The sequence below is a fragment of the Eleginops maclovinus genome, chromosome 9, assembly GCF_036324505.1.
Source record: "Eleginops maclovinus isolate JMC-PN-2008 ecotype Puerto Natales chromosome 9, JC_Emac_rtc_rv5, whole genome shotgun sequence".
In the NCBI taxonomy this organism is placed as follows: Eukaryota; Metazoa; Chordata; class Actinopteri; order Perciformes; family Eleginopidae; genus Eleginops; species Eleginops maclovinus.
The window spans coordinates 3,437,084-3,558,979 of record NC_086357.1 but is presented as its reverse complement, the minus strand read 5'-3'; the positions used below and the strand labels follow the sequence as shown (position 1 = coordinate 3,558,979).

The 121,896-nt window shown below is 41.0% G+C and overlaps 1 protein-coding gene across 2 annotated transcripts; it reads right to left on the bottom strand.

Annotated features, from left to right (window-relative positions):
• Window positions 1-281: 281 nt before the first annotated feature.
• LOC134870136 (pre-B-cell leukemia transcription factor 1-like) lies at window positions 282-63,810 on the bottom strand. Of its 2 annotated transcripts, XM_063892177.1 has the most exons (9): window positions 63,289-63,810; window positions 62,405-62,478; window positions 17,226-17,473; window positions 14,476-14,666; window positions 11,933-12,068; window positions 10,338-10,497; window positions 8,290-8,402; window positions 7,343-7,432; window positions 282-3,689 (listed from the first exon to the last, which is right to left on the bottom strand). In XM_063892177.1, exons 1-9 carry the CDS (start codon window positions 63,474-63,476, stop codon window positions 3,597-3,599), a joined length of 1,293 nt encoding a protein of 430 aa, XP_063748247.1. In that variant the 5' UTR covers window positions 63,477-63,810; the 3' UTR covers window positions 282-3,596. The 2 variants fall into 2 exon arrangements, with proteins under 2 accessions (XP_063748247.1, XP_063748248.1); XM_063892178.1 differs by lacking the exon at window positions 8,290-8,402.
• Between the last annotated feature and the right edge of the window lie 58,086 nt (window positions 63,811-121,896).

Below are 121,896 nucleotides of genomic sequence, written 5' to 3'. Positions count from 1 at the left end.
GGTCACACATAACCGCATTAGGTTTATTGAAAGCAATAATATTAAGTTTAAGTAAAAAACATTAAGTTCAACGTAATATTATTGCTTTTAACTAACCTAATACAGTCATGTGAATTGTGTTGCCGTAATACATTGAATTAAAGTCAACATTTTAGTTTCTTCACTGCAATGCATTTCCTATAGAGACATGGGGAGTGACATACTGTGGGTAAAAGGTCCCCAGGTCGGATCAGAACCCAAAGTACATTACATTTGACATGAAAAATGACAAAACCGCAATGTATGCAACAAAAGAAACTATTTATTTGGGATACGCATTGCCAGTACAAATTAAGAGACCATAAAACCTACACCTCTCAGCTAATTGTTCTCCACAGAAAAAACAGGTTTTAGAATCGGAATTAAAAAGACAATTTCCATTTGATACCTTTTTACATACGCAGAGATCTTAAAATGTAAAACCTGTCAAGAAAAAGGCTCTACGGTTTCACTCTGAAATCCTTATAAAAAAGAAGTTAACATTCAAAAACACTGCAGTACGTTATTTTTTATTGAAGAACAAAAAGACATGCAACAAATAAAACATTTCATGTTTTACAAATTGTTCATATTTCTTCATCATGTCTCTTTTCCTTTTATATTCAAAAACTAAAAAGCGTCATTACATGAAGCTTCGATAATATTTGACAGGCGATGTGAAAAGTAGGGTTAAGCCTTTTTTTCTTCCAGGGGCTGGGGTGGGGGTGGGGATGGGGGGCGTGGGACTGCAGAAACACTCTCTTGTGTTCCTTGCATGGCCGCTGCTGTCAGTTCACTCCAATGACTCTAAGACATGGCCCCTCCACTGTAACACTGAGCAGGTGGGGGGTAGATCCAAATGAGTGTTTGGTGTCATCATGCCTTCCGTGTTCGACTTCCACACAGCAGCTCCAAAACATCCATGATTTCATACATGTGTAATAAATACAAACACACTGACAACTTCCCAAAAATACCTGGGGTTCTCACGCTGTATTTGTGATGTCGGGATTTCACTTTAGGGTTCCGTAAGGGTTCAGTTGAGGTTAAAAGCAAAGACAGAGTGTGATGGTATTTTAATGCTAACTTTTCATGTCACCTTCCATCTGACAGCTGCCATCTTACTTTTTCCGGTGGTCTTCGTAAAAATTTACGACAGGATTTCACCTTTAATCCACCAGGCTGCGTTCAAAAAACGACAGTCCAAATTCAAAGATGCAAAAAAAGAAAAGAGTAAAAGTGCATATCTACAAACTGTATATAGAGCATTCTTGGGCTAATTCACATATAATGATAGCATAAAAAAAGACCTGTAGCAAAGCAAAGTAATATCAAATGAAAAAAAAGAGTTATTCACAAAATGGAGACATAAAAATATATCCAAACAGTTTCTGGATTTGTGTGCCATCAGGGTATTTCTGCTTTAATTTATATAAACACCACTGTATTCCAACTGCTTTTTTTGGCTTTGAATACAGAGAGCATTAGACGCTCACTAGTACCGTAGAGAATAAAAATTCTAGGAAAAAAAGAAATGTCAGTAAAGCTGATCCCAATGGAGAGGATAACAATTCCACCTTTTTTTGGTATCAAAGTATGCAAATGAGGATGTTAGACCACATACAATACTGTACATACAACAAAAAAATCACAAATTTAGTTTCACATTTTGGATTGGTTTGTGTCAATTTGTGGTTTTTAGTTTCATTTTAAAAAGAAATCTAAAAGTATTTGGAAAATATAAAGTTCTTCAAATAATAACATTAGAAAACGGGGGTTATGGGATCGGAACTGACTGTCTATGGTGGTGTATTTGTGCAAAAATACTGAGCAATGGGACATTTTGAGCACAATTATTGTTGCAAAGAAAATACATTCTTCATATGGTGTAAAGAATAATCTAATTGAATCTTAAATCTGTTCAAAATTTCCCAAACTGCTCTCAGGATTTTTACACAAATATATTTCCCGAAAGGAAAAGTGAATTCAGAGTCAAAGTCATGCAAACATGGAACCTTAAAATCTGAATTGCAGCTGTTGTTGTGGATTTGGTTACCAGCAGTATTTGGCTATATTGACCTCACTGATACACACTGACTGTCTGACCATGTACGCACACTCTTTGTCTTCCATACATGACTCCTGTAGTTGCATCTTAACGTTGTTCTCTTACACTTTTACCTTTTGAGCTAAATCACTACATGTTCTTGTGCTTTGATACATTTTGACACGCCCAAATGGCTTCTAGCGTTGTCATTCGTTTAGTGTTTCAGGTCAATTTCTAAATATTGTGGATGCCGCCAACAAACAAGACAGAATCTATTTGTTGCTAAAAAATGTGAATCTGTTGAATTATTATTCTGAATACAAACTATACAAATCAAGCCTGGGATATTACCTGATTATTATGACTGGACATAATAACACTTCACAAACAATGACCTGAAAAACATGATCAAAACTTAACTCTAGGGTTGAATTTTGGCACTATAGATAGTATTAAAGACAGGGCATGGTGTGTGTACAGTAAAATTTCGATAATTATAAAAGAATAGTGATAACACTGTCTATGCATGTCCGTAATGCACTATAAACATACTTAGAATGCGCTTGTAGTTATTACCACTCATACATTTGTTATGTAAGATAACATTAAAAAGACTTCATAAAGTCATGTATCAGAACACTATCATTTAAATGTTGCAAGAACCATAAAGTATTTTAATTCCCATAATTGTAATAAGAGTTTGTTTTTGATGAATGTCTTATGATAAGGCATTATAGTGATTATAAGTTAGTCTAACGTTGTTTGCGTTAAATAAAGTGAAAAACATCAGTAAATCTAAATCCTAGAACATACAAAACACGTACAATTCATTTTAACTTTATTTAAAGCAAACAATGATATCTCACGGTGACTTATGATCAAATTGTAATCATTCTAAAAATATTATAATGCATTTTTAAACTTTTATTAAGCATTACAACTAATGGGAACTATAACACACTATGATCCATGCTGATAGTCAGTGAATGACCAGCAAGTATGAAGTATTATGATACTTGACCTTATAAGTCTTCATAAAATGTTTTATTATGTGTTAAAATTGCTGTTATAAATCATTATGAATATTTATGAGAGCTTAAAAGCAGGTTATATTGAATTATAAGTGTATTAATAATGCATCATAGACATGGAAGTCATAGAAAGTGCTACCACTTTAGTAAAACCGAAGCCTGTAGTTCTCTGATGTTTCGAATCGAGGTAATGTGGGAGCATTTCAATTTACAAGACGGAGGGCATTCTGCTAGCTGTGTGCCTGCTGTGTGAGTGTGTACTGTCAGAAATACAAAGAGGCAACATGGACATCGAGTGGAAACTGTACAAACTGTGAGGGTGGTGGGCGTGAGTCCTCTTACACGGCGGTCCAGATAAGAATAAATGAAAGATTTGTCCGTTAATGTCATCCCAGACCCCAGCGTCAGTACGTCCAGCCCCGAGGAGGGGGGGGTTACATTTTGGGAGATGTGGTGAAGCAGGTTAGGGTCAGAGGACGGAGGAGTTGAGGGGTGGAGGATCAGTTGGAGGTGTCGGAGTGAACGCTTCCGGGTCCTTCTGTGGGCGAAGTCACCGATGAGGGGGTCGGGGCATCCTGCCAGCCGCCGTTTGCCTGCGAGGAAAAAAAGGGGGGGGGCGATTACTTTCATATTCATTACTCAATGCACCAACACAGTGAGGCACAACGCATGGAAGTCCTGAGGGCGAGTGTAAGAGCGCAGCGGGGAATGCTGGGATATACTGGGAGCCTAAAGCCATTATGCCTCCTGGATCTGAAGCTAGCTCAAATTATTACGGCTAATATTACAGAATGAGACTGACATAAAAAATATAAAATCATGTTTTCAACCAAGCAGAAGTCGAGTGAATTACAGTCTGTACCCCCATCAGGGGCTGCATACTCAAATTCACATAATGAAGAAAATACAAAGATCTGGTTTGAAATAAGTGCCTGTCACTTTCACTTTGAATATGAATAATATATGAAAATTGTATGAAAAGAACTCTGAAACAAAAACACGTGCAATCAACGTCATTTGCACTAATTGTGACGCTGACAGCAGGAATTAACATACAATAAGAGCAGCGGAGGGCCTCTCCTCTGCACAGACAGGCCGGCTAAAGAGCTTTTAGGATATTAATAATAAGTTTAAAGCCATCAGAAAAACTGCGACAGCCTTTCATTTCACAGCCTGGTATTTGAGACGGCAGACAGTGAGTGTGGAACCAAATGTGGAGGGGTCAGACTGGGGAATGTCTGACATCTTGTTCCAAAAATGTCTCAAATCACTTTTTAATTTTGCATTAGATATTTCCTTTAACTCTGCAGAGCAAGTAACTAGGTCAATTAACTCAAATACAACTTTAAGGTCCTTGAGTAATCAATTACTTCTACTAAATGTAATTGTTAATGACCTTAGTTACTTGGTAGATTTATTTCAAGTTCAACATGTTTATTGACTATTGATCCCTTATTGAAATGTATAAGCTAACCAGCGATGCAAATAGTAAAAGATAATCTCCGCCTTTACTAGCTGCAATATTAATGCTATGATGCAATCAGTGAACATTTTAAATGATCAAACATCCAACAATATAATATATATTAATCTAAAATGTACCCTGTAAAGTAAATATTTTAGTTTATTTTTTTATTATTGAATTATTTATGAATGTGTTGTATTATTATAATTATGATTGTGATGATTATTATGCAAAATGTATATTTGTACTTTTGTTACTAGTACATTTTGATGCTGATAATTACATAGGTTATATTTTAAAGGACATTTACTGCTCTGTGGTATAACTAATACATCTAAATACTTCTTAAACTGGTTGTAAGAGACATCTGAAGCATGTCTAAGGCATTTCTGGGTTATATTTTGTTATTTGTAAAAACAAAGTGACTTTAAAATGTATCATTTGCGTAGTATAATCCATGAGGAGCTCTGAATTTTAGAAGCTAAAAGAAACCAGAAGGAGCTTTACATAAAGGATAGCATACAGCATCCAAGATGAACAACTCTGACAGAAATCCGCACGAACACTCTCAAACTAAACTGCAGAGCACATCTCGCAGTGAAGAGGAGAGTGAAGAAGAAGCCAGGACTGCTAGCGTACTGCCTCAGCTACATAAATCATAGGCCAACAGGCTGCAGACAGATATCCCGCTCTTACATTATGCATTGCGTGCTTCTTTACAGGGTATAAAAGTGAATAACACAGCATATTGTGGCAGTGTAAGATGTGGTAGAGCAGGCAGGCGTCCAAGGAGAACCGTATCAGTGAGGTCAGAGGACTGGGGGGGGGGGGGGGGGGGTGAATACGTTAGCGGCCTCTCCGGGGCTCACAGCTGCCCATTTGAATACACATACATGTTTTTATACGGGAGACATTTCATCTGATTATCATATGGCCGCTGAGGCACGACGGCAGACAGCGGAAGAGCCGAGCCGCGGCGGTGACCGTCCTCCTGCTCTGAGCGCGGCTCGCTGTCAGGGCCATTAGCGTGGCAGCAACATGATCTGAGCAATGCGCTTGGATTGCTGTCCCAAGTCCACACTCTGCTCTCCTTGTGTCTGTCTTATCGATTTTCCCCTTTACGACACGGCTTGTCGCTGTGAATTTCCCTACTGTTTGCAGCCGCCAGCAAGTTCACCCCCCACCCCCTCTCGCTTGATAACAACCCCCACTTCTACCCCCAAACTCTGCTTCACAAACATGAAGAGGACACATGCACTGGCACATGCACTACAAAAATGTGAAATCTTGCCAAGTATATTTGTCTAATTTCTAGTCAGAATATGTCTCTGCAACATTGAGCTAACTGTATTTTCATTTCTTAACATGTATATAGTTTCATCTGCATTACATGCCCAATGGTCATGCAAGAGTATCTTGCCAGGGGCGCAGGTGAGATTTTTGAAATGGTGGGGTGGGACAAAACTGAGATAAATGAATTTCACGATATTTACTTACTTTTTGTTTTACTGTGTTTTAAAATCATAAGTAACATTAACCGTGAGCTCAAATATGAACTGTTTCAAGCTCAAATATAATACAATGTAAGTATGTATGAGGATAAACAAATGAATTGAACCTTTAAGTGCAAGAAGGATAACTTGTTAAGGCGTTAAAACGATCATGTGAACAAATATATATATAAAGTAATACAAAATTGAATATAATTATTATTTTTTTATAAATGTGGGGGACAGATCAGTGTCCCTAACTATCTGCGCCCCTGAATGTTGCACTATTTTATCCTACTCTTTTTGCAGTTTTATTGTTTGTTTCAATGGTTTTATGTATATATTTATGTTGCATTGTTAGAGGAGACTGGGACATCAGATTTTCCTTGCCATATCTACACTGTAGCGACTGTGCATATGACAATAAAGCCTCTGAGTCTTTGAATCTTTACTCTTGATATGAGACATAATAACTTAAGGAGTAACAATGCAGTGAGATATAGGGTCTTGTTTTTAGACAATGCAGCTTAAGTATCTAAATAAGTCAAAGACTCTTATTATATCTTCTTTTGAGTTGTTTTCTGTCACAAGGTTTTTAAGCTGCTGAGGTATTTGTAAAAGATGGAGCATCATGTTTCAAGAATTTTTTTGTTGGAAAATCACCAATTAACATCAGAAAACAATGTGGGCATTTCTGGTTACTTTGTTTAACATTTCCTGATTCTTGTAAAACAAAAGTTTTCCCAGCAAATTACAACATCTAATTTATCCAAACATCCCAAGAAATGGTACCAGGCAATGTTCACGTGTTCTACTGGCATTTTACTTAAAAACCTTGTTTTCCTAATTTTGTAACTGATTATTGGAGCAGCATTTTTTCCAGTGTGAGGATTTGTTCCCAGTGGCGTGAGGTTTTATTTTTAGCCGTGTTGTCTTTGTGGGAGCTTCTGTCCGTGGGGACTGCTGATCACGGGTCAGGTGGTCAGAGGGATCTGAAGTCAGGGGCAGGAGGTGTCACCTGGTCGTGCAGCTAGCTCACGGCTGACTGTACGTGGCTGCAGGTGCTACGCCAGACCTGATCCAACATGACAGGCTCAGATGGCGGCCCTGCATGTGTGTGTCCGGCCACATGCCTGCGTACGCCGGACAGTGCGCTGCCCATGGCGGGAGCGATACACAAGCAATCAACTAGGGCGACCGCGGAGCAAAGACAAGTCCCGCTAAGTGGCATTCTGAGCCCTATGGCTTTGAAATAATTGGTAGGGAGTGAAAGGAGAAAAAGAATCCTTACATTGATGCCCTGCGGACTGTACATCTGGTTGGCTGTGAGTCCTTCACTGTATCCGCCTGTCTGACTGATAACATGGCGAAGGGTATCCACCTGAAACATTCAGAAACAACAAACAAAGCAAGGTCAGAGCCAACGCCAGAGAACAGAGAGGAGACAAGACGAGGAGACACAGCTGCAAGGATATCTCTGGAGACGACGAGGTCCAATCAGACAAAAAGGCTTTTATGATAAAAACGTTGGCTTTTTTGGGGGTAAAATGACAATCCTTTCCCGTGGTGAACACACTGTGGGAAGTACTCTGCCTTTGAGACTGTTATAAAAGCTTTGTAGAAGGGCAAGTAAAGTCCTTTTTTACCACAGACTTCTTAACTTTCCACATCATTAAAACCAGCATTTAATTAATAGCATTAAATGATGCCTAAAGATTACAACAGATTAGGGCCATGTTAAAAAAGAAATGTAGTTTATTTCCACAAAATTATGACTTGATAATCTCAGGAAATTTAAATGTTTTATTTGAGTAAAAAAATTAACTAAATACATTTTTAAAATGTAGGCTGTTTTGTGAGTTCAGTCATTTCTGATTAACCTGCAGATATTTCTTCAATTAATCAAACTAAATTTAGTAATTCAAAAGACCAAAACTGGCCATCAAAAATGTCTTTGTTTGACCAATTGCCCAAATCCCCCAAAATATGTATAGGTTACAATGATACATGAAAAAGGAAAGTAGGAAATCCTAGAATATAGTAGCACTCTTTCCACTTGAAAAAAAAGACTAAAAATCGCTAAATTGTTTATCAAAATCAACAAGAAGACACGAACTTCAGCTCTAAAGTGTTGAAATAATGATAATAATTAAAGCTGTGCATGACGAGTCAAACCGTCTACTGGGATGTTAAGTGGGCCTGCCCCTGTATTATCTGCTAATCTGCTCACAGCCCTACCTGTGACTGCACGTTGGCTCCCACCTGAGCCCCCTGGTACGAGTCCCCATTGAGAGACTGCACGCTCATGAACAAGTCCCCGGAGTTTGACATGTTAAAAGAGCCAGCAGAACCTGAAAGGAGAGACGGAGCAGTCGCATCACAGAGAGACAGAGCAAGCAGGGGGAGCAAGTCAAAGGAGCATCATGCAGAGGTTAGCTAGCAGCCACAAAGAGAGGAATGGAGCCATACAGGAAACTAATGGACAGAAGAGATACAGCTGTAGCCCCACACAGCAGCTGTTTGGGTCGAGTTTTTACGTCCAAACCAAGACAAGCACGTTTGTATATTAGTAGAGAAGTAGATTAGTAGAGAAGAATTGAAAAAGCAGTCTGAATGTCCTTTATTGCTGTCCAACGCAGGATGTGTTTAGCCTAGCTTAGCATAAAACACTATAGGGAACTAAGAGTCAAATTTGACTAAAATACTAATGCATTTTCCAACTAAACTTGTGACGCTTTTCAATTTATTTGGTGACTACTCGGTACAACAGAGCAAATTATGTAATAAAATCTGATATAGAGTGGTCTGTGAGTATTTCCCTCCACCACATTTTGCTAAGCTAAGGTAGTTGTTTGCATTTGCTTCCCATACTTGTTCTATGCTTGGCTCAACATGTTTCCTGTTGCGTACTGGGTCTCAATTTGCGTTCTTCTGTGGTTACACTTGCTATTTTGAGTGTGAATGTGTTCACACTGAGAAGTATGGCTAATGCATTTTGAGTCCTCACCCTCGAAGTGTTGAAGACTTCTTAATACAAATGATAGTTATGCAATAAATAAAAAATATAAAAATAGGTACCACTTTACTGTTGTCAGAGGAAGCCACCAGTAGTTAATTGGGTAAATTCAATTTGCTGTGATCGACAACACAAATGCGAGCTGGCATACAGGTGGAACCTTTAGTGCTAGCAGAAGTATCCAAATTGAGACACAGCACTGATATGATGACAAATATAGACATTTCTCAAAATAATGGACCATATTTTAAAAAGATACACCTAGTAATATTGTTTTTTCTTATTTTCAACAAGACTCATGAAAAAGAAAAGCACTTCACAGAAGTCCTATCTTACTCTGGTGCCCTATCAGTGGTTCTCAGTGCCAAGCTAAAACGTGTTTGATATTTACAACGTTTTACTAAGCGTTTGATTTTGAAGCGTCATCATAACAAAATGTTCGGCATGATGACGTTTAATGTCCCCAACAACCTGCTTAGTCTCATTTAGCCATTTGCAAACACCTTTTTTAAGATTCAAAAATTAAGAGTGGGGTATAGGCTGATAGAAACCTGAGAATCTTTTGAGCTTGTGTTAACCACAGATCTTTTTTTAGACTTCAATACGAGGGAACCACAAGTGCATCATTGCTGCTGCACTCCTTTTACATGGGATTTATGTGACATGGACCCCAAAACAGTACTGTGTGTGCATGTAAATGAGCGGCAACTGTGAGGCTCATCGATGTGTTTTCACTAGTTTTTAGGGAAAGGTAGCTTCATAGCACAGAGGAAGAAGTACTTGTTAGTAGAGTCAATTCATTGTTAGTTTAGTCTTTTCATGAGATTTGTCAACAATAAGAAAGAATTAATGAATATTACCAGAACTATCCTTTGAATGTCAGCACGGTAGAACACGATGGATACAGAGTTAAATCGTCATACATGAAGGATAGTATTAATTGAGATGAAGACAAAGGACAGTAAGCATAGGGAGACTTGGCATGGGGCTCAGGTTGGCTAATCCCTGACAAAGTTTTGCTCTAATGGGGCAGTTGTTTTTGTTAATATGAACCTATTCAGTATAATAATGGTGCTTTACCAGGTGGTAGGCACGTCCGTTGTAAAAGAACTGCCCTTTTTGTTAGTCCATAATGTTTCATTCCTTACAAATCACCAGCACCAGCATTGAAATGGCCTCACACTAAAATACTGAAATGTTTCGATTAGTAATGCACAGAGAGGAGGTACATGTCTAGTAGCTGATCAGAGCCAGGGACTTCCTGTCTCACCTGCAGAGTTTGGAGTTGAGGGTGAATTTGCTTGGCTTCCATGTGAGGATGCATTAGCCGCATTCACGGCAGTTCTCGCAGCGTACATGTTGGCTTCTTCTTGGAACTTACCAATGTTTTTCTTGTATCTGATTCGTTTATTCCCAAACCAGTTGGAAACCTGAGCAGACAAACAAAAAAATGTAGTTTAATGCTCACAAAATCAGAACAATCACAGCCTCTCCAAATCTGAGGGCAAGCATCTAGAGATATAATGGTGGTCTTTAGCTTCCATGGCCTTAATGGCATGTGTTACACTGCAGAGAGGTAGGGGCTACATAGACTGGTGCTGTGAATCTGCATTAGTGCCAGAATGGAATGATTGCCAATAACAGTCTCATTATGTCACCATGACTGCAGCTATCATCAGAACTCACGCAAGCACCAATCAGTCAACATCCGCTAACGCCCATTACTGCTAATGGACTCCCAGATGAAGCCAGGGGGGTAATCCCAGCGCTAATGATAAACAACATTAAAATGAAAACCAAATCAATCCTGCAAAGTTTCCAATACACAGACTAGGTAAACATTCTCCTTTATTATGGCCGAGAAACGGGAGCTCGACAAATCATTCCCGCCGCCGAGCAGCTTCCACAATCAGGCCCAGATGCATCCTCCAATCATTTGGTATAAATTAATGAAACCAATTGAGAAAACAATCCATTCCCAAATGATGGATTCAAAACACAAACTGCTGTTTACCTTGGCGTGGCTTCCCTTATTATCAATTCTCACAGGATTGAAACAACTTGAGCGCTAGAATGCAAAGGTGAAAAAAAGCAAGGTGCCTAAATATTTAACGCTCATGGCTTGTCAGCAGTATTGGAACAAACATCGTAAGTGTTTAGATGCACGGTAGGTTATTATAAGATGTCAAGTAAATCTTTACTGCACATGCCTCAAATTACTGCAGCGCTAATTTTGCAGAAGCTAATGAGCTTATGGTAATTACTTCCTTATACTGTGATCTGCTATTTTCACAACTGATGAACCTATTGATCTTTTTTCATTAATCAATGAATAGTTTTGTCAAATGTTTTGATGACTAGCCAAAAAACATTTACTTTCTAATCACATGAAACAAAGAACAGTTACTTTTAATATCAAAAGAAGTGGTTAAATATCAGCTCACTTTTGAACGTTTTGTGTATTATGGACACTATATGATATCAGGTAATAGCTATGAAAGCGCTGTTGTTTTAGCTTGTGTTACTTCAATAGAAACACAAAGTGGTCAAAAATAGCTTTGTCTGGTTTGAATAATGCGACAACACACTCATGACATGGCATACTTATACTGGAGCCCTTTGTTGTCTCAATGAAAGGTGCCGCTGAGATCAGAGGAGCTGTCGGTTCTCATGACAGTCAGAATGTATTCTTAGGTTACTTGCCAAGACGCTTACAGCTGCCTCACTTTACAAACTGTGTGTGTGTGTGTGTGTGTGTGTGTGTGTGTGTGTGTGTGTGTGTGTGTGTGTGTGTGTGTGTGTGTGTGTGTGTGTGTGTGTGTGTGTGTGTGTGTGTGGGGGGGGGGGTAATGCACTGTTCTGTACCTGGGCCACTGTGATGGCACACTTCTTTGCCAGCTCCTCTTTAGCCTCCTCACTGGGGTATGGGTTACTGAGGTGTGAGTAGAAATACTCGTTCAGGATCTCTGTCGCCTGCTTGTTGAAGTTTCGCCTTTTCCGTCTGCAAGAACAAGCATCAGAGGTTACAACAGGACAGGAACACAGTTTACTTTCATTACAACAGAGTGGATAGTGCAGTGCATTGATGCAAATAGCACAAACCCTAGGGTTATTTCTTTCTATCCATCCTATTAATCTTGAACCAGTTGGTTTTTAAAAATGCAAAACAATCATATTTAAAGATAATGTATTATATCTTTTTTCTAATATATATTTATTATTTTCAGTTATTTAGCATTAACATTGTACTTTTACCTTTAAACCACTTAGGGTTTGAAAAGCAACATCTGTTATTTTAGTCTGTTTATTATTTAAAAGAAAGGGTTTTCACAAACAAACATTTGCATTTCCTTTTATTCTTGAGAGTCAGTTCAGGTTTCAAATAATTTAAAAAACACATTTAAACCAGTCAGGGTTTTAAACCACCTTCTCTTTTAACCTGAACATAACTCTAGGAGACACAACATATGAAACCAGAAGTTATAATATAATAATGTTTTGCAGGACAAGAGTGTCCTTTATGTTTCACTAACTCGAGTCTAGCGTTTAAGATCTTCTTCCAATAAGTGATCTCCTTGGTGTTGCTTTGGATCAACATTACTTTCTTTTGCAACCTTTTGGACCACTTGGGGGCGGCAAGCTGTAAACATACATAACATCGACACGTTGTTTTGTCAAACATGTTTGTGCACTTTTTTGACACATTTTCAGACAAAGGGAAACATTGTGTTTCTGGTCCTTTGATTGATAAGTTAAGAAAGGATAAAGTTGCTCCAAACTATCCACAGAAACAATGTTAACGCGGCATCAAAACAAGATGAGACATTCACTCCTGCGGGAAGTATCTTCCTATTGCTCCGCTGCGAGTGTTTGGAACTAAACCTTTTGTTAAATATTACATTCCAATACCATGTGTTCCCTGTGTTGAGGGAATCCTATTGTCTCCTGAATTACACATGCTGTTCCACACAGGACATGACTACTGGTTCGTCCTGTTTTCAAGTATTATTTTCAACTTCAAACATATAGAATAACTTGGTCTTATTATAAACACAAACATAGATAAATAATATCTTCTAGCATACCAGCATGCTCAAAACCTTACCTTAAACTAAAATGTAATGAAACTTAGTCATGCAATCCTTTTAACTAACATTGTAACAACAACTCCTGACTGGTAGTGAAATCAAATATTTACTGATAATGTATTTGGTTGAAAATGGGTCCCATTTTCAAAACTGGTGATTTTAACGTAATGTAATAATGTGAAAAAAGTATACAAAATGCTTAATGTATATATCATTAGTATTAATACATATTGGAAACAGTTAAATGTTTGGAAATATAAATGCTATGCTTTTTAAATTGTATAAAATGTAAATAAATATGATTACATCGTCAGTTAAAATAAAATATTCCTTAACTGTATTACATTATTGGTAGAAATATTAAAATATAGGGTTTAATTACATTTTTCTTATGTTTAAGTGAACATGTAATAACATTTGGAAATAATTACAAGGCTGCATATATCAAATTAAAAAAAACATGAAAAGAAAAAGAACCCAGTCAAAAGCCCCCTACTCTCCACACACACACACACACACACACACACACACACACACACACACACACACACACACACACACACCTTGGAGCAGACAGATATCACATGCTGATGCCCATGAGTTGACTGACCCTCTATCTGCTGCACCTATCAGGTCACGTCTGCGTGTGCCACATCTAAAGAGGGCTTTACAAAAGCTGCCGGGGAACCCTGAGCAGTGTCTGAGCATGAATCCACCGGTGAGGAGATTTCTGCCCAAATCTCTGTCCCGCACTCCAAAGCCTGCTTGAGAATATGTAAATGTTCCCAGCATGAGCTCCAGCAGCCAGTAGATTAATCAGCGGTGCCGAGCATGGCAGTGCCTCTCAGCCAGTGAAAGCTCCCCCCACCCACCTATCCGCACCACCACCACCACCACCATCATTTGCAAGAGAATAGATAGGGAGCTTTGTAAGGAAGCGCATGCCTCATTTAAATGTTGTGCCTCCGACTCCAGACTTTGAGTGACATTTATCCTCGGAGAAATGTATGCAAATCCAAAACACGCATCAAAAAGAACAAGCGATTACATTAAAAAAGGGAAACAGTTAGCGCTGTGGAGCACGCCGGGAACTTATTGGCCGGCGTTGCTGGGGCTGCTGGTCCAAATGGCATCTAGAGATGCACACCAGCCCAGTGTGTGTGGTGAGCAGCAAACAGCATGTGTTACAGCATGTTTGTGGCATGATAGGCCTCCTACGTCAGCCATTCATATGGATATGAGGCGCACATGATGTTGTTAAATTGGAAGGTTATTTGCAGCACTTGCGGCGTGTGTATGGAAATTCACAATGACACACACCTGGCGTCGAGGAAGCGTGAGCGCAGGATCATGACGGCCTCGCAGGTGCTCTGCTTCAGCTGCATCTGGATGGAGCTGAACTTGCGGTGGATGATGTTCACCATGCGCTCGATCTCTTTTGGCGAAATCGGCCGTGTGCGCGACTGCTCCCGCAACAGGTTCATGACGTGGGTGGTGAACTCGTTACAGGCCTGGAAAAGAGGTAGCACATGCAGGAATTAATAAATAATACATATAAGAACACTCAAGTCAATAAAAGTATAGATAAATAACAAATGACCTGAAATTACCATTTGGTTATCCATTACTCAGACCGTGTTACCTTGAATTCTTTAAGAGTTGGTTTTTCTTGTAAGTAAATGGGTGGGCATTTAAAGTCAGCAAAACAGTCACAAATGATCTGTTTCAATTATCCATAACTTGTGAAATATAATCCAAATCTCGTTTATTGAATGGTATGCCCACTATTTTACAAACACATTCATTTTCCCTTAACCTTACAATTAAATGTTTATAAAAGCAGTAATCTTTTTAATTTTTACCTTGAAGGGTCCCTATTCTGCTCATTCCCAGGGTCATATTTAAATTTAGTGTCTCCTGGGACATGTCTCCATGCTTTAATGTTCAAAAAGCTCTTTATTTTTCTCATACTGCCTGTGCTGCAGCACCTGTCTGAAACCTGAGTCCAGTCTGCTCTGATTGGTTAGCTGGCTGGCTCTGTTGTGATTGGCCAATAACTTAGAGATGTCTGTCCCCTTAGCGTATCACTTAGAATGTGTTTGAGCGCTAGCCCATAAAAGTGTTACTTAGTGATGTCAATATGTTCAGGAAGTAGACAAAGGAGTTCAATGGAGGCTATTTAGGCAGGGGGGGGAGTGTTTGGGAGAGAAACTCCCTCTGGAGGGAACACAGGGATTTTGCAGACGATTTACATGTTCAAAAACCTATATCTCACTTCAGGGTACGCAACACCCCAAAAAGCATTATAGGGCCCCTTTAATTAGTCAAGTATCAACTCAAATATTCAAAGTCAAACAGGGTGAGTAACTGATGTTAAAACACAATGTCATACAGTACTTAAAAGTCACCAATAAAAGGAATCTAAAAATACAAATCCAGCTCTTTGCTTAATGTAGTTCTGGGGCAAGCGTTTCCACAGAGCCAAGGGGGAATACAGGCGCTGATATATTTCATATTTAACACAAGTGGTGATGGCAGTGTGTTGAGAGGAACCAATGACAGCTGTTCCCTTCTCAGACACACACTTTCACAGCATCGCCGCCCTGAGAGACGAACACGCCACGACGTTTCATTCATCCCCCCCGTGTGACATCAGGCGTGAATCTGCCACCATATTACACTCTGGCTCTGCGTCTCTTACTGTCTCCTCTTCTTTACTTCCTCTCCTCCCGTAGATCTCTCTCTGGGTTTCGCCGTGTCAGGCTTTGTCTGTGTCTGTCTATCTGCGTGTTCATCTGTCTTCTGCACATTCATCTGAGAGCCATGCTATTGTCGCGAATGCATCGGTTATCAAGGCAATGAGAGAAAATCATCCCCACTTGTTCGAGACTATACTTAGAATACACACACAGACACACAACCTACTGCATGCGCTGGACTATTCTGCGCTGAAAACAATCTAAAGTCTAGTCTTACCAAAAAAAATATCGCATTTATCAAGGAAGAAACTGTAAAACTATAAATGGTCAGATTTTTCTACATCCGGGCAGTCCTTGAACTCAACTTAAGTGACGAAGGCTGCTGTCAGAAACAGTAACCATATATAAGCTGAAAATAGTGACCTTTTATCAAAATTACTTTAAAACAGTGTTATTAACAAGATTCTGTAGAAAATAAATTGACCTTTTTCTCTTTTTTTTATGATGGATGCCAGTATTACTCTGCTATCCAGAACAAAAGAGCTTCCACTTGTAGCTATGATATGCCGTTTCCACAGAGATGCAGGACTTTTATATTGCAGTGGCCACGGTGAGTAAATTGTGTGTGAAAATGTTTTCTTGTCGAGGAAAGTTGTGAACATTTCCATAACAATTATGAACATTTTTACTTTCTTGTCTGTCCAATTTTGGATCCGCTTTAAAACTTATTTTTTTTAAATGTTATATAAAATAAGAAAAGAACAGCAGAAAATCCTTGAAGCGGAGACGCTGAACCTCACAAGTTTTTTTATAAAATAGTTATCAAAGTACTTATTGTATTGATTATTTTTCTTCAGCGTTATTGTTTCAGCTGTATCTTCGCAGCTTTTAATTCAAATCCATAAAGGACCGTAACGGGATGCAGTGAAATCCAGTGTGATAAAGGGGATGTCCATTAAGAGGACATTTTATTGTCTGAATGTTTTAAGTAGAGACTCTTCAGGTAAAAACTGTAAAACTAATAGACATTACCATAAATCTTACCCACTTAAAATGTTATGAGTTTTTATTTTTTTTGTACAGGTTCTGTTGGAATATGCAAGTGAGAGTACTCTAATGCTAACTTTTTTAGAGTTTGGGAGAAATATAGAGGTACAGATTCATAAAAGTGAATCACTATTAACACCTAAATGTGTTTTGGTTGTTTTTAAATTGCAGAGTAAAGTCTCTAATGTGAAACAAACAAAATTTAGGAACTGAAGTTGAGAAAGGTACCCTGTTCTCTGTCCCTTTAACAGACTATTAGAACAGTTCTGAGCCCGTCACATACTCCTCTGTGAGATGAAAGGTCTGTTGTCTGTTTGCACTCACCTGTTCGTACTTCTCCAGCTCTGTGTGGTAGATCTGTCTGATCTGGGTCAGCTTGGCTCTGTAGTCGGAGTGCTCTGCCGAGTTGTCGGGCCCCGCTCCTCCTCCCGAGGCTGCCGCCGCAGCCGCCGCCGCTGCCGAGCCCCCGCCTTTCTCCGGACCGGACACGCCCTCCGCCAGCAGCATGTTGTCCAGGCGCATGAGCTGGGGATCCGGGGGCTCCTCCTCTTGGGCGCCGCGGATACTCAGCACTGCAAAGACAGGAGAAGGTCAGAGGTCAGCCATGAAAGGTCACACCTACAGCAGAGAGATGCTAACTAGCTGTCAGATCCGTCCAGCAGCTCAGAGCGGTGCAGTATGGTGGAAGGTGGAAAGACAAACGGGCAGAGACAGACTGGACATGAAGGATGTGGCTAAATACTGGAGCATACTGCATGTTGCGCCTTCCTTCCTTTGTTTACATTAAGACACTTTGAAGCCTTTAACAGACAGTTCTTATCTTTCCATGCATTTGTTTTAACTACAGTTGCGATGACTCGTTTGTCTTTTGATGATGTGGTGATGCTGTGCTACTCACGTTTGATCAAAATAAAATAAAAAAATGTCCACACACATTCAACAAAGAAAATAAGCTTTTACAACCAAAGAGGAAACACTAAAATAAAAATAACAAACAACCATCTTCCATCTTTTACTTAGTGTAGATTAATTTAACTTAACGGTCAAAAACTGAGTCTCGACGGCGTCTTCCACATCCAGTAGGTTGCCCATCCCTGTGTCTCTTGAAGGGCTGGTTCCTTTCGGAATGTTGGATTTTATACAGTACATCCTGGACTAAAGAGGTCACAATTAGGTGACAACATTTGGCCCTTTTTACAAAAACAAAAGACTGCAGACACTAAAACTGATCCCATGCAAAATGAGAATATTCTGATAACACAGGGAAAAAACCGAATGTACCTCCAGAAATACAGATGGACAACATTTCAGTAGGGCTGCAACTAAAATGTTTTTTGTTTCTTTTCTTTGTTTCTATTAAATATATGAAGTGACCTGATGTGACCCTTTGAAACTAAATGTTCCTTATCCTTACAGCACAGTGCAGAAAATGGATATTCTCCAACAATAGCCTGGGTGAGTACCACTGCCTTCCACTAGAGGTCTCCCTTGCCATTCTTTAAAAGACTCAAGTTCCACCTTCCATTTTCTGAGGTGAAAACACTCCCAGGCTCTGACTCTTCCTCCTCCATCTGAGAACCATCCATTTCAATATAAAGCACCTTCTCCTGTGTGGAGCGTGCTGCTGCTAGATCCAAATTAATCCCAGAGTGGATGCTAAAAGTGGATCGACGGAGGGCCCCCATTATCGTTACCTCAGCGCCAACACGAGCTGTGGATCTGTGACTTGGCGCACGGCGTGTGTCGATAGCCATTTAAAACGCTACCATTTGTCATCCGCCTCGTTGTCATTGAATGAGAAGGGACAGGCAGGGAGCACTTCATTAATTCAGAGACAATGGGAGTGCTTGGTGCATTAACCCCAGACTGCTGTCCGGGGTGGTACGCCTGGGCAGGGGGTCACTGGGATGAGAATAAGGCCTGCTGTACTAGCATCGAAAGAGGAGGGGGCTCCCTCAGTCACCCCCATTCCTGTTTTAAGTGGACTGGAAATGCAAATGTGGCAACTGTTGGCGAGTGGAAGAGGTCAGAGGTTCAGGCCACAGGCTCAGCAGGAGGTAGATTGAGTGTGGGAGGTGGAGGAGGATTGATAAGGGAGGTGGTCTCTTGGGATGGCAGGACTGTACAAACATCCTGTCTCATTACCCAGACTCCTTCATCACTCCTGTAATATATGGACAGGGTTGGGAGGGTTACATTACAAATGTAACCCATTACAATAACTAGTTACATGTCAAAAAATGTTATCAGTAACCTAATCTGAGTATCAAAATATAAAAGCAAAATAAAAATAAATAAAAATAACAATCAGATGTTTTTTATACAAGTGTGTGAAACAATGTAGAAACCAAGATACTATTTCATATCCAAAATGTAGTAACAGTAATAGTTTACACATTTTGTATAAATCAGTTGCCCACCTACTGCATAAAAAAGAAATGTAATTTAATAATTAAATTAAATTAAAGAAAGTGCCTCAATATAAACCATAAAGAAAATTCATTCATTCAGTCTACCTATAATATATCCATCTTTGTTTCAAAACTGATTGTAACACTGTATTCCTACTAGTTACGTATTCTGTTTACATGTAATCCGTTACTCCCCAAGCCTGTGTATGGACGAGGCTTGAAGGGGGAATTCTCGGATGGCTTCACACCCGCCACCTCACCACGACTGCAGCCGCGCTACGACCCGATCAAACCTGCTCCATCAGAAACTCTAAACCCGCCTGTCTGCTTTAGTTAACGTACATCAGACGAGGCCCCCACTGCTCCCCGGCTCCTGAACACTCAGCACGGAGAGGTGGCTTTTCTCTATAGTTACCACCTCATAAATACCAGACTAAAGTGGGTGTTAAAATGAGAGCACACTGCAATATCCCAAGGAGGATAAAAATGAACTGCACTTTCTGGAAGTCATTTTCAGAAGGAAAACAACTCAGTAAAGAGGAAGAAAGAAAACTGGCAATTTCCACCAAAATAAGAAGCTGCGTTAAGTTTTCCAGGTGATGGAAGGAGATTTAAAAGATTCACAAAAGCTGCAAACTGAATACAAAGGTACACAAATAGAAGGGCATAAAGTAGAACCTGAGGAAGCTCAAGTCAGACGTTTTTACTGAAAAACCCAAGGCCAGATTTCTTCCCCGACTCATAAAATGTCTAGACTGTCAAAATGAAAATGGAACACAAAAATTCCCTGTGTCCAGAAGAGAGGGTTTCGATTCACGTCTGCCAAGATCCAACTAAACATTCATGAAGTGTTTATTTTACTTGGCTGGAAGCACCTCTGCAACATCAGTCTTATAACAGCGGCTGTTGCAAAAGAAGGTAATTTCTTAGGAGATCTCTCAGAAGGCAAAGAGGAAAAAAACCTAGTAGGCTGACTTTTTTTTTTTTTAGAAAGATGTAATAAAATAAGGATCATGGAAAACAAATGACTGCATTCCACAGGGCTGGGGATTGTGCTCAAAATAAATAGGTAAACTGGCAATTAAACCAAAACTCCGGCATGATCCCCGGGCCTTGCTTGTTGACACGTGTACACCGTCGCTAATCAGCCGCATATCACTTCCTCTCCTCGCTCATATGCAGCCCAGATCCCTGCTCCACTCTTGCTGCTGATCCAGCTGTCTTGGAGAGCATCTGTCAGGAGGGACCCAGGAAGGAACAATGCATTACGCCATGTTGGCTGTGTACTGTCATCCCTCATTGACAGCACATTGTCACACTTACACAGTGTCCTCTGAGCTCGGAACAAGCTAAGTAGCTGCTGCCTATAATATCAGCTCTTCCTGCCGCCTCCTATCCCACGATCTGATGGGGATCCGAATGGGGTTAATGTGGCTCCCATGTAAAACAATGCATCATTTTTAATGTAAGGGACTAATCAGTTTGATCCCACGACCGACATAATGGTAACCATGTCTCGTGTTGTGGTGTTTCCGTACAGACCTGCGGTGATGGAAGGAAATTATGATTTATTTATTCCACCATGAAACGCAAGCACATAATTAAAACCATGGAGGGATTATCTCAAACAAATACAATTAATAAGGAAAAGAAAAGGATAATGTACTTCCATAAAATTGGCTTTGCTGTGGGTCATAATTACACGACTCAGCGAGGGCCACTTTATTGGCTAATGGCAGGCTAATTGATTCATCCTAATGTTTTTCGAGCCTTGGGTCTGCTGGGCACTCCCTGTCCAATAGTGCCGGTGAACTTACTTAGCCACCCGCAGACAGACATTGAAGGTTCTCCCAGGGATAAACAATTACAATCTGTGTGTCTGTGTGATATGCCCCCCCAACCCACTCAGTGAACACACATTTTCTGTATGTCTCTAATGGATTCCATTTCCCTCTTGGAGGCGTTTCAAAGATGGCTTGTTGTCAGACGATGCCTTATTTCTCCCTCCTGTTATTGACAAGCAATTCTCACAAGGAGGCATGCACTGGGCTTTATTGCTGCTCTTTATCCTATGCTTTAATATGAATAAAAAGATGGGACTCTTATATTGGTTGTGGTTGCTGATCCATTTGCCAATAACATACAGAATGCTTGTGTGGTGTAGGTTTGAAAGAAAACGTCTACATGTGTTTGCAGTTAAAATGCATCTCTGCAAGGATGTGTTTTGCACAGTGAAGTGTGACACATACACATAACATTTCCTTTTACATCCTCAAGTTAGTTATTTCACAATCCAAATAGGTTTCAGTGTTGTACATGTATCGTTAAAGTGATTTCACTTTAAAATCGAGATTGGCCATTAAGCTAACGTAATGCTGGCTGGCTCCCTCAAACAGAAAATCATCGTTACATTTTTAATGTAATTCAAGTTAAATTAAATACGTTTTGATAGAAGTTTGACAATAATCAATGTTGAGTACTGTTGTGAGGTTAACGTAAAGGTTTTTTTCAGAATCAACCTTCAACACTAGTGACTACTGTTAGCTTACATTAGCTCAGGTTAGCTACATTTATAAAACTGAGGTTTTTATCAAAACTAATCAAAAATACTATATACAAAAAACAGCTAACTGTAAAAAGCAAAGTATCTAACCTTAAAAAGAAAATGACTAACGTTACTGTAGAGTAGTCCAGAAGTAAACATATGTGCGTATGTATAACTAGGGCCATAATGAAGTTACTGGTTGGTGTTTTACTGCTCTGTGTTTAACACATGGCAAGAACAATGTAATCAAATGAGAAAATAAGAAAAGGAAACTTGTACGGCAGCACATGACATTAATTCCACCACACAACATGGCCTTTTAAAAATTGAATAGACATATAAAAGAGGGGCAATCAGCTTTTGGAGAGGTGGATGTTAAGTTGTCTGGTTGTCTATCTTGGTATATTCATTTCATTTCCACCCTGAGTGAAGAGGCTCTTCGTGGATAAGCTTGGAATATCATGCTCGGATATGATTTACGTCCCTATTTGGTGGAGAGCAGCTTGCCGAGAACCCCTTTTTCTCCCCCCTCGTTGCTTGTTTTCAGCAAGCACATGTGTAACATGCTCTGTTCTGCATATATTAGTCATCCGAGAAGATTGGCTCACAACCTCGTATGAAGATGGGTGTATGTATTTAAATGTTAATTGAACTACTAGCAACAGACATACATCAGCAGCAAGTATTGCGTTTGGGGTGAGTATTAATTGAACAAAGACCAGTCTTGTCTTTTCTCTGAAAAGGAATGAACCATTGCAAACTAAAAGTGGGTTAGCCAGCTCGGGCTAGCATCACAACCAGCCTTTTCAGAGTAATGTTATCACTGGGGAAGGACCCAGGTCCATTACAGATTGGCACATCACCTTGCCAAACATGACAGAAGTTCATAAATGTGAGAAATATTAAAATTGACAGCAAGATCCAGGTCTAAAAATACGCTTTTGAGTCAGTGACAATATTTGGGATTGTATCAAAAGCCTGTCAGGGGATTAGGTTTCTTCCAGGACACTGCTCGCATCTTCAAAATGATCCCGTTTTTTTCAAAGCATAACAATATCAGACTCAAAGAGTTCCAGCACACCATGCTCTGCAGTCCAGATATCTTATCCTATCAGATTAACAGAAGCAAATGGCAGGCTGTCAAAAACCATTACCATATGTAATCCCCTTCTAGATTTCGAAGGCATGTCGACAGGGACTGTTGGCATGGCAGCCTGTCGTGGCGATCGGGTGATTTGGGGGGGAAACCTGATGTTTAATTAATGATGTTGGGCTGTTCTGTCAAAGTTAGCGAGATGGACGGTCAAACATGCGAGTGCTCTGGCAGAGACTGTGCCTCAATTCCAACTGGCAGACACCTTTGGAGACCCTCCGCTGCACACACACGCTGAAATGTGATCTGCAGTGTTACATCACAGGTAGCAGCAGCACGGGGAGAGCTGGCCAAAAGTGACATGCAATGCCGGTCAGGTGACAGCATGTCCAGGCAGATCAACAACAACCGGCTTGACATTTCTAAGAGCTCTTAGAGTAGAAAGGCGAAGGGCAAAGACTTAAAAATGACAACCTGTGATGCTTTCATGTCAGCTTTTCTGTTCTGTTGCCTAGTGATCAGCCAATAGAAGGCTAATTCAAACTTTTAATGTGTCAGGTTGGTCTTCCCAAAGTAAACTAGCGCACAGGAAGTGATTCTTCCTGTAATTGTAGCAGCAGCAAAAAGTGGTTTGTTTGGGGGGAAAGAAAAGAGCAGGTTGACAGCATTGTTAGCAACCTCCACTGCTAAGAAATAAAGAAATTATAGTATCCAACAGGGCTGTCAAATTGAATCTGTATTTTAAACTACTGTTCAAACATGTAGAAACATTTAACAATCAATCTGTAATGCTTTGTTTGACCTCTTAGTGGTGTACAAGCTCGGCTATTCTGCTAACACACAATGTTGAACACTAGCGGGCCTTGCTAGTGTTATAATTACAACACCAAAAATGAGAGGAAAGATTATGGCTTCCACAACATAGACTAAAATAGTGGCTAATGGTGAGGCTATTAACTTGTGTTTGAAAGCAACTGCTAATCGTAACGTTAGCTTGTCACTGACAGTGAGGCCGAATGGATCTATGGCAAGGCTACAACATTGTTTAGGAAATGGGTTCATTACATGTGGGACGGAATTTGATTTACCTTGATATTTTCAAAAAAGGTAATTCCTACAAGACTAAATATCGAAGTGAAAGACAAAGGCATTGAATAAACAACAGTATTTTTCACTAATAGTTATTTATATTAAGGACATCAGATATTTACAAAGTATCTTTAATTAAGAGAAAATATAATCAAATATTCAAAAATATACAAGGGCAAAAGCCATTCTGTAAAATCTTCTTGGGTTTATGTCATATTGACAATATTTCATATTGTCAATGTTTTTTCTGTTGTCCCCATCAGCTATGGGACTGTTTTATTTTAAGTGAATTTGCAAGGGACAAGGATCTTTCTTCATTTATGTTGTGCAAATAAAAGATGTTTTGAATATGCACAAATCAAATGGAAAAATATGCAGTGCTGACACTAGTGCATGACCTAGCTGTTACACATCCTGTATCCTCATATTTGAATAAGTATTGCTTTTACAACAACCTGTGTAAGTAAACAACAAAAGATATTTAAATCATAGTAAAGGATTTTACAGTTATCAAATACAATCAGCATACGGTTGAATACAAGTGTATGATCTCAAATGTTTACAGTCAGCTGTGGACCAAACAGAGTCATTATGTAATCATGCCTGGAATAATCAGTCCATCCTTCCAAACAGTCCAGTGTGTCTGTTGAAAGCCAAATGATTTTGCATAATTAACCCTTCCTGGTCAGGCTGCGGTCGGCCTGTCTGCTTGAATTTACAGTGACAGGCCTGGCCCTGTTTGTTTGCATTGGTGCTTCAGTGGGCACACTTCATTGTGGCTTCAGCAGTTAATAAATCACAGTAGAAGCCCCCTCACTCCACGGCCGCCTGTGCTACGGTGGTCCTGTCACAAGGCAGGCACTAGCACCGAAGCGACAGCTACATGCTAATTCAACATCGGCATAATTCATTATACAGTCGCAAGTGTAGTGGAATGGAAAGGGAACCAACATACACCAGGAGGAAGACGACAGGCATCAAACTGTTAAATCATGCTCCTCTTAAGTCCCCTCTGTTTGCCTTTGTACAGGCTCCAGTCTTTAAACTCCTGCCAGCAATATAACATTATCATACATTACTTGTTATTCACAAAAAGAGCTTTGGGATGTGTAAAGAATGAAATGATTTTACTGCATTTACTTTCACAGTAATTCATTTTAAGGGAATAAGGTTAACAGACAATATCAAAGAGGTTAATGGGCAATGAAGACAATTAAGAATCAACGGAGCTCCTTAACAGTGTTGTTGTTTTTTGTGAAATATGGTAATCTATACAGCCACTTCCTGTATGTCGTGCAAAGCCAATGTAAAATGACTTATCAAAAGGTAGAACGGGAGCGATTGCACTAAAGAGGAAATTAACAAAAAGATAAAGAGTCAATTAAAGCGATAAGGCCCTGCGCTCTTCAGAGGGCGAACAGCAATGGGAGTGGAGCTGACAGCCTTCACATTAAAGCGCTGCCTCCCTATCCTCTATGTGGCCCCTCCGCTTTATAACCACCAGTTCACAAGAGAAGCAGAGCCTTTGTTAGGAAACACACACACACACACACACACACACACACACACACACACACACACACACACACACACACACACACACACACACACACACACACACACACACACACACACACACACACACACACACACACACACACACACACACACTGTTTGCAGATACCACTGATGAATGTAATTAGAATTAGGTCCACCAATGCCTTCGGGTCACTACAAATGATATAGCATCCATTGGACTTCTTTGTTTACCTTCTGAACATAGTGACATCACTTTGTACCTGATAGGCTAAGGGACGGGCCAAACAGCTAACCAATCAGAGCAGACTGGTCTCTGGTTTCAGACAGACGGTGAGAAGAGGTGCTGCAGCACAGACAGTATGAGAACAATAAAGAGCTTTTTGAACATTAAAACACGGAGACATGTCACAGGAGAGACACTACTTACAAATATGAACCTGGAAATTAGCAGAAAGGCGACTTTGTAGGTGTTACTGACCAAATTTGCAATTAAGTAATCGCCTAATGTAAAAATCCAAAACAATTTCTAAATCAAGTGAGATTTCGAGTATTCCCAGCTTTTTAGAATCGCTTTTATTTTTTAAACTTTGCTTTTATTTCCTGTGTGTTATAAGGGCTCTAGTTTTATTTGTATTATTATTTTTCTGCTGATCGGCCTATAGTGCAGTAAAACCAGCTCCCCTCTCAGTGAAGCCCAGTTGTGTTCATTCAACTTCCCATCCCACATAAAGGATGGGTAGCAGTTAGAGAGCATCTACACCAGTGTCCTGTGTGTCCCACATGAGCTAGCGAGCGTCCAGCAGCATGCAGCAGACTGGGGCCCTCCGTGGCCCCGGGCGCTGTGTTGACTGGGCCTGCCATGTCATTAACAGTCGCCTTGATCTGCTCCACCTTATTAAAGCCATTCCTTCAGGAGGGCAGACGAGCATGTCACAGTGTGAAACCAGGCCAAGGAGGGAAGGTGACCACACTGCTGCCACCCTCAGCTTGTGCAGAGAGGGGAGGGAAAGGGTTGGGTGGGTGGGGGGGGAGTTAGAGCACTTTGTTGTCAGCCTCATCCTGGACCCCCTGATGTCCCTGTGATTCCCTTGTCAGCCTGTGTTAATGGAACTCACAGTGGTTATGCTCCTTCACATTCTTATCTCCTGCAGCAGGGAAGTGCATGGCCCAGCGATGTGTGTGTGTGTGTGTGTGTGTGTGTGTGTGTGTGTGTGTGTGTGTGTGTGTGTGTGTGTGTGTGTGTGTGTGTGTGTGTAGCCTCAGCTGACCAGGAGACAACCGCTGAGTCAAATATTGACAACGTCTCTCCTGTCAGCAAGAAATATGTTCATGTTGGCTTCTGTATAGGAATGCTGAAACTCAAAGCCATGTTGTCAGGATAAGAACCTGTACTATTTGGCCAGTTTAACTGATGCAGAATTAGTGGAGGTTAACTTTATTGGAATGGTTTGATTATTTGTAAAATAGCTACACACTGTATAAACTCTCCACATTGGCAAGCACGGACGTTTCCGGCTGCGTCCCATTCAGACTACGCTGACTTGTGTGGTATTTCTCACACGAGCACAGCCTTCCCACTGCCAGCCAGTTTATGTAAAAGTGATTAACAGTAATTAATCCTTAATCACCATGATTAGCCAAGTCGCAGTAAATTAAGCCACATCTGGAGCAACTGAGGGCTCCGGAGTGGCAGCAGGCATGCTGAGTGAGAGCACCGCTGCTGACGGAGGTTCACCTGAAGCCTCTGAAGCTCACAGCACAGAGCTCATCTCCTCTGCACCGTTAGGAATTTCTGTTAATGGCATGTCAGACAGAGAAGATTAGAAACCATTTCTATGGATCTGTTACAAACATCCAAAACGAGGAATAACCTACGACCTGAGGCCACAAAAGTTACACAATCGCCCCCAAATATCTCCGGTAGAGACTTGAGAATAAAATTACCTGTTTGAATAAGGGTAAGAAAAAGCGATAGACGTTTAATAGACTATGACTAAGATAAAAATTAAAGAAACAAAAATTAAAATTCATATAATTTCATTGTGTGTCTCATTCAAGGAAGTCGGTGTTTAGTGGCATTAAATTGCCTTTTATGATTTGTTTTATGATTTGTTTTGGCCCATCAAAAATGTACTTTGGCCAGTAAATTAAGCGGCATGGTGACCCGTGGGAATATTGCTTTTAAGTTTTTGCTTCAATCACTGCATTCATAATAAATGTTTGTACAATTGTTGTGATATTCTAATTATGTGTTTTTGCAACTACTCATGCTGTGTTGAGCTGATCAGTTAAACCTGCTGGCCGATATGGAATGAAGAATCTCTGGATTTTGAGGCTTAAACTTAATCTAATGTTGTGGATATTCACTGTATTACAAAAAAACAAATGCAATCAACAAAGTAATAGAGGCACTGTTTCTGAATCCCTTTAAACATACAGTCTATTCATATTTCTGTGCAGCAATTTCTACTCACTTATTGGACTACTACTGTATATATCTGGGAAAAGCTAATACTGGGCCATATATCCTCCTCCAACCCATCAGTCTGCTTCAAAACAGATGCTCTGGAGTTATTAGATATCCAAATGTGAACCCAAATATGAGCGAATTTGGCATCCTGCAACCGGAAAATATTAGTGCGGATCCAAATAAGAGTGACATATTTATATGATGATAAGCACGCTGGATTCCATCCTGATATCTTTTCTACTGAAGCCAACTAAACGTCAGTGTGACCTTGTTAGACTGACTGGTGTTTATTAGAAACTAATAATAACCTGCCGAGGATCACTGAACACTGAACTATCAAACTAATCCGATAACATACTTGACTTACATTTAAAAATATTCAGTATTCTATTCCTGATGAACGTGTGAATACAAATACATTTATTGAAAAGTGACTGTTAAGCAGATCCCTGTTATTGTTATTTAACATACTCGGCACAGTTTGAGTCCTGATTTACAATGTAATGTTTTTATTCCATATTTATGTGTTTAAGTATGATACATTTTTTTTAATGTATACTAATTTGAAAATAGAAAATGATCTCAATTAATCTAAAAGATAAAGTTTATTGCCTTTGGCTTACAATTAGAGCTGCAACCAACTATTATATTTATTATTGATTCATTTACAGATTTGTGTTTTTTTTATCTACTAATCGTTTGATCTACAACATGTCTAAAACTAATAAAAATGTCTATCCAAGGTTGTGTATTGAAATGTTTTGTAAGACCCAAATTTAAAGATATTTACAAAAATAAACTGAGAATAAAAAGAAATCTCCATATTTTGGGCTAAAAACAATTTTTTTTGACATTTTTCCCAAAACATGATGACTAATTTATTAGTCACTGCAGCTTAACTGACCATTTATTTCAAATAAGATGAGTTCTATGAATAAATTCTATTTTCATGTATACATTTAAAGGAAATCTGTAGCGACTAAACAGCCTTCCTTGAAACCATGAAACTGACCTTCAATATCCACAGTAAACAGATACCAGAGCAGATTCCCCACGTCAAGGACACACACACACACACACACACACACACACACACACACACACACACACACACACACACACACACACACACCCACACACACACACACACACTGTGTGTACTCACGCTGCATTGTTGATTGTGTGAGTTGCCTGAAGATGTGTGTGTGTGTGTGTGTGTGTGTGTGTGTGTGTGTAGGTTCTTCCTGCCAGATGAATGATGCAGGAGGACCACTCGTGTGCCGGGGCGCTGCTTCTATCACATCAGGGGGGGCTGTTTCTCTTAGCCCAATGTTTCTCTTGTGCCCCCCCGGAGAGTTTTCTCCCTGCGCCCCGGTCTCTCCCTGTTACACAGCTCCAGATTAATTACACACTTTAATGAGCTGAATTATTAATGGGGCTCTTACTTGGCAGTTTAAGGAAATGCAGAGGAGAAGACGGCGTCGAGCGTTGGGAAATCGGGGTCCTCATTAAAACATCACACAACGCCTTTGGGAGCGGTGTTATTTAGCCGGAGAAATAATAGGATTTGGTGTTTTATATTATAGGAAGAGAGTGGATCCACCGATAGAGGCTCGTGCTCATTGTCATTACGGGCTCAAGGAAAATGAAAGGCCATCTAATGCAGCCGCCAGAAAAGCTTTCCTTCCTGATTGTTCAGCACAGATGGGAGCAGCATTAACTGAAATGAGGTGGACTAAAGCAGGAGTGGAATGAGTGAGAAGAAGAAAGGCCATTTCTGCATATGTCTCACTCCATTCCCTCTCACAGGGCGCTTCTTATCTAACTGTAACACTGCAGCCAAGGTGTTCATCAAAATCAGGACTATGGTAGATTGTCATTATGAAAGCCGAGGGAAAATGAGATTATTCTCGTAATATCACACTTGCTGATAAGAGGAAATCGCACGTCGAAGAGACAGGAAATGAAAACAGGAAACAAGTTGTTCCTGAGAGTCTACATTTTTCTTTGTGAAGGAACAAAATTCATATGTATGACTCAGAATACCTTATTGTCCATTTAATGTACATATAATGGAAATGTGTCTTTGGCACTGGCAAATAATATAAATGAACACTCACCACCCACAGTATAACATACAATTCACACACAAAGAAAGCAAAATTGCATCATAAAGTGACTAGGTAGCAGTCCTAATAAAAGTGGGTTTGTTCTTCAACTGGCTCGGGTCCATCTAAATCCTGCATGTGTGTGATAGGAGTTACTGTAAAACACTGAGGAGATCTGTTGAAGCCCACATACAGTGACAAGAGTGATTGTACTCTAAATGCACTTGAATGTTATCTGTAGTTTTTTTTTGACAAAGCGTCTTTCTGAAGAAGCTGCTCATATTTCCGGTGATTGTGTTTATCAGACGCTGTGACGGCTGCATGTCTGGAGAGCGGCGTTGGCTCGTGGGATCCACGGTTGGATCCCGGGGGGATTTCTGTCCGTGTTTGTGTACACGCTGCTGCCACTGCTGACTGTTGCTGGTGTTCGGGAGGAAACAATAACAGGCTCATTGCACAGTCAGATTACATTACAGCCCGACGCTCAGCACGGCTATAAGACTCTGATTTGGATTTTGGCTTTATTGCCATATTTGGGGGAAGATACTCCAGCAGAAGTGATGACACAGCTGACAAACAAGATTGAAATCTGACTGATGATTTGGCCCCTGTGCCTCGGTGATATGACACATTAACACAAGCGGCTGATTAGTGATCACCATCAGATGACCTGGAATGGCCTGAGTGGGACGGTGTCTTTGTGCGGCTCCAGACACAAAGCCCCGGGGACACGGATAAAAAAAAGAAGCCCTAAAGCTAGCATAAAACCACACAAGTTCCTGCTAGGAAGAAGAAAAAAATGGCCAAGCGGCTCATTACGTCGGTCCTATTTGGGTCAGGGAGCAGATGCATATGTAGGTCACAAGGAACCCCTGTTGTCAATCAAGAAAGGCGAGAGCAAAGGGTGGAGTAATGAAGGAGAGAGTGTGAGAGATCTCCTCAGCCCGAGCAGGGAGGAGGGTATTGAATCATATGCAGAGGAGGGGAGCGCTGCTAAGCTTCATTGAGGAAACTTAATTAGACTCATGCTTGTGAGGTTAATTTGAGCTAAGTGACGCGAGTGAAAAAGCATTAAAAAAAAATTCTGTAAGATCCAACATCAAGCTCTGTTTTTGCTCTGGTGTCACCGCACCATATATCACCGGCGCACCAATAAAGCCGCTTCCCATCTCGCCCATCCGGCGTGTTCTGTGATGAGGTCGTTCTGACCTACAGCATCTGAAGGGAGTACACTGTACAGTCACCTTGAAGCAACATGCGCTGTCACATCTCCATGCTGAATCCCTTTTAAGAATACTTGTGTTCTTTTTTTTACATCATCTTTTTGCACTTTTGCCAAATTCCAGCTCCTCTCTGAGAATCTCCTCCGACTCTGCAGCACTTCATTTCACCTCACACTGAGCTCAGATGCAGCGGTAACTGCCTGGAGGTTGACACTTGTCTGAATAATGTTATGCTAATGCTCTAGTCTACCTGTATTTACCCCTAAGTGCGGCAAGCAATCTGTTGATTGCGAGAAAGCAATTTTCCCGAAAGAGGAGGGGAGAGTGGGCGCCGAGAAAAGACTGAATGAGAGGGTAACAAGAGATCTTCTTTAAGCTGCGGCAAAAGCAATTTACAGAGGACGGCAATTTTCTCCGGCTGTGAAAGGAGTGCTCTCTCTAATTGTGCCTACGCAGAGCCATCAAGACGGGGATACAGAAAATAGCAGAGAAGGCTCGCACGCATCCCAGAGCAACTCACAGGAAAACAGCTCTTAGAACCTTCCTTTCATTTACTCAAGGATGGTTCTGTGACAAAAAATGCCCATTCACTGCTCAAAATGTACATTGTGTTTTCAGGCTCAGGCTAATTACCTCTACAGACATAAAGAGGGATATGAGAGAAGGTCCTCCATCTCCCTGCCTTTATTTCTCAGGCGACTCGACATGCTTTAATGATGAATGAGGACATTGTCCTTTTAATTTGTTTGTTGGTCCTTGTGTTGCCTTGAGAAGGCAGATGTAGAAATTAATTGCTCCTTCTGACAAGGAGCTGGGTTGGTGTGTGTGTGTGGGAGTGTGTGTGTGTGTGTGTGTGTTTGATGGGGTGACAAGGCTTCTAAAAATAAAGCAGCAGCAGCAGTGTGTGTGGTGCCAGATTGCGCTCGGTGCTGTGCACGTCTCGCTCTGGCTCGACTTCTATCTGCCCGTGTGATAAAGCTGCTAACAGGCCTTTATCGGGGAGCAAGGGGAAATATGCTCCTGCCAGATTAGGCCCCAGACTCTGCCAAGGTTATAAACAGCCTGTTATCTGTGTCCCAAACAGAGTAATCCACGCTCTATCAGCACCCAAACATATGGGCCACACAGTGCAGATAGCCTCTGATGGACACTTGGTTTTAATTGCAATGAGAGCCAGCGGAGCATCTCCGGGAGAGAAAAAGGACATAAAAAAGATCTGTTATTGTGGACATGTCCCAGCCAACATTCACAAAGAGCGACCTCGACCTCTCCGCAGTGCCGCACCTGCTGCTTCCTGCGTGCTCCGGCGATAGCGTGAGCCAGCAGGTCTGTGTTACATTTCCTATTCAAGCTCCGCTGGAGATTTGTTTCCCACTCAAATTAATATTTTCCCTTTTCATCCCATGTCATTTGGAGTCTTTGTGCCCAGCATGCTTAATTAGATCTTGGCAGCAGTAAGTGTGCATTAATTTGATTAGGCTCTGATGGGCTATTTTCAGGGTTTCAAACACACAACGCGACCATTCAAACGGCCGACGCTTCACAAAACATCAGCTCTCAGACGCACTCTGTCTCCCTGATCGATAACAAAGTGAAAGTTCCCCAGACGTTCTCCTTTGTAAACAAGAGCCACTCAGACGCTCGGTGAAAGTCTGAGTGAAGTGAGGACAGCAGACAGAGATGATGAACTGAGTCTTAAAGCCCTGTGTGTGTGTGTGTGTGTGTGTGTGTGTGTGTGTGTGTGTGTGTGTGTGTGTGTGTGTGTGTGTGTGTGTGTGTGTGTGTGTGTGTGTGTCTGTCTGTCTGTCTGTCTGTCTGTCTGTCTGTCTGTCTGTCTGTCTGTCTGTCTGTCTGTCTGTGTGTGTGTGTGTTGAAAAGACTACCATAATATGAACAATATATTCATGTTTCAGTATTACAGCCAAGGAATACCTCTTTTATTTTGTCAGTTCTAATGAACGTTGACTTGTCCGCTTGTGTGAATGGATCATTTTGGCCGAGTTGACAAAAATGTACGTGGCGCATGCAGTTGCAAACAAGCCGGACTAAGAGCAACATTAGGAGTCACGTTTGTTTCCTGCTGTCCAATATTTACTCCACTTTTATATCTGATTGGGTCTCCACCAGCTCCTGAAGCTTTAAGTGGTAAATTCTCCCCAAAAGATTGTTGATAAAAGCGGTAAGAATGGATTGAATCAGTAAAGTAGTGTGCCATAAAACCAAAACAATGTGCTGAAAGACACTAAACGCTCTGTATGACTTAGGCAAACTGCAGGTTCTGGTTATATTACTACATTAGGTTTGTTTTTCCTGATCGTCAGCAGGATAACGGAAAAAAACCTTGCCCATTGATCCTGAAACTTATAGGAAGGCTGATGCATGGTCCTCGGAAGAACCATTTACATTTTGGAGCAGATCCCAATCAAAGGGTGGACACAGACAATGGTTTTTTTCACCTTTGTTAAAATTGCAAAAGGGTATTTGGCTTTTGTCTGTTCTCTCTGAGTGCCCAGTTGTCTGCAGTTCTTCCCTCTATGTGAGTCCTACACTGTACATGTAGTCATTTCCAGGATTAACATAAAAGTATTGATTCATGCGGCTTTAAGCGAAGAGGCTTAAACCAAACAGGAAGCAATGAGGCCTCTAGTTAAATGGGCAGGGATGTCAAGTCTTCTCATAAAGGCATTCATTTAATTATGTATACTATTGTTAAATGATATTAATGGGTCTTGGATATTATTTCCTCATACCCGTTCATTATTCTCATTGGCAATACTAGCATTGTACTCACAGTGCTAGAAACCGTGATAAAGGAATGTGGTGAAAATGCCTCAATGAATTCATATCAATGTTAGCCATACTCATTTGTAATAGAAATCGACACACAGTTTTAAATTTGACCGGATGCTTGTGCTTCGATACATTATGGCTAACATTTTGGGTTTGTTAACTCCCAGTTTTAGCTCAAAGTTAAGTGGTTGGCTTGTTTATAGCATCGCCTGACCACTGATATTTATGGCCCCATCTGACTTTGTGGCATGACGTTGCTGTGTCCCCAGAACTTGCCAATATATAATGAAATCATTTTCTTTTAAGCCAAATGCCAAACATTCCTTTGAATAAGCTTCTGAGTTGTGAGGATTCACAGTTAGTTTTTTTCTTAGTTTTCACAGTAAACTGAAGATCTTTTGGTTGGTTTTGCACTATTGGTTCGATAAATAGTCCATTTTTAGATGAAACTTTGGGTTTTAGAAAATGTGATGGGTATTTCTGCCAATTTTATAGACCTTTCGAATAATAAATGTATCAAGAAAGTACCAGATGCAGCCCAGGTGTTATAAAAACCAATAGAAATATTTGAACCAAGTAGTCATGAACCTGAATGAACTTACAACTGCAAAGTGCACTAAATGCTTATTATTACCACATTTCTTCATGTATTCCATGAGAATAAGACTGTTCATTCCCAACATTCCCCTCTTCCTCTGTGAGGCACAAGGCGTAACGAGCAGCAGCTCCTGCATTAATGAGGATTGAGGTAAATCAGGGAGAGATTTAGACCCTCTACCACTCTCTGTCTCCTCATATAAGCAGCAGGCTGCTCTCTCTGTCGACAGAGCTGTGATCTGAATACCTCTGCCTTCATAAAAGATTCAGGACATATTGACTTCCTACTTTGGTTTCCCCGCAGAGCCTACCTCCCCGGCTCCTTTTAAATTCTGCTCTCGTGGCTGAGGATGCGCACCTGCCTCAGGAAAAAAAAAAGTCTTGGGCTTAACGCGGCACTTTTATAGCCTTTCCTGAACCGCATCTAGAACATATCATCCTCTGGGCAGGATATGCACACCTCATATTAGTGCATTACCAAGAAAATAAATAAAATGAAATCCTGTATCTGAAATAATAAACATAAGAGAGGGTGTTTTGAACCCCTGTATTGTTAAATCACTCATCTGTTACTGACTCACAGGGTCAGCTGGGGATTATTGGCATTATAAAATGCCGATTCACATCTGTTATGCTAAATATTGAAATATCAGGCTCCTTTTTACTCAGGCATCTGTTACCTGCTCTTTACTGCACATCATTACTGCGACATTAAAACCACACAGGCTGAGCTCATCTGTCTGGCGGTACAATATTTCAAACACAGCCTACACAAAACGCCACAAAGTCTCGTAAATTCCTCATTTTATATACTGCCCCCAGATTTCTAAGTCCTGTCCAATAAAGTTTTAAATGTCATGAAGGACCTATAATATAGATAGTATAAACCGGAGCCAAGGAAACCATACAGCGCTCCGTCCCCTATCTTTTTATCTGATAACGTTTTATATCTTTGAATCAACTATAAAAAAAGGTTTGGAAACTGTCAACAAGGGGATAATTGAGCAGGTTTATTGTTATGGTGATATGTCCCAACAGGCTTATTTATCTTTCCTGACAGTAAATTAGAAAACTGTACAATGAAGTCTCTCAGTAAGCCAGACTGAAACGTAAATGGAGTCAGGCTTAGGGAGCAACAGATTACATGTAACAATGTTAAGTAATCAGGATACAAAAGAAACGTGTATTTGATTACAATACCAACAAATAAAAGCAATCTGATTACTGTTGCATTTAAAAAATAAAATGAATTACTACCAGGATTACAGTTTTACAATATATTTTGAAATAAAGATAGATATACTATATGTAAACGTACTGAATTAATTCTCTTTATGGTTTATATTTAGGCTACTTTCTTTATTACAATTTATTTTGTAATGCAATAGGTGGACACCTGACGTATTAAACAAAAATACAGTCTATTCTTATGATGAATGTATTAAGGTTAAACACCAAATGTAAACTATTACTGTTACTACTTTTTGATATGGAATATCTTGGATTCTTCTTTTCTATGGTTACATTGTTACACACACTGAAGTAAAAATCATCTTATTGTTTATTCTCTCGTATTTTCTCGTTTTTATTTGAATTCCATTTGATATTAAGGTAATCCAAAGTAACAGAAAGTAATCAGGTTACATGACTTTTATGTTTTAATACTCAGATCAGGTTACTGATTACATATATTGACAGGTAACTAATTGTAACAGATTAGATATTTAAAGTAACCCTCCCAACCCTGCATCTAGATGTGTATAAGACTAAAAAGAGAAAATATATCTCTGTTTTTTTCGGTCTCCGTTGTCGGTCATGTAAGAAGAAGTAAAAATGCCTGAAAGCAGAAAGGTGCAGCGTGTTCTTGACCTCCAAAAGCACTGTTGACCTTCTGCACAGGATTTCCGAGCTGCGACAAACTGGTCGAACAAACAAAAGCAGACCAGCATCTCCAAGGCGCAGCATTTCACACTTGGGTAGAGGCAGAGGACGGGCCTTTAATGACACACAGTCCCCCCAGTCACCTAGAATGAACACGCAGCGCTGGAAATAGACCGGAAAGCCAGCCTCAGCGCGGGCCAGAAACCTGGTGATGCCTGCCTGCCTGCCTGCCAAACAAACCCCAGCACTGCAGAGAGAGACAAACCCCCAACCATGTCTCAATCATACAAACCGAACATGATCCAAGCATGTTATTCACTGAGTTATAATGCTGACACCATCACTGAGTGAAGTGTGCAGATACTGCAGCACACTTCACTCAGCTGATGTGCTGTCCACTCATGTGTGATAACGCTGGAGATGGCACAGAGCCCGTCCGTGGATTCTCTGTGCGTGTGGTGTGCAGCGATCGACAAAACACTACACTCGCTGTACAACACAATCCTCATCAAGACCAGGGACATTTCTGTGGTGGGTGGATGGGATGTGAGGTTAAAAGTTACAGTAAATCAGAATACCATTGGGTATGGTATTGAAATGTTTTGCAATACTAGTCATATTGAAATGTTTCACTACCTGGGACATCTCATAAGCAAACGTATGAAAAAATATAACAGAACAATAGTGAGAAGTACCAATTTATGAGGGACTGCCCCCATTTGTGAATTGGTCGTTTTGGTCTCAGTCAACAAAAATTAATTTAGTGGATTCGTCCTTTTTTAATGCTGAATGAAGTATATCACATGAAAATGATGAGGACATCTCGGGTAAATATAAGATTCAAAGTATTATTTTTTGCATGTTTCCTTGAGGAGAAATGCCACTGTTACGACCTGTTGATTAAAGCCACTTTTTGAATAGTCAAAAGTTGAATACAAATGTCTTTAGTTGAGGATGGTTGACTGTAAACCTGAATGAATATGGTTGTACATTAATAATGACTAAATAGCCCCACCGCTTTGAATTGATAGGGATGCTCGGACAAAACAGCTGATGCCAATTCTGTTACTTCTAAACAAGAGATTGTACAATAATATTGTATAGAAAAAATGACGAGATCTTGAACTATTTGACTATTTCAAATGGAATAACTTCCAAGGCCAGCTGTTGGTACTAGGCTCGGGTAACACTGGCAAATATTCACCTTCCCTTTACTTCTATTCTATATGTGAAAAAGCACCCTTGCATTGCTTGGAATTAAACTTTGGTGAACTTTAAATAGTAAAGTCGCAGCCTCAATCAATAGCAAGGAGGTGTGTTTGACCCCACGGCACTTCAAGAATCTGTAACTGCATTGCAGGGTTCTAAGAAACAAATCCATGTGCCAGATTTTGAATGAAATCTTTGAAGTGGCCGAACAGTGGTACTACAACTTCCATGTTAATCCATGACGCCGTTGGACCTAAAAATACTTATCCGAAAATCAATTTGGTTTAGAGGCATTCAAGTTCAAAAATTCCAGCGAAATGGAGGCGGGGCTTATGGTAAACGGTAGTGCGCATGCTCTCCTGGCCCAGACACATACTTTTGCTTCTGAGTGAGGCCATTTTGGCCACTGTGCAACTTTCATAGGAATGAAAAGGGCCCTGCATCCAACACTGCATCCAACCCCGCCGCCTTGTTGGAAACAATCGAGCCAAAACCAAGTACCCCCCACCTGCCGGAGCAGTGTCATCTCAGCAGGTGATGGTAACTCGCTGCATTCATGCATGGTTGACTGAGCCATTAAGGTTCAAAACCAAGCCCTCATAAGCACTTGGTTCTAGGATTTACTTTTGAATCACTACTGCCTTCAACTTTAACGTGATATATAGGTCACTACCAAAGAATTAATACTGAGAGCTTTCCTTTTGTTTGTGCTGCCTTGCCAGTGGAAGCGACATGGCTGGTTTGCTGCTTGGAGACAGGCCATTTCAGACATAAAGTAACTCACCTGTGCCTCCCTGCAAAGCCTCCCAGTATTGAGTTCCATCTCCCAAAATGGATTCGCCCCCCCCAGCACTAAATTCCCTGGCTTCCAGCAGTCTGCCATGACAAAGAGAGTAGAGGCAGGCAGCACTGGGGGTTAGGGCTCCAGTCTCCTAACGAGCTTCTCTGTTCCAGTATGTTGCATAAAGCCATTACCTCCCAGCACATTACCTCATTCATTTCTTATACGGGGATAGCTCCCCCTCTCCCAGGAGCATGTGATTTCAGACACGGCTCATGGTATACTGTATGCACATCTCACAGAAAGAGTTCATAATGTTTCTATTTCACATATCCATTGAGTTGACCCTGAGATATCAGGCAAACACTGAGATAAAAGAAAAGAAGAAAGTGTGCTGGCAGGAGATCTATTATTCACAGAAAAGACAAAGAGAGAAAAACAGAAAGAGAGAAGGGAAGAAAATGTCTCCCCTTGCAGTAGTATTATCTCAGTATGTGGCAACTATTGCAGCGTAGGATGAAAGGCGCAGGTGGTAGTGAGTTCTGCTGTGCCTCAAGCTAATCTGCAGATGCAACCCAGAATGATCGTGTCCCCAGATCCTCTCTCAATTTGCCCGATGGTTGAGTACAGTCAATTCTAAAATAAAAGCAGGGATTCAGATAATGACTAAGTCTTAGCATTTTTGCATGATCACATAAAGCCAGTGGCTCATTCAGGAATGGTAGCATTTATTTCCTCAGTGTTCTTTTTTCACTTATTATACCCACTTGCTTCTACTTTGCCATTTTACCAATCATTATTACTCGGCTGTCAGAGAACTCAACAATTCCTGTACTGTCTTCAACATGTACTTGTTTGGATTCTTCTCTTTTGGCTATTGAAAGGATGTTAATCTGAAGATCTGAGCAGCAATAAAAAAAAAAACCCAATCAAGAAGTCGTACTTTGCCGTTTTTTGACCACTAAGGGAGAACTGAGAAATGTTCTTCTTTACGTCAGGAATTTTGTCCATAACCACCTCCAAGTCAAATGAAGATCTCAAGATTTTATGAATGGACAAATTAATGGATATATTATTTTTTTTATTTTGAAGCCAGTGCACTGTTTTTGGCAATATCTGTAAGGCAGGTGTTATTTGCACCCGGGTGTAAATAGTCAACAATGCTATTTGCACCCGGGTGTAAATAGTCAACCAGTCATGGTTGAAAAGGATTCGGTTGCATGGAGGTAAACGCATTGGTCGAAATGCAATCTCCAAACCCATGGGCGATTGTCTGACACAGATTTACAAATAGCTTAAAATGAACGTGTAAACTGGCTACCAGTCGTAGAAGTCGTCTCTTAACCCTGTGATGCTAACTGGAGTTAAAACAGTGAGCTGCTAATGGAAAGGGAAGTCTTGGCCTGAATATTCGGTATTATTATTGGTGGTCGCCCCAAGATGTTTATTGTTGATGAACCAATAGCAGATGGGTTCGGACAAAAAATTGGATGGGACTTTGCTTTTGAAACCACTTAAAGTCTTTTAATTTGAAACATCTGATCAGGACACGTTACGTTTCATTGATGATGCTGACCCCGAACGAATAAACTGTAGAAGCTACTGCAATTAATTATTGAACAGAAAAATATAAAGGTCAAAGCCAGGGCAACTGTGTGGCAAGTAAGGTCAGATGTCAAACTGATGTAACTTTCACTGTGGAACTCATTTTATTACGTTTTATATGTATATATATATATATATATATATATATATGTTGAGTATATATATAAGTTTTTGCAAAATATGGGGTAATATCAGAAATAGCTCTCCTGTCTTGTATAAGCCCAGTTCTCTCTGAACTTGATAATACTTTGCAAACAATGATTATTTATGGTATTTGTATTACTGCTTGCTAAAAGACAGTATATTTATCATTGAGCTGCCTATAAATTAATGAACACATCCTTTAATATCTCTTTATTCACAAGCATGCGGAGTGCACTTTGGCCTACACTTGTGCAAATCAAATGATCGCAGATACAACGGGCTTCCATGTAACAAACCACTTCATGAGTGTTGTAGTGATTGATTGCGGATGCTGTATAAATCTTGTCAATTATCAATTAGGCTGTACTAATCCTCTGCCTTTCCAGATCCGAAGAATATTTATGCCTGTGGAAGACAATATTAAATTACTGCGACAGCCGATGCAGCTTCATGTGTGTTGCAAACCGAGGACACGCGTGTGGGCTCGCGCTCCCACAAGGATTTATTCAAATTCCTGACACCTTAGTTTGAAATCGGTTGGGCCTTAATTTCAGCTCGGTGTCAGAACACTTTATTGTGTCACCATAAATCAACAGTGAGCCCAGAAACAATGGGCCTATTTCTCAAGCGAGTAGCAGCAGCCCATTCCACACTGCAGAGGGAGACTGACTCGGAATAAAGTACTCAATATGGCACAAGTGTTTACATGGGTATCAATATTTAATCAGAGTTAAAGGCAGCTGCGATTCACTGTGACAAAGGATAGAGTTTAAATGGCCATCAGCCAAGCAATTTGTGGAGTTTGCACAACTTCTTTTGTACTTAAGTAGAAAAATGAACAGCTTCAAATCTAGGCCAAGTAGAGTAAAGTAGGCGATATCTAAATATTCTAACGTTACAAGCCACCGTGAGAATTATGTTGGTTTCTGTCTCCTGTTCAGTTGATTCATAACTCATTTCTTTCCACTTCTATGGCAACCAGCTTGGAGGAGGACACTGACGTCTGCCGCTGATGTTATTGTTTGTCAGGCTGAGTCAATAAGTGACGTTTCAATCCGAGCCATTTGGACTTTGTTATATCCGACCGCAGCCCTCACACATCAATCAAAGAAAACATTGTGAGCAAATGTGTCCCGTGTTATAATTGGATGCAGCCCTTTTTTTCTATCGCGCAGTGACAGTGTATGAGGGCGCTGGGAAACTGTAATGCAACCCGCAGTGAATCATTCTGTTTGAAGGGGGAATGTTTGCAATATGAAATCCATATGAATGTTTCAAAACCTCCTCCAAGTTTCCATGAAAAAAAAAACTAATACATTGCCATGGAAAATTGTCACCATCTTTCTCTCCCTTCGGGGGGAGGGATGTGAAGCTTGGCTGGGCTACTGTCTTCTGCATGTGTCTCTCCTCTCCTCGTCCAAAGCTAAGTTAAAACAGAGCATGAAAATCCCAGCTTTAATAATTGAGCGGGAGACTGCAGGGTACTCTGCTCAGGCCTTCTTGATGTGAAGAGTCCTTAAAAGATGCATGGATGCCTCCCCAGAGGGAGATGGAAGGGCTTCATGGAGCCCAGGCTCTGTACACTTAAAGATTATGTGTGCATCCGCTAAGGCGAGATGACCAGAAAAATGCTCGGAGGACCATTATTCTCCACAGAGCGCTTTGAGGGATCGGCACCGAGCTGATAAGATACCATCAATATTCATGCCTCTAAATCAATTATATGCCCATGTACTTCAAATGCAAATCATTTGGCAAGCGAGACATTTCCAGAGTGACTCTGCAGACTGCAATAATTGAATGCAGGATATACAAAAACAAGGTAAACAAGCACTTAGACACAGACTTAGCTTTAGAGGAAGAGCGATAAGGATTCCAGTAAACATAAATGTGTCAGCTGCTTACATTCAGACGCTTCTAGTTAACTCCGGCTGGAGCTCGGGGCTGCGCCTTTAAAATGTAATCTCTGACTCAGATGTATCGCTTTCTCCTCACTCCACCATTAAGGCTAGAACCTAAATTATTGATCCCCCGCCTTCATCAGCATAGCAGTCACGTCCGAGCACAGGGGATCTAACTCCGGCTGTGTCCCTGCGCTCCAGCCACTGAAATAATTAGGAGGAGTTCTCATTAAGGTTGAGAAGAGAGGAGAGCAGCCCGAGGGGCATTCTGGGTGTTTAATGTCTTCCCGTGGGCCTCAGGATCATTCCAATCAAATCCTGAGGCTGTGTCTAAAGACGACAGGCAGGGAAAAAAACACGCACGCTGCGTGGACACAAATAATACATCAAGACGAGAGTAGCCGTGCATTAATAAAGAAGTGCGCTCTGCGGCCAAATTAATAATAAATTGTTGGGATTGGGATCAATAGCAGCAGTGCATAACCTTAGCTGTGTAAATAGAGGTGGAAAAGGCTACCATGTTAAGCAAACAGCAGTGTAAATGAAGTGGAGCAATCCCTGCTCGGCTTGTTTTATTTGAGCTGCTGAGGGACTCCACAGGGCTTTGGTGCCCGAGGTAGTTTCCTTCTTAACGCTTAGTGAATCACACAGCCTAAAACTCTGCACTGTCAGTGTGTGTGCATGTGTGGAAAATGTTGACTAGGAACCAAGAGGTTGTAAGTTGAACATGAATAAATTGAAAATGGCAGCATAATGAATATTTTATTTGTAACTATTTATGGAGGCAAAGATATTTTAGCATGTATTTGCCTGAAATAACAATGTGCTATATGTCTTATCATTACACAGGAGCAACAAAACACCTTTCATATGACTCAGTCCAGATTAAATTAGACCACAAAGGCAGAAATATGGAGATTTCTTCATTCATATTTCAACATAAGAGCGCACTACAAAGAAATTGCATTGTCATGTCTCTCTGTAAAATAAAACACCAACCAGAGGCTGTAAACTGAGTTTACTAGGACACCAACTGAGGAATTTGCAAGCTACAGTTACATTGGTGCCAAGATGGCTTTCGCAACGACTAGTGAAGTCCATGAATCTTTTTGTCACTTTCTGCTTTCAGTGTCGGCTCGCCTCACGCTGCGACTCCGGAGCCTTCTAAGTAGCTCAGTGTCGAGGCCACACCCCTCGTTAGTGGGGAGGGTTCATTATGCAAATGATCCTGCTGGAGCGGTATCAACGAGGCGCACGCTCCGTTATCATTTTCTGCCGCCGGGGCTCTTCTTCTCCCCGATCGCTCATACGGAATCATGGCCTAATAGCATCCCATTAACATAATTGCCAGCACAACTAGTGTTCCGTGTCTCAGAGCCACTCTGCTGCTCTGCCAGCCGAAAAAGAGAGAGGAGGATGGGTGAGGGTGAAGATGAGGGGGGGTGGAAAAAATTAATTAAGCCAACGCACTGGCCACTCCTTCCCACAGTAAATGTCTGTTTTCTTTTTTTCTCAAAGAGGAGAGGGGAATGCTTTTGTTTTCAGTAGACCTTGAGAGGCTCCCTGTGCTCCTGAGAAGCAGGCGAGGTGCTCAATATTCCACTGATGAGCCGGCAGCAGACGCCAGAATCATGTCCAAATCCAGTCTGCCAGGCAAAATAAAACCCCCATTATTTTTTAATTAATCCTTAATTAAAATATATCACAGAGAGGATTCCGCAAATCTTTGCTAATGTGGCCCATTCAAGCATATTTACACATCTTTAATTAAAGCAGCACATTCTTTCAGTCTAACAAGCCGTGGACTTTGAGTGCTTTGGGGTCTGAACACAAGGCACACTATGGAGCATGTAGGGAAAGGAGGCCCTTCAAAACAACAGATTGCCATTGTGGTCGCTAAGGACGCTCTGCAGGAATCTGTAGAAGCTCTGTACCAAGGGGTGTAAAGGCAGTCGGTCCATTAAGGCACTGCTGCATCAGCTGCAGCGGCGAGGGGAAATAGTTGCAGCAGGAAGCCATAATCATGTGCTGCGCTCCTCCTGCACGCTTGCCATTAACACGCCCCCAGCTCTCCTCTCAGCACATCCACCCGTGTTGCTCTGATGAATTGATTGACACCATTTTCCATCTTGCAGGGCTGTCAGAGAAAGAGAGGGAGTGCCACACAGGGAGGCCTGCTCCTCTGACACTCAGCAGCAGCAGCACTGTGGTGACTTCTGATGGGTCTGCACAAATGGACGCAAACTGTACAACACAGTAAACCCGTGTTGAAATCGGCAGAACAAGCTATTTACGCTAGCTATTAGCAGCCTGTGAGCTTAGCTAAACAACCGAGCTAACAGCTAACGTGAACAATACATTGTTTAAGCCTTATACAGTAATGGAGATTATATTTGTGTCTTTATGTGTTCAAAAGTCTTCAAAATCTTGTAAAGTGTCGACCTATCCATGTTGTAATCAGCAGAATGAGCTAGTTACTTTAGCTTTGCTGAGCTACAGCTGCTTAGCTTAACAAGCAAGCTAACAGTCCCTTTTTATTGAAAATGGCCAATGTCAATTATATTGGTGTGACCTTTTGTTAAAAAATGATCTAGTAAAATGTTGTTTTTGGTGAGAAAATGTAATTAATGCAGTTAAATGCAACCAGATGTTTCACAAGCAAAATGAACAGGAAATGATGAACTGTTGAACAAACAAAGAACAGTATGCACACAGTTAAAAAGGTGTATGTCGAAGTACATGGGATTTTTTTCAATCGTGGTATCAAGAATTGTGGAATTTGATCACCCACAACATTGTTGATATCTACTTGCTTTATGTGTTTCAATGTAAAATGGATCAGGATCAATAAGACTGTTATCCACACTGCACACTTCCCTGAAACATGAACGCTCATCACAAAGGCTTCATCAATGTGGGGAAAATGTAACAAATCAGCTTCCCCACTGCAGCCTCACAGCTCAATAACACGTCTGGCCTCGTTACGCTCATCACACTGACAACTAAATAAGCCACAATTAGCAGTCAGCCAGGCATCCTCACCGCTGCTCATTTCATTCCCCAAATTATCATGGAGATCCCAAATGTTAAAAGGCAACAATGCTTCATCAAGAGCAATCACACTGATAACAAACCAAAAGGAAGGTTAAAGCAGCATGTTGACATCAGAGACGGCTCTGGATCAAACTCATTTCTACAGCAGAGACGTGTTTTTGTGTTTATTGTCTAATTGAGAGCTTCATTTTGCTTATTTGTTCTGGATGGTCTGGGGCAAAAAGCTACACTCTCTCAACCCCAACCACTTAGAACAAATTGCTGCCCTAAACAAACTAAATAATGCATCAGAGGGACATACATGCAGTGAAACAACCGTACACAAACAAGAGCGGCTTCCTGTCTCTTTTCCCAGGCTGTTTTAATTTGACACCTTGAGCTGGGGTAACTAGGTGGGGAGTGAGGAGCCGCAGAGGAATTCATTAGGCGCGCCACTGCAGGGTCCTGGCTCCGAGCGTTAATGACATTGGAGGATAGGGAAACGAGACAGCCCGGACGCAAAATGAAATAAACATGAGGACTGTCAGTTCTGACAGCACCGGCAAAAGGGGACCGAGTCATTCAGGCCGGAGACCTTCAGCCCTGAAGATCAGAGCAGACGGCTTCTGGACCAAAACAATATTAGTGTGTGAGCACAATCATCCTCGCCCGGCACCATATATCCACATTGACAGACACTGTGTGTGTGGTGTGTGTGCGTGCCTGCATTGATCTTTCCTGAGCTTCACTCTTCATATCATTAGAAATATCCATCACTAGGCGCTCCTGCAGCATTCAGATACACGGCTGCAATTAAATTATTAATGTCAGAGCATTCCCCCCCCTCCCTTAACGTGGCTGCTGAAAGACATTAAATATACAGCAATCTTTGTCTGGATTCACCGTGGATCAATTTAGATGACTACAGAAATAACACGGAGGGAGAAAATAGGGATGCTAGCCACAGAGTAAGGAGACACGGGTGAGAGAGAGAGACAGAGAAGGGTGCATTAGTCATTCGGCTTTCACTATTTCCTGTTATTTATTTTTATAAAAATGTCATGCAGTGGCAGGTAAAGCAGGAGCAAAATATGGACAAATTTGCTTCTGAAATGACCGAACTTAAGCATGCGTCTCTGAGTCGTTCCCTCTATTTGTATCTCCATATTTTAGCCAGTTGTAAAGCAAAGCTGTAAAAGACAATGACTTTAAAAAATACGAAAGCCATTTTGTTGGGAAGTGACAACAAGTGTAACATGGTGTTACATTGGCTCAACACCTTCTAACTACTAGAAACAAAGCACTAATGCTTATCTAAACAGAGCTAGCTGCAGCTCTCATTAGTTTCTTCCCAAATGTTCCATTTATGTTGCATTCTGGTTTTTCAGACTTTTGAAAATAAATAGCACATTGTTGTTCTTAAGTATTTAACGGTTTTTAATGTTGGCTAATGTTGATATTGCTTTGTAACTGGCATTTCTGCTCACATTACAGACTTAACAATCTTGGAACACATTGACTATTGGTCACGACAATTAAGCCTTTTGAGGCTACGGACAATTTTTCGGGGGGTTCTGGTGTGGCCATCGGTTATCTGGATCAGGAGGTGCTCTCCATTGCCTCATTTTTGGGAGTCCTACTAGCAACTTGAGAAGCAAGAATGGAGTTGAATGACAACGTTTACAATCAGATTGTCTCACAAGTAGCCAGTGTACAAGCTAAGTTTGAGGTAAATCTCTATTAGATGAGAGCAATGGATGTTTTTGATCACATTTGGCCAGCTTTGTTTGGCCTACTTTGCTTTCGACATGGTTTTGTTTTGTGCATGGTAGAAAAGCCTTTTCAAATTGGATTAGTCAGTACCACTCTAACTATAAACAAAAACCAGAATCCTTCGGATACTGAAATCTTGTCCTATAGTCGCCGCATGCTTTAAAGCTTGAATGAATCTGTACCTGATGTAAGAAGTACTTTGTTAGCAGTGTAATTGCTAAATAGAGTCTACACAACACGATTTGGACACGTTTGGTGCTATTTTCTCAGTGGATTCATTTCACATATAGTTTCTAGAGACGTAGATTGGTTCAGCTCTAACGTCCCTCCCCATACAGAAGAAATCAACTGTACTATCATTTCACTAGTTATATTGAATAAGATAAAAAAAATCCTCATGAAATTCCTGATTCCCCAGTCCTTGAGGCTGAGGCTTTGTAGTCAGAATATAACATGTCAGATGCTTCAATGGATGCTTTTGCACAATTAAAAAAAGAGTGTTGTCAGCTAAAAGACGTGGACTCTATACAAAGAATACAAAGAAACAACAATGCGTACAAAGGAACAAGTAATTCTTTCCAAGCACGGCTGAGTGTGGTCTGTGTTTGTAAGGCCTCTTCATGAGAGCCTTTCATCCCCGTTCCTCAAAGGACACAATAAAGCTGTCAGTCAGCGTGTCAGTCAGTCAGGACGCAGCCTGGTCTGTAATGCTCTCGGACTTGGGCTCTGGTGGATGCTCCATATCTGACATGAGCGCTCTCTCACGCTGATGGAGCTCAGGTCTCTTGCGATGTGGCGACTGTGAATGGGTGGCAGAGATGACCCTTCTCTCTCAGTTGCTCAGCTTCAAATATGTGGCTCCATCGCAGCAAGCATCTGCCCGGACGAGCGTGAGCAGGGGGGGTGTCGAGTTGCTGACACCTGTCTCTCCTAGGACGAGCCCGCCTTTGTGACGTGGGAGTCTGGGTTGGCTGTCGGGACAGGCCCGAGACAGAAATGACAGGGCCGCTGACATGGGCCAGGCTGCATGCTGGGAGCAACACTGCAGTCCAACACAAACAAGACTCCTGATCTCTTCACTGGGTCTGCGCTGAGACCCACAGCTGGCAGCTGAGAAGCCTCAGGCACTGAAAGCAACGCTGTGAGCCACTGACTCCCCAACAATGCTAATCACTGTTGCATGGTTGGACCTCCAAAACACAAACACAGAAAATCAAACTCAGCCTCGACTGTGTGTTAGTGGCAAGACTTCAAACTCAGCAGACACAAGCGCGGCGGATCTGTTCATTATGTCATTCCTGCTTGGCAGGCTCATATTTCTGAGCCCCGTTCGAAAGCAGATGCCACTTAATTGTTATCAGGTCTGTGTTGAGGCAGTCTGAGCAGAGACACTGATAAAAAAAAACTCCCCTGGAGATGATGAGACTTCTCACAAATAGCTGCAGAACCCAACACATTATGGATGTGGAGGTACCATGGAGGGTGTGGAGGCATCAACTCGCCTTGCTCACTGACCACAGTTAGAAAAATGTGACTAATTGGCCTAGTTTCCCTTTAATTAATCATGCCTCGCTGACAGCTACCTGTACCACACATCATCATTAGTCCAGAGGAGAGCAATTCCCAGCTCTGTGTGATAAGAGAGGAGGGTACACCTCATCAACTCATTTTACCCTATTTATTTGCAAACAATCAAAGAAGAAATATGTAACACCTTCATGTGCACCTTGTGTCACGGAGCCGTCTATGGATAGGATTGGGAGATCACAATATATACTGGGTAACAGTATCATTTTGTCAAATTTGCTACATAACATTACATATACCGCCAAGGAAGTTATGTTATGAAAGCAAACAGATTTTGATGAAATTTGGTGGATTGGTATGGGCCAAGAACAACCCAATACATTTGGAGCAGATTCCAATCACAGGGCAGATACAGGCCTTTTTTTGATTTGTTTACATGAGCACATTTGTGCTGCATTTAGCCGGCGTCGGAATGAATAAAAAAAAAAGGTTACAGAATCTGAAAGTGCATGGGAACATCTTCTCAACTCTGAACAAAAACTCAGAAAGTCGTGGAAAAACGTTGGAAGAAGACTTGCTAAGTTAACATCATATATCAAAGAAACATTCTGGAATAAAGCAAATGTTGGGTTGATGGCTCTCGGGGTTAGGGTTACTGTACAGCACATCTTCTCCTTAGCACTCATGTGGTTTCCAAATTATGCCTGAAACCTGAACACACCAAAGTCAGAAGTACAGCTACTGTCCAGAGTTCTCTTCTAGTTCTGTTTTTGACCAGTGCTTCACAACCTATTTTGGATTATGGTCTTTTACCGCCTTTACCGACCCATCGTTAAGAGGTCATCAACAATTGATGGTCCCTTCTAAGAACCTGCATGATTGTCAGTGGTTGTATTTCTTGCCTCCTTGAGACTTTGTGGTAGCGATGCAGCCATGTTTCTAGGTCTCTGTGGTAACTTACCAAAACAGACAGAAACTGCAAGGTCACCCGGGGAATCCAGTCTTCCGAGTGGAATTATACCACTATCCAATAAAAGCCTGGATATATTTCTAAAATGATTAGAATTTTGTTAAATTATTGGTTAAACTAGCTGATGGTGTAATGTGAATAATTGAATACGTATTTTTCCTGAGCACCTACCTATTTATATGTCCTGTAATACTGTTCGGCTTAAAAAATGAAATGGGTTCTTCCTTGGCCCATGCTAAACGTTTCCAATAGGTTTAAAGAAAATTGGAAGAGTAGTTTTTCCTTAATCCTGCTGACAATCAGACAAATAAAGCAACAAACTATCCAAAGGCACTACCTCGTTGGCTGAGGTAGTTGTAATAAACTGAGATTATTATTTAAAAAAAGCTTTCAAACCTAATCACATGATCTAAATGACCACCCTCTGCATTATTACATTCAATCGTTATTTGGAAAACCATCTGTGCGCCTCCCTTCAGCGTCATTCAGAACGAAGGGATGAATTTAATTAGAGGGTAACACTCTGTCCACAGAATGCTCAACAGAAACGCACATGTGTCACAACAAAAGTCATTGTTCCAGTCCCTCACTGAGAACTGAGGCTGCCTCTCAGGACTCAGGAAGCCCAGAGATGAGTGACAGCTCCATCTTTATAGGGGCCATCCGACAAAAAGGCCATCCCCGCCCACTGAGCTGAATGGAGACCGGCGGTTAAAAGAGATTGGAAAAATAATATTAAAACACCCATCTTAAAGACAAATGGGAAAAAAATGACACACATCGCTTTGTGCCGAGGAATACTGATCCTAGGCGAATTCTAATTGGACTCATTGTTAATCACAGTCAGCTCGGGTTTTTCCTTCCACGCAGGCATTTTAACAACTCCCCATATGTTGTTTAATGCAACGTTATTTGGTCTTATCTGACTCATAAAGGGATAATTACCACTTTCATAAGGCAATAAACACTGTGTTACATTCAGGAGATTGTATCCAGACATCATGTAGCCAGGATGTGGTGGGAAGGTGCAAATAAACAACTGGAAAACCTCGCTTCCATTGGCAGAGGCAGGATATTTGAGGTGAGATAGACTACATGCATGTGGATGGAGGATTGATGGATATCAACTGAAACATACATAAAAAAAGAGCTGCTAGGGTAATAGCCCGCCTGAACTCACACAAATAAATGTTCCACAGCCTGTGCTGACATAGTTAAAAATGAAGAGAAATGTGGCTATGTAAAATTCTCTACTAGCTGTTAATATTTCATGAGTAGCCATTCTGACACTGACAGTATATACCTAATTTGTATGGCTTGCAAGGAAAGTGGAAGGTAAAATATGAGGGGGGGGGGGTTAAAGAGACATGGGATAAATGGAAGGAGATATGGGATTGAGGTGGAAAAGCGTCTCCAAAAAGACTTCAGCATGAGCAGAGCGCGCTGTCAGTGAATTTTTTGGAAGTCAGCATAGTACAAAGAACATTTGAAATGGGCCATTTAACAGCACTGTACTCCACTCCCAGCCGATGCCACCATTTGCATACTTCATATCAGATGAAGATGGATAGTGAAAATCAATGTCACTGAGATGAGCGTTTTATCAAGGTTACGCTATCCTCCAAACTCCTAAAACCTCTTTATCTCATCTCTGTTGTTGGAATATTAACTTATCAACACAATCTCCCTACAGCAGCGGCAGCAGCCATGTGCATTCATCAGCAGGAGAACAATGACAGGGTGGCCAGTTGGCTTTCATGCCGCAACTAATGACTAGTACGACTATAAATTACCTCCCAATTAATTTATTTGATGGATTTATTATTGTTTTGGGCAAAAAAAGGCAAAAAAAAACCACAGTTTCAATATTGATGCTTTAAAATTGCTTCTCTTGTCCAACCAAAAACACAAACATGTTCAATTTACAATTTGATAAACAAGGAGAAGACTTTAAATGAGAACATCTGAAACAAGGGAGTGAGCATTTTTATGGATTACATTTTTGTCCATCAATAAATCAACTACATGCCTGATTATTGCAGCACGCTTGGTATTTAATGGTTTGATCTTTGTGAAGATAAACCCCTTCCCAATGTCCCAATTACAATGAATGGCAGGATCAGTTGCAGGGTTTATGTTTTTAGATCATATAAACGTTATGTGAATTATGCTGCATTCTCGCAACTACAGCAGGATGTTACGAACAGGAAATAAAGTCCTTTTACTCGGCATAAAACTGTACATCCTGGGTCAAAGTCATGTTTAAAAATTGGTTTGACTCAACAATCCATCCGATTTGTGTCTAAGTCACTTCCTTCCAAGCCCCGTATTTTACCTGTTAATTTTCGTCATGGGTTTACATTGGAACTTCCTGAAAGAATATAGTCGATTAAGGGTGCTAACGCTCGCAGATCAAAAACGTATACACATTTTATGTCTCCGCCCTGGTTAATCAAAGGGAAATATTTTCTCAAATTTCTTTATCTATTTTACTTTATAATTTCCTAAAAATGTTTGTTTGATTTTGCATTATATACAAATGGAGCCATCTGTAACGGGTCCTCGGACGGACCTCAGCAGCCCAGTCTCATATTTCTATAGCATGCTTTTGTAACACTATGTGGTTTTTAACTGCTGCTTATTCTCCCACTTGGATGGAGCAGTGAGCCCGTGGACATTTAGTAATGTCTCCATTTCACCCCCTCCTAGTCAAACCTGCCTCTAACACTGATCATATCACAACCTATGTCGCTCTGCAGTCCATGTTTGGTGAAACATCATTATACGTCTCAGTCTACAAAAGCCTTCCCTCTGTCCGCATGATTAGCTCCTTGCTCCTCATTACGAAGGTGAGGCCTGGACTTCCATTTCAAGCCTTCGTGAGTCCCACCTTCAGTCCACTAGTCATAGAAAATGTCATGGCAGCTATAGAGCCCGCAGAACACTCTGAGATCTAACAGGAATCACACGCTCAGGGCCGGATCCGGACACGGACACCGGTCACAGTTTGGAGGTCGCTAAGGCGTCTCTGAATGTGAGTTTTCCACCCTCCTGACATTGGCCTGAAAGTGACTTCAGCCAAGTGCACATCCTCCGTTAACCCTCTGGTGTACGGTTGCACCGCGGAGAGAGAATGACAGACCATTTATAAAACAGGAAGGGGAGCGAACTACAGTAAGCATCAGCTATTTCTGGAGGAGGATGTGTGCGAGTAACGAAGAGCTGTCAAACTCTAACAGGTCCGCAGTGAAGTAAAATCGCCTAAAAAATGAATAAAGGCTTCAATGCAGAGAAATTCCAAATTCGGTGCTCCCGCCTGCTGTGACCCCCGCTGACGCCGCAGACGATCACACTCCACGCTTTAAGTTCCCCACCATGTCGCTGGTGTCGCTGCCGGGAAGCCGTCCAAAAAGCACGATGCATTTCTGCTATGGAACATTTGTTTCCTTTCAGGGGGGCGGGGGCCCCAACATGCTCCTACATTTTTCTGTGCTGCCACATTGCATGACAGTTTATTTTGGGAAGCGCACAGTTGGCACCTGAGACACAAAGCTGACAAAGCACTCGGTGTCACTTCAATGAGGCCAGTTGGTGCCATGACAATGCCTCTGGCCATGCAAAGCTACAACATGGACAACACCGCGCACAATATCCTGGCAAAGACGCAGTAGAGGCCTCAGCTGTTTGCACAATTTCATCTTCAGAGGGGGAGAAAGCAACATGCAATCTCTAAATCTCAGAGAGCTGCAGGAGGGATCCACCTCAGATTATTGGATGTTAATAAAAGCTGAGCTGCTCTGATGGACTGTTTGCAAGGTCAGGTGCTAACCTGGCTTCAGCCCAATGCATGCTGGGAATTCATCCAACAAATCTAGTTGCAGTTATAAGAATAACATGGTAAGGCAATAGCTGGACAAATGAGAATCTCTGAATAGTGGAATAGAGCTGCAACAATAACCGTTAGAGACACCACCTGTTGGACTCATACACCCCAAATTCTGAAGTATTATTATAGAATGAATATTTAAATGTAATATTATATATTATAATACATATAATATAATATCAAATTATATTATTTCATATAAATGTTGTCAAATAGACACACAGTCGGATCAGATATGGTGAAAAATCCTTTTATGAATTATTCATTATGAATATATTGTAACTATTCAACTGATCATCAATAAATCTGTTAATTATTTATTTAATCGTTTTTAAATATAAAAAAATATAAACCAGTTTTAAAACTCAAACTTCTTTAAATTTCTTCTTTTATCTGTGTTTATCCAAAAGCATAGATATTCCTTTTAATATGATAAAGAAACCAACAAAATCTCATTATTTATGAGGCTGATAAAACCATTTTCTCAAATTTCGTGAAAGATTACATTAGTAATTAGTGGAATATCAATATAGTTTGAGATAAAAATATAATTATATATCAACTAAGTTCATTCAACTCATTGTCACAGCTCGAATGTATGTGTCTGCAAAAAAATGTAAATTAGGATATTCGAACAAATTATGATAAAATAGTAATATCAAAGCCATAGCAGTATTACAAGACTGATATTGTCCTTACATAACCGACAGCAACATTTCTGAATCATGTAAACTACATTTACAGTGAGGATGTAGACACTGTTACGTTTGTGGCATTTCTTCATTATAATCGTCCCTCGGAGTGTGTTTTTATCGCAGCCGGTGGAATGACAAAGACATGAGTAGCTGCATTAGCATTAGCTCGGCCAATTATGAGCCTTGGCGGGATGCTTAATGTTGGGAGGGGGGTGCTGCTGAGGAGAGACAGTAGCTCGTGGATGGATGCCACTGCTGGCAGTTAGGGAAATGAAAGGCATCATCACGAAACACAGATTTGGACTGGGATTAAACATTGTATAAAATGCTGATAACTTCATGACCTTTGACTTCCGTTGTGGTTATTTTAAAATACTGTGTGCGGTATAAATAAAATACCTGCCACACACTCTGCTAAGTGAAGAGTCAACACATATAATGCATAATGCAGTTGAGATAAGATTACTGGCGGTTTAAAACACACACGAACAAAAGCCAGCGTGCACACACTCAAAGAGAACATACCCCCCCCACACACACACACACACATACACACACACTTGTACTGTAAAGTGACAGAGCAACTGCTTTGCTGTGTTAAATATCAGATGCAAATGAAAAGAGAAAATCTATCATGACTCTAATGTGGCCTGATAGGAGGGGGCGCACTCTCCTCCGAGGAGCAGCGCGGTGTGAGGAGGGTGATGTATGGAGGAGCTGGATGAGAGGTGAAAAGCGTAGCGAGACGGACGAAGGGAGGGGTAGATTGCTGGGAGGGAAAAGGGGGGGGGGGGGGGGGGGTTTGCAGTCCTGCCAGACTCCTGAGAGCCCAGGGCAAAAGTGGAATAAATGTTGATTAGTGTTGATTTTGTCCAACGAGCACCCGGCAACTGACAGTGGGACTAAGCTGCAGCGAAAGGGAACCATTAATCTTGGTCTGGTTTAAGTAGTGTATATTAATTTGTGTCATTTCCACTACATGGAGAGAGGCCTCTCTCTCTCTCTCTCTCTCCCCTCTCTCGTCTCTTTCTCCCTCCTTTACAGTGTTTGAAAGCCGTGCAGCCGAGCTTCCGTCACACACAACGTACAGTTGGAGCCTGGAGGTGGCGTCAGCAAGTAGCAGCGGGGGAAAGTGGAGGAAATGAGATTCCAAACACTACATTATGGAAAATGAACTCCTGGGGGGTTGGTATGGCAACCACAACCAAATGTGCCATTGCATGTTCAATTTAACGTGCATAACAAATTTGCAGACTTGATTAAATTCGTAACATATTAAGGAGGGCTGTATATAAAAAAGAACTCGGAGCCTGCAGCGAGTGAGATTGCACAGAGAGCGGGAACATAAATGGCAGAACAGTGATATTTAAGCTGCGCGTCGAGCACAGGAGTCGACGTGCAGGTAAAAGATTGAGCCCCGCGCTCTTTTACGAGTCTACTCAGATCTCGCCTCCATTCTGTAATCTCCACTCTGGCAGGGCTGCTCACAGCTAAATGTAATTTTTCTACAAAGTGCATTCCAGTGGCCTTCAGCCAAGAGGGGAAAAATCATTCATCATTTCAGGAAACTCTGAAAATATACCAGTTAAAAATACAAAAACAATGCAGCGCTGGAGGATGGGAGTTGCGGCAGAGAAACTTCTCTCAGAAAAGAAATAAAAAATAGATCTCTTTCCTCGTACTTGTGATGTCAGGATTAATTAACAAATGGCGGCACAGTAAGATTCCTATAATTAAGCTCTTTAATATGATTAACATGTATCAATTAGCCGACTGACAATTTGCATAATGTATAATGTAAGCACATTGTTCTATACTGTAATGGTATTAACACACCATTTACAATGCTGTCACTGCCTGATGATTCTGTGATTAGGATTCTGCATCAAACACCGTCCTGCTTCACCAGGGTAAATCTGAACACGCTTCTGAGCAGAATTAGACTTCAGAGGTCCTCTGTCTCTCGGTGGATGATTGAACAGAGATTGGGGAAACAGCTGTGGCGGTGAGCCTGCTGTATCAGCACGGAGGAGGAAGGATAAGAGGAAGACAAAAGCTCCACGTATCGGAGGGGTGTATGTGTCCGCCGACAGACAGCAGAGAGCGGAGCCCCTTCACACAGCTCGCTATCAGACAAGCTAACACACTCCTTCCCTATCTGACAATGAGTCCTACAAACCCCAAGCATCAACAGAGGCTCCTTAAGATGGGTTTTTCAAATACATGAGAATTCATTTTGTCCTCTATAACAACAAAGAGTCTACTAACTAATTAAATCCAAGAAGTCTCCTTTGGTTTTGAGGAATTCTAAGTGTGAACATTTAAAGTTTATCAATAAGTTTGGACACTGTAGATGATAACAGGTATTCAAAAAATTATTGTCAGATGAATGGACAATGTTGCTAAAATGTTTATTTTCAATATAAATGAAGTTATTAATGCCATGTTGATAAATCGCTTAGACTTTCAAATGTGAATGTCAATAAAAACTTCAAAAAAGTCCAAAGGACATTGTTATAAAAAATATGTCAAGCTGAAGGAATTTTAAATGAACTGATACAGAAAATCCATCATGAACTATTTGTAAAATTACCACATTTGTACGTATTTAAAATACGTGTGTTATTTCAAAAGCAAAAACGACTAAATGTGATGTTACCAGGTTCCTTAAAGAGAGAATTGGCTAATTTTCTTGAAATTTGAATCTCAATAAAAACTTTCCAGAGTCTAGACATTTCAATATTATTGCCTATTTTGGAAATTGGTAGGAAAACAAAAAAAAAGTTCTCCTGTCACTGTGGGGGCCTTTTCCCACAGATTTTAATGGTACAGAATAAACCATGAATTGAATAATCTAGAAGATAATTTTCAGATTAATCGATATTGCCAAAATGTTTGCTGCCATTTAGTCTGATTTACAATCCAAAAGATACTCTGTTTCCAATGATATACAGCAAAGAGAGCCAGAAACATAAAGGTTTGTGGTGATCCTTTAATCGTGACTTATCAAATCTTTTGAGATTCATTTTAGGTCAATAGTCAAATTAGTTAGTGGTCTAATTGTGTGACTAGATTGTACTTTTGAACTGCTACCTGATCACCATGAGGTGAACATACAGTGACGTGCCGCCTGTAAAACAAACAGGCAGATGCCGGGCGACTCAATGTAGTGAAGGCTTCCAAGCACCTTCCATAATCAGACCTCTGGCTCATTTCATCTGTCAAACACTCCTCGCTGCCCTCCGTAAAACACCCTATTTTCACCCTTCAAGGAATAACATTACATCACTCGGCCAGTCATTTTTATAAATGGAGGATCCCTTAGGCTTGAAACCTTACACTACACAAACACAGGGCCACAAGAAAGCCGGCCTTTTGTTGAGGTTGAGAGGGAAAAAAATTAAACAGCAAGTCAGAGCAGCACATTTACTGAGCCGCTCAGTCAAGGAGTGGTTCTGTTTGACACCGCAGAGAGATTTATGATGTTGGTGAAGTGTTTACAGAGGTCAAGGCGGCTCATTTTCCAAATCAGTTTGTCAAGCATTTGCTTATCTAAAGAGGCCTTTTCATCAATCATAAAAAAACTGATGGTGAGGAGAAAACTGTTTCAACTATCAGTGTTTTAACAACAAAATAAGACAGAAAAACTTGGATTACGTTGTTAGATATTTTACCAGCCTGTTAGGTTACATTCAGTTAGTGGAAGGGTTAGGTTTCAAGGGCCAATAGCAGCGGAGTCAAATTGTTTGGATATATTTTTGGAACGTCTCCTAACAGAGCGTTGCTGGGACCCACAAAACAAAACAAGTCGCACCGTTTTTACCTTTGCTCCACATTTTGGACGCTATATTTAATATGCTTTATATATTTTACGCTTCATCTTCTTAGGATTGCCACACACACACACACACACACGCACGGTGTCTGACAGGATTCCTTTGAAGTAAAAAACAACCCAAATATGCCTGGAATGAAACCGCGTGAAGACGATGTCTGTCAGAAAAAGAACTTTAAAAAAAGCGAGCGTGGTTTAAATAAAGTGTTCCTTCCTCTCGAGTGTTGCTGCACCATTGTTTGTTTATACTGCACAATATTTCTGTTGGCCATCCCTCACTCCAGCCCAGTAAAAATACACAGAGGGGGTCAGGAGTTCAAGTCCTAGATCAACACTGGCATTGTGTCCTGCAGGTGCTGTCAGCAGCTCCGGGGATGGAAAATATACACAAGCAGCAGCAGCAGCTCTGTGGATACACTCCGAGGATACACTGAGGATACACTCTGAGGAAACATTCTGAGGATACATTCTGAGGATACACTCTGCGGATACATTCTGAAGATACATTCTGAGGATACACTCTGAGGATACACTCTGCGGATACATTCTGAAGATACATTCTGAGGATACACTCTGAGGATACACTCTGAGGATACACTTTGTGGATACACTCTGAGGATACACTTTGTGGATACACTCTGAAGATACACTCTGAGGATACACTTTGTGGATACACTTTGTGGATACACTCTGAGGATACACTCTGAGGATACACTTTGTGGATACACTTTGTGGATACACTCTGAGGATACACTCTGAGGATACACTTTGTGGATACACTCTGAGGATGCACTCTGAGGATACACTTTGTGGATACACTCTGAGGATACACTCTGAGGATACACTTTGTGGATACACTCTGAGGATACACTCTGAGGATACACTCTGAGGATACACTTTGAGGATACACTCTGAGGATACATTCTGAGGATACACTCTGAGGATACACTGAGGATACACTCTGAGGATACACTCTGAGGATACACTGAGGATACACTCTGAGGATACATTCTGAGGATACACTTTGAGGATACACTCTGAGGATACACTCTGAGGATACACTGAGGATACACTCTGAGGATACACTCTGAGGATACACTGAGGATACACTCTGAGGATACATTCTGAGGATACACTTTGAGGATACACTCTGAGGATACACTCTGAGGATACACTTTGAGGATACACTCTGAGGATACACTCTGAGGATACATTTTGTGGATACACTCTGAGGATACACTTTGTGGATACACTCTGAGGATACACTTTGTGCAGGGAAAAAACTGAAACGTTGAGTTTAATTAAATGTATTATGTCAACAGATTACACATGACTGTATTAAGTTAGTTGAAAGCAATCATTTTAAGTTCAAATTAAAAACATTTAGTTCAACTTAATATTTTTGCTTTCAACTAACCTAATACATTATGTGGAACCTGTTGACATAATACATTTAATTAAACTCAACGTTTCAGTTTTTAAGTGTAGGGCTCACTGAGGAACACTCTGTGGATACACTCTGCACTCACAGCTCGGGACTTAGAAGCTACAGCTGCAGCTAAAGCTGTTGGACTACATGCACTCGGAAATATTAAAGAAGGCAGTGGGAACGTTTGTTAGGACAGGACGGTTTGTTTCTTCGGATCAGGTTCTATCACACAAATACTATTGTAAATCCAATAGCATTTTTTATTCTTTCAGCCTTCTGTCAAAGCCTTAATTTAACGTCAGTATAAAGAACCTGAAGTATATACTTTTATTAATACGTACAGATCTGCAACCATTGCAGATGGAAATAGCTTTTAGCTATAATCTGGCTAATAGCATCTTTTCTCTCTTTGAGATTAATTTTACGCATGGTCATTGTTCAATAAAGACATTAAATTCAACTTAAATCAAACTAAGTGAATCCACAGAAGATGTTTTAGCCACTGTTTTAATTGTTAATCATAAATCCCTTAAATAACATGCAGTTGTTTTAGATTATGCTGTATTCATCCACAAAAACGAATTTTTATTTGTTTCATATCATATTTAAATGAATATTTGAAAGTGTTGGACTGACAAAACAAAACACTTAAAGAAATCACATTGGGATGGACATTTTTCCTTATTTTCACACTTTTTCAAACCAATATAGTAAAGTAGAAAATAACCAGCAAAATAATCAATAATAAAACTGACTGTTAGTTGCAAATGACCAATACTTCCATTCAACCAACTTTAAATCATGAGAATAATTTGAACATCCACTGACCCTCACAGCTAGAAGTTAACATCTAGACATCCATAAAACTTAAACTAAAAAGCACATGACATTAAAAAAAAGCTTATACCCTCGTCAGTGATTTTAATAGATAATAATTGATTCCCAAAGGAGACCATTCCACTAGAGGGAGCAACAAGCTGTGACTATTTTAAAAATATTTTACACAAGTCAGTTCATATCGAACTATTTCAAAGAAATGAGCAAAACAATACTGACAACATCCAACTGTGAACCTCCCAGCACCCTGAGTTCACCAGGAGGCTGCTGTTATTCCACACGTTCATAATGAATTACCAAGCTCTATATATGATGAGCGGACCTAATGAAGCACTACATTCATATCATGACTTTTTCCCCCAATGTGTGAGAGGGAAATTATGATTTTTGACCGACATGCTAAGTGGAAATGGATCTTTTTAACAGTATTATTTACAGTAAGTGATGGCAGGGCCACCGCTTTGAGTATGGAAAAGCTTTTTTACTCACAACTTTTGATGATATTTGTACTGTAGCAACGCTTTAACACAAACTTTCATAAGAAATGTGACATTTTAAAATGAAAATTACCAGAATAAATGTCAGTTGACTATAATTCCATCTCAGATCAGAAAAATAACACTTAGATCTTTGAGTAACCAATAACAACGGATAAATACTACATACTATGATCAACACTAAACTCTACATATTTCTTGCTTGTTTATATTTCTACTGCTTTACCAACTGTATTTCAATAGTTAAACTGCAGGTCCGTTTGTTGCAGGAATTACAGATAAATAAAATGCTTTTGGCAATAACTTCCTTTTTTTACCAGGTGTATTTATTAATTTGCACCATCCCTTCTCTGAAATAAAGCAAACTAAGTGAAAGCATCTGAACTGTTTCTCACTGGAACAAAGCTAAGCTGATGAATAAAGACTCCACAAACAGGACAGCAGATCTCCTGTGTAAAGCTCCGTGAGCTTCACCTTAGTATTTATAGGTTGCCAGCAGAAACAGAGAAGAATGGCTTTGCAGGCAGGAAGAGGTCCAAGCTACTTTGTACTCTCAGCAGAGCCGAACTTTGGATGAACTCTGAGGAGCGCCAGGGAGTAAAACACTATGCATAACTGTGTCACTCCCCCTCCTTAAAACCTACCAAGACAACAGAGTGCTTCAAAAAGCCCCCCCCCCTCCGCTCTCTCCTGAGGCAAGGGGCGACTCAAGATGAACTCCCGGGCTTAACTCCTATGGAAACCTCAGTGAGAGCTTCCATGAAAGCACCAGGTGAGGGTGGCACCAGAAACAACACAACAAAGGTCAAGTATGAAGAGCAACTTTCTAAAGTTGCTCTTCATACTTGACCTTTGCGAAGCAACATCTTCCTCATCCTCCATCCTTTCCACTTGATTTCATGCCCTAATGAGTGTGAAACACGCATAAAGCAATGCAATATCTCAACAGTGTAACTTCTGAAGAGTCCTATCAGTCTAAAGACAGGAAATAAAAAGATGAGCTATCTGTCTGAAGTGCACTGAATTCCATCTGTGCCAATTTCTAAAATGTCACAGGGAAAATGATTTGGAAACATGACTTACGCCTCCTGTGTTACGTTATTTCTCTCCTAGCAATTATTCTGCTGACATGCTCCCTCACAACCGCTTTAATAGAGAGACACAATACGCAATAGAATGAGACGTATTCACCAGACTGACAGTTAACTCACAAGGGGAGACATCAACATGCTTGTGACTATTTTTTTCTCTATTATTCCACAATAGCATTAAAAAAAAAACTCATTCTTATTTTGACACGATAATTGACAAGGACTGCTCGAGGTAATTGTCCACAGTTCCTATTGTGAAAGAGTTTAAAACGACTTCATGAGCTACAGGAGGAAGCACGTGTCCTACATGTCAGTGAAATTTATATGCTGGATTGTGTTGTGACTGAATATCCTACACCAGGTTCTGCTAAGATCTGAATAGCAAATTACCCTTTCTTGGTAAAATAGCCCAAACAGAGCGGCTGGGGTTTTCTGGCTACTATTAGTGAGAAATAGTGTGTGCACGGTGTGTATTTCACCTAGTTAAGGAGTAATTCTTCTACAGAGTATTTCTTATTATAGTGCAGAATGAATTTAAACGTACCTGTTTTCTCTTTGATTTCACACAAGACATTGAAAAGAGCTGGCTTCATTCTGTGACAGTTCAGAGCGTGTTTCCTGCAACACAAGAGCGGCTTCATCATCACACCACACACACACACACACACACACAAAGACTACATCTAATACCTCTAAATTATGAACAAGGCTGCATGCTAACAATTTTTCTTTACATTTAAGATAAATGCCACAGTACAAATACAGGCACAAACAATAACATAGATTATTAACATCTAGTATGTGTTCTCCTGCTACATCCCTTTATATCAAGAAACACATTTTATTTAGCTTTATCTGCTGTTTTTTACATTTGTAAAATTCTTAAATTATTGCTTCTTTTACCAACTTTAATCATTATAAAAAAACATTTTCAATGTAAAACTTTTGTCAGTTTTACATAATTTGGAGGATTTTACAAAATATAAGATACAGTTATGCATCATACTCTGTATAAAGTTGTTATATAATAGCTCTTCATTTAAACTCGGTGATTACATTAGGCTTATACATTTTGAAAAAAATCTTGACTGTATTAAAAAATATATTTTTTTGTCTCCTTAATTCAACTTGACTGAATTAAAGTTATTTAATTTACAGTCAATGGGCGACACGTTGGCATCTGACAGAAATATTATTACTTTTATTTTCTCTTCCAGGAGCGACTTATTCATGCGGAGTGTGCAGGCATGCCATCGTCAGTTTTATCGGCACAACGCTGTGCAAAGCACTATTTTTACACTCCCATCTACACTGCACTGTATTGCAAATTAAAAAAAACCAAAATATGTTCTCTAGTTTTTCTTTCCCTTTCTTTTTTAATGTGCGCATAGTTTGGCCGCCTCCTCCTCACTGGATGGACATGTTTACCTGGCTTGTGCTTCGTCCAGGCTCTGGTCCGTGATGGTCATAATTTGCTGTAAAATGTCTCCAATGTCCTGTTTCCTCCCGTCGCCGTCCGTTCCTCCGGTGCCTTCCTGCATGTGCTGCGGCAGGCCGGGGTGCCCTGCCATGCCTACCCCGGTGTGAGAGTGCATCAGCCGCGTCTGCTCGTCCATCTCTTCCTCGCTCTTATCTAATTCTCAGTGGCGCTCTCGCTGCTGAAATCCTGCAAAAATGCATAAAAAGGAGGAAAAAAAGAAAGGGGAAAACAATCCCGGTGGTGTTTTATAATATTTGCGCCCGGTTGTTCCTCGCTGCTTGTGGCGCGGGGGTGTCGTAAAGGGGGAGGGGGAGGGGGGGTAAAGCGGAGATCCGAGCCCTCCTGCTCTCTGGCTGCCTCTCTCTCAGCTGGTCGGAGCTGAATGTGAAATCTGATCTGAAGTGCTGCTGCCTTCACTGGAGAGCAGGGTGTGCGTAAAAAGGCTGCTGAACATGAACTAGGACACGTTTCTCTTGTAATGTGGCGCAGTGATTCCGCTCCTCCTGCCAAATTACAATAAAAAAAAGTGACTGTGAGAAATAAGAAGTGTGGATTTATTTCACTCACTCCATCCCCCTTTTGCTTTTGTCATGTACAGTACAGGCTGGGCAGAGCGCATGAGAGGCAGACTCCGCCTACGCGACATGATTGGGAATATAAGACCATTTAGCCCCACCTTGAGGTGCCTCTCATGCAACGTCGATCATTGCACTGTAAAGGTGGATGCGGAGGAGAAGCTGGGAGATGTGGGATACTATGGAGTGATGAATAGAGACTCAACTCCAGATAAATAAGAGAAGCTGACACAGAGGGTCTGCTCCAGTCCCCCCCTCTGACCCCAGCAGGAGCACCCAGGCAGTGGTGGTTCTAGACCAATCTTAGGGGGGCACTCTGAAAACTGAAACGTTGACATTAATTAAATGTATTATGTCAACAAATATCACCTTACTGTATCAGGTTATAAGCAATACCATTAAGCTGAACCTTGTATTTTTGTTTTTTAAACTATTATTATTGCTTTCAAATAACCTAATACTGCAATCTGTTAACATAGCTCATTTAAGTCAACGTATCTTGTTGAAGTCGACTTATATTCTGGTATTTTAGATTTTTTATTTTAGATTTCTTTCCGTTTAGACTACACAAAACTTATTTTCTGAATGAGTTAATCCTAGGTTGTTTTGCTATTGTGTTAAAGCGTTGGCTACAGTACAAACATCTTCATAATAAACTAAAGTGATTTAATCATTGCACATTTAATGCGGGACAAAACAGACAGTGTTCAACATTTTCAGTTTTGTATAACGTCATAGCGCACAAAAGAACATAAAATACCATTTAAGTAGTTCATTTTGTATTAAATTACATTATGAAAAACAAAATGCATTCTTCGGCTAGTTACAGCACAATGCTGCTTAAAATTGTGTTATCATTATAAACTCTTCCTTAGAGAGGGACACCAGCGGGGTCAAAGTTCATTGTTACAGGGGCTCTGGCCACCGTTGGCACCCCTCTAGAACCACCCGTGCACCCAGGGGCTCAACATGAGAACATTTCATCTCCACGCTGTGCCAAGATACAGTACAACCCAAACTATTGGCCACCCCTTTGGTTTTTTATAATCATTGCAGAGATAATGTGATTAAAGATTTATGGCTGGAAAATCCATCCTCTGATGAGACATCTTTATGTAAAGCACCTTTGTGATGCTCATATTTCATTTCTGAGCACAATCAGACACGCTTGTTTTTGTTGCAGAAGGAATCGGATCAGAGACATTCATTTTCAGGTATGTTGCAGGGCTCCGCTTGGCTGGCTCTGGCAGGGTCCTCCTAATGTAAGGCGGTGACCCATGTTGCGCAGCCAAGCAGCAAGGCCCGAGTGTGTCTGGCCAGGCTGAAAAGTGCCCTTCAGGCCCAGAGCTGCCTCACTGCCACGACTCCCCTCCGCCACTGAGAGCCATTCAGAGGGAAGAGCAGAGGAGGAGGAGGAGGAGGAGGAGGGGCAGAAAAATAGAGCTCCAGTGTGGAACTGAAGTATGAACAGTGCTGTGCATATCATCAGCGTGCAAGTATACATCTGTGACACACATTGTATGTTAATACGAGAGTGGCAAAGTGTTTTATTGTGAGCAGATTAAAATCAAACCGGAGTGAAACTGCTACCTGCGATATTAATCCAATTTGGCGAAAAAAAGATCAGTGTAAACAATGTCTTTCTGAACCAATGCATTGCTCAGAAATACAGACATTGAAATGAGAAAGATGTTTCCTGTTGAAAACAATCCAAGCCCCTGGAAACCTACTTCCAATTGTTATACATTATTTTCATATTATTAAAAAAACGGTATGTTTTTGTTTAAACTGCATTGTTCATGTGCAAGTTTACTTTATATTTGTTTTTTTCCCCTGCATGTCTTGTTGCACTCCTGCATTTATCGGCAGGTTACAGACACCTGTACATCACTGACGGCTAGAAACCACTGGCAGAGTTATGTATCACGTCCTTGTATTTTGCACATGCATCAGTACAAACACAGAAGGGACTCTCCTGTAAGAACACGGCAACATAGTAATAAAAGTAACTTGAAATATTCAAAAGAAAACATCCTTAGGTATTATTTATGAACACTTAAAATTCTCTGGCAAAACTCTGGAAAAGGGTCTGCCTGCGGAGGTTAAGCCTCCAGGTACCACCTTCTCCCTCACTCTCTTTTGGGCCTGAGTTCGGAGGAAGTGGTTTCAAAAATGGTGTATGCCAGAGATGTTCATAGCACGTATCAATGGGCTGAATAATAAACCTGCATGGATTGCATCAAAACACCACTATAAACAATATGTTAATATTTTCGAAATAAGTGTCACTTGTAAAGTCAGCTTACATTCAGTAGAAAATAGCTTGTAGTAAACTAAAGATTTTGATAAAGTTTGGTAGCTATGCTAATGTCGTAAGAAAACTAGTTGGAACATTATTACATTTATCTTTTAACATTTTCTCCGTTGTGCTTTTGGACACGTTAGTTGTCTGACAACATTAGCATAGCTAGCTAAAATGAGCAAACTTGTAAAGTTAGTGCCCTATTTACTGGTTAACGTTACTTTACTTGAGTTATAGTGGTATCGAAATATTAAGGCTGTGATGTTAACCTTGGTGTTTTTTGGTAAACATTGTGTCATAGACAAGATACAAGGAAATAATACAATGCGCTTTCAAATACAGCTGCATGTACTTTGATGATAAAGAAGCTTGATGAACACAATTCTTTCTACTTTAACACACGTGATAACACAAATGAGACCAAAATAGGTCCTGGCAATAGAGGTTGCTCCCAGCTCCGGAGGTAGGCCTAAGCCTGGAGTTCTCTAGCAAAACGCTATTGCTAAATCTTGATTGGTGGGTACATTTCATTTGTTCCAACTGAGGCGAAGACACTTTCGAAAATACAACCGCTCCATTACTATAAAAGTTCTATGTACCCATCTTATAAAGGCTGTTTTATATTCTCCTTGATATTACACTATTTAAAAATCATCAAGCTGAAGAAATTTCCCTTCTCACAATTCAATATATACAACTGGGATGCACCCACTGGAATTCCTCTGTACAACCATTAGCATATTTGAGTTTGAGGTGCAGTGGCAGTGACATCTCAGACTGTCTTCCTGAGCCTCAGGTGGAGCTGCGGTGCATTCCTGGAGCTAGGTACTCTCCCTGTAGGAGCTCCTGTGAAGCAGCGGCTATGTAAATTGGGAGTAGAATATGTATGATGGATAATGGTAAGTGTGGTAAGTTTCCATGCCATCTGCTCAGTAGTAGAATAATGAGAATACCTGAGGGGGTCTCTGTTACACCAACATCCATATGACTCTCCAACATCTGCTAAGTTACGTTAGCAGGGCCTTTAGAAATCTAAATATATGCTGATACTTTCAGGCTACATGGCAAGGCAAACAAATCACAGAGCTGGCAGTGATCTTCATCCACTCATTGCCAGGCTGATGTATGATCAGCCATCACTAGGGATAAAACAGGAAATGCTTAGAGGTCCTGTAAAATGCTTAATTTCTAGTGAAGACGTAAGCGATATATTATGGAGTTGTTTGCAGAATACATACATTTCCCCTGCAAGGGTCCCTTTCATATTAGTGGGATTCTGTGATATGGTCACAGTTATTAAAAAGGCAGAGTCGAACAGGAGTGGCAAATATAACGCCCAGGTGTAGGACAGAGCAGCAGCTCTGCACTGTAGATCTTGCAGAACACCGGCACTGTGCAGCGGAAAAAACCTGACCAAAAGTAGTTCACATACATTTGATCAATAATAATTTATTAATTTGTATTTTTAATTAGAAATGTAGCATTTATTCCTCTCTTTGTAGGATTTATGTTCCTGTATGCAGCCAAACCTTGGCGGTTGGCCGATTTATTTGTGGCTGACCTTGCACCTCTTTCACACGGTCCCCAGGAAATGATTTTAGGCACAGCTAGTGAACAAAGGTATTCACAAATGCACTACACTCAGGAATATATTCCTTATTAATATTTCCGTCCTGTGCCTTTTCACACATCTCATGGCAAAATGGAATGTCCAGGAGATGGCTTAATTGCAAAACATATGGAGCTCAATGCTTGACGGAAGACGTTATTTTCCGGAACACGGCAAAAGCAACATTTTTGAAACGTGAAAATGCTCTTTTCCACCGAGAAATCCATACGTGGCGTTTTTTGTTCTTCCTGTATAATAAAAAAAATACCCTCCATTTCTGATGTAAGTAAAGCTAATGTAACAACTTAGCTAACTTCTTCTGCAGCAGTTTGAGCCCAATTTGGAGCCGTCGTTTTTTTAGGCCATTGCAGTAGCTCCTCACAGACTTGAAGGACTCTGATTGGTTCCGGACAAAGGCTGCCCAGACGCATTATTTGAAGCCTGACAAGATTGATTTTCATGTGAGATGTGATTTCGTGAGAATCCAGATGCCTTGCAAGGTAATTGGTGAAGGTACATGAATGCGTTTTTGCTAGCTATATCATAAGTCTTCCTGAAAATCACGTTTAGTCCCACCCTTGTCCAGAGGGGGGTGGTTATGCACCTGAAGCTGTCGAAAAGAACAAAAGTCCCTTTCTATTATAAAAAAATTAAATAAACATATAAATGAATAAGTCTAAACCAGGCTACTGTATGGGAATAATATGGTCACTATAAACTCTCTTCAATGTGTCATCAGATTTAACTTCCTCTAGGAAGATTACCATATCGTATTAAAATGAAACCATAGTAAATACAAATGCCCACAAGTTCATTGAGTTCACTATACAGTAAATGTACATATCAGTACCACAGATCGAAACCAAATTATAAGCTTTCCTGTGTATCTGAAGAAAGGTTAACAAATCTGTTCGCACACAGTTTTATTTTTGCCATGTGATCACAGAGAGGCTCCTCAAATTTCAGATCTGCAGGGCATCGATAGAAGCACGAGTTCTCACTATTTTGGAATAATCTCTTTGGAAACTAACCCAGACATGCAACAGGCCTGAGAGTTCTCTGCAGAGCATTACACAGATATCTGTACAGGAAGAGCACAGAGGGAGACTGGAGGACGACGGGACCAGCAGCCAGTGGTCGGCTGGTTTCCATGGCACCTGAGAGAAAGACCTTTCTACTCCAGGCCCGGGGTCACACCATGTGATGAGGCTGTGGAGATAAATCCTCCCTTTCATCCTGCACGGCTTCTAGGCTGTGAGGAGGCAGCACTAATGGAACAGATTCATACACATAAGACTCTGTTTGATTCTAATATGTTTAGACTGAGAAGCAAATTCATGGGAGCTCCACATCCACTCTGTTTCCAAACATACAGCCCAGCATATATGTACAGCAGTCACAGCAGACAACTACTGTATGGAAAAAGCAAGAGATTGGTCTTCAGCTATAGTATTTGCTGTCTTACTTTTTACATTTAAAAATTGGCTCGGTTTTACACAATCATTGAGTCACTATGGCTGCCAAAGATAACTATGAGTGACCTGCCAATATCCACAATATATCCTTTGATGTCTTTGGCCACTATTTATAATCCCTTAATGTTTTTTCTAGCTTGTTCTTTTTATGTTTTTCTATTAGCAAAAGTTGTGGATAGTTCTGCTACCTTTTTAGTTTCACTTCAAGGTTCCAGGCTAGCTCAGCCTGTACAAAAAGGTGGAGTTACAACACTGTAGGCTACTGAAAGTCAGTTGTTGCGAGACTTAGGACATCCTGCACAAACCCGACACTTTGTGAATAGCCAAGCTAGGGTCCATAGCAACCACATGTTTTATTCTGTTGGTCAAGATTGTTTTTAATGGCCTTGAGAATAAAGTGTGCACTACCACATTCCTGTGTTTGTTTGCAGACCAATTCTACATTGAAGATTATGTCACAGCAGCAGTACTATCTGCAGTATGAAATTAGTCAAACCAAACTATGCAGTAGAAAAGAGGCATTATGTTTTGATACGTTCCTTTTAAGATGTTGACAGGACAATCGATTGGATCTGTATGTTAAGCATTTATTCTTCCATTAAGCCCTTTAAGGATGCAGATGTTATTAGGACAGCAACCATGTTGAAAACTTTACATGAGACAGCTTCAAAAATGAAATGTCAAGGTGAAGACTTTGCGGTGTGTGAGCAAGCGTTACATCAAGATCCATGGTACAAGCTGGTTTCAGCAGAGTGGAGTACTTTTGGGAGGAGGGCTGAATGGATCAATACATCACAGAACAAAGAGGAACTGTGCTTCAGCAGGGGCCCCAGAACAAGACAGGCCCATTGCTCAACCACTGTCACAGCAGTGTATCCCAGGCATCTCACATGCATCTCACACAACAAGGACGGAGACAGATGTGGGGACGGTTGGATAAACTATAGCAACTCGGGACACAACCGGCACACATAACACATAAACTACTCCTGTGACAAACAAAGCTACTTCAGCTAGGTCATAATAGAACTGTCTTTTCTCATATAATAAAATGTTTTATTTAAGTGCAAGTGTGTTTAAGCTCGACTCGATTACCTTTGTTAGAGCCAATATTTTGATTTCATAAAAAATGCCACCTAATGGTGACGTACTTAAAGATGTCATGATCCTTGCTTTGTGTCTGTTTCCTGTTTTATTTTGAAATGTTATCCCTCTGTTGTGTCATGTGTAGTTTTACTTCCGGTCTTTTGGTTTTCCTTGTGTCTGATTGTTTCATTGTTGTCACCTGTTGCCCTCCTGTTTCTTCCTCCCCTCCCCAGCTGTGGCTTGTGTTGTGATTAGTGTCTTTGTATTTAGTCCTGCTTTCCCGTCTGTTCTTTGTCAGTTCGTTGTCGTTCTTCATGTGTCAAGTCCGGTGTTTTTCATGTCCTGGATTTCCCAAACTTTGTATTTTTGTAAAACAGCCTTTTGGAATAAAGCTCGCCTTTTGTTTAGACCCATACCTGCCTCACTTTGTTGCTCCACTTGGGTCCTATTTCCCCCACCCTTGACAAAAGACGCTGTCGAGGCACATTTTAAAATATTTTTTCTTTTATAAGCCTGTTAATAAAAAGAAATAGAGCAAGGACTTCCTAAGTAGTGTAGTATTTTATTAGAATGTAGCCTCTTTTGTCAGATTATTTTTTTTTACTATTGTAAAGGCCTGTTTTCTTTGTTATCTGTGTCAAAATGTTTGTTATTTTATTTTGAGCAAACCCACTGCACAATATCATCACCATCTGAGGCCAAAACAAGTCAACACAAATGTTAAGTAAAAGAAAAACGCGTTAGAAAATGTCTGTTTAAGGCATATAGTGGCTCGAAAGAAAGAGAGATAAGGAAGCCGTTAGCAAACATTGTAGATAGTAGCCTGACCGGTATTTGGTACTTTTTTTTGGAGCCAACTCAGCCAAAGTTCCAACTGAACCAAACTGATCCAAAAGGAATGGAACCCAGATGGCTGTGGTAAGTTCTCCTACCAAGTTTTTTTTTTTTTTTCACTAGAGGCAGATTTGCAAATACGGTATCCCCAATAAATAACGCCATAATCAATTGAACAAACATAGACAAGATATGCAGCATCACAGTGACAATGAGCTAATAAACGCACCTACACTGAGGGAACTATCTGCAGTTAATATCGACAAAAGCACCTGTTACCAAAAATGGAGTGAAATGGAGCGGAGCCATACCATGCAGTGGAAATTCTGAAAAATATCTTGTTTGCTGTCATATCAGGATTTTGTTGAGAAAAACAATATGCCGTATTCTTAAAAGAACAGCTCAACAGTTTGGGAAATATTGACTTGTCTCTGTGATGTTGCCCAATCTATCAGTCAATTGATACGCTTGTTTAAGAGCTTCTGGTAAACGAAGTGTAATCATTGGAAAGAGCCAGGCTAGCAGTCTTAATGCTGAGCTAGCTGCTGGTGGTAGCTTCATAATCACCATACAGGCATTAGAGACTTGATCTTCTTATTTAACTCAGTAAAAAAGGTAAATATGAGCATTTCCTCAAATATCAGACTATTCCTTTAAACACAAATCATGTGTTCGACACGATTCAGCTGAGTATCGGGAAGTAATGTGACTGCTAATGTGATCATCATATTAAATTGACTTGCCCAACACTGGCATTAGCTATAATCAAATAATAATTTGCAAATAAGAAAATGACAGACTATGTACTTGGTTACAATTAGATTTCTCTACAGTTGTTTACCAATTGTATGATTCTACTTTAGAGGAAGATTTAAGGCTTGAGAATGCTCCAAACTAACTTATTTAACTTGTATTAGGTATTCTACAGTCATGTCTTAAAGCAAATGCATATTAACCTACAAGATGATAGATACAAATGATGGTCTTTTTAGACACATTAGTAGGGAGGCAGTTGGTTGTACACGAGAGGGAAAAATGAGTCTTGTGAAGAATGAACATTTCATACCACACCTCCACCCACCTCGATATCGTTGCATTAAGGGTGCTTAACCTTTGGATTGTCCATTTTGGAAATATATGAAACTTCAAGAAAGAGGGTTTTCTCGCTGATGGATCTGACATTCATTATGTTTGAAACAGGCAAGGCCTAAAAAACATGGGTCAACAACTTTAGGACTTTTTGGAACGGTTAAAATGTACTCTCATCTGCATGCCACATACCGTCTTTCATAGCCAGGGAAAGAAGTTTGGTGGCTAATCATTTAAAGGTCCCTTATAGGGCTGTCACTTTTTGAAAAAATCACAATCAATTTTTTAGGCTTATATTTTCATAGAATCGATTGTAGAATCGATTATCCACGTCTACGTTTCAATTTTCAAAATAAAGGCCAACACACTGCCATTAAGACGAACGTAAAGAGGGCGCAAGAGACGTACAGGTCGGCATTTCTGATTATTTATTGTGTGAAGTTCGTGTATAACAAACAGGAGCATTCTCGAAAAACAATAAGCAGTATGGACTGCCACAACATCAATGACGAAAAACATTACTGCAGGCTTCTGGCTGTGTTTTATGCCTCCTCATAGTTGTAGTGCTGCTGTGATATGGGAACTCACGATCGCACTGTTGCATACCACTTTGTCCTTCTGCATAGTTTTGCCTTCTGCCCAAAATCCGAAGTGCTTCCATATCGAACTCCTCATGTGATTAGGGGTTATCACCAGTGCTCGAATTACGTGGGAGCCAGAGGGAGCCGAGCTCCCATAGAGTGATGACTGGCTCCCATGAAAGCAACAAAGTCAAATTTTTGAGGGGGTCTCTCATATCTGAAGGTGTCTGCCATATATTGCATTGTAATTTAATCGTAAACAACACTCATTATCCATCCCTTTGCGGTCTCCAACCATTAAAGACGTTACATTAAAATAGGCTAATACCGGACGTGCTTATACGCTCAAGAGCGCAGCATACTGCACTTCACCACCACACCACTAGGCTACGTGAGCAAACTGGATAAGATCGATTTGACAGCACTCGCAAGTCAGAAGAAGTCACATAAAAATGTGCTTTTGAGGTAAAGACCAACAACACATCTTAAATTTAAATGTAATTGCCAGTTATGCCGCCGAAAAAAAGGCCACCTGCACCGAATTCATATTCGGCCCTGACCAGTTTCGGTTTTACCACTAAAAAAACAAAAATAGTTGCAGATTTAGAATCAGAAAATGGCCTAGCAACAGCTAGTTCTAGCCAGGCGCCTAACTCTACTGAGCCAGAGTTGTGGCTACAACCACTCATCATGATGTTTTAGCTGGGACACTTACCAATGACGATGAGGACGTTGAGGAGGAATTGGACGGAGAAGAGGCTGCGGAGACGGGGTCGGGGTCCGGGACCGATATGGAACTGAAGCACCTGCGCCACCTGCCTCAGAACTGGGGGCTCACACAGTGGCGATCGTGGAAGGAGAGAAATCCATGGTTGTGTACAAGTGAGAGTGGCCTTGGGTGCGCTCCCTGCCAGGCAGCAAAAACTCTCTTGCTCCATGAAAAAAAGACTGGGGTGCACCTTTCGGATGCATGGGTTAATGGGACCGTCAGTAGCTCATTGCAAAAGCAATTACGTAAGAAGATTTACCTGCACCGGGACAGCCTTGCTCATAAAAGAGCAGTGGAGATAGCAGAATTAAAACAAAAAGATGTTCTGCCCACCAAAGTTGTAGAGCTGAGTTTGGCTGCCATCGACGTTACATCAAGCTCATTTAGGGCGGCGTACACTATAGCCAAAGAGAGATTGCCATACACCAAAATGACGCCGATCATGACAGTTAATGAGCTTAATGGTGCAACAGTGGGCCCTGCACACCGCTCCGATCACTCCTGTGCTGCTATTGTGAAACATATAGCAGATGAAATGAAAAGAAGACTTGTTTCCCATGTCTTGAAACTCAACTCACGTATCAGCATAACGTTGGATGAAAGCACTGTGCATGGACGCTCCTATATGATTATCTACATGAGGTGCGATGTAACAGGTAATGGAGACGTAGAGAACGTGTTTTTGGACATTGTTGAGTTGGAAAAAGGAGATGCAGGATCTCTTTACAATGCGTTAAAAGACAGTCTTCAAAATGTGGGGATAGAGGCAGAATTTCTTAAGAGGAACTTCATCAGCATAGCCACAGACGGAGCCGCTGTCCTTACCGGTAGGCATACAGGACTCATTGAAAGACTTAAACAAGACTTCCCTCGACTGCAGGATGTACATTGCCTGGCACACCGATTAGAACTAGCTGTTAATGATTCTTTGAAGGCTGTGGCTGGGTGCAACCATTTTGACATTTTTATTTCAAAGCTTCATAGTCTGTATCACCAATCCACCAAAAACGCACGGGAGCTTGAAAATGCTGCTAGGGAACTAAACATGCAGATTTTAAAAATAGGCAAAGTCTTCACAATCAGGTGGGTGGCAAGCAGTTTCCGGACAGTTAAAGCTGTGGTGAAAGATTTTCCTGTTTTGGCACAGCACTTTACAATGGCCAGCGAAGATGCCTCGCGCAACGGTGTGGAGAGGGCGAAGTATGGTGGCCTACTCAAGCATCTGACATCTACTGGCTTCCTCTCCGATTTGGCAGTGATGAAAGATGTGCTTCGTGAACTGCAGGGGCTCTCATTGAGACTACAGAGAAGGGACACGTCTCTGGTGGATGGCAGCAGACAAATCCATCAAACCATCGAGATACTGTCTGCTATGAAAGAAGATGCCGGTAAAACGGAATCCAAGATTCGCGCAGGCATAGCAAGTGGTCGGTTCAAAGGCATTGTGCTTAGGGAAACGCAGCCTAAGATTAATAAACCCCAGTTTTATCAGTCCATCCTTGATAATCTCAGATCACGTCTTCCTGACAGTGAACTTATTGCCATGCTCAAGCCTCTAGATCAGCACTTTTGGCCTGCAGAGAGGTCAGACCTAATGCTATTTGGAGAGCGCGAAGTGGGGAGATTCGCAAAACTCCTCTGTGAATCTTCTACCGAGGCTATCGAGGAATTCCGAGATTGGAAGCTTCAAGGTTCTCAGGGGAATACTCTTAAGAAACTTATCGTCGCATGCCGCACTATACTCCCGACCTCAGCGGAGTGTGAGAGGGGTTTCTCGGCTTGCAATGACACAGACGATAAAACTAGGAACGGACTGCGTGCAGCGAGCCTCACTGCCCTGCTATTCATTGACTTGAATGGACCTCCTATTGAGAAATTCAACCCCGTGCCGTTTGTCCACTCATGGATTAAGAGTGGCCACCGGACATCAGCATCATGGATTCCTGGGCGCAGGCCCCAGCCAGCTGAGAGCAGGGCAGTTTGGTCTCTTTTGTCTCCGTAAAGCCCAACAAACATGATCAGAGCATCGAACTGAATTGTTACATGATGGGTGAGTTTTGTCTATATATGCGTTCATTGGGTTACATTATTTGACAAGTCCTGAGAATGTCATGTTTGCTGTTGAACTTGTGCTTTCTTCTATGTTGTTTGACAAAGCCATAGGCTACATAATGCATAACAGTTCACAGTCTAGCCTGTCCCTAAACTGAAATTCAAAAGAATATGTTTAATCTATTTCCGTAAAGCCCAACACGGTCAAACATGATCAGAGCATCGAACTGAATTGTTAGGCCTACATGATGCGAGTGTTTTGTCTATATATGCGTTCATTGGGTTACATGATTTGACAAGTGCTGAGAATGTCTGTTGAAGTTGCGCTTTCTTCTATGTTGTTTGACAAAGCCAATATAGGCTACATAATGCATAAGTTCACAGTCTAGCTAAACTGAAATTCAAAAGAATATGTTTAATCTATGTATTTGTATGTATTGCGATATTGGAATGAAATATGGACAATCAATAATATGTTTAAATTAAATGGAACCGATTTCTGTAAAACAAACCCCAAAAAATCTGTCTGTTGTGTTGTGCGTGTGTTACGTGTGTAAGTTGTGTCTACCGTGCGCAAAAGCGCCATTCGCACCTATTCGCGGCTATTTAATTGACATGTTAGGTTATGGGGGGGGGGGGCGGGGAGTCCAACTTGTTTTTATAAAATAGAGAGACCCCCTTGAAGACAAAAACATAATTCGAGCACTGGTTATCACTCGTCTCTCATGTCGCGCAGGTCTACGCGGTTGCCCTCCATTTTTTGGCAAAACACAGGATGTTTCCGGTGCGAAGAATTGGTGGGAATTTACTTTTTAGCCCTCGCAATGCCTACTGCACTTTCGGAATTCTTTTCTTTTCTGCTTGTTTGTGAGTTATGTTAATAATAATCATAATGAAATGAAATATTTTTTGTTTGTTTAATTCGTTAAATAAGTTATTTGGTAAAAATCGATTCCCTCTTTTCGTTTTCGAAACGTGTGTTGGTCGGTCCGATCGATTGTACAATCGATTCTCGAACGTAAAGTGACAGCCCTAGTCCCTTATTATGGTAAATGCACTTTTTGCTGTCTTTTATACATAAATATGTGTCCCCGGTGTGTAAGGAGACTCGCAAAGAGTCAGAAAATACAACCCTGTAGTGACTGTAATACACATAATTCACCTCCTTCTAAAGTGTGGTTCTACACACTGTTGTTTCATGCCTGTAAGTATGACCGTTGGTTTATGCTTGAAAGTACAACTGTAAAAAGGGATCGTGGTCCCTTTAATTAATCTGTGTTTACGATGACGTGGAGCCCCATGCTTGTTGGTCAGGACAGCGCCATCTTGTTTTGTTAACTTTGACTGTGATTAAACGAGACACGCATTCGTGTGCTGAACTGTAATGAACGTCTCCTGCGTTTCAATACGATCTCCACAGTGGTGACCCGACGTTTGTTTGCTGGACGTATCCAGAGACACAACACGACACGACACGAAAATGATGGTGAACGCTGTTACCCTCAAACTCCCCGAATTCTGGGAATCATCTGCGTCAGCATGGTTTGCCCAGACTGAAGCGCAGTTCGCGTTGCGTGAAATCACCGTTGATACTACACGTTACTACTACGTTGTATCAGCTCTTGGAAATTCAACAGCATCCAGAGTGGTGAGCCTCCTTAAAAATCCTCCCGCAGCTGAAAAGTATGCATCACTTAAAGCCCACCTGTTGAAAACTTTTGAACTGTCAGATGCTGAGAGAGCCAGCAGGCTTTTCTCCCTTCAGGGACTGGGTGACAGCAAACCGTCTGAGCTCATGGACCGTATGCTGGATCTCCTAGGTGAGCACGGACCCGATTTTCTTTTCATGCAACTTTTTCTGCGTCAGCTGCCTTCCCAAGTCAGAGCTGCATTAGCAAACACCACAATCACTGATTGTCGGAGACTGGCTGAAGAGGCTGATACATTTTTCCTGGCGAGTCACGGGCACTGTGTCATGGCGGCGCTCCTTCCCGCGCACGTTGTTCCTGTGCCACAGGACGATTCCGCACTCATTGCTGCAACATCTTCTCGTCGGCAGCAGTTTTCAGGCCGGCAGCAGTCTACAGGTCGGCAGCAGTTTTCAGGCCCCCAGCAGTCTTCGGGTATGTGTTTTTACCATGAGAAGTTTGGACCGAAGGCTCTTAAATGCCGTCCTCCATGCAGTTTCGGCGGGTCGGGAAACGCCAGGGCCGGCGCTCAGTAGTGGCCATGAGCGTTGGCCGCGTAGGCAGGCTGCTTTTCATCCGTGACAGCATCTCCGGACGACGTTTCCTGTGCGACACGGGAGCACAGAGGAGCGTCCTGCCTGCATCCCGTTTGGACATTGCGACCGACAGCCATGGCCCCCCTATGGAAGCTGCTAATGGGACCCCCATCCGCACATATGGAAAGAGATATGTTGAGTTGTGTTTCGGAGGGCATCGGTTTGGCTGGGATTTTGTTACAGCCAACATTGCTTTTCCCCTCCTTGGTGCCGATTTTTTGTGTGCACATGGACTGTTAGTGGATGTCAAGAACCGCCGTTTGATTGACGCTGTCACGTTTTGTTCATATACGTGCACGCTCAGCAGGGCTGACTCCATACAACTGTCTAGTATGCTCTCATCCTCAGATGATTTCCAAAGTCTACTGGCTGGTTTCCCGGCCCTCACTCAGCCCACTTTCTCGGCGTCTGCCGTGAAGCATGGTGTGGAGCACCATCTCGCCACTACTGGTCCACCCGTTTACGCCAGTGCTCCGCGCCTCGACCCGACCAAGCTTGCCGTTGCAAAGGCTGAGTTTGCTAACATGGAGCGCCTGGGCATAGTCCGCCGATCCGACAGCCCGTGGGCGTCACCCCTCCACATCGTCCCCAAACCCGGTGGCGGCTGGCGCCCGTGTGGCGACTACCGGCGGCTTAATGAGGCAACGACACCTGACCGATACCCAGTCCCGAACATACAGGATTTTTCATCACACCTGGCTGGTATGGTGATTTTTTCCAAGGTTGACCTCGTCCGGGGTTATCATCAGGTGCCAGTACACTCACTGGACATTCCCAAAACAGCAGTTATCACGCCATTTGGCCTGTTTGAGTTTTTGAGAATGCCGTTTGGCCTTAAAAATGCTGCTCAAACTTTTCAACGCCTCATGGACTCTGTCCTACGACACCTGCCCTTTCTTTTTGTGTACTTGGACGACATCCTGGTAGCAAGCACGTCCAAAGCTCAGCATCTGGCGCACCTCAGAACACTTTTTGAGCGCCTCAGCCAACATGGGCTAATTGTTAACCCCGCCAAGTGCCAATTCGGTCTCTCCACCATCGATTTCCTGGGACACAGAGTCACCAAGGATGGTGCAGTCCCTCTCCCATCAAAGGTGGAGGCGGTGACACAGTTTCCACGCCCGCTCACTGTCAAGGCCCTGCAGGAGTTCCTGGGCATGGTGAATTTTTACCACCGGTTCATTCCTCGAGCCGCCCAGTTCATGCGGCCCTTGCACGAGGCCTTGAAAGGTAAGCCCAAGCACGGTGTAGACTGGACTGAAAGCAGGGTCAAAGCTTTTGCTGACACAAAGACAGCCCTGGCGAACGCCGCCATGCTGGCACATCCTTCTCCCTCAGCCTCCATTGCCATCACCTCGGACGCCTCAGACTATGCTGTCGGTGCCGTCTACGAGCAGTGGGTAGGCGGGGCCTGGCAGCCGCTTGCTTTCTTCAGCCGTCAGTTGCGCCCCAGTGAACGGAAGTACAGCACCTTCGACCGGGAGCTGCTTGGCCTCTACCTCGCCATCAGACACTTTCGTTCCCTGCTGGAAGTGCGACACTTCACCGCTTTTGTCGACCACAAGCCGCTGACTTTCGCCATGGCCAAGGTGGCTGAGCCGTGGTCCGCCCGCCAGCAACGTCATCTGTGCTACATTTCCGAGTTCACCACGGATTTACAGCACGTTGCAGGTAAGGACAACCAGGTGGCTGACTGCCTGTCACGGGCTGTGGCAGGGGCAGTCCATCTTGGTTTGGATTACAGCCGAATGGCAGCGGACCAGACCACAGACCCAGACGTGCAACACCTTAAGAGCTCAACTACTGGGCTGATGATGGAGGATGTGGTTTTTGGCGATACCAGCACCACGCTCCTGTGTGATGTCTCCACAGGCTCCCCTCGGCCAATCATTCCCATGGCTTGGCGACGACAAGTTTTTGATGCCGTCCATGGTCTCTCCCACCCTGGTTCTAAAGCGTCACAGAGGCTGGTTGCGGCAAAATTTGTTTGGCACGGCCTCAAGAAGGACGTTCGGGACTGGGCTAACACCTGTGTTGAGTGCCAACGGGCCAAAGTACACCGCCACACTAAAGCCCCGTTAGAGTTGTTCCCAGTGCCAGAGAGACGATTTGACCATGTTAACATTGATCTGGTCGGCCCTCTGCCCTCCTCTCAGGGTTTCACCTACCTGTTGACCATGGTTGACAGGACCACCCGTTGGCCTGAGGCTGTGCCACTGACATCGCTGGCATCTGTGGAGATGACGCGTGCATTTATCGGCACCTGGGTTGCCCGTTTCGGCACTCCATCAGACATATCCTCTGACCGGGGCGCGCAGTTTACGTCTGAGCTGTGGAACGCTGTTGCCCAGAGCCTAGGAGTGAAACTCCACCGCACTACTGCATATCACCCGCAGGCGAACGGACTCTGTGAGCGATTTCATAGGTCGATGAAGGCTGCTCTTCGTGCCAGCCTCAAAGACTGCAACTGGGTCGACAAGCTCCCGTGGGTAATGCTGGGCATCAGAACTGCACCAAAGGAGGACCTACAGTCCTCATCCGCAGAGCTTGTTTATGGCCAGCCGCTGCGGGTTCCAGGGGATTTTGTCCCTAGCACTACTGCCCCTTGGTCTGCAACTCTCCAACGAGCCACGCTACTGGACAATGCGAGGCTTTTTGCTCCTATCCCTACTTCCCGTCACGGCCTCCCTCAGTCGCACATCCCCGCTGGGCTTCAGACGGCTGATTATGTTTTCATTCGCCACGATGCCCACAGGGGACCGCTACGCCCGCCCTACGAAGGTCCATTCCGTGTGTTGGAGACAGGGGATAAACATTTTGTGGTGGACATGGGTGGCAAACCGGAGCGACTCTCTGTTGACCGCCTCAAACCCGCTCATTTGGATGTGGCTAGGCCCATTGAATTGGCCCAGCCCCCAAGACGCGGGCGACCTCCAGGTCTGCCCCCACCCCCTGCTCCCCTCCCTCCCAAAACCCCCACACTGCATGCCCCACACCCGTGTCATGGTGAGACACCTGCCGCAGTAGTGCCTCCTCTGCCTCCTGTACGGCACAGCCGTTGTGGCCGTTTAATACGACCACCTCACCGATGACTGTTTTTTTGTTTTTCTTCTTATATGGTGAATTCTGGGGGGACGTGTGTAGTGACTGTAATACACATAATTCACCTCCTTCTAAAGTGTGGTTCTACACACTGTTGTTTCATGCCTGTAAGTATGACCGTTGGTTTATGCTTGAAAGTACAACTGTAAAAAGGGATCGTGGTCCCTTTAATTAATCTGTGTTTACGATGACGTGGAGCCCCATGCTTGTTGGTCAGGACAGCGCCATCTTGTTTTGTTAACTTTGACTGTGATTAAACGAGACACGCATTCGTGTGCTGAACTGTAATGAACGTCTCCTGCGTTTCAATACGATCTCCACAACCCTCTCTTTTCCCCCTTACCCACATCTCTAAAAACGGGGGTACAAACGAGCTGATCCAGATTTGCTGCCGATATGATGTCATATTGGAAATGTGGGCTGGTTTTTACATTGAACTCCTGGCAATGTCCCGCTTACGTGACACCTCCCAACCTATCGTCCCCCATATACAGTCGGCGAGCTGAATCCCCTCCGCAGCACCTCTGTGTGTCTGTGTATTCAGCAGGATGTCTGCAGGAGGGACTTAAAGTAAAGTTGTTACATACAGTATATAATATATATAATGTCTCTGTTCTAGTGTTAAAACTGCATGTGCTCAAAAGGGGCGTGGCCAGCTTCAGGTCTGCTCAAATTTGAAGCGACAGTCACAGAATCAGCACTTGAAATAGAGGGGGATGAGGCAGGCTACAATGGGGGATCTGTTGGTATTTTGAGCAAAACAGACACGTTTTGTACAGATATTGCCCTACAATATATTGTTCAAATATAGCATAATAGAAGACCTTTAACGCCGTTCATAAGAATGGCCAGAGAGTGCCTTTATTAGAGATACAGTGCTGAAAGTGGGAGGGGGTGACATTGCCTGAAATGTTCCGCGGGCTTGGGAGTTGAACCTCTTTAATTTGCAGCAGAAACCGCATATTATTTGTAATATTAATTGTACTTTGTATGTTAATTATAGGGATCAAATGAGTACAAATTCATTAGAGTTGATGGTCGATTGCTCTCCCAATGTTGATATTATCCTTAATGATGATATATCAGACTGATTACAAGAACATCAAAAAATGGTACTTCATATCAAAAACGTTGCAGAACTTTGCCTTAGATGAACTTAAACAATTTAATTAGATGGTGCAGTGACTCACAGATTTGGGAAGAACTACCTCAGGTCTTGGGAATAACTGAAATAGACTTCCGACATTAAGCTGTGCGTGATCACTGCTTTTTCACTTGACCAATCCTTAGATACAATGTCAAGTCATCACATAAAGGTTACTTACAGTCTAGTTACCCTTCAAACACCAGCAGCTGCTTGCTCTTTCTATCATTCATTCACCTCTTTTTTTTCCAGTCACCTGTCATGTTTCTTATAACATTGTTTACGTCTCATGTCAGTGCAGGGCTGGCATATTTTCCCAGCACCTTATAGTCCAACCAGTGAGCTATTATAAAAGGGTAAAGATCTCTTACCTGAACTTTGAACAGACCCATCCTTGCCTTTAAATCCACCCTGTTTAGTGTTTGTGCTGGTGCGCTGCCGGAGACTTAAACGAAGCTATAATCAAACCCCAAGATAAATTAAGAGGCAAGCGTTGACTCAGCGTTTTGTTGCCCTAGCGATCCATTGACCCTGAGGGCCGGCAGCGAGAAAATTGAGAAATGCTCGTTTTAATGCCTATCCAATATATACGGCATCTACCTCGAGATGGGGCTGTGCAATCAACCACTAATCCATTAGACAGAGATGTTTTTCAAAGATTGACGCGTTATTGTGCTGCTGTCTGCACTGGCTCACGTTCAAGGTTAACCTTTTAGAGACGCCTGATTGTTGCTAGAAGGTTAAACAACACATTAACATGCATTAAAATATTAAATTATGGCTCCATTTACTATATGAGAGAAAAACAACAACATAAAAAAGGCTTTTAAAATTATGAAGGCAATTGATGAAGTGGGAGGCTGGAGCACGGGTGTTTACTCTGGGGGGGAAAACGAGGTTGTGGAAGTGAGATGGTTTTCAAATGGGCAGAGCGGGTGCAGTTCCGGCAGAATAAGGGTTTCTTTTATTGCCGGGTTAATGAACTGATGGTGAGGTCAAGTATTGAAGCCAGTTGCAATTAAGGTGACTTTTCCTATAAGAGATGGCCATTGCCTGGTATAAAAACGAGTTAAAACAGCCAACTGTACTGATTTCTGCAGCAACGTTTGCCGTAACGGAGCCACTCAGAAATAGCTATCTGCGGTAACGTGTGCTACATATATCTTCCAGCAAGAGTAAACCACACCGCAGGAGGCCGGAGAGAAGCCCCTCTCTGTTACAGTATATTGACAGTGGGAGGACTCTGAATAAGTGATGCCTCCTGTCTGCTTGAGTGAAATACAACCTTGTTCCAGAGGATAAGCAATTAACTAATCTGAGCGCTACAGTGCAGCTACAGTGGCAGCAAGCGCTCCTTCCCTATCTCGTCCATTTAAGTAATTTAAGGATTGGAAAGGTCGTCCCATTTCCAACATTATAAAGGAGCAATCCCATCATGCATGTCTTCACCCTCGCTGTCCCATCTTGTGCTGTCTCCATTCAAATGTCTCTGACTGACAGCATTTCCTTTATAAGGCTCCTACAGCACAGCAGCTTCAATTTACCGTGTGCAGTGCCAATAGTGGCCAGGGTTAGGATGCAAAGATCGGAAAAGGAAAGCTTGGAGGGGGAGGGAATAAAGAGAAGCAGAGATGGAGTAAGGGGGAGAAAAGGACAGACAGAAAGACAGAGAAGGAGGAGAGAAAGGAGACCCTGTCACTTGGAATCACCATCACGGAGCAGGTGAAGAGAGATAAATGTCAAAGGACTCTCGGCAAAATAAAACAACAACTCGCCTGCACTCATCCAGGCAGGCACAAGTCAGGCACAGTGTCCTGGCCTCTGGTCTAAATAGACAACAGAAGAAGAAAGAAATCCAAATGCAAATAAAATTCATTGAAAAAACTGAAAGATTGTCCTTAATTAAATGTATTTTGTCAACAAATGTCACGTAACTATATCAGGTTAGTTGAAAGCAATAATATTAAGTTGAACCCAATGGGGTTTTTTTTTTCCATTTAATCCGACTATTATTGCCTTCAACTCACACGATACAGTTATGTTAAATCTGTTGACATAATACACTGAAGTCAACATTTCAGTTTCTTCAGTGTAGGGGGCAATGTGTTTAACTAACTGGACTAAGCATAAGCAAATCAATAGCTTAACCCTGATAATGCTTGCGTGTGTGAGTGAACATTGAATTCTAAAACATATTCTGGTAGAAATCGTGATGATATGTCATACCTAAAAGTACAGAAAACTCTCCAAAATTTGGTCTAGGTCCCATGTGTGTGGAGAGTGTCACAGCTGTGGTGTGACAGGTCCTCCTGAAGGCCCTATCCTCACAAACACTCCGAGGCTGCTTTTATTAAAACTACCCCCATAGCACCACCCCCCAACAAAAATGGAGCCAGGGCTCTGGAGCCAAGTAGCTGTTGCTGGAATTTTTCTGGCCTAATTTGCATTAATAAAGAGGCTGTTCCTTGTCGGAATGTGTTTTATCCGGCTCAAAAAATCCCTGGGCGATCCCTCTCCGTAGAGCACTGGGAGAATCCGACTGTCAGAGCCGACAAGACAAATGAATCCCGGTGTCAGCGCCGAGTGGCTCCGCGCTGACAGATTGAGAAGAACTGTCCCTCTGTCGACAGGCATGCTTCATTTTCAAATTAATAAATCTGAATAAAATATTTTACCCTTCATTATGAGTGCTGCTGCTGTGACAGCTTTGCTGAACAAGACTGGGATGGGGGTGTGGGGGGAGGGGGGGGGTGCTGGGGAGGGGGAGGATGCTGCCAGTGAAAACAGCTTGCACCAAATCCACCTGGGCTTACGCTGTGTATTTATAATGTTTGCATGTGTGTGTGTGTGTGTGTGTGTGTGTGCCTGTGATGTGTAGGTTTGTTTTTTGTTTGCGGTTTGTCTTCTGTTATGCACATGCACATTTTATGCATTTTTTTCCATTGATCCTCCACACGCATGTTTTCTGCTCAGCGCGCTCCCCGAGCCCCCCGTGTTTCACAAAAGAGGCCGGGACAAACAAAAATAACTAACACTGCCGCGGTACTGTAGTGATAGATACCTCACATATTCTCCCCTCACACCTGTACAGCCATATGGAGACACGTCAATAGGCAAAGAAGAACTCTTCAATTGTTGAGCATGATGTAAATGCTGAATGTAGTTTTTAGCTACTAGCGACTACTATGTCTCCACACTCAAAAATGTCAATTCAAATGTGGACGTTGTGTGATCTGATGTCAAAGACTTAAAGCCACTTGTAAAAAAATGCAATATATCATAGATGTATCTCTTTAAGCACCAAAAATCTGAGTGATATTAAGTGTAACAGCTAATTTTGCGGTTAAGACAACTTTGCAAGACTGTAAATGGAGCAGACATCTAACTTGTTTTAATTGAAATCTAATTCATTTTACATTTGCTCAAGACACATGAGCCACAATAAATGAGTATTAAACGTATGCTAACTAGTGGCCTTAGGTTAGCTACAAATTATCGGAAAGAGCAGAGAGAATAATTCAAGTAAATTAACTTACACATTAAGGTAGCGTATGTTAGCTTGAAAGGTTAGCTACAAATGATCTGAACAGAGCCGATAAAGAAAAATCAAGTTAATTTATCCATACATTAAGGAAGCACAATAATGTATATTAGCTAGTAGGCTAAGGTAAGCTAGAAATGATCAGAAAAGGGCATAGAAAGAATAAGTCAAGAACTTTTATTTTTACAATAAGGTAGCATTAAACTTAAGTAAACTAGTAAGGTTAGCTACAAACTAGCAGAAAGAGCAGAGAGAATAAGTCAACTTATTCATACAAATAAAGAGTTGATATTTAGATAGATGGATGGACGGACAGAAGGACGGACAGATAGATAGATATGGATGATTATATTGTAAAATGCTTGGCAAAGAGAAGAAATGGGTTAGGTTGCAAGCAAAACCATGCCTCAATTTAAACTCCAAATCAGGAAAGTTTTCAATATTTCAAATTTAAAAATGTGGATTGAAACTCATTTCTCATGTTCAGAAGCAGAGTATTTGTGAATAAGTCCAAACTTCCAGAGGTTTTTAACAATTCTCTTTTCATTCTCCAAACCACAGCTGATCATGTGAAGGGAAGTAAATGAGGATTGATCAAAAAGTCGAGTGTTTAGCAGTGAATGAACAGAAAAGTCTCCCGGCAAAACAGTGTGGTGGGTATAAGTAGATGTTGAGTGACAGATTGATGGGGTGAGAGGCATAATTGCTTGAGATAAAAAGGAGTCGAAAGAGGGGGATGTATAAATATAACACACAGGACTCATAATCCTGCAATATAAGCCCTCCAGGGTGAGAGAGGAAGGCATAAAGGAGCCTCGTGGGTTGTATCCAGTCAGTCATTCTGGATGCTAAATTAATATGCAACAGCAAACACTAATATGCCTTTTGAGGAGGCCCTGGATATTGTGCTAGACTTTAAGCTTGTGAAGTTGCCTGAGGGCAAATTCCTATGAATAACATACAGTACAATATCATGCAGGGTTTTTATGGTGCTGTGTATCCTGTGTATTGCCTTTGAGGTCTTCCGCTGTCTATTTGTATAACATTTACTACAAAATCCATGAAATGATAGTGTAACGTGATAGTTGTTATTTGGTGGCGTTTTAAAGACCAATAATCTAGCCAAAAGGACTGACAAATAGAAATGAAATAATCATGTTAAACAACAACTTGCAATTTAAATCAGTGGACAACACTGATCAGTGTGGAATCTCCATCTATGTAGAAGCTACATAGGAGCCATTCCTGAATGCTAACTTGTTTCCTTTAATCAGCATACAAAGAAAGAGTGCTATCCAGCCAATTAATTTACACCAGCCGACATGTGTATGATAATGACAAGCAGCACAAAGGACTCCATGTTCCTCCTTATGTAGGCCTTCAATATTTAAAGAAGAGTACGTGTTTTTGGCAAGGCTACGGCGATGCGTGTCAGTTAAACTTCTTAGACGTCAGTCTTCCCTGTGAACATCACATCATCAAAGATGACATTTCATCAACTAACTCAATAAATAATAGAACACAGTGCCTGCCATTTGAACCTTGGGTGACAGCATCTGAGGAAATTGGCACCCGGTAATTTGCTTTCTTATGTCTTCTGTCATCTTTTATTAGAGTTATCACCTGTGCATTGTTGCCCCGAGTACAGTGTGTGTTACAGTTAAACTCTGTGGGTATACATTTGATTCACTTGCTTGATATTGAAGAATACATCTATAAAGAAGGAAACCTTAAAATATTCAATATTTAAAAGACATCTATCGAGGCTGACTTGATTTGACATCCTTGCTGTGACCGTAGATGGATAGAAATCAAGTAAACAGAGCGGACAGACAGTGACAGCACTGTGTTTGTGATCTCCTTCCAGTGGACGGGGATTGTTCAGGAGGAAGCCGGAGAAATGTGCCAGCCCTAATGCCTTATGGCAAGTCATGCCCAGCTGATAAGACAATATTTCATGTAGGGTCAGGGCCAATAAGGTGCCTTTTCAACACCAAAGAGATGAATGGGGCCCGACTGCTTGATCAAAATGCCAGCCCCACAAGCACACATGCTGCCCTGAGAATGTAAAACACACACACATTCATGCACACTGACTCAGTTGGTAACAGTGTGTGTATGGTGATGCTGTAATTTGAGTGACAGGACAACCTCTCTGTTGGCACTCTGCTCTGGATCAATGAAATGATGCAGTTTTATGGGATTTTTTGAGTAATATAACTTTTATTTAAGCCTACGTTTGATTTAGATCCCAAAATATAGGTCATAGCTGGGATATAAAGTATTTTTATATTACCCTCTATATATGTTTGGGATAATTTCAACCTATTAAAACCAACCCGCAGGTAAGGGTTCAGTGTTTGGGTATATGCCGTTCTGCAAACCTTTGCACATTCCTCTGACTATTTCCCTAATTTCTGAACAATATAACCACTTTGAAAACTGCACATATCTTTCAGTGAATAAAACAAATTCAGATTTTGGTAAAGGATTAACAATGTTTTATTGTTAACTGTCTATTGTTTTGAATAATGGTACAGTAAAAGGTGTTATGGTATTCAAAATGCCATATGTGCCAATTGTTTTACTCACTTCTGTGACTATAAAACCTTCTTCCTTAAAACTTTCCAGACTTTCAAATGGCTTTGTGTAGTTGTATGGTGGGTAGCAGTGATGGGGACGAGACCACCTATATCGAGTCCGAGTCAAGACCAAGACCTTAAAGTGTCGAGTCTGAGTCAAGACCAAGACTTTGGGATTTTGGGGTGGTCGAGACCGAGTCAAGACCGAGTCTTTGGAAGGTTGAGACCAAGTCAAGACCGAGACCTACAAAAACAAGTCAATTTTCAAGACCATGGGTCTAAATAGGAAATTGGCAAGAAAAACGCTAAAATACTGTTGTAGCCTACTTGAATGTACAGGGTAGGTTTTTTAATAACACACATTTGAGAATCATTATAATGAGACATGCAGGCCTAGTTGCTGAGTTATGTGAGGAGATAACTCGTGCCATTTTCAGCTAAGCTAAGTATGACCTAGTAACTGTAACGTTAACTGTGGTAAAAATAAAAACCTCCTGTTGTAATGTTACTTAGCTTCAATGCAAATAATGACTAGCAAAGGACCCCACTACACCCTGTCCTTACTGCAAGTTTGTCAAGATGCATTGTGGTTGTGCACATTGAAAACGTTTGATCTTTGTTCCCAATTGAAACGTTTTCTGTGTTGCTAAACTGTGTGGTGCCTTGCTCAGCTAACATTAACGTTAGCTAGCTCGTCAGCTCCATCAATGGCATCCGCATTGCATAGCTTAGCTACATAACCTACAAAAGAAACACATTTCCTGAGATAGATATAACTTAAACCACCAGTAAATGCAGGTTGTACTTTACATTTAAGAGGGAAAAAAAACGCTGCGAGGTAGAACACAAGTAATAGCGTATTTTAGCCCTTTAGTTCTAACGTTGTTCAATCCAGGATTCATTTGTCTGTCGCCTCGCCCCTCTCACTTAATCTCTCTCCCGTTTCACTCCTCCTAGCCAACCGTTGCTTACTGTTAACGATAGCCAGCCAACGGTCATCTAGTTTATCATGACATTGAGGGACAAGACAAGCTAATGCTGAATCAAATGTCACAAAGCCAACTACTTGGAAACAGCTAACAACATTAACGTCAGCTAGCTAACAGTTAACAGTTAACATTAACGTGACGTTACAAGTCTAGCTTCACTTACCTCTCAGGGTGTTTCCTTTGGACGTGCCGGTGGAAATGTTATGTGGTGCCAGACGTCTCAGTAATTATTATATTACACAATTTGCATTCTGCGCTGTGGTTCTTCCTTGAACTTTTGCTGCAAATATAATTGTTGTGGTTTAAGAAAGCAAATTTGATGACCGCTGATTGCTCACTCATCTTGGCGCTGAGCACCAGACTGTTGAAAGATATCTCTGGTTGGACAAACGACTTCACAGGAGCGTGGCACTCTGGGATCCCCCAATACAATGTGAGTCAATGGATTCATTTTAATTGATGTTTTATTAATATGTAATAATAATTAATGTAATAATTAATATGCATAATTCATAAAAAAATTATGAAAAATGAAACGGTGTATCATGATATGTGGTGAAAAAACGGTCTCGAGGTCTCCCTCGAAAGTACGAGTCCAACCCATGCAGCTCTAGTCCGAGACCGATTCAAGACCGAGTAAAATTGCTTTGAATTCCGAGGCGAGACCAAGTAAGTGAAAAAGTGGTCTCGAGACCAAGACTGGACTCGAGTACTACAACACTGGTGGGTAGTATGTGCCAATGTCCTCTGATGAAACATGGTTGGGTTTCCCTTTAAGAAGTTAACATGACTGAGTGAATTTAAAAGATTTCCATGCAATGTTATCACATGAATCATGTTGAGAGCTAACTCATAGACCCTAGCCAATTTGGTGAAAGCATTTTTCCATAAAGATATACTTAAAGAGAATTGTTTTAGACCTTTTATCAGTAAAAGATGACCTTAACCCAAAGTCATGTCATAATTTTTTGCCACTGAGTAGACCTCCACATTACAGCAGGAGGATCCGATTTTCCAACCAGTTGTCATTCCCAATCGGACACAATGATACTTGGTCCTTGGTATCTCTAGATTGAGACACAAAAGTTCTTATTATGGGTTAGGAAAAGAAAATTGGGTTTTTTAAAGTAAAAGGATGGTCAAAACAATCTGAATCAGGCATACAACATTGCGGTTACTTGAAGCCTGGTTCTTTACATACGGATTTCTAAAAGGATCCTCATTAACTGCGTAAGACACAGAAGACTGTAATGAAACATTGGTATTGGACACCAGTTGCGATGATGTAGCAGCAATGTGTTTCATGGAATATTAGAAAACATGTGCTTGATATACTCTCACGTCACATAATTAAATGATTGGAACTGATACTTTAAACATATCTCTCCATTGTCCCGCCATGCTCCTCTAAATAGATTCATAAATAAATTCACATGACAACCACTATAACTGGTGTCATGAGAATTTATGAACTACAAATGTTGTATAGCCCTTAAAATATTAGATTACAGCTAGATTAGATTACATGAACAACATGTAGATAATAATAATAGTGGTCACCATTCTTGACCCTATGCTGTGTCCTGGTGATTGGATAGCAGGTCGAGGAAGGGTTAAACCTTTAAAGAGATATACGTACCTCAGTGGTGACCCCTTGCTCTCCAAGGTATCTTCCCTGTGCAGGATTCTTATTCAACTCCAAACTGACAGTGTTTTTAATCTTTTCTTTGCCTCTCTCCTGGAGATTGGGGAAACAAAAATCAATACACTGTGGCAGGCGATCTAGAAGCCTGTGAATTACAAGGCCTGGATCCAGGCAGCTAGGCAGCCTTGAGCAGGGGACCATGGGAGAATCATCAGAGACCAAGGGCAGGTCACAGGTTCAGGTCAGGAGTACGCGCAGAAAGCAAGGTATTTACTGGCCATGTAAGAAAATGAGAAATAAGTCTGACACGGGACCAAGGGAGCCTCGAATCCCCTCTCTTACTTTCTTCTTGAAAACAGTTGTAGTGCTCTCCCACCTCACTGCTCTCCCGACTCCCTTCGGATGATATACTGGGCCTGAACCTGTGATAATGCCCACACTACAAATCTGAGAGCAGAACATATCGACACCTGGGTCTGTCATTATCCGTTAATCATGCTGCTGACGTACGTTTCAATCCAGGCTTCTTGGCAGCCCGCCAAGCTAGATAAATGACATCAGATAAATCCACGGGGGCCACAGAGCACATACTTTCATCCGAACTCCAGATACCAAGCAAACTTACGCACTAAAACTCATCATTCTGCCTATCAGGACAGATGCACATAGGCCACAAATTATGATACTGACCATAAACTACACTTGGAATGTGACTAAATTTAATTTAACAGCCCCCTTAAGGGAAATTCAGTTTGGTTTTCATCTGTTAAACAAATTATCATATTACCATACTTATGGTTTAGTGTTTTTCGTGACTGTAATTCATCCACAAACAAATGGCATTATATGAATATTAGTAGAAATCTGCCGATAGTACATGAAAACAAGTTATATTTTGTCTGTGGAATTGTTGAAGACAATAATATATTGCATGCATTTCGACAAAATTAAATGGAGTAAATCAATTAAAAGAATCATTGCATTTCCCGCCCAGTCTCCTTAGAATTCAATACCAATACAAGAAACCACTAGTATCAATTGTATTATGAGAGGGGGTTTAAGCTAATGTAGGATATTTTTGCGACAAAACTTTGTTTTTTTCCCCGTTATTTTTATTTGTTTCAATTTACACCACAACTAACACGTTTGAAACTGTGACTGTACTCTGTGAGAAAAAGCTTTACCTCAAACGTAATTGAGAATAAGTTTAGTTGTATGGGAATTAAATTGTGTGGGAGACAGGGTTTGCTTTTTATTTCATTTGATTGTAGAATACATTAAATTACATTTGTGACATACTGTAAGATAAGTTACATTTGAATAAAAATGTCATGATTAAATGTATTTTCTATGAATCCTACAAAGAAAGGATAACATGGCAGTAAACTATAAAATAATGTTCTGTTTTATTGGGAACACCCTCTCAGCACTATCCCATTCATCAGCCCTGCAATAAATCCCATGACTATGACACTGATAATATTCAGTTGAGTTACATTGTGTCCTGCCAGAAATAAAGCCCCACCCCATATTAGAGGAGATGTTATCAGGTTTGACAACCGGGTAACAACGTTTATTTTTAAAACCAGTTATGCATCTGACTGGAAGGATGAAAATTAGAACATCTGCATAACATTTTTCAACTGAAATGTGATTTATGAAAACGCTGTCTCCTACAAAGTTACGTTCCAAAACAACTCAAATGCATTCTCAAATGCATTTTAGACAGCATTTCTAACCCTTGAGTTATCCGGCCTCCAGATGGAACCATATTTTGTCCTGGATGATGGTAGCATTTGAAGACTTTGAAGCAAAGTTTCCTAGAGGCGAAACGGTGGTACTACAACTTCCATGTCAGTCCATGACGTCATTGAGCCCAAAAATACTTTTTCCCATTGACTTACATTTGAGATAAATCCACTAGCCATTATGGTTACTTGAATAGCCCTTATTTTAATCATCAGAAACTAAACGGTCTTTAAAGCAATTCAGAGTTATTTCACCTCTCCATTCATTTGACTGAGACAAAGCCCAGCCAGTTCTCTCTACACATACATGAGTTTGGACTTCTTAGAAATGTGTTTGAGATAAATGAAAATCAACTGGGATCCAGGAAAAAAAATAATTTCCCCTTGAAACGTTGTTGGCAATGCCCTTTCGTTGAATGGGTATGGTTTTGTGATATCAAGATGGAATCATTTTGTCAAAATCAATATTATGATTATTTTTCAATTACACTTTGTACGACCAGCAGTTGTGACAGAAAACATGCACTGATTCCAAGGTTATACCGGTGGCAAAAGAGACAAAGTGGTGTTTTACTGAGAAGGTTTTATGACAGTGACTTGACAAAGTCAGCTGACTGGACTGCCATTAGAGTATCTCCTTGACCCTGCATGTCTCCATGACATTGTGTTCATAATCCCTGATGGTCGGGGCATTAGCACAGTAATAAAATATTGCTTTGTAAACACCCCATTATCCACCTCACATCAAACATGGTTAAGATTTTATATTTTCCCTCAGCAAAAAATAATGCCTGATTAATTTCTGCTTGAAAGTCCAGCCTCAAGCACTTTGATCAATATGTGTGCAACCACCTGCCAATGCTGGACTGACTGAGTAATTAGCCGATGTGCTCGGCGGGCCTGACGGGGGGGTAATCAAGTCACACAGGTTAAGAGCTGCCAGGAAGAAAATCTGCACGTTATTGCAATCCAAATAAAGACGGTTTCCCTTCAAAGCCTTGTATGTATAGATGGATGAATTGAGAGAACACCATCAGATGCTCAGATACATCACAACAACAGAAATCATCTGCATTCCCCCCAACACACGCTGACAGAAGAAGAGAGCCTGTTCATTTGCACAAATATTAATTCCATCCAAGATTGAGGAAGAGCGCTATAAATATCTGCGACCGCCTGATTGCTCCGGGAAGATCAAACGGAGACAAACAATGTACTTTCTAAACAGTTTGTTCTGAGAGAATTATGACAGAAATAACTGGCAGCTCTTGATGAACAGGAACATCCAAAGATCAGACAAGTTTTTATTGCATCAGAAATTAATTCTAAAAATGATACATCACTCAATAGCATATTAAAAGCATTCAGCTCCCGCTTGAAGAAGTTTTGATTTCCCTGACAACGGAGTCTAATTAGACCAAACACGTCTCTGTTTGTCTGACTGAAATAACTCAATTATAGAAACTCCAAACATCTGGATGCACACTCGGTGAATTGATTAGAACAAATTTTTCCTGAAATGATTAAATAAGACAGTAATCACTTTAAAGGCAGCTCCATCTCCATTAGAAGTATGCAGAAGTCAAAAGATGTGGAACCTCAACTAATCCAATCACGGCTGAACCCACACTCCTCATTATGAGCCGTTACATGAGAGTGTGACAAATAATCAAATGTGCACAAATAGGTTTAGAATCGCAGACACGGCATATATCTAAACTGGTTATTTTTTACTTATCTTGTTCTTTCATATTCAATGCCATGAGTTCCTATTGCTTTTATTTTTAGGTTGTTTTGTTTGTGACAGATTACACATATAATTATAATTATGTGCAATGACTGTTGGCTGCTTCACCGATGAACGCTGTGATTGCTGTGAACAATTTTGGACACTATTCAGAATCAGAACTCCTTCATTTGTCCCGCAACGGGGAAATATATGGTATTTCAACAGCAAGAGTATAGTGCAGATTAAGTAAAAAGAGTACACTTACATATTATATAAAAAAATCATGCACACAGTATTAATAACAAAAAAAACTCAATCAGTACAAAGAAATAACAGATAAGTAAACATGGCAAACTGACCATATCAAAATATTGAAGTAGTTGGTAATGATTACAGATTGCAAATTCATTGAAAGTCAAATAATGGGTATATTGCAAACAGTTGTATTCACATTTATCATGTTTCCAAAAGGCTTTGGCCTGTGGGCTTATTACCTCCTCCTGTGTAGTCTTTGCCTATCAGCCTATTAAGCGTGACAGGAGGACAGAGAAGAATCCTCTGTGGCCTTTAATTTCAGGAGTGGAAAGAAAAAGAAAACCCAATTGAAACTTTCTCTCAATGATTTGCTACTTGATTTGACGCTGGACTTTTCCCATTGTCACAAAATCGATCGAGGCGAGACAGGCAGGGCCTAACTGGAGAGGGCTTTTGGCTTTTCATGCCGAGCAAAGGCAAGCCGGAGCGTCAGGGTTAAGTGATGTGTTTCTGACGCTGAGTGGGTCTGGGACACCCTATTCGCTCAGAAACCCTCTGGAACTCGCGGGCCTAATGGCAGGGCAAATCACTGGGGGGGAAGGGGACTGCACTCGCTGTGATGTGTGAGTGTGTGTGTGTGTGTGTGTGTGTGTGTGTGTGCTTATCTATTGTCCATGTGTTTGCTTGTGTGGAGGAGAAAGTCTCTCGGGCATTGGATTGTTCATAAAAACCAAGCGAGGACCGGATCGTAATGACTTCAATCACCTCCCCGAAATCAAAATTAAAAAATGGGACATCACAATGGACACAGCGATTATCATTGTAATGGGGTGGCCGCAATCTGCCAGCTGCTGTGTGTGCGAGTGCACGTCCTGAGTGTGTATGTGTGTTGGGGTCATCTCTGTCCCTTCCCTTGTGTCACCTTTTATCGAATGAATAAATACAAATACAAGAGAAATGTCACTGCTGTCAGGCCAAAATCTCCAAAATGTCAGCTTGACAGGACCAATAATCCTTAAGATTTTCATTACATCAAATCCAATTTTTAGATGCTATTTATGTCTGGCATTTTTTCCGCAATAGCCATTCAATGAATTTGCATTCCTTTGCGACTGTACTGCCAGAAAAACAACAGCACGCCAAAAGGTCCTCATGCAGAGAGAGGCTTAATGGGTGGGTGAAGTGTTGGGCTTTGAGAGGCTGCTGTTCCTCCTGTTGGTTTCTTTTGGCTGTGACCGAGACCAGAGAACCAGGTCATTTTTGGTCCTATACTACCAAACCTTAGCCAAGGCAGTATCGGATCAGAAAACACTAATTTGATTCATTTCATTATTTATTTGTTAAAGTTCTGAAGGCAATACCAATTACTGTTTAATAGATATACAGCTACCAGATCACTTGTAGATGAAGCATTATGGCATCAATGCATCGACTATCGTATGATTACGTATCCCAATGAAAGTGTAGTTGAATTCTTTTAGCATCACCTTCGTCTTTTTCTAAACCCTTATGAATTGTCCTTAATATCTTTTGTTGACATCATGACATTTTATATTGGGGTAAAAAAAAATGGTAAGGAAAACACATAGGACATATTTTTTTGACCATTTGAACACATCCCAAGAAACAAGAAATAATAATAAAAAAACAGGAATACGAAAGACAATATGGTGCATATATGCATTCTGAACAATGCTGGGGAAAATACACTGCCTGGCCAAAAAAAAGGTCACACACTCTAATATTCGTTGGACCGCCTTTAGCTTTGATTACAGCACACATTCGCTGTGGCATTGTCCCACAAGCTTCTGCAGTCACAACATTTAATTATGTCTTGCATTAATTTTTCGCCAAGATCTTGTATTGATGACGGGGGATTCCAACTGCAGCAACCCCAGATCATATCACTGCCCCCCACAGGCTTGGGACCTTTTTTTTTCGCATGTCTTTTTTCAATTATCGTAGCTAAAACATGGTCAACAACAGGTCAACAGTAACAAGTAGTCAAGTTGAAAGTCCTCTGGGGTGTTAAATGAATTGGGCACAAACAATGGAGAATGGTGAAATTATAAACCAAGTTGTCCAATTAAAACATCCCAGACATCTTGCAGCAGCTTGTCATAGCTGTAATTAACTCCAAGGTTTTTTCTTTGCAAAAGGCATTATTAGAGACATTATGGCCAAAGCTGTTTGGCTCACTAAACCTTTATGGTGAGTACAGTGTTTAAACTGATAGAAATTATGTTTGCAGTTATAAAGATAAAACCAAAATCAAATGAAACCAGTTTTTCTTCCCAAAGGATTATTTTTCTTAAAGGTTTTATACAAACAAACAAAGATGTCACTTAACCATAGAGGACCTTGTAATCCTTCAAGGTAAAACATGAACATTTTAAGGTTTTCACCTCAACGGTCACATCATGCAAAACAACCCATTACGTTTGACATTACAATGAATGATAGTAATGAAGCTACTGACACTGAGTTCGGCATAAAGGACTAGTCAAAGAGCATTGAACCAGGAGCACGAATTCCTGAGAAGCCTGAGTAAATGCTCTTAGGCAGATAGAGAAGGCCATAGCCATTTGGGTAAGTAGGGAGCAATTACACATGAGGATGATTTAGGGGGATGCTGTCATTGTGGTGAGGAGCCAGGACCTCTGCAGATGAAATGAAAATGGCCCGTATAATGGCAGAAGCGACAACGCAGCCACTTTGGATGGACTGACTATTACGGCATGTCAACACGGGCAAGAAAAAGAGCAAAACTATGAGGGGGGCAATTAGAGAACATGAAAGAAAATGGATCACTGAGGCATCGTCGCTGAGGAGAATGTTACAGCAGAGGACTTCTGAGCACGACTTAATGCAGTGATTTATAGAATTTGTCATCGCAGACATGTATGTTATAAATTTCCGCACTGCAGTAATAGCGATAATGAGGTCACCAACTGTACAGTGTCATCTCAGCACTTTGGGGTTCAGGCTCAGCATTGAGAGAGGTTACTCGACCCGGCATTCTGAATCATTAGAACACAGCATCAGTCACCAAACATTACCTTAATGCAAATGTCAGTCTGACTTTGGGTTTGTCTCTGTCTCTAGTGATAGAGACTCTTGGATTAGCGGAACAGCTAGTGATCAGTTTGGTAAGGTCATCATTCAAAATCCACACTAAATACATCCCAGAAACGAACGCTCATCTGCATCATCATCATTATCCACATGACCATCATCATCATAATCATTATGTAAATATGCTCCCAACATTTTGCAGTTTGGATCCTGGACGGCGCAGCAGGCCCAGTCTTGCATTTGCATGTGCATATTTCAGTGTTTTTCCTGAGAACGCACCGCAGCAATTAACACAGGATTAATTGGCATCTTTATCTCATTAGGGCCAATCAGATCAGAGTATGATGAGGTTTCGACGCGCTCCCATTTGTTTAAGCCGATTGTGGTAATTGCTGTCATTATTATGGGCTCTTTAGCGTCATCCGTGGGCCTCCTATCCCTGCCTGGACCCCATAAAGCCCAGCCATGTGTCACGGCTCAGTTTAGTTAACCCCTGGAATGAGCCTGGTGGTGCCGGCGTGTGGTTAACGGCCGAGCGGTGATTAGCACTCCACACATCAACCCATTAACACGTCGCCCCCCTCTCAAACTGCCTTTGTGTTCACTCCTAATTACGGTCCTACCTTCCCAAATAAAAACTTTACAAGCTCCACGTGAGGGGGGGCATGTACACACAGTATGGAGTCAGGCACACCAAGGTTGACTATGTGCAAGTGTGTTTTACAAAGCCCCAGGGCCTCGTTTATCAATCGTCCAATGATATACTTCACCACTGTGGCACGTACACGCCATAAAATACGATAGATATCACTTTATAGACAATGAGAGGGAATTATGGTTATTTCAAACACTGATATTAACGTTTTGAGTAGGGCTGATATGAGGAACAAGGAAGAGGTCTTCCCTACGCCCACAATATATGTTTTACAGCATTCTCACCATGATAAATACACTGTGGATCTAAAGCATGAGGCATCAGAAGACAGTATTTCTAAGACAGGGAGCTATTACTTCAACACAAACTCAGATCTACAGCCCACTGGAGAGAAGTAGCAGACGGATATTGAGATATAGTGTACAATAGAAAAAGGAAGCCATTGATCCCGCAGAGTGCAAACTTTACACTTGCTGCTAAGTTCTCTAAAGGGGGCAATCAAATTTTATATGCTCGTAACTATTTCACCCCCTCTAAATGTTAACAACTGTGCACTCGTGCTATATGGCCCGTCCCCTTTGTTGATCCGCCACCGTGATGAGCCCCATCGCCGTGGATTTGCAATATAATAACAATGAGAACGTATGATGTAACGAGGTGCGAGTGTTCCACCTTGACAACTAAAGTAAATTCATAGGGCCAATATACTGCAACCACAAGTCAATCAAGTCCTTTGGGTGCTCTAAAAACATATGGGAGAGGATCTATCTGTCAAACTCTTTGAACGAGGGCAGTGGTGAGAGGCCCAAGAGGCGCTCTGATGTATCGTCTCTTCAGCAACTTTGCAACTTGGGAAAGCTGACAATTTGCTAAAAGAAGCAGTAGGAAGCGTGACTATTGCCACACAACCTGACTTTGATGCAACCGTAAAATATCAAAAAGAGCATTGTTCAGTCAATGCTCTGCATGAAATTATTTAAAATAACGAATTATACCATAAAATCTTTAAAATTGTGAAAGTGCGCCAAAAGCAGATACTTTGAACACCGATATGAATGAATTTAGCTTTTCCGAAAGTTAATTGGTCATGACACCCTTTCCAGTCCCACTTACGTCCTGGTTTGTAGAACCTTTTGACTTTCGAGAAGAGTATGAGACACACAAAATGACACCAAGCTTTGATACAGGGAGACACAAATACTTCTTGAGTGTGTCGCGAAGGAGAACCAGTCAAAATGAGACAACCATGTGCTCCATCACAGCCCTGACAGCCTTTCCTCACATGACAGCAGCAGGCACTAGTTGTACCCACTCACCTATGCCTCTAAGCACAAACAAAGCTTTGATTTTCCTCAAATTCCCCTACAAGTAACCCCCCTCTCTTTTTATGCGTACCACAACGAGGACAACACACTCCACCCTGTCGCCCCTCATCTCCCCGAACACAATCTAAGAAGGCACGTAGCCATCTGTACCTCCGGGGAAGCTTCTTCTTCTTCAAAGAGCAACATGATCAGTTTTATGGCATCTGAAAGACTCTCCATGACTGCAGAAAGTAAATCAGTCACATAGCTGAAGACTGACATACCCGGAAAAGGCAACACCAACAGCTAGACTGTAAACCCCTTAAAAACTTGAAAACGCAATCTGTCCTTTTGTTAAAGCTAGGCTGTCACCTATTAGCCTTTTTGTTTTTACTCTTTTGGAACATAGAAATGTATTACTCTTTACATAGAGTAAAGAACTTAAGATGATTATGTGTTCTGTTAAAATGCATTCAAAGAAAAATACTTTGGCAAAAATATATGAGAATTACTGTTTGTCAAATGATTAACCATGGTTTTCTGGAAGGAGGCCAATTCATATTTCTTTGAGGGGGCTCACTACTACATTCAAACAATACTGTGAATGATGCTACAAAATAATCCGATTGATATTTAACTTTAAAATTAGTTTCCAATAACACTAAAGAAATTAGTACATGCAGTGTGGATGGAAAACTATGAGAAGGTTGAGCATTGACAAACACAACACTATTTTACTGAAGAGACAACTTTGAATGTAATGTGTCCAGAAAAACAAACCACTTAACTGCAAACACGTTGTGATAATGATACTGACAAACCTACAATATTTTTTGTAACATTATTATAGTAATTTCATTTGGAAGTGGAAGAATATTTAGTGATGATAATGAAGTTGTTTTCTTATGGCAATAACTGCAGGTGAGTCACTGCTCACAGCTAAAGATATCATCTATATAAATCTGGTTGTAAATCAGTTAGCTGCTGAGCTAATGCTAACTAATGCTTACGTTTCACAGAGTGATCGGACACACTGCTGTTTAGGTCTGAAAGCCGGAAGATACGGATTAAGGTTGATTCATTATTATTGTGATGTACTAAACAAAAAAATCTACTAGCATTAGCTGTTGATCTGTTGTCACATGCTAACTACAACAGAAAGCCTGTTATTCTGAAAACAAAAACCCACTTCAGCTAATGTGACATAGAGGAGCAGTTTAAGTCAAATATCACCCGGAATTTTTTTTTTGTTGATTAGGACCCACTTACAATTTAGTAATAGTCATATTTTGTTTATACAAGCTTTTATTTAATGCATTTTTACATCATTATTTTTTTTAAACCCTTGTTATTCCCATCATCGCTGTGTTTATGCTTGAGAAAAAATTCCCTGCAAAAGTGACAATCCCAAAAATACTTCCAATATGGGGGGAAACTCTTTTTTTAGCACAGAAGCTCCGCTTTTACTGGCAGCACCAGACATCAGTACTGCAGTGTATAATGCAACCAATATTGCAGTCAATAAACTTTGTGGTATCATGCGCTCAATTACGTCTGGAGCCCTGCAAGGCAACGGCAGCAAGCGCCTCTGATGCAGCAGAAATATTCATGTCAGCAGTGCCCTACAGAATCCAATGGGCCTGGCTGCCTTTGAGCAGAGGCAGATGAATAACCAGAAAGGGAAGGAGGGGGGATCCAACGCGAGAGGAGCTTTGGTGAAGAAGAAAAAAGTGAAAAAGCGAAGCAGCCTTTGCTCTGCAGGGTCTTTGAAGTCCTTCCTCCAGCAGACACTGGTACACAGACACACACAAAGGCACACAGGCTCTCTCCCTCCCTTCCTATGTTTTCCCGCTGCCTCTCCCTCTTTCATCTCCTCCATATCCCTTTATCTTTACCCTTGGTTTGCTCCAGGGATCCCCCCTGTCCCCCAGTACTTACCACTCGTTTGCTGTCCAGGCTTTGATATCTGTTCGCGAGCAAGATCAACAGCATACTTTGGATCCATTTCTCCAGCTACCACTGCTTTAATAAATCGGCAACAAAGCCAAGGCTTTTCAACCACACTGACTCACATCTATTTGTTATTCATAGCCACTATCATTTCCCCAAAGCACTGAAACATATGCATGCGGAGCTGACTTCATGATTTCTCTAAAACATGAAAAGAAAGCATGCGCTGTGTGGGCTTCTCAAAAGTACTGAGTACCACTCTGAACACAAGTTCTGGAAAGAAAAAGGAAAAAAGTTCACTATGAGCTGGAAGTGCAACTCCAACAGTGACACCAGAATCAAGCAATCCACTCCAGGATTTACCCCTGGATCAGAACAGATCCTTCATAATTGGGTTTTAAACATTGATGAGCATTAAAGCCAGGTTTTTCCCACAGTCGTCATAATATGTACATGCGCTCATTGCTCAGTGCTGCGGTTTGATGAAGCTCTCCGGTCGTGCAGACAAACGCAGCCTGGTTCTGTCTCAGTAAAGGTTCTGCAAGCCTCCAGGCCAGCCATCACACCAGGCATGAATCATGGAAATGTCAAGTACAAAGTCTGCCACAGAACACAGTGAGGAGCCTCGTCCTGGAAGGCAGTGACCACAACACACTGAAGCACAACACTGCAGCAGTGCCTGCAGTAGAGCTATTGCAATAATCCTCTTTTTTGCTTTTCTTCATGACAAATATAATCAGTTTGATTTAACACTGGTGTCAATTGGATCCCCACTCAAAGATTGGAACAAAGATAATCTCATCGAAGTGTATACAAACACCCATCAAGTAACGGGGAAGGAGGGTGATAATGAAAATTTGATTAAAAAAACAAAACATAAGTGTGATAATGGCTTTAAGGGAGTGTTATACTGGCTGTAATCAAACCCGGTTCATTATATATGGTGTAAACTATAGACAGATATGCATTGAATATGTGGGTAATGTGAAAATGCTGGTTTCTGAAGTCTACTAATGTTAGTGTCATGTTAAAGTTGGCTTTGGTAGAATCTAGGTAAGCTGTTGGTGTGGACTGTAAAATAGTCAGAACACATACACAGAAAAAATCCAATCTTGGAACACATCTGCAATTGGCAGATCATCATTTTGCCTTTTAATCGCTTTTTTTGAAGATATTTTGACTGTTAACAAAATGTAAGAGAAGGTCTTAGTGTGGATATCCACAGGCAACAAAGGAACCCCAATATTGGCCATTGCCCTTGACAGACTAAAACCGATATCCCAAGACTTCCGAGGCAGATTGTGTGGTACCTAAAAAGTTGGACACACATCATTAGAAAACTATGTTGCCTACACCATTAGGTTTTACCAATAATGTTTAATGGAAAATGTTATACTTTTTCTGCAACCAACTAGTAAAGATGTGGTCATGGTGGCAGATCAGTGTTTTTAAAAGGTTAGGGAAAGGTTAGTTAATTGTTCAGTTTGGGAAGCGTGTCCTGTCTGGTGCTCCATTTTACTTTAATCTAAAAACATAATATTTTGTGTTGTCTTTTTTTTAAACAGTTTTCTCCTAATGTTGATGATAAAAAGTCATTTGCATTATTATAAATGGTATTTTCTGCTCCAAACATGTGTTATATACACAGTATAGGAACCAAATCATTATTTAATAGGTCAAGAAAATGTGTAACAACAAATATTTTTTATTTAAGTTCCACTTCTAACTGTATCTTTTGAAAAAGTAGACCTTCAGTTACGATTTTTCACCTATCCTGATCCCGAGGTCAAGAAAGTACACATTTTGAGGACAGTGATAGGAAAGAGATCTCCGCCAAAGGTGAAGAAAATGTTCACTGGCAGTTTATACCTGGTATTCTGTGCTGCTGTTAACTTTTTTACTTTACAGACATTCCTCAAGTCCATTTTTTGGCACATCTATCAGAAATGAGAAGGGGCCTCAACCTTTTTTAAGGTCCAAGACAGAAAATATGACAGATATCGTCCTCACATAGAAAGTTATTTTCAATTTGACTTATAGCAAAAGGTTTTACAAGACTAAGAATCTCTTATTGTGTCACATTTATAGTCATAAAGTCTTAATTTTCTCAATAATTACAATTTGATTGACTGATTCTTTTTATATCATCTGAAAAAACATTAACAGTGATATCATGATAAATATTGCATGACATGAACTATATTTGTAGCTTTTATATCTTTTAAACATATCTGCAAGCACTAACAGTCCGGTTTAATGTTTTCTACCATATATTATATACGGTTTTATTCTGTATATTATGTACCATGCTGTCTTTACAATAGATGTAGGTCAGAAGATGACACTAAGAGAACTGACACCTACCCTACAGCTCTTGTCCTACAAAGGCTGCTCACTTAATAAAACCTGTTGATTGAAGCTGTGATGATTAAACCTGAGGTGATACAATGTCCTCTGACTCTCAGTGAGGAAACACAGCGCTAACCTTTATACCATCTCACCTTGAGGAAATGGGCCAGTCGATTAGGAAGGTGTTAGTGGGCTGCTATTTTTACACTTCTGTCTCTCTGTGTGTCCGCCTTATTATCTCTTTCTCATTGTTTCAGGAAACAATTTTTAAGAAGTGCTGCTGGAGGTGGCATAATGGTCTTTCCGTTCATTTACTCTAAAATATTCAGAGTTAAAAGAATTGTACCCACACTGCCATGGGAGCGGAGCTTATTGCTGAGATCCAAACTTATTTTTGGTGACAACAAATGTATGAGCCATCAAATTTTGATCGGCGACAGATTGCCAGCAAATGCAGCAGGTACACTTTGCCATATATGAATGCTCCTCCAACAGATGGATCAAAGATGTGCAGTGCACAGCAAATCTGGAACTCTTAATAATTCAGCAACTTCTTGTGTGACATTGACTGCAGTTTAGCTCACTCTGAAACTGGGCACAGATGGAAAGGCAGACGCGTCTCTTACAGCAAACACCACACTAACAGGAGAAGTCCCCAAAGAGAGCAGAGAAGAAGTGAAATAGGTAAGGACAGACAGACTGCTGCACGGGCCCCCTGAGACCCCGGGAGACTGCTCCTCAGCTGCGCCTGTTCAGCTGCTAACAGCTTGAGCTGCTGTGCCACATGCTGCAGGAGACACATCCTCCTGTTCACCAGTTTAATTTGTGCTGAAATTAGAGTACAGCCAAAATATAGCAGATTCAAGATGAGCGACTGGACCCAAAACAACACGAGTTAACCCTACCAGGTAGGTGTCTCGTAAAAAAGAGGAAAATGTATCAGATATTAATGAGAATCAGTATGTTTGAATGAGCTGCACGGAAGCAAACACATATTTTGATGGCTGCCACAGGATTGCTGATATCCACCTGGATTCATCGTCTTCTTATTTATAGACACATTCTCCAGCATGTTGGACTACCTCTGTTGCTAATGTATGATCTCTTTAATTTACACACGACATCTATTGCACGTCTGTCCGTCCTGGGGGAGGGATCTCTCCTCTGTTGCCATTTTTCCCCGTAACTCTGGGGTTTCATAGTAAGTTTTTCCTTGTACGATGTGAGGGTCCATGGACAGAGGGTGTTGTATTCATATTCTGTACAAACTGTAAAGTCCACTGAGACAAATGTAACATTTGTGATATTGGGCTATAAATAAACTTTGATTGATTGACTTTGAAGCAGTGTCTTGTTTTAAATAATGACATTTCACCTTATCAAAGTGTTTATCAAAGCATTTTAAAACAAATTTGATCAGTAGGATATGAGCAGTTATGGGGTATACAGGTTAGCTGGATGGGATTAACTGCGCCAAGCTTGACATGTGTCTGTTAACCCACCTTGAATCTGATTGCTGCATCAAATTCTGTTGCCTAGGCAACCAATTAGGTATTATTCCACTTGAGCACTGAGACCCAATGGTGTCAAAGATAATGTTCAAATTCACAGTCACATTCAAAAGGCAATGAGGAAACTGTCATTATTCAAACTGAACAATGGATCTAAAATACGATTCTGAAGAATGAAGGTATTATTAAAAGTCTCATTTAGGTCAGGCAAACTCACTTCTGCAAGAATGTTTTATATTACGTTTCAGACATGAAAGCATTATAAATGGTACAATGAAAGGAACTGAAGTCTGTTAATGAAAATGTACTTTGTTTGGGAAGGCCACAGAAGATGAGCTCAAGGAAGATTGGGAAGAAACTGATCACGCAAATGAAAAATTCATTTTCCAGGCAAAGAGTTATACTGTCTCTTCGGGAGCAGTGATGGGCAAGTTACTTCCAAAATGTAATACAGTACATATTACTTATTACTATCTTTGGATCTATCTATCTATCTATCTATCTATCTATCTATCTATCTATCTATCTATCTATCTATCTGTCTATCTGTCTGTCTGTCTGTCTGTCTATATCTATTTGATATCGGTAACATTGCGTCTCTGTGTGTTATTAATAACATGTTAGTGGAGCCTCTGCACGGCCCTGTGACCTGCTGTATATGAACGAGTCTCTATGGCAACGTTAGCTCACCTTGTCCTTGGTATGTTAACGGGGATGTAGCGGCCCCTCAACTTGAATAAACAGGCTTGGAGTGTTTCCTTACGGGTGTACTTTATTCAGACGAGTGTGCATTGCACAAACACCGTGAAAACTTAAAAGGAAAATGACAAAGGCAATTTAGCTAGATACAAATAATGCCTTGACAAATGCACTTAAGCAAGCTAGCATCAAATAGATAACGACATTATCATGAAATGAATCACATTACTATTTACATTACATCATTTACACAAACGTAAGAAATGAATACATATGAAATAGACAGTACATTACAATGAAACACATACCTCGCTCCGCATATCGAGGGGTGCTAAAGAGTGGTGATCCAGGGAAGACTGCCGCCATTAACTTAACGTTGGAGAGCTAGCTAGCAACTTCATACGTTATTTTTTAAACTGCTACTGCCAAGCAAATAGAGCACTCATTCAAACGGGTTTGACCAGGAATGCTGCAACGTAATATAACACTTCAAGGAACGCTTTAGAGAACACGTTAATTTAAAGTTATAATACTATTTTGAGATCTCTGACTCTAGACATGCATTGTCTTGTAACGTGCCTTCTTGTGTTATACCTTCAGCGAGCGTGCACGTTCTGGAAGGATTGGTTCACCGTGCAGATAGCATGATGTCAAAATAAAAGTCACATGAGATAAAAAGTAACTCAGAATAAAGGATAAAATATAATAACAGGATAAGCATAATAGACACTGCTAGTGGCCATCTACAGGGGATTTGGCTGACAAGTTTTCTAAAAGCCGGCGATTCCACAGAGGACAGAGGCTGCATATCTACAACACTCTGCCACGAGTCTCTTAACTTCTCTGGGTTCAAGCAGCAGACCCAGAGAGAGTTACCTTCTGTTGCTTCGGCCTGCGCGCACTCCTGTCTTTCTCTGTTCTTTCTCCGAGCCTGCAGCTCTGCATTGTGAGCCGACAGCTCTGCAATAACGAATCTGTTCCTGCAGCCCTCTTAACCAATAGTAAACAGACTTACTGAGTTACTATTCTACCAGCACAATTATTTCTCTGGTGTCAGAATGTCTGGCGATGTTGGTGATTTCTTAGAAACAAAACAGCATATCATTTCGGGTTAAAATGTGTTGTAACTGCGTTACTGAGAATTGTAACGGGTATTATATTACCCACATTTCAGAAGTAATGCATTATATTACTGCGTTACAGCAAAAAGTAATTCATTACTGTAACTCTGTTACTTTTGTAACGCGTTACACCCAACACTGGTCAGGACTGCACACGTTAGATAGTGAATGAATAAGTTAATTTTGACATTAGTTAATAAAGTAAGTATATTTTGGAATATTATACTATTGCACTAAAGGTGGAGATCATCTATTTTCCTATGCCAGATTAAAAGCTATAAACAGTTAACACCAAGCTAACATGCAGGTAAGAAGTGAATCTAATTCAGTTAGAAGCTTACATTTTAGATACTACAAAGGCTTTAATCTGCTCCTATTATAATTGGTATAAAGTCAAGTATACCTTGCTCGATTCCACAATAGTTAAAATCACATGATATCCTGGTGCATGTAGAGAATCATTTGTAAAGCTACAGCCTTTGTGGAGCCGTAAAAACACCATGTGTTTGACTGTTTTTTTAATGACTTGTCAGATAAGCAGAGGCATAGGAAAACACAGCATACCATGTGTGGGAAGATTTTTCAAAAGATGGCTTTCAGTGCCTTCTATGCCTATCAGACAATTGCCCAACTAATTATGGTATAGACAAAGGACAGTTGCAAAGCTTATCAGACTTTGTCACCTTGGTGAGATTGGATTTTGCTCTCTGAAAAGAGTAACAGACAAAAACACAGAAAAAACTAAAGACTACACTTAGTGACCTGCACACAAATTAACTACAGGAATGAAAAAAAAACCAGTAGAAAAACCCTCATTTCTAACACGTTTATCTCAAAACTTGAGCAAAATACCCAGACTATCTGATGGTGCAGTGACAAAATATGTTTTTTTGTAGCTTTGGTGAACCAGCCTTTTAATTATATGAATGCCAATGCTGCCTGCATGATGTGGGATGGCAGTTAGCAACATAGAAGATTCCCACAGTTATGAGACTCATTTGGTTGGACATTATAGTATAAAATCATAGAGAATATCTATATTTTCTACTCAAACACTATTTATACATTGAAAAATAGTAATCATGGTAACTTCCAGTGAAATACGCACAGTGCAGATTCTGATGTCCACAGTTCTTCTGCTCCAGAGACTTCAAGCCCTGTTCCTCCATACAGAAAGTCTTTATACTGTATCAAAAACATGCATTTGTTAATATCCAGCAAGAAAGCAATCCTTAGGAATTGAGGCAAGGAAGCACCACCAACGTAAAACCAATAGGTAACAATTGTGGAAGAAATTTCTAATGGAAAAACTGACTCATAAATTGAAATTACAAGAAACACAACTCCACAGAAATTGGGAAAAACTGACTCTATACAAGACTCAAAGCAAAGACATTTGACTGGAACAATAGCCAACAGACACATGTATGTATGTTTGTATGTAAGAAAATCATGACATGAAGACTTTTTTTGTTATTATTGCCTTGCCAGCTTTGCGCTGCAGGATTTTCATTTTGTTGTAAAGAGCATTTTAATGCCGTGCATATTGTACCAATAAAGATTTAAATTACACACAAAAACATGCATTTGCACTTTCTACTTACTGACTTAAAAAATACTATTGATATTTATTTATTTATTGCAGGAGTTATAAAATGTGTGTTCTCTTGGTTTAGTAGCTGCAGTGTGGCTGATCTGCAGGTTATCCAAGGCTCTCTTTGTCAGACCAGAGAGAGGAGCCTTGAAGTCATCACGCCTACTGGCATATCTGTCTGGGAGGGTGGCAGGCTCCTCGGGGCTGGATGTTTGTTTGTCTGGCTTGATGCTGATTCTCATCTTTTTGAAATGTACTCAAACAAGTAAAATGAATTTTCTTTATCCTATCGACATGCATTAACATGTGAAATGATCATTGCTGTCGTTAATCAAGAGAGATGACATTGTAAAACATGTATAATTCTGTGCAATAATTAGCAGATTTTAAAACAAAAATGGCAAAAATAGGGCTGCATGATTCTTTCCAGCATTGACATTGCAATATGTTATGTTACATCACAGGAAGGTACGACGTCAAGTAAGGAGAATTAATATAATATAAACATGTACGGTAGCTAGCTAGAATTCTGTCTGCTGGAAGAGTGAAAAATGTCCATGGATACCAAGAGTTTGTTCCTAGTGAGTGATAGCAGGGTCTTGAAGCACAGAAAAACAGAAAATGAAGATTTAGTGAAATAATTGAGTTTTTTATGTGGAGGCTGTGGCACAGTGGGTTAGTGTGCTGATCTTCGGCCGTTGTGTCCCTGGGCAAGACCCTTCACCCCTGTGGGGATTGTCCACAGTATGGATTGTATGTAAGTCGCTCTGGATAACAGCAGATAGGTGACATGTAATGTAATGTAAAGATTTTGGCTAGAGACAGACTGATGTTGACCAAAACAAAAAACGGTACATTGACATAATAGTGAGAATATTCCTGTATCTTTTAATTTTTTGTATGTTTGTTCCAATATCATGCAGCCCTAGACAATGATTCTATTTGCACATGAATTAGACCCAATAATTACCAAAGCTCCATAAATGCTCTCTGTGTGTCTGCAGGGAGGCTTGACTGCTCAGCGCCTGTTGGCAACAAGAGAAAGTTCCACACAACTTGGCACAGCTCCTTCAAGACCTCCGAAAACCCCTGGCAGTGCGTGAGTCACACACACACACACACACACACACACACACACACACACACACACACACACACACACACACACACACACACACACACACACACACACACTTCATAAGGATAACTTCCACTTCAGCTGGTTAGGTGGACTGCCTGGTCTCTCTCTTTTCTTTCTCACACTCTTTTCCCCCCCATTTCACTCTTTCTTTTTCTCGCTGCCTATCTCACGGACATCCCCGGGGCACCAGTAGTTGTTAGTGTCTTGCAGTGGAGGTGGCGGTGGGGGCTGAGGAGCACCATGGTCTCATTACCTCCACACACTCACCCTGCAGCCCGCAGTGGGGGCCTGAGATGAGGGGTGGCGGATGGAGCCTGATTCGTTTTGATGTTGCGCACATAACGAGGCTCCCTAGTGTTACTCCCCATCCTTGAGCCGAGCCCCGAGGAGCCTGACACGCGTCCAACGGCGTGGCTGCATGAACGCCTTGCCGCCGCGTCCCCAGCAAACCTCACAAAGGTCAGGGAGTAATGTCTGCTGAATTTCTGTGTCCTCAGGGCTTTTCTCATTAGCAACCCAGAGTGGGTGGATCTCCAGCGTCAATCAAGAAACACTCTAAGGATCTCCCAGTAGGATAAAGAGAACAAAACCACGCTGCACGGCCTCTGTAACAAAGCAGAAACAATACAGATGGGACTCTTCGGCAACCAAACCTCAGGAAGTTGCAACTAACCCTTCTATCCTCTCACACACTTCCTCCCAGCGCAATTCCCGACCACATGCATCGCACCGTCACACATATCCCACACTTAATCTCCACGGTGCGGCCTGAAGCCTGACAGTTGAGCTTGATAAGGTATCTGGTTTTCCATTATTGTGTCTGGGATGATGGCTGAGAGTATGTACACATGTAGGGCTAACACCGTCTGTGTCTGCCTCACTGATGCTTCTAACTGGTGGAGCCTAATACCACCTGATTGCCAGCGCTCAGAGAGGCTTTGCTCCCAGTCTGCCACCCTCTCCCTGCTCTGTTGTTTGGTCTCCGGAATAATCTAATAGGCACATCACGCCTGAAATGTTTCGGCCTAATATTTCCTCTCATGCGGCTGGGATTGAGCGCCAGTATTCAGTCACGGAAGTGTGCTGGAAACAGCCACTATTTTTACAATGTGTGTATCTGTTATCACTAATACTAATGCTACTGTTACTGTAGCTACTAACTACTAATAATGTTTTATCTCTAGCCTTTGGTGGTATTTAGCTATGCAGACATTTATTTTCCAGATTTCCATTTATCCTTTATCCTCTGCCTCCATTACACTACAAATGCAAGCTTTTGGGTCTTAATTATTCAGACTTTTACGTAGATTACTCATTCAAATCATGACAATAACCACTTTAAATCTATTGTATAGTTACTCAGAAAAAATGTGTTATTTGTGTTTGATGATATGCTGATTTTTAATCGGAGATCCAAGATGACTTCAAAGGTGGCTGCCAAAAGGATCCTTTTGAAAATATTTCCATCTGGGAAGATGAAAATGTGTATACAAAAATATCTAAGTGGGCTGCATGGAGAACCCACCTCCCTACTAGACAAATGGAAGGATTACACATACTGTTGTACTCACAGTACCAAAAATAGCCATTTCTAAAATTCTGTATGGAAGAGTTTTTGGAATGTCTTTCCATAAATGTGTTGCTATGAATAATCCACAGACCAAAGACCTGTGGGGTAATTTAGTAATGTGGGTGAATCGACCCTTTAACATTAAATAGTCTTTAATTATAAAATATATATTAAAGTATATTATATTAAACCTAAGCACTGTCAGATAAAAGCAACATTATGTTCCTGTTTAATCTGTTGTTCTTTAAATGTTTGAATATAAAAGAGGAATATTTCAATTGATCCACCTGCATGTTAGACACTCATCCACTACAGTTGTCTGAAACAGGGAAGAGTAAAGGTCAGTCAGACACTACTGAGACACTAATGCTGTAACTAACAGTACTGTGAAAGAAAAAAAAGGCTGTGAATAGAGATGTCAGTGCTCTTTCATCAGGGCAGAGGAAGTTATTTTCCACTGTCACTGCTTCATCAAGAACGTAGGCTGGGAGGAAGAAAATAATCAAATGTTAACTGCCGGTCAGTTTGAGTTTACAGGAACTACAGGAGCCAAATGACCAGGAGGGCTTACGGTCTAATTCCTCTCTTTCTCACCTTTACTTTCTCTCCTGTAATGTACGTGTCTCCAATATACCGACTTCAGCAGAAGTGTGATTGGCTCCTTTGTGCCTGTCCTATCAGATGGGAGTCTCAAAAGAGAGGTCTCCTTCAGCCTTAGAGACATCTATTCAGCCCAGCTCGCTCCTCTCCGCTCTGCCAGGCCAACAGAATGAGAAGCTGCAGACGGACAGACGGACAGCAGCGGCAGGTGGAGAGGGGTTGAAGCACACTAAAGACTTTCCTGCTGACCACTATCTGACACACCAGCGGGGGGAAAGCAATCAGCACAGCACCAATTCTTACTTTTCTCCTACAGCAGCATTTTATCACACAAAAAAAAAAGAAAATCACAGCAAATGTGATCTGAAACTGATACAGAGATATCCAAGGAGCTGAGGGCTAACAGCCGAGATCAAATCAGAGCCTACCTGCACATTATGAAGCGTATGAATATCAACTGTATGCTGCATACTGTTCAATTCCCACACAGTCTCTCGTTTGAAGAGAAACTCAATTTATTTATATATTTTTCTGCATTTATTTAGTGATACTCCTGTTTTTGTGACTTCTCAATGTACTTTTACAGAGGCAGAGGCTGCGGTTCAAGGTGCCACCTGCTCAGGGAGAATCACAGACCATTGCCAATGCCATCAGGAGAAATGTAGGGTGTTCAGTATCTTGAAATACACTTTGAACTGTTGACTGAAATGGCTGGGGTTTGAACCACCAACCTTGGGAGTGGAACGCATAAGTGTTCTCCAACTGTTGTTCTACTATCTAATGCTGCATTTTGTCAGGTTGGTCAGTAACCATCACAACTACTGGGCTGTTGAAAATTAGATTTATGCTCAGCTAATGTAAGCTAAACCCCTTTAGAATCATCTGGGACAAATGGCAAAAAGGCACACATTTAAGAATGGATTAAGCAGCTTTTGGATCTGAAAAAATAAACTGTAAGATTTTCACAAAGGGTGACACTCATCCTAATAAATTAGGTAATATGGATATATTTGGCATACATTTGTTCCTTTTTATGCAAACAAGCGTCATTGCAAAAACAGTCCAATTAGCAAAGAGAACACGCAGTAACAGTACACTTATTAGCACCTTTAAAGGGTTTTTTTTCACGTTTAAACTCCTTGCCTGACGTTTAGCACCTCGTTGGCCCGGATGCTATTAACATTAACATTTTTATTTTTATCTGTCATTGTTCTACCTACTATGTTCTATGCACGTTTCTAACATGCATACTTGCAACGTGGATAATTCCAATCAGACGCTATAAAGGGCAACGTACACGCCTTGAAAACCCTGTGGTCATCTTTGCAGTTTTATTATTAGCACGATATATTTTGTGATTCAGACTTTGAGACAATGCTGAGAGCAAATGTGCAGTTGATGTACAATTCATGTTGAAAGCTACAAGGTAACATTTCTAGTGGACATCACTGCTGATGTTGGCAAGCTAGGCTAACTAGCTGCCATGTTTGAATCAGGATCAGAATACCTTTATTCATTCCACAGAGGGGAAATGTACATTATTTACAGCCAGTAAAGAGCCAAAGGTAATATTAATGAAGAAGCATACATAAAAAAACTAAGATAAAAGTAGAAATTATACAATTTACTAAATACACATCCAGTACCAGTAACAGTTTTGAAAGATTTTGCAGCCAGGTGGAACTACTAAAGGTGGAAGTATATAGAAACACTACTTAACTCATCTTGCTAGCTTCCATGTTCTGAGGTGGAATTCTTACTGTGAGATTTGTCGTTGTAAAGGTCAGCCTAAAACTCACAGTAACCAACAGTATGTGGGCTTTTGTTAAGTTGAAAAGAGTTTGCATCAACTCTTGTTTACTGTACATTTCCCTCGCCGAGGAATATCACTGTAGTTGACAACGTGTCCCCTAACAACTCCATTTCTCAAATGTCTGCCAATCACTGCTGTAAGAAACCCAGCTGTTTGATTTCAGACACAAATATGTCCAAAAACACTGTAGCCTTATTTCAAATAATGGAAAAATATGCACAACAGCAGTGTGTAGTCCATTTCACAAAAAGTGATGTATTTTTCCCCCGAAAACAAAAGAACAAATCCAATAGTTTTTATATATACATATCTGTCTCTGTTTGCCCGGCCAGGTTGGGCCTGCATTTCAAGGTATTTCTGCAGCATTCTTAAAGCGGCTTGCAATGTGCTCAGGGAGTGCTGGTCTGTTTTCTCTTACTCCAGAGCAGGAGATGGGGATCAGAGGGTGAAAAGTCAGAGGGAGGACAACTTGACAGATAGAGTCGGGGTGGTGGAAGGGTCAGCTCTGGGAGGGCCATTTCCTCACTGATTTTTATCCTTCTATTAACACAATACAGCACCTGGCAGCTATAAACACACATGAAAGAGAACACAACGTTTTCATGTATATTCTACGAAATACACTCAGTGAAACACAGAATATTTGAATACAGAAAAAGCTGCAAACATCCTTGCCTGCAAAATAAAACGCCTCAGTGTTATCCTCTCATATAGCGACACATAGAGTTCTGCATTAATCAAAATAACTTTGATGACAAACTCTGAAGGTAAGTCTTTGTCCCAAGCAACCATCTCTTTAATTGCATTTTCCTTTTATTCTTCAGTTTAATCAGAGGAGCCTTTTCAATGGAGAATGCAATTACTGCACACACCTGAACACACAATGCTTTGGACCTCATTCAACGTGGGTCATTGTTGGTTTAAGCATCAGCGTCTCTAATAGGAAATATTGATTCAAACTTCCTCACCTTTTTTCTGTCTAGGCATCCGCATGTATTCTGTTCTGAGGCATTGAAATCAGAAAGTGAGCGGGTGTTTATTTCATTTGAGCGTATTTCCCCACAGACATGTCACGCCTCTTTGCCGTTTATTGCTTGGATTATCATCCTGAAAAAGCAATTAGTATGAAATGATCCCTTCAATTCATTAGCTTTGGGAGAGCGGTGAGGAATCGTGGCCCGAACACGCTAACCTTTCTATGTGGCCTGAATACCATTTGTAATAAGAACCGAAGCAGGGAGAGCTGCCTAATGTTACACCGTTAATATTCTTGACAAAGGTAACCATGTTGTAGCAGCAGGGACTGTAAAAGAATCATAATGGCAAGAAATACTTAAAGGGATGAATGCCCTTTGCAAGAGGGCTGGCATATTTTGTTAAAGGTCAACACGGTGGAGTAGAGTCAGAGCATAAACAGGAGGACTCCATCCAGCTCTGGAAACAAGCAGCGTTCTCTTTGCAGCACCAATTTTAGATTCAGCAGTCCAGCCAGAGCCAAGCGAGTATATTCATCATGTCCAGGTCTAAAGCGAACAGCGTCTACAAACGACTTCTGCACAGATCACTTCATAAATCTACTAAAGCGCACTTAATGAAGGTCTACGATCCCAGTCGCTGAGATTTACATACAAGTTATGACACCGCAGAAGGCTCCGAGTCGATGCCGTTATCTACTTTCATTTGGTTTTAGCTGGTGCAGAGGGCACTTTTTAGTCTCTACATGCCAAGTACATCAATTTCATATTACAGGCAGACACTCTGCACGCTGCGAGGCCACACCATAAAAACATTTCAAAGGGTACTTACCTTTGGTGGATTTACTTAGTTTTTAACTTGTACTCAAACCAACTGTCAGCGTTGGTATAATGCTCACATAGTAATATCTAACATTAATATGATTTTATATGATATGATATTAAATTATATATAATGTTTATTTATTTAGGCTGTCCCTATTCAGATCTGTAAATAATGATTATTACTGGGGCTATTAGTGGACTATTTTGTGATGAAGTTAGCCGATGATTTACAAATCGTTACAGATCTACAGACTCCTTTAAAAAAAGGGTAGTGTTTTCCCTGAAAAAAAACTGCATTTCCCATGTGCATTAGCGTCTCATGCCATTAATATCTCAACCTGGCTAAAGTCATTGTTTTGGAAAGGAGTTAGATGAAAACATGAGTTATTATTTAATTACATTTTTCATTTTCATCCACAGCTGTTTGCAGAATAGCAATCACCTTTAATTGCCTTTACGTTGGTTATCATGGTGCTTGCTTTGTCAATAAATACAGCTAACGTTAGCTACATTCAACTATGTTAGCCAAAGCGTTTGCTGATGTGTCTAAAACCAATATTAATATATATAGGCCTGTTGATATAAATCCACATCTTGCAATGAATTTCACAAGTTATTGTTACATTCCAGTCTATGAGGAAGAGAGCTAATTCACAATCACTTTTTGGTCATATCCAGGGAAAAGTATTATTAAGACTGAACCATAACTTAAATCATTTAAAGACTCCTTGTTACACTGAGTGGTTGGACAGGCCAATGTTATGTGCTGGTATGATAATTAGAAACAGAAACATGCCATGATCAAGTGAAACTAAAGATAGATGAGAGAAGAGAAGACAGCTGTCCAAACTGGCCGCCTTGAACCTGGTAATGTAGCTGAAGAAAAGTCCTGCAGACAGACATGAGCCAAAGACGTAAAAATCTAATTTTATCATTAAATCTCTAATTAGGGATACTAATAAGAGCAGATGTTGAATGTCCTAAAGGTGTGTCAAAACTAAAATGCTATATTAAACTGTATTTATTTTGTACTTTTTATCAGCAAATCTATATCCCTCTTAGCAGCACTGAGAGAATAACAGTGTTATATGTCACACAGCAGAGCCTCTCTCTGTTTCCATCTCAGAATGGGGGTGCTCTGCAGAGCAAGTAGATTCCTGTGTGTGTGTGTGTGTGTGTGTGTGTGTGTGTGTGTGTGTGTGTGTGTGTGTGTGTGTGTGTGTGTGTGTGTATGTGTGTGTGAGTGTGTGAGTGTGTGTGTGTGTGTGTGTGTGTGTGTGTGTGTGTGTGTGTGTGTGTGTGTGTGTGTGTGTGTGTGTGTGTGTATGCAAGTGTGTGCTATCTACCTGCCTCCACCACTGAACCCATTGCAATGGGAGGGAGGTATCCGTGATCTCCCATCAGGCGCTCAGGAGAGCGCAGCCACGCAAGATTGATGACACCCTCCGGAAGAAACAAAAGATCTGCCGCCTGCGAGAACTGGCTTATGAGACCTGATAGACTCGTCTCTTAATAAACATCACTGATATGTCAGCCACGGCATGTTTCACCCACAGCTGCATCGTGGAGGGTGCAGCGAGCAACTACACCCCTACTGTCACTGCACTCTCTCAGTGAAACACCATGGTGGATACATCCATAGCTCAGGGGGAAATACTGCACCCTGAATATCACTGTGGAGTTTTTCCTGGATAATCTGTCATGATCTACTACACCAATGACCTAATATCTATATATTGTATTTGTCCATTTGCCTTAAAAATGAAGACACGTACAATATAAAATACGCTGAATTGTGTATGTGTTGGATATATGCACACCAATTCTCCATTTCTTAGGGTAGAAAAACAATAATATATGTCAGGGATTATTTGCTTGTGAAGTTGACTGTATTGGCCCGTATTACATAGTTTATATATTTCCAATAACACCTTGTAACTAAATGACACATAACCAATACACCTAATCAATAATTTCTGAATTATAATGTTTGCATTTTAATAAATAAAGCCTAAGTGAGTGGATATTGGCAGTGGACATCATTTCCACAGGGGAGAGGAGAGTGAATGGCGTCCATACAAAAACACCAGCAGCTCTCCTCTCCACATTTATACACTCTGCTGTTTACAATATTCCATATTTTCACCATAAAAAATGTTGTATCTGTCACAATTCTATCTCCCAGACCTTCCCTCAGTGCTGTATAATGCCTTGTTAAAGTCAGCCGTGTGTGAAATGGCGTTTTAAAATAAATGAAACCGAGCAGGAAAGTGAGGAGAGGGGGAATATTGCGATGTCAAGCTGACAGACAGGCAGTGAAAATGTAACAAGAGCTATCATCTTAAAGAAAAGCGGATTAAATAAGAACCCAGGACCGTGGGTGCATCTGCAGCCCTGATATTGACATGTCGCCGGCTAGGGCCATTTTTCATTGTCTCATCAAGACAAAGCATTATGGGAGATCAATCTCCCCCCTTGCATCAGATAGGCACATCCACTTTAAAGTGCTGGCTGTAGGTTTTATTATTCCTGGTAATCCACTGAATGTTTTGGACAGTGTAGCGAGAGCATCACTGTCACACTGAGGCGCGCACGAGGAGGAGGCTTCGTTTAAACCTGGAAGGATGTATAGCATCTGCTGTCAGCATCAGCAGTGGCCCACCGTGATCTTAATCAATAAAATGCTGCTGAAATCACTTTGCATTCACACCGGCCCATTATTTATTAAGGGTTCAGTCAGTTTAGATAACAATTTGGGAAATAACGTTATGTACAAGCTATGCACTTTATTTGAAGTCCAGGTTCCACATTCAGAAACTTTAATTAAATAAAACAGATGTCACATAACTGTATTAGGTTAGTTGAAAGCAATAATGTTAAGTTCAAATAAAAAATATTAGGTTCAACTTGATATTATTGCTTTCTACTAACCTAATACAGCTGTGCGACATTTGTAGACATACTACACTTGGTAAAAGTCATGTTTCAGTTCTCTCAGTGAAGCATAGCTAAAGAAATATAAAATGAATAACCATTTTTCTCTTTGGCTTTGAGATGAGATTGGGCAGCAGTAATGATGACATGGAATTATACATCACACCTTTAACCCCAGGAGCCTGTATATCTTCAGGGCTCGTTAATTTTAAAGTCAACCATTAACCTGCGTTGTAATGTGGAATGAGAGATGTAAAGCTGATCTCTATAAAAACAAACAGACGCTCTGCATACTACGCTGCAGTGCTGCGAGTTCTTATAATAAAAATAAATACTCTATTACATCGATCAATCCAAGTATTTATCATGCAGACATTATCATTGTATCATTGCTTGTTTGAGGTGCATTCAAATGTAGCTGATCTCATTCCTTAAAACACACACATTTGTATATATAATTTCATTGAATAAATTGAATGTACTGAACCTAGGGTGAGAACACATTTTGTTTTTTGCATTACAAGTTTTTTCTAAAATGTCAGTTTGAATGTGCAAATAATGGATTATATTATTTAATTTATGCGAAGTGAACTTAGATATCTCTTTGTATCACTCCATATTTCAGAAAATACAGTCAAGAGCCTTTAAAAAAATGATTTTCAGCATGTTTTTCTAAAATATTCCATAAATGAATAAAGAAAATTGTAGAGTTTGGTGTAAGAGCTGCTGAAGTGGAGAAAAACGTGCTATAAAAAAAAGACAAATATGTATCCTTAAAATCCTACACATATTTTGCAAGACACAACATGTGAATATGGTGCAATGTTTAAATAAGAAGTATCATAAGGAAACCTCCCGAGCTGATTATCTACATTTAGACATGTATTATAAGAGTTATGTTTAAATATGGAAATTAAACATTAACGAGTGCTAACTTTTTCATAAAAAGTAAAGATACAACTATCAAATCGAGTAGAATAAACACCTCAATGTGTATTTCATATGTTTTCAGTGTCAAATTGTAATATGAAATGAAAATACTCAAGCACATCATAATAGCTAAGTGCAATACTGAGTAAATGTACTTAGCTACTTACTGCCACTGAAACAGGGAGATAAAGCCCCTCTTTGACTCTCCCATATCTTTCAAATATACATCATTTTTTAAATCCTGTCTGATTGATTTGAGGGATAATTTTTACTATGTGAGATTTGCAAAAGTATTTTATATTAGAGTCAAAGTCCAGTACGCTGTGCAGTGACTTTAAAGCCTGTTTTTCTAATTATCTGACATAATAAAATAATTGTGCAATATGAGCTGCATGCAATCATCTGATTCATTGTAGTAGCAATTACTTTAGCAAACAGAAAAATAATGATGAAGGCTCCTCCCTCTGCCCGAACACAACTGGACTCAGACAAAAACAAACTGACCCCCCCCCCCCCCCCCCCCCAAGTGAGGCTTACCTCCACGGCCCCGCTGGGAGTTAGCTATGAAGCTCTGGCCTCGCCTGTTGATTGCACTTTGACCGATCATTTCCTCTAAGTGCTCCGGAATGTCACATAGAAAAAGCATTCTTCATTCAGCGCCGAGTCCTCGACGTCCACCGTGATCAAAGACACATGAGTGTGTGTGTACTCTCCAGAAACATAAGTCCTGAGTGTTTACACTGCACTGTCTACCACTAAATGTGGCTGCCAAGGCAAAACACACCAAGTGTCTCATGCCAATATGATCTTACTTACTAATATATAATGTTCTAAAGCTTTCTGGTAGGTGTTTTTCATATAATGGTGAGAAACAATACCTCATCCTTTTCTCTCTGTCTGTTGAATGAGCGGCAGATGTTGACTCGTGTTATGCTTATGCTCCATTACCAGGCTTAGGGAGTAACAGATTAACAGGACAACGGTATCAGGATACAAAAGAAAGGTAACCATAATAACTTAAAGATGTAATCAGATTACTGTTACATTTCTATCAATTGAGGATTACTAGCAGGATTACAATGTAAGTAAAAACCTCAAAAGAGCATCTAGTGTTTGTTGTAAAGGATCAGATGTTCTCTCTCCTCTGTCAGCTGTTCTGATCTGTAGGCTCATACTTTCAGAGTGAATCTATACGCCTACTGCCTGAATCTGCTTTATGGTTTCACTTTCTTTGGTTCATTTGTTCTGTTTTTAATTCAGCAGGTGAACCTATATGTTCATCAAACTGTGTGTGTGAGCTTAACTGTGTGTGCTAAACTGAAACGGAGCATTTCCTGTGGGCTCAGATTTGATTTCTCTTTTTTAAACTGTAGTATGTGTTTCAGTGTTAGGCTGCTACCTGAATATGCTTCATGAAAGGCAGCTTTTCCTATCAATAAAACCATCTTTGATCCTAAATATCTTAGTTTCTTCTTTTCTAAGGTCACATTTTTGTGTTGTCTTACATAATAAACTTTACCTAAACAACACATTTCTGTTGGTATTCCTTATTGAAATTCCATTTAATATTGAGGTAATCCAAGAGTAACAAAATGTAATCAGGTTACATTACTTTTATGTTGTAGTAGACACGTCAGGTCACTTATTACTTTATTTTTCATGTAACCAATAATTGTGCCGTAAAGTAACCCTCCAAACCATGTCTATGACTGTCCTTTTAGCCTTTCTTTTTTGTCAATTATTTTCTTTCTTCTCTTTGCTGATCCCGCCCTTGTCTGCAAAAACCCCCAAATAATACTGAAAAAACTAAATTCTCTAAAGAAAGATTGACTTCCGCTAACAGACTGTACGATCTTACTGTAGGAAATCTGAGCCAGGGCCAGGCATTAACAGAAATCCTATCACTGACGGTGCTGTTTGCTTCTGTGGGTCATATCGAAGCATGAGTATTACATTAAGACTGTATCATTGAAAACTCCTTGTAGTAGTTGGATAGTCCAATATTATTTGCTGGTATGTGCATTAAAAGAGTGTGTGTGCTCTTCCAGAAACATGTTACCCTAACTGTCTACTGATATATGGCTACCACAGCCAAACACACATGCTTTCTCGAACACCAC

What these genes read in the sequence shown, in the direction of transcription:
- LOC134870136 (XM_063892177.1), bottom strand. Translation starts at nt 63,476, where the DNA reads ATGGACGAGCAGACGCGGCTGATGCACTCTCACACCGGGGTAGGCATG. An exon ending in AGCTGGAGAAGTACGAACAG is followed by an intron (nt 14,667 to 17,225) that starts GTGAGTGCAAAC and finishes CCTCTTTTCCAG; the next exon opens with GCCTGTAACGAGTTCACCAC. An exon ending in GTGCCATCACAGTGGCCCAG is followed by an intron (nt 10,498 to 11,932) that starts GTACAGAACAGT and finishes TTGTCTGCTCAG; the next exon opens with GTTTCCAACTGGTTTGGGAA.